The 144,179-nt window shown below is 41.7% G+C and overlaps 4 protein-coding genes across 4 annotated transcripts; 1 reads left to right on the top strand and 3 right to left on the bottom strand.

The window, feature by feature from the left end:
* The first annotated feature begins 15,314 nt into the window (after positions 1–15,314).
* Positions 15,315–28,534, top strand: LOC121191516 (protein NLRC3-like). The gene is made up of 10 exons (XM_041052681.1): positions 15,315–15,382; positions 15,493–15,609; positions 16,133–16,211; positions 16,345–16,573; positions 16,739–18,536; positions 21,773–21,946; positions 22,707–22,880; positions 24,107–24,153; positions 24,282–24,771; positions 28,282–28,534. The coding sequence occupies exons 1-10, from the start codon at positions 15,315–15,317 to the stop codon at positions 28,532–28,534; spliced, it is 3,429 nt and encodes a 1,142-aa protein (XP_040908615.1).
* Positions 28,535–54,523: 25,989 nt separating this feature from the next.
* LOC121191858 (ribonuclease inhibitor-like) lies at positions 54,524–61,400 on the bottom strand (the record flags this gene model as incomplete). Its single annotated transcript, XM_041053312.1, has 4 exons — positions 54,524–54,695; positions 57,072–57,245; positions 58,677–58,850; positions 61,249–61,400. Coding segments are annotated over 4 exons (672 nt in total), but the record flags the coding sequence as incomplete, so codon positions are not given.
* A 19,894-nt stretch (positions 61,401–81,294) lies between these two features.
* On the bottom strand, positions 81,295–100,627 carry LOC121191515 (NACHT, LRR and PYD domains-containing protein 14-like; the record flags this gene model as incomplete). The annotated part of the gene is made up of 6 exons (XM_041052680.1): positions 81,295–81,471; positions 81,729–81,869; positions 96,009–96,177; positions 97,627–97,800; positions 99,247–99,420; positions 100,473–100,627. Coding segments are annotated over 6 exons (990 nt in total), but the record flags the coding sequence as incomplete, so codon positions are not given.
* Positions 100,628–105,456: 4,829 nt separating this feature from the next.
* On the bottom strand, positions 105,457–107,232 carry LOC121191852 (protein NLRC3-like; the record flags this gene model as incomplete). The annotated part of the gene is made up of 1 exon (XM_041053305.1): positions 105,457–107,232. A coding segment is annotated over one exon (1,776 nt), but the record flags the coding sequence as incomplete, so codon positions are not given.
* Positions 107,233–144,179: the final 36,947 nt, after the last annotated feature.

The raw sequence follows: 144,179 nt of genomic DNA, 5'->3' as shown, positions 1-144,179 counted from the left end.
CACAGAGTCCTGCTGTATGTTGGTCTCTTCTCTGCATCACACTGAGATAACAGTTACACCTGTCACCTGAATCAAGTAGGAAGCTGATGGTGAAAGTTAAAGCTGACACTATATCATCATGTTCTGGGAGTAGAAGCTGTAAAATAACCAGGCTGGATGGAAGGAGGAAGCATTTTTTTCCCTCCAACATTATTTCATCATTATTTTCAGTTACTGGTATTTTCTCAGTCTGGGTCCAGAAACAAAACTTTGTTTACTACAATGACTTTAAGGTGATTCTTCATCTGTTTGTAAGTTTGTGTTTTAATTTCTTTTATTTGTCTCTCTTCTGTTGTGGGGCTCCTGTCTCCTGATCTCCTTCATCCTGAATCTTCTTCTTCAGATCCTAAAACAATGACTTATTTTTATGCTGGTGTGAGAGTTTACATGCAAGTGTGTTTGTTAACTGTGAGTCACATTGTGGTTAAGTTTGTGTTTGGGAGATTTCCTCCATGTGTTTATGGAAACAGATGAAGGTATCAGGTCATTCCATTATCTGATGATCTCTACCTGTTAAACCATCCAAAGCAGCTCTGCTGTGTTTCCATCTGTGTTCATGTTGCTGTTTGAGGGTTAAGACTTGGTTTCAGGGTTAGAATTAGGTTTTGGTTAGAGTTAGGGTAAGGACTAGGGAATGCATTATGTCAGCAAGTGTCCTCACAAAGACATAAGTACCAGTGTGTGTGTGTGTTTGTCCTTTGATGCCTTTGATGTATCAACATTCTACAGCCTGATGTCAGAGGCTGCAGTAAGTGGACACACAGCCAGAGACAAGTTCAGAAGTCAAACAGGAGCAGAAACAGTTGGACTGGACAGGACTTGCTCATGATTTAGGAAGAAAGAACCACTCACATATTTCTGCACAATTATTGACAAGGAAGGGAGGAGCTACTGCTGTTACAAGGACAAGAGGAAACTACAGGAAAGTCCAGATCAGCTCCAAGGTTTTCAGTAAGTCAGTACATGTTAGTAGTTCATGTCAGTGTTTAGAAGTTAATGTTTTGAAATGTTTTGTCCGAATGATGTGTTTGTTAAATTGGGACGACAAGTAATCATACCCATAAGCCCAGTGGTTTGATTGTGTGCTTATCATTCATGGACAATATCGGGGTTTTTTTAATGCTGATCATGATTGTGAGATATTCTCATGGTTGCTCAACTTCACTTTTTTTGCTGTGATGCACTGTAGTTTGTGTAAAAGGAAAGGATTTCAAGGAAGTCTGTACTGTCTGCAACAAGATCCTTTCTAAAGAAATTCTAATGTAAATGATGGAGCATAAAATCCACAGTCCCTGTCCTGTGGAAAAGTTGACTTCCAGAGTTGAAAAGAAGCAAACATGAGGCTTCAACAGTCTGAGTAGATCAAGTTTCTATCTTCCAGGTATTTTTAGTCCAAAATTCCCCTCTTTGTGTTTCTACACCTAATGTTTCCTTGCAAAGCTGTGGTGGAGAGATGGAAACACAGAGAGGAAATTCTGCACTAAAAGACAAACATTTGAAGATACCCACTTGATTTTGTTTAACAATGCTGATGACTGATGGAATGACTATTTGCACAGACATAGGACTGTGGATTTTGTGGCCTATCATTTCCACAGAAATTGTTTAAAGAAGGGATCTCCTGGCAGCCAGTATGGACAGCAGGAAGAATTAGATCAAACACCAGTGCTTTGAATGTGGAAATGGGAATGTGAGTATATCTTTAAGTGATTTGGATTTTTTTATGCCTTTATTATGGACAGTAGAGAGATGACAGGAAATCAGGTGGAGGCAGAGGCATCAATGTTTCCAGTGGAAACTGAATTAGGGATGTTGTGGTAGATGTTCAGAAGCTTAAGGTTGTTACAGAGGTGCCCTGAAAAGTAGCATATTATGGGCTTTTTCCATTAGCACATAAGCTGTGATGACATTTCCATTACAGCCTCACAGGAGTTAGCAAGGTAGCTGTGCCAAATTGCACTGTGTTGGTCCTGCTTGGTAGCAGAGCTGACCATTGCCAACCTATGACATTCTCATCCCTTTAGCTGTGTCTGCAGTCGCTACACTCCTGTGTGTCTATGCTGTAGACTAGAGAGAAAGTTCTATTCTTAATTCTCTCTGTTTTCAGCTCTCAAGACTTTTGCAGCTTCTACCTGAACCTCTGTGATCTGGGGTTTACTTTCACTCCTCTGTTCCAGTTTGGACTTTGAGATATCAACCTTATTTCACTGTTTACTGATCATTTTCATTTAATGTGAGTACACCTCCACAATGGAAAACGCTGTTTGGTAGAACGAGGAGTATATTGATTTTAGATGTCACATTTCCAGGACACTCACCTTCCCAGTTTAGTATCAGGAAGCTGGTATATTTGTTTGGAAAGCTTGCACTGTGGTTTTGGAAGCCACGCCTCCTTGTCTTTTGTGGCCCCAGTCAAGTTCACTACATCCTAAACAATATGTTCCCTTTTGAAAGCAAAAGGGAGCTTTTGCGTTCATGGTGATATATACATTGACAGTTGGAAGTTATTACCAATCATCTTAACTTATTTGGAAACTTTTCTGTACATACATAGGGTCATTGGTAAATCTTTGGTCTAAGGTAGAAGGAGTCAGTTTTAGAAAACCTAGGACATTTTTTATGAGCCTTGAATTTAGAAACATGAATGTGAACAGTTCTAACTCTGTCTTTAGCTGTTTACTCTGCTCTTTTTCTGCTGCACATTCATGAACCAAAATATCAGCTGTGTTTGGCGATACAACCACTTTGTTCTTGTGGTTTCACTCGTGTGATTAAAACAGTGTCTTTAGTGAAACCATCAGAGTCAAACCATGTCTACCTGACAGGTTGACCACAGTTTGTGAGGCTGCAGAGCTGTGTGTCTGACCTCCTGACGAGCAACACGGGGGCTCCTCAAGAAACTGTGCTGTCTCCCTTTCTATTCACCACCTACACGGCTGACTTCCAGTACTCTTCTGAGTTATGTCACCTCCAGAAGTACTCGGATGACACAGCCATAGTCGGGTGTGTGGAGAGAGGACGGGAGGATGAGTACAGGGGCCTTGTGGAGAGTTTTGTCAGGTGGTGTGGGGAGAATCACCTGCAGCTAAATGTGGCCAAGACAAAGGTGATGGTGGTGGACTTTAGTAGGAGTCAGTCCCCGCCCTCTCCTGTCTGTATTAGTGGGAAAGAGGTAGGAATAGTGACTTCTTATAAGTTCCTTGGTGTTCACCTGGACAACAAACTGGAGTGGTCCACAAACACTGATGCTGTCTACAGGAAGGCCATGAGTAGACTTTACTTCCTGAGGAGACTCAGGTCCTTCAGTGTTTGCAGCAGGATGCTCCACATGTTCTACCAGTCTGTAATGGCGAGCACCATCTTCTTTGCTGTGGTGTGCTGGGGTGCTGGCATTAAAGCAAAGGATGCCAACAGACTGGAAAAACTCATTAAAAAAGCAGGGTCTGTTGTTGGCTTTAAACTTGCCAACCTGGAGGAGGTGGCGAGGGACAGAATGCTGTCAAAGCTGAGGACAATCCACATCTGTGTCTGTGCTCACAAACCTGGACTAATGCATCATCTAGGGTGCGCTATAAATATCAGTTACGTTAACTGTATATATATGTTATATATATATTGCATATGTATATATATATGTATGTGTATATATATATATATATATGTGCAATTGTCTGCTGCTATGTGTGAGTGTGTCTGTGTGTCTGTACGTGTATATAAGACCCCCCTCCTGTATATATTGTATTTCTTTTACAAATTTATTTTTCATTTATAGAGTGTATTTATTGTCTCCTTGTGACTGCTGCTACAAACGAATTTCCCCACGGGGATTAATAAAGTATCTCTATCTATCTATGTCTGTGCTCTGGTGCTGCACTGTCTCTGTCCATGGTGCTGATCCAGATCCAAAAGACGCCTGTTTACTGTCCACTGACCGATGTAAAGCTAAAGGACAAGTATGGCTCCATCTATCTGCAGCTCACATCTAATGTGTGTATGAACAGTGGTTACATACATAACCTTTGAAACTGTGTGTGTGAACATGAGCATGTGTCATTGTTGTACTCTAGTTCATAAACAGAAGGCACCACACATCTGCTGTTCACTGGATGTTGAGCTGAGGAGATTGAAAATATGTGACTGATTAATGTGAAGGAACATTTAGAATTCATGAGCCATTTATTCTGTTTTTCTTACTTTATCCTTATGTGTTGATTTGAGTAACTGAACCAATCCACATACAGCTCAAGTGTTAAAGTGGCTCCAGGATCTTCTGGGCTTCTGTTATCATTTCCATTCACCTTGTAATGTAGTCAGACAGCTGCTGTGTCTGAAGTCCCTGTGAACTCTTTCTGTATTAAACCAGACTACGATCTTTGCTAGACCTCAACCAAGCTCTGTGAGAGCCTGAACATGACCATAAAAAGTGGAGTAATGCTGTGGTCACCACAAACAGATGTTATTCTGCAAGATACGATATTTTTTGTGGAAAATAAATTGTCTATAAACACTTTATGGTCAGTATCAACAAAACATGCATATTTATGGAAAACTGAACCTGCTGCATTTAGGTTATTTAACATATTTGCTGTTGCAGTTCAGTTGTATAGAAATATAATTTTTCGGAGACAGGGTTGATTTTTTTCTCACCTTCTCTCAGGGAAAACTCTGGAACACTAAATCATTTACAACAAGAAGGACTGATCAGATAAACATGTTCATGAAGAAAACAGTGAAATCCTCTTCTTAACGCCTCTGTTTAGCTGCAGAGCTGCATCTTATTTCCACTTTTCTAAAACACCTTCAATTCTACTGAGCTAACGAGCAGACTTTACAGATTAAGATGGAAATTCCAGGTTTGGTCGATGTTGTTTATCAAAGAACCAATCATTTATATTTAAATCTTTATATATTTAAATAAGTCTGCAGTGTTGTGGTTGGTAACTTTCCATGTCAGTGTAAAAGCTGGAGGAGTTTTCCGGGTCACTGCAGCAAACACTGAGGATTACGTTTACATAGTATTATTTCCATATCATCATATGCTAATCCACATTCTTCACACACACACACACACACAGTTCAGTGATGCCAAACTCCTCTCTCTCTCTCTCTCTCTCTCTCTCCCCCTCTCTCCCCCTCTCTCCCTCTCTGGGGCCTTGCAGCTGCTCTCAGCTGTCCTGTGGTAATGATGTCAACAAGCAGCTGCAGCCCAGTGATGACACTGACAACCCACCCATCCCTCCCTACACGACAGCAACACACACACAATATGCACACACACTTACATGCCCTCGTGTTTACCCGTTCTGTCGCTCAGATTTTAGTTATGACGATTATATCGTAATAATGTGAAGTTCCCAGTGATGATATCTGAGAGATTTTAGCTACATATTCTGGTTTCTGAGAGCAAAGATAATGAGTCAACAAATCACAAATTAGAAGTCACATGAAAATTTATTTTAAATGTGTCTTTTTGGCTTTTTTGGGGGGGGCTGTGACTACTGTGGGAGAAACCGGAGCACCCAGAGAAAACCCACATGTGGCTTTATTTTGGGGCTGTGACTACTGTGGGAGAAACCGGAGCACCCAGAGAAAACCCACGCTACTGTGAAGGGAATATTTGAAGTTCATGCAGAAATTATTTGAGGTGACTGAGAAAGGGTTGGTGATTGTCAGTTTCTGCTGGAGAAGGAAGTGGTGTGGTGAACAGGATTAGGGTAGGGGTTAGGGGTTAGGGGTTAGAGTTGGGGTTAGGGGTTAGGGTTAGGGTTAGGGGAGGTTTGATTATAGTTGCTGTCATTGTTTTATGGCTGCACCATATTGATGGTGTGATGCACCCAGGAGATGTATAGATGGATCAGGGTAATGTTGACAGCATGAGTTTTTTTCATGAGTCATTAATTATCACTGGAATCACTTTCTATTTCTATGACACTTTCCACGTCACTCTCTATTAAGTCAATGCAGTCCCATTTGAATCTTTTGCTCTCTCGCTCATCTTCGTCGTCTTTACGTGCCCTCCTCCTGGATCCTCCAGGCAGAGGGTCGTCCTCGACATCAGGTTGAGACTGGTTGACCTCCATGTCCATCTCAGCAGAACCTTCAGGTTGGTTCTGTGTGGTGCTGTTGTTACTGTCAGTTGCACAGATGAAATCTGGTCTAAAGCGCCTGGTGCTTCTTTCCTCCTCTGTCCCATCATCCTCTCTGGCCCTTTTCTTGGATCCTCCAGGGAGTGGCTCTTCCTCCTGATCTCGTTCTTCTGCTCTTGGGCAGCAACAACAAGAAATTAAGCCAGTCCTCATGTTCCAATCCTCTTCATCTTCATTCTCACATACATCCTCATCTTCAGATTGATCACTGTCTTCATATTCATCATCAGATTAATTCTCATTATCATATTCATCATCATCTTCAGATACATCATGATATTCAAATTCATCATGATCTTCAGACTGATCCTCAACCCCATGTTCACTTTCATCTTCTGTGTTATCATCATTGCCATCAGCATCCTCTTGTTGATTTTCATTTGCCTGCACATTCTCCAGATACTGAACTAATCTTTGAAGCTCAGGCAGATTACGTATCGGTATAACAATGCTAAAGTGGATCATCTGTTGACGTTGTTGTGGATTCTCATCTTCCTCATCCCAGTGGTCGCCTCGTTCATTAACAATGTGAACCATTGTGCTTGGTTGTTCTTCGTTCGTACTATGCCAGCTGTCCTGTGTATTCAATCCTCTCGTACTTGAGTGAATTCTGAGGCTGATAACAAATCCTACATATTTACCTGTTCTGATGATGACATCATCCCAGATGACATCTTATGACATCATCATCACAGATCAAAGACAATGACATCACATGGTTGTGGAATAACTGTGTAAGGCCCAGTGAGATCAAAATAATGAATGAATGAGTATGAAATTCATTCAAGCTTGAATCTAAAACGACTTAAGGTTGTACTCTTACTCTAAAATAAATGAGCAGAAACAAAGCCTGTTGTGCCTGATGGTAGGATGGTTTTTGGAGAGAGACGCATGTTCTGTAACCCTTAGGCTGACCTGCAGTGAGGATATCTGTATGTTTAGATTGTAAGGATTTCTCTGAATTTAGTGAGTGAGGATTCAGCCTTACCACCAGGCTGATTGGAAACGCACCCTCCTACCATCTGCCTGTCTGACACCACAGCCTGTTTCTTCCCTTCCCTGTTCTTTTTTATAAACATCATGCCTCTCCTGTGAGAGAATATGAGAATGTTGTGTAATTTTTATTCCATCTCATATGAACTTATGCTTGATTTCCCATTATGCTTGATTTAACTCAAAACACATAACACATTTTTGATCATTACCGAGGCAATGGAACATGAAAGCGGTCCTGAACCCCAGTGTATATTCCATTGTGTGAAATGGTTCAGTAGACAATCTCCACCTATGCTAATCTCCATCTAAGTTTGTGCTGCTCTAACGTGGACAGTTGCATCTTTTTAGACTCAGTTCAGACCTTTTCTCAAACAACTGAATCCAACCACTGACATTCCAAGTAGCGTGTATCTCTATTAAATCTCTGGATCTGTTACATTACATAGCATAAATAAGTTATGTCATTTTTCTACATTAATGCTGGCTACAAGTTTCACCTGTGCAATTTCTGCCTTTAATGTAAAGAAAAGAAGAATCACATTCACATACCAGGAGAGGGCGAAACAAAGTAAAGCTGTTTGGTGGATTGGATTTTTATGCCAACTCTGCCAGTGAATAACAGCAATTCAGAAGTGCTTTCTTCAGTCTCCATAGTATACATACATATTCCAATAAACAAAGAAATATAGTCAGATGTTTTACTTAATTGTAATCTTCACTCACAAATGACTGATGCCCTATGTAGCACTCCCAAGTAACTTGATAGTGGCATTAGTCCAGTATCATCCCTTTAAATCCTCATGTTTCTTTATGATTCATCGTGACTCTTATCAAGTTCCTAGTGTAGCGGTTTGCTTCCAAGAAAATTGAAAGATACAGAATATCACAGATATGCAGCCTTAAGCTCTCAAGGCTTGGGTCCTGCTGTAATGTTTCTTCATGTGTGCATCAGTAAGTCTGCTGTGTCTGCTCTGTATAAAAGAGCACAATCTGTATTTGACCAGGAATCATCCACTGCCCTGACAGTTGCTCTCACGACTGATAGTTGGACCTCCAGGGGGACATAGAGGTACTGTTAACGGTGTAAATTGTTTGTCAATTAACTTAATACAAACTGCGACAGACAGAAAATAAAACTAAATCAAATCAAGCAGGGATATGACAGCTGTTTGCCTTTAAAACAGCCCCATTTCTCCTCACTACATTTTAGGCTCTCAGTGTCATCTGTCTCTTCATGTAATCCCAGTCTGACTCTGTGGAGGCCAAACCGTCTGTTGTAGGACTCGTTCTTCTTCTTGCCGCTTAAGATGGTCCTTTGTGACTCTAGCTGTGTGTTCGGGCTTGTTTCCATGCTGCAGAATGAAATTGGGACCGATCAGATGGTGATGATAAGAATCTGGCCTGATACATCTGTCCTATTTGCCTCCCTGTCTTTCTATCTATTTTCAATGTCTCCCTCTCTGTCTCTCTCTCTCTCTCTCTCTTCTCCCAGTAAGTGACTTTCCTCCATCCTTCATCTGGCCCACTTCCCAATCATGATCCCCTACAGCGCATTAGTGTGTTGGTGTGTTTGTGCGAGTGTGTATTTGACTAAGATGTTTGCCAAAATAAATGTTTAATCTCTTTTAAAAAGAATTTTGCGTGCACACACACACACAGAAATACCCACATTTGAGTAACAGAACAAATCTCATTTCCATTCTATTGAATCCTAAGTATGTGTGATGTGTTTCTTTGGTGAATTACCATAGAAATAACTGCCACTGCTTATCAAGCTTTATTTAAGAGGCCAGAACAGAGAGAGGGGTGTGTGAGAGAGAACAGGTTGCTTACTTTGGTGTCACTAAAATGTATAATTTCCTATCTAAAGATTTAAAGTGCAGGTGTTTCACATTAAATTCCCTTTGATTCAATGTTGTACAACAACGTAACATTGAATCAAAGGCAATTTCATTTCATTCCACTCGCAAACAGAAAAAGTCCCTTTAATGACAAAGTTAAACAGATCTCAATAATGTGATCTGAATTCATTATTAATGTAAAACACAAAACACTCAGGACACATCTAAATTATCAGTGGTGAATCCAGTTGGTTTGAAAAGTCACATAATTAGATAAATGGAGATCACCTGTGTGCAGCCAAGGGCTTTCAGCTAATTGTAGTATAAATACACCTGCATCTGGAGGATGATTTAGTGTTTCAGAGAGTTGTTCCTTTGGGAAACATGAAGTCAAGAAAATCAGTTCTGAATCTGACCCTCTGAAGTACAGAAATAAATCTTTGTCAAGTGATTTATCGGTAGTCCTGTGTTTGTTTCTCTCTGGTCTCTCTGTCTCTGTACCTTTCTGCAGGTGTCTCTGGCTCCGGAGCTGCATGTTCTGTGGTCCTGGCTCCACCCACCTGCTGCTGTTTATTGTTCACAATGATCCATTTCTAACATATTTAATGTTCCATTCTGCTACAGATAAATATTGGATTAATATTCTTTGCAAACTGTAATGTAAATAATTACCAGTCATGACAGCTTTTTGACTCTGTGCTCTGTTTCCTATCATAACTGTAATCTGCTGAGCATACATTATCCAATAACTGTTCACTAACTGTAATGTAAATGCTGGCCCTCTAACATTGTCCATTGTTTGGACTGCTTTGAGACAATTTTGATTGTGGAAGGCGCTATATAAATAAAATTGAATTGAATTTAACCAAGCCTTCAAGCCGTTGTCCTCAGGATGCTGACCACTGTCATTATCTCTTTTCTGTTCTAACTTTCTTACTTTTTTCTTTCTTAAAATAAAATCCTGAGCATCCAAAAATATGATAGGAAAAAAATCTATATAGATCTGCCACATATACATTTAGCATAAGTAAAGCTGATTCTAACAAAGCTCTTCAGATTCAAAAGGATCATCATTCCTGATACAGACATAAACATCCAACATGGAGAATGAAAACATTTACAATATACACACAATCAGTTCACACAACTATAAATGTTTGAACCATAAATTATCAGTTTCTTGTGAGATTTATTTTGTCAATAAATTTTAAAAGACTTGTACTAAATATGAGATTTAAAAACTATTATGAAAATTAAAATAAATAAATAAATAGACACATGATTCAAACTAAAATTCACTGAGATACTTTAGCATTTGGTCAGATTATTAGAAGGTGGTGATGCCTGGAGGAGGGGCTTCTTCTAATCTCTCTGCCACACTTCATTTGCCCTCTAATGAACATTAATCCTTAAGCTTAATTAAGCTTCTACACAATCTCTGCAGACACACTGAGACTCCTCCACCCTCCACCTGGAATTTATTTGGTCTTTTCTTATTCATTCACAGATGCTGAACCCAAAGTGATAAATCAGATTAATCAGCTCCATCATGTGGTGTGATGGAGAATTACAGCTAATTTCCACATTATTTTTTTCTGTCTTGCAGATCTTGGAGGCAGAACATTTAAACTGGAAAAAACAAATATAATAGTTCAATTATATTACAATGTATAATAATACCCAATATATATAATACCCAAATTTCCCCAAGGGACCTCCCAAAGGGATTAATAAAGTATATTCTATTCTATTCTATTCTATGTAATATATTACATTGAATTGAATGGTTTAAAGGCTGTTTCCTAACACTGATAATAAATCCAATAATTATTCTGACAACATGCTGGAAAGTTCTTTAAATTCTAACATAATTCAGCACCACTAACAATGACAGTTAGTTAATGCAGTTCAATCAATACCTGTCTCACTCAATACAAGGAAACAATTATGTGGACATTGTAACCAGGGGAGAGGACACACTGGACCTAATGTCTACAAATAAGGACAAACAAGGACTCTTCCGGAGCTGCTGCCCTCCCCCATGTTGGTAACTCTGACCATCCAGCTGTTATACTCACACCAGCTTACAAACCCAGAGTGAAACAGGTCAAGCCAGAGGTCAGAGGGATTAGAATGAGACCACTGCTTTGAGACCAGTCAGTGGGACATTTTCAAAGAGGCAGCAACATATGACAATGTTTCTGACCTCCAGGAATATACTGTGTCACTGACTACATTAATAAATGTATAGATGATGTGGCAGTGGTCAGAACCATCAACAGGCGAGCCAACCACAAACACAAAAAAGTTTGCTCTCTGCTGAGAGCCTGGAACTCTGCATATAAATCTGGGGATAAACCTGTCACAGGGATCAGAGAGGGGACGAGGCTGTACGCACAAAAACTGAACAGCCACTTCATGTGCGATAAAGATCCACGTCAACTGTGGAAGGGTTTTCAGAACATCACTGACTACAAGGCCCCTCCCTGAACGATATGCCAAAACAACCGCTCTCTACCAGATGAACTGAACACCTCTTATGCACAGTTTGAGATCAAAAGCACCAACCAGGCACAGACGCTCCGTCACTACCATCCAGAGACCAGGCACTCCAGCTGTCGACTGCTGAAGTGACAAAGGCCTTTGCCAGCTTCAATCCACGTAAGGAGGCAGGACCGGACAACACCCCTGGACACTTTTTAAAGGATTATGCAGAGCAAGTGAAAGATGTCTTTGCAGACATCTTCAACACATCACTCAGGCAGGCAGTCATACCCACCTGCCTCAAGCACCACTCTTATTCCAGTCCCAAAGAAGTCAAATCCAGCCTGCCTGAATGACTTTCACCCAGTGGCCCTCACACCAACTGTGACCAAACGTCTTAAGGAGCTGGTTTTGAAACATATTAAGAACAATCTCCCAATAAGCCTGTACCCCCTTCAATTTGCATATAAAGCAAACCAATCCACAGAGAACGCCATCTGCACCATACTCCACCTCACACTGTCACACCTGGAGAGGAAGAACACCTACACCAGAGTCCTTTTCATCCATTTCAGCTTTTAATACAATCACTCCACAGCAGCTGGTGGAAAAGCTGAGGCTGCTAGGTGTGGACACTGCAACCTGCTACTGGGTACTCAGCTTCCTGACAAAGCAGCAGCAGACAGTCAAGGTGGGCAGTCACACATTAACCCTGTTAAACTGACGGGAGCGCCGGCGATCTTTAAGGGGGTTAAACCGACGGGAGCACCGGCGATCTCTTTTGCATATCAATTTTTAAATGCCGGTAAAACTGCAACCACATAAGATAGAGCAATAATTCTTTTTGCATATTAATCCGGAGGAGTAACACTTACATATCAAACTTTAAACATGTCTCAGAGAGCTGTTCTCTTCCACGAGTGGGTGTGCAGAAAACCAGTAAAAAGTCGCAAAAAATCCATAAACAGCGCACACAATAAAACTAGTATAATCCGGATAGCGGGTGTTCGTTTTGTTTTTGTCTTAGTTTATAAATTTGAGTGTATCTCAAAAACTAGCCAATGAATACACTCAAATTTATTGTGGTTTAAAATTATTTTGTGCAACTTTTTTATATTTCTAATTTTAAGGGTTACAGCTAAGACATCTCTGTATTTAGAAAAATATGTGGCACCACAGCAGGTAAAAATGTAAAATATGTTCTGGCGGATTTGGTTCTATGGCAGGTTTAAAAGGGTTAAGGTCCATCTCAGTGAACACAGGCTCAGCCCAGGGGTGTGTCCTGAGCCAGCTGATGTTTAGCCTGCTCACACATGACTGTACAACCAGATCCAGCACCACTACCTTCTCAAAAGTATTGTGGTCAGACGAGTCAAAAATAGAGTTGTTCCGAATTGACAGCCCTTGCTATGTTTGGACACAGCCAGGACAAGCCTTGGATGAAAAGCATTTGGTGCCTACTGGCAAGGCAGCTACTGGGTCGACGTTTCTACTTTCAGCATGACAACAATCTGAAGCACACAGCAAAATCAACAACAGAATTTTGGAAGGAAAAGAAGATTTCTGTTCTACAGTGGCCATCCCAGTGCCCAGATCTCAACCCTATTGAGATGTTATGGGCAGATCTGAAAGCTGCAGTTGCTTCAAGAAAGTCGTCCAGTCTTCCAGTCTGACTGAACTGTCAGACTGCATCTGCCAGCAAGAATGGGCCAAAATACCTGTGCAGAGGTGTCAGCAGTTGGTATCAAGCTACAAGAACAGATTACAAGCAGTTGTAAAGGCCAAAGGCGGACATACAAAGTTCTAACTGCTAAGTGCCAATACTTTTGTCACCAACCAATTACATTTTTGTAAAATTTCTGTCAGACTGCAAAATCATTTCTTATTTGTTGATCAAATCATTGTTTTGAAATGTTCATTTTGTTTGCTTTAATAAAAAATTGCATTAAACCCTTGCTTTATGCAAAACATGTCAAACTGACAGGGGTGCCAATACTTTTGTCTCCAACTGTACATTTTGGATTAATATTCTATGCAGACTGTAATGGAAATAATTACCAATCATGACAGCTTTTTGCTTCTGTGCTCTGTTTCCTATCATAACTGTAATCTGCTGAGCACACAGTATCCACTAACTGTTCTGTAATCTGAATGCTGGCTCCCTAACATTGTTCACTGGCAACCCTGTTGTCATTATCAAGCTTACCTCTGTCTTTTTGTCATGCAGAATCAGAAAATGCAGAAAAGAAAAAGACAGGAGAAGATGGACACCTTTTTCAAAAAAAAAAAAAAAAAAATCCTGTAAGTGAAGTTAAAAGCTTAAAGTTGAAAACATTAAATAACAGTAGCCTATTTCAATTAGATATTGTTTACATTTATTTCAGTCTTACTTTTCAGGGTTCACTGAGATTTGCTAGTGCCGCAGCTGGACACATCCCCCACTCTTTGGAAAAGCTTGCTACGCCCCTGCGGAATTCCCAACACTGTATCCCACTGTTCCTGAAAGTTTACTTTCACTTTGACCGAAGTTTGTGGCGCAGATGATTTTCTCTGTCTGAAGGTAAATGTCCGCACTTTTAATGTTTTACTCGCAAATACGTCCTGTAGTTACCTGAATTATCTGGTGTTCGTTTGGATGTTATGTTTTATTGTGTTTTTTTATACTGCGTTGTGGTGTTTAGTTGTGTAGACACTGAGTTGTCACTGTAAAGTCGGGATGAGGCAGGAAGAGGACCGTTATTATCCGCCATGTTGTGTGGATATTTGCAGTAGAGTGGAGTCAGAGTAGAAGCAGAGTGAGCTGATGGTCAGTAGCTGAACACGGAGCCTTCGTTAGTCTGTGGCTCCACTTACTGCTGACTGAAGGCAGCTTTTCCTGCCTGAATCAGCCTCTGGAGGAGGCGGACCTGAGCCGCTGCTCTCCCGCAGTCTGAGCCGCTAAATGCGGTCTGAGCTCGGCCGGACAGCGGCTGGAGAACAGCTCTGACTTTCTCTGTCATTAGATGAACTCTACGGGACTGAGCTCAGAGGGACTGACAGGGTTTTTCAGACTCTATGTGATTTTCAGAGAGACAGTTAACACTCCATCCACAGAGTCAGAGGACTCCTGGTCCTATCAGGACAAACTCTACCTGATGAATTAGATGATAAAGACCCAAATCCATAAATACTCTCACAATAAAGCATCTCAGTGGCTCTGATAGGTGATTATATCTCTGTGGCTGGTCACAGTACAAACAGAAAAACTGTCTGTCAGGACATATTTGCTGTTTTTATTGATATCTATCTGTGTTTGTGCTGTTTGGTTTGGATTTGGTTTGTTGTTTCTGCTTCATATAGTTCAGACTTTACTTTTAGAAAAGGCAGGAAAGTCCCAGGGGCCCCAACTAAAAGGGTGGAGGAGCAGTTGATATTTCTACAGGACAAATGATGGAGAGGATGATTTCAGTTGATGTGCAGATGAATGATTTGTGTTTTCTCTCCAGATGAAGGTAGAAAGTGTGTGTGAGCTGATGTGGATGTGAATTCAGCATCATGAATCAGTGTGAGGACAGAGAGGAGGGAGCCCCTCCCCCTAAAAAAGTCTGTGTGGGGACCATGAGATCCAGACCAAACGCTCAGAGGTGAGATGAGGATCTCTAACTGTCCATGACTCTTCTCCATGTCAGAGCTCAGCACTCACATCACTGCACCATCATTATTCACACTCAAAGCTCTGTGTGTGTTGTGTTGAAGGCCAGAGCAGCAGCACACACCAGACTGTGCTGGACCTGGACCTGAACATGGACCTGAGCCCAGCTGTGTGTCCATGAAGAGTGACGAGTCAAATGATCGCCTCATTGATTTCAAAGGACAGCCTCCCTCTGCTGCAAAGAAGTGAGCTGCAACTGACTACATGTTTTCTTCTTTACTATGAGAACACTGAACAATAGATATGTTGTCCACGTCCCCATGTCCCTGATGGTCTTATTCTCCGTGTCCACCAGGATCCATCAGAGACCAGACTTTCCTGTACCTGAGCCCAGCTGTGTGTCCATGAAGAGTGACATGTCAAATGATCGCTTTATTAATTTCAAAGAACAGCCTCCCTCTGCTGCAAAGAAGTGAGCTGCAGCTGAGTTTAAAATGTATCAGACAGCTGTCCTGTATAACTGGTCTTCTATGAAAGATGAAGTGATTGTGTTTTGTCTCCAGGCTTCATGAATGACACAGTATATGAACATGATCAGGCTGAAACACAGGCTTTAGTGGCAAAGTTGATGTTTCTCTTTTCAAGAAAAGCACTTCTTATGTTTTTATATGTGTCATTGAGATCAGAACTAAAACTCCCTGTAACTCAGCACCTATCCAGTTCCAGTGTTTGTGTTTGTGACTTCTGTCAAACCCAGTGTGAGTCCTTAAAACTCATCATTTAAAAGGTGGACTTGTTGTGATGACTCTAGGTCATGAGGTACAGAACTGATTGCTTGTTTCCTCTCATTGAGAATGTCACAGCACAGTAGTGTTTGCTTTAATCAGGACAGTCACCACAGAACATAAAAGCAGCTGTTGTTTGTGTACAAAGCATAAAACACTCACAGATGCTGCAAACATAATGTGAGCTAATTCTTCATGATTCCTCCACAGAGTGGACCAGGAGAGCTCAGAGGTTCCCAGTGCTCAGTCTGCCCAGCAGCATCAAACACACCTGGACTCCATATTTATGGTCTGTACATGGACAACAACTACTTTGACATCTGATGTGTTGACAATAATCTCCATGCTGCACTTTTTAGAGCAGTGGATTGTCAGTGTGTCCAACATGGATCTGATGTTTGGCTCCATGGTTTTACTCCCAGCTCCTGGAGGAGAACATTGTGACTTTTGTGAAGAAGGAGCTGAAGAAGATCCAGAAGGTTGTGTGTCCAGATTACCCAGAATGCTCAGAGAGTCAGAGGGAGGATGAGGAGGTGTTGGATGGTGAGGATGAAGAGCAGAGGAGGAGCAGCAGAGAGGCTTTTGGAAAGATCACAGTGAACTTCCTGAGGAGAATGAAGCAGGAGGAGCTGGCTGACTGTCTGCACAGCAGTAAGAGGATTTCTCTAAAGATTCAACATGATGGACAAATGGGACATTTACTAACATCTCAAGACATGGAGGGAAATATGTTCATGTGTGTTCTTTAGGGGGATGAACATGTCATGTTTTCTTTATCAATTAGTCATTGATGTTGTTTCTTGTTTGTTCATTCAGGACTTTTTGCTCCAGTTTGTCAACGTAAACTTAAATCTACTCTGAAGAAGAAGTTCCAGTGTGTGTTTGAGGGGATCTCTAAAGCAGGAAACCCAACCCTTCTGAATCAGATCTACACAGAGCTCTACATCACAGAGGGAGGGACTGGAGAGGTCAATGATGAACATGAGGTCAGACAGATTGAAACAGCATCCAGGAAACCAGCCAGACCAGAAACAAGCATCAGACAAGAAGACATCTTTAAAGCCTCACCTGGAAGAGATGGACCAATCAGAACAGTGATGACAAAGGGAGTGGCTGGCATTGGGAAAACAGTCTTAACACAGAAGTTCACTCTGGACTGGGCTGAAGACGAAGCCAACCAGGACATACACTTCACATTTCCGTTCTTGTTCAGAGAGCTGAATGTGCTGAAAGAGAAAAAGTTCAGCTTGGTGGAACTTGTTCATCACTTCTTTACTGAAACCAAAGGAGCAGGACTCTTCAGGTTTGAAGAGGTCCAGGTTCTGTTCATCTTTGACGGTCTGGATGAGTGTCGACTTCCTCTGGACTTCCACAACACTGAGATCCTGACTGATGTTACAGAGTCCACCTCAGTGGATGTGCTGCTGACAAACCTCATCAGGGGGAAACTGCTTCCCTCTGCTCACCTCTGGATAACCACACGACCTGCAGCAGCCAATCAGATCCCTCCTGAGTGTGTTGACATGGTGACAGAGGTCAGAGGGTTCACTGACCCACAGAAGGAGGAGTACTTCAGGAGGAGGTTCAGAGAGGAGGACCAGGTCAGAAGGATCATCTCCCACATCAAGACTTCGCGAAGCCTCCACATCATGTGCCACATCCCGGTCTTCTGCTGGATTACTGCTACAGTTCTGGAGGATGTGTTGGAAACCAGAGAGGGAGGAGGGCTGCCCAAGACCCTGACTGAGATGTACATCCACTTCCTGGTGGTTCAGTCCAAACTGAAGAACGTTAAGTATGATGGAGGAGCTGAGACAGATCCACACTGGAGTCCAGAGACCAGGAAGATGATTGAGTCTCTGGGAAAACTGGCTTTTGAGCAGCTGCAGAAAGGAAACCTGATCTTCTATGAATCAGACCTGACAGAGTGTGGCATCCATATCAGAGCAGCCTCAGTGTACTCAGGAGTGTTCACGCAAGTCTTTAAAGAGGAGAGAGGACTGTACCAGGACAAGGTGTTCTGCTTCGTCCATCTGAGTCTTCAGGAGTTTCTGGCTGCTCTTCATGTCCATCTGACCTTCATCAACTCTGGAGTCAATCTGCTGTCAGAAGAACAATCAACCTCCAACTGGTCTAAACTGTTTAGAGACAAATCAGAACAATTCTACCATAGGGCTGTGGACAAGGCCTTACAGAGTCCAAATGGACACCTGGACTTGTTCCTCCGCTTCCTCCTGGGTCTTTCACTGCAGACCAATCAGACTCTCCTACGAGGTCTGCTGACACAGACAGGAAGTGGCTCACAGACCAATCAGCAAACAGTCCAGTACATCAAGAAGAAGATTGAAGAGACTCCCTCTGCTGAGCAAAGCATCAACCTGTTGCATTGTCTGAATGAACTGAATGATCGTTCTCTAGTGGAGCAGATCCAACAGTCCCTGAGTTCAGGACGTCTCTCCACAGATGAACTGTCTCCTGCTCAGTGGTCAGCTCTGGTCTTCATCTTACTGTCGTCAGAGAAAGATCTGGACGTGTTTGACCTGAAGAAATACTCTGCTTCAGAGGAGGCTCTTCTGAAGCTGCTGCCAGTTGTCAAAGCCTCTAACAAAGCTCTGTAAGTGTATAGTTGGATTTATTCATCATTATATAAAGACTCTGCTATTTTATTCAGCAAGAGGAAAATTAATTTCCTCTCTTCTTTAATTCCTTATCATCATCTCTGAGCTCTGAGCTTCAGCACATTGAATCTGAATTAAAATAATGGATCCTACATTAAAGAGTCAAGTACCAGCTTTAATTTGAGGAGGTTGGCATCAGTATAGAAAGAACTGTGTGGGAGATTCAGCCCTTTTAGTGGTTCAAAAGTAACTGGAGAAATACACATGAAGTGAAACAAACTCCTCAAATTTAATATTTAGTGTAAAATCCTTTGCAGTCATTGACTGTAGTATCCATTATTATATTTTAAAGTGAATGTGCTGAGAGCCTGAAGAACATAACATGTCTAACTGTCCAAATACTTATGGACTTGACTCTACATATCTGTTTATTACTGATTGTGTCATATTTAACTGCCATGTCTCCAACTTGTTGAGAATAAAACAAAGGATTTGAATCAGAGCCAATGAAAGATGATCATCAATGTAGAAACTCCTCATTGGTTAGCAGGTGGATAAAGAGCTGATATTTCTGCTTCACTGAACAAATCTGTGTTTGATGTTTGGCCCAGTTTTCAAATGCAGGTCTGTTAGTTTGCTGTGAGCTGCAGAGCAAACTGAGAGTTTTGTTCCTTTGATTGTCCTTTCAATGCAAATGTTTTTTGACTTTTTCTTCATTGTTTCCTCTTCAGACTGAGCAGCTGTAACCTCTCAGAGAGAAGCTGTGAAGGTCTGTCCTCAGTTCTCAGCTCCCAGTCCTCTAGTCTGAGACACCTGGACCTGAGTAACAATGACCTGCAGGATTCAGGGGTGAAGCTTCTGTCTGCTGGACTGAAGAGTCCACACTGTACCCTGGAGGCACTCAGGTCAGATCAAGTTCCAGTTTTTTTTTTCAATTCAATCCAATCCAATTCAATTCAATTCAATTCAATTTTATTTATATAGCTCCTTCCTCAATCAAAATTGTCTCAAAGTGCTTTACAGAGACCCAGAGTCTGACCCCAGAGCAAGCACTTAAGGCGACAGTGGCAAGAAAAAACTCCCTTTTAACAGGAAGAAACCTTGAGCACAACCTGGCTCATATAGGGGACCCTCCTGCTGATGGCCGGGCTGGGTGAAAGGAGGAAAAGGAGGAAGATAGGACAGCTGGGAATGGAGGAGAAGGACATGCAGCATATAAAACATGATACAAATAGGGTTGGCAGTGAACAATATTAGAGGGCCAGCATTCAGATTACAGAACAGTCCAATGTCTAAATTCTTATGACCAGGCACGGACAGTTAACTTAGAGACTGGCCCACAATTTAGAGGGGGTGGCCGACATCTTCAATATAGACAGTGGTGTTACGTCCCCTGCGATGGTCTCTAGGGGTTGACTGGGACGTAGCATTTGAACCAAGTAGGCAGGAGTCAACATCAGTGCAAACAAAAGTTTTAATAACAGAATCACAACAAGCTCTCAAGTGTGGAGGAGGAGGTGACCGTGTGGCAGTACCAAATGAAAGAAAAACTTACAAAAAAACCAGCCTTATCTATCTCTTAGTATTACACAAAAGAACAAACAAAAGGGCCTGGCTATTCTAACTAATAAGTGACTTTAAATAAAACAAATACAGGGGTCGGCACTGACCACGCTGACTAGTGTTTTTAGACAGCCCAAAACTACGTGTTGTGAGTGTACAGGGCACCCCAGCTTACCTGATCCACCTCCTCCCTGACCACATGTAGCATACCTACAGCTCAGCATCTCGCAGGCCTCAGGCCTAACAATCAGGAAAAAGAGAGAGAGTGAGCACCAGGCTTCAGTGCTTCTTTTAACCCTGCCCTCTTGGAAGATTGGCCAGGTGAAGTCTTCAGGAGCCAATGAGCTTCCGACTTCAGCTGATTAGCTCAGAGACCAGGAAGCCAGCACCTGGAGAGAGTGAGGGAAAGGAGGAGGGAAAGAAAAGGAGGGAGGAAACCCACAACCCCACTCTACCTCAACAGACACGTAACAGTGGACTAAACCAATCAGGATATAGTAGCTTACAAGAGCGGCCCCACCCCTTTCTTTTCACTGATCCCCGCCAGTTTCATAGTGTTGAGCGTGGAAACATGGAGAAGCGGAAGAATGGAGGTGCGGAGAAGTTGCGGGCTAAAAGATTTAAAAATTCGCTATAGACGCTGCAAAATGTGCTAAAATAACAGACATATTCTCTGGAGGGGCCGCTGTAGCCTCCAGGGAGAGGAGCAGCCAGAGACTGTTGACAGGGAACACGAGGGACAGAGTGACCAGGGAAGTGTAGCACAGGCACAGCAGGTATCAGGTAGTAATGTTAGGATAATACCGGGACTTTTAGGTGATGGACAGGCATAAAAATTGCTCACCTTTCAGCGAAATTTGCCGTTTTGAAACCCAAACAGGTGACCTACGTGAATCGTGTAGAATTACATGAGAATGGCGAGCAATGAATAATGTTCTTATTTCCTGTCGCAGCAGTTGCCTTAAATTGTGTTTTGTTTTTGTTCCGTGCGAGTTTTTTTTCTACAGTATCACTGCAGTTAGTATGAGATTTTTCTGCTTATTATCAAAAAATAAAAATGTAACCTAAATGTTTTGATGGTTTAGATAGTTGCACAGTTGTCCCTCTCTTCCTGTCTAGTCAAGCCAGGCTGTTGAGGTAGCAGTTGAGGAGAGATAAGAGAGAGTGTTATAATATTTCTGATATCTATTTCAAGTATTTGGAATTTGCTGGGGGCTTTCCTCTCTCCACTTCCAGGTGGACTGCCAGACAACGTGCTCCTGACCTTGTGTGCAAGATGCATTTAAAATAAACCATTGAATGTGTAGTTTGCGAGTTTGCTAGTGGTTTTTGGGAGCTGGGATTTTTCCTTTAAATGTTGTGCCATGGTTACCCCTAGGTAACAATAGTAAAATACATTGCTACGGGGAACACATACATAAATTAGTTCGTTGTGCACTGCTAATTATGAGGGGCCGGTCTAAGCCAAAAATGCCAGGGCCGTTTTTTTGTCCCAGTCCAGCCCTGCTTACGACCTTGACTGTACATATCTGTTTATTACTGATTGTGTCATATTTAATTGTCACGTCTCAAAACTTGTCGAGAAATGAGCAAACTGAGAGTTTTGTTCCTTTGATTGTCATTTCAATGCAAATGTTTTTTGACTTTTTCTTCATTGTTTCCTCTTCAGACTGAGCAGCTGTAACCTCTCAGAGAGAAGCTGTGAAGCTCTGTCCTCAGTTCTCAGCTCCCAGTCCTCTAGTCTGAGACACCTGGACCTGAGTAACAGTGATCTGCAGGATTCAGGGGTGAAGCTTCTGTCTGCTGGACTGAAGAGTCCACACTGTACCCTGGAGACTTTCAGGTCAGATCATTTCACAGTTTGTTTGAAATGACTGCAGATATTTCTTGAGTGCAACAATACTGACTTTAGAGAGGCCCATATCTAATGATTTTCAAAGGTTATAAAATTTGACTTTTTCTATTTTGATTTTATTCAGCTTCATATTCTGTAGAACTAACATATATCAACTCTGGCTGAGACACACAAGCTCATTTCTGCTTTGTTATAAAATTGTTTAGGTTGGCATCAGTATAGAAAGAACTGTGTGGGAGATTCAGCCCTTTTAGTGTTTCAAAAGTAACTGGACAAATACACATGAAGTGAAACAAACTCATCAGATTTAATATTTAGTGTAAAGTCCTTTGCAGTCATTGACTGTACTATCCATTATTATATTTTGAAGTGAATGTGCTGAGAGCCCGAATAACATAACATGTCCAATGTCCAAATACTTACGACCTTGACTGTACATATCTGTTTATTACTGATTGTGTCATATTTAACTGTCATGTCTCCAACTTGTTGAGAATAAAACAAAGGATTTGAATCAGAGCCAATGAAAGATGATCATCAATGTAGAAACTCCTCATTGGTTAGCAGGTGGATAAAGAGCTGATATTTCTGCTTCACTGAACAAATCTGTGTTTGATGTTTGGCCCAGTTTTCAAATGCAGGTCTGTTAGTTTGCTGTGAGCTGCAGAGCAAACTGAGAGTTTTGTTCCTTTGATTGTCCTTTCAACACAAATGTCATTTGCCTTTTTCTTCATTGTTTCCTCTTCAGACTGAGCAGGTGTAACCTGTCAGAGAGAAGCTGTGAAGGTCTGTCCTCAGTTCTCAGCTCCCAGTCCTCTAGTCTCAGAGACCTGGACCTGAGTAACAATGACCTGCAGGATTCAGGGGTGAAGCTTCTGTCTGCTGGACTGAAGAGTCCACACTGTACCCTGGAGACTCTCGGGTCAGGATCCATCAACCTGTTTAGCTGATGATTTGCTGATCTGATTTACATCAGTGGATAAACAGCCAACTTGTGTAGGATTGTTCAAAGTACAGTTTACTAAAGTTCTGCAGAACTTTCTAGACTCAGACAATTATTCATCATTTTCTCTTATTTTTGCTTCAGTTCTTGATTTCTTTTGATCATACAGATGATGTTTAAGGAATTTGCCTTAAATACATTGAATGGACCAGAACCAAAAACAACAATATGAACAAAAAAGAACAATAAAACAAAGCAGCAGGTGTTGACAGAGGGTTCCTGTGTGATGTTGTGTGTGTCTGCAGGCTGTCAGGATGTCTGATCACAGAGGAAGGCTGTGCTTCTCTGGCCTCAGCTCTGAGCTCCAACCCCTCCCATCTGAGAGAGCTGGACCTGAGCTACAATCATCCAGGAGACTCAGGAGTGAAGCTGCTATCTGCTGGACTGAAGGATCCACACTGGAGACTGGACACCCTCAGGTATGGAGAGGCCTGCTGCAGCCACAGACAGTGTGTGATAGAGGAGGAAGAGCTGGAAACATTTAGTGTGTCACAGCTGATGACAGATCTCTACAGAAGTGCTTTGAATTCCACAACAACACAAAGAGGGGTTTTCTCTAATTCTGACTTCAGTATCTCATCATGACTCACTGTGTCATATTTAAGAGAAAATATGTGACAATCATTAAATCAGGTGTGGTCAGCAGACTTTCTCAGACTGGATTTCATGCTGCATCAGCACAAAGCCAGCGTGGAAACATTTGAGCTGCAGCTGGTTGAACTGCTCCTGAACCAACAGAGCCACTTTGAGCACTCAGAGTGCTTTCACCACAACAACCCCAAAGACTTTAGATACCTGTTCAGTGCTGACACACTAATAATAACATCCCAACAATAATAAGAGCATCTACACTGCTCAGAGACATTCATCTGCCAGTGTCTCAAACCAAGGAGGAAATGAAATCAGGTCTCTGATCATGTCTCTGTCTTCTAAAATATCCATCATCAATAATTTGTTGTTTGTTGTGATATTAACTGGAGAAGAAAAATGATGAATTTTTTCCTCCTTGTCACCAAGATAAGGACTCCAGGTCCTTTGTCTTATTGCTGAATGAACAGAATAATCAAACCATCTGTGTATGAGAGCCATGTAATGTTTGCATGCTGAAAGAGAACGTGCTGGTCTGACCCCCCTCCTCCTTTCAGGGTGGAGCCTGGTGGAGTCCGATGGTTGAGACCAGGTCTGAGGAAGTGTAAGTGTGGTTTTCATTTGATTCCTGAAAACAAAGCAGCTCACATTCAACCATCTTCAAAGTGTCAATCAATGATCAGGTGATAGATCAATAACTGCAGCTGTGTTGTGTCTTCTTCTCTCCATCAGATTTCTGTGAACTCACCATCGACACAAACACAGTAAACAGAAACCTCAAACTGTCTGACAACAACATGAAGGTGACACATGTGGAGGAGGATCAGTCATATCCTGATCATCCAGACAGATTTGACCAGTGTGCTCAGCTGCTGTGTAGTAATGGTCTAACTGGTCGCTGTTACTGGGAGGTAGAGGGGAGAGAATGGGTTTATGTATCAGTGAGTTACAGAGGAATCAGAAGGAAAGGAGTCAGAGAAAATTGTGTGTTTGGAAGGAACGATCAGTCCTGGAGTCTGATCTGCTCTGATTGTCGTTACTCTGTTCAGCACAATAACAGAAAGACATCTTCATCAGCTTCATTATTTTCCTCTGTCTCTGACAGAGTAGCAGTGTATGTGGACTGTCCTGCTGGCTCTCTGTCCTTCTACAGAGTCTCCTCTGACTCACTGATCCACCTCTACACCTTCAACACCACATTCACTGAACCTCTGTATCCTGGGTTTAGTCTCTGGTTGTCTGGTTCCTCAGTGTCTCTGTGTAGAGTGTAGCAGAGAGAGTCTCCTCCTGTTAGAGAAACTCTCTCACTGTTGAACAGATAGTTCAGTCTGTACATGTCTGTCTCTTTCACTCACACACACCTTTTCAGATTCATGTATTAAAGCAGTTTATTTGTTAAACTCTTCTAAATGAGTCCTTTAAAGATGGAAGCTACGATTATTACAGGAGAAAAATGTTGCTGACTTTTACTTTGTTAGGATTCTAATCATGATCTTGTCCTTTCACATTAAAAGTATCATTGTGAACATCAGTGTTTTGTCTTTCTCTGAATCTTGGGACAACTGAGCTGATTCAGGTCAAACTAAAATGCTGCCACAGTTTATTTGAAAGATCTGAGATAGAAACTTGTCAAACTGTCTTTCAGAGGTTCACAGCGTTAGAAAGCTCCTGACTACTCTGAAGAGTTTCAGCCTCAATTCAACTCAAATTCAACTTTAAAAAAGAAGACTCAGGAAAGATGAGTGATGACCAGCAGCTGAAATTTGACTAAAACAAGAAGCTGTGAAGTTTAGTTAAAATGTTTTTCAAATTAATCTGTCATTTTTACAGTGTATACCTGGTTTTCACAATGTTTTTCATGTTTTACAGTGAATCCTCTGGCTGCTGATAATACTTGTGTACTTTTACTGCTGATGTTGTCACTGGTCATTTTCATTTTCACACTGCATCACATATTTCTGACAGTCCTTTCCCTTGTTTTGTTTTCCACATTGTCACCCTCATCTTCCTGCTGATGTCATCAATACTGATTGGTAAATATTGATCCTAATAATCAGTGTGAGTCCTGTTGGACACTTGTCAGTGTGACCACTGGAGGGCAGTAAACTCTCTGATTATTTGTCCATCAGTCAGACATCAGTATTTATAGCAGTGTAATAATATGTGTGTTCACATACAAAGAGTCTTTATCAGACTAATGAACATTGGAGCTAAAATAAGTCAGTAAATGTGGAATAATGTCAGTGTGAACATCAGTATCATGTAGTTACTGACAGTGATAAATAAATAAATAAACAAATAAACAAATCAGATCAGACGATCAGTCAATAAACATGTACATGTGTTGATGGAAAAATGTGGAGGGTTGAGGAACTGCATGAGGAGAAGGAGCCTCAGGGGAACTGATGTGACTCTGGAGGATTCTCACTCTATTTCATTGTGTGTATTTCATTTGAATATGAATGTTGAATATATGAATATTGAATGTAAAGAGATCAGTGGGGTGTCTTGCATTGTAGACTCTGAGCTGGACCACAGAGGAGCATCTGAATTTCATCTGTGCATCCAAACATTGTGGTTGAAGAGGTTATAAAGTGACTTTGAGAGAGCCTGTCACCAAGTGGGGGCATTGGAGCATTGTGTGCTCCCCATTACACCCCTAAACCTCCCAAAATGACTTTTCAAGTAAAAGAAGAAAATGAGATAATGAGAAAATGAGATACATTAACAGTCTGTGTGTTCACTGCAGAATTTCACTGTTTGTTGATGCAGGTCAGACACAGCTGCTCATCAGCCTGAGCAGAGGCCAAAAGTAGAGGTGGTGAGGCTGCAGCTACCCCCCCTCCAGGTGGCTGAGGTGTATTACTGTCAGGGCTCTCAAGTTTTCAATGCAGGCAAGAATGACATTCCCCACATACATGAATCTGCTTCATCACATCATCCATTACGTTAATACCCAGGGGTGGCAGTAACGAATTACAAATATTCACGTTACTGTAATTAAGTAGTTTTCTTGGGTACTTGTAGTTTCCTGAGTATATTATTAAGCCAGTAATTTAGTACAAATTTAACTAAATAATCTACTTCTCTATTTTTAAAATCACAATTCGTTACAGAGTACACTTTAAATATTGAATAATGACCGGCCTTTCCTTAGCCAATAAATATATCAGTCGCAAATTGACCAATCAAAACCCTGATATTCAGCGCGACAGACGCCCCCGCAGCTGCAGGCAGAGCTGGTAATGAGCGCGGTGTATTTTATGGGCTTAAGTCATGGAGATGTAAGACTGCAACACAGAAGACTCGTAATGATGAAGAAATACCGGAGGACGGGTTCCCGTGGCCGCACTTGGAGGAGTTGTTCATGTACGCAGGGAGGAAAGGAGACAGCGTGCTAATGAAATGCAAACTTTGTTTGCCATCTGCGGTGATATGGGCTTACAAGAATTCAACCTCCAATCTCAAAAACACATTATGGTAAGAAGTCTTAAATCTATATTTGTGTGGTATTATTTTCTAGTATGTTTAACGTAATAGCCTGGGTCTACATCAAGCCAACAAATGTTGTCTGTTAGCCTTGGATTCAAGTAAGACGGAGCTAGCTAACGTGTGCGCTAGCATGCCAGCATGCAGAACTTATTTTAGGAATGAATGCAAAATATGACGTTATGATAAAAGTCAGTAAAAAAAACAAAACATTTAGGCCTCCTAGAGCAGACATTCAGTTGGTGCAACAATCTATGCTTTAAAACGAGCTTGCATCACGTGAAACCACAATAATAAAGTTATAAATTGACATTTGCAATGCAAGTTTGTCAAGGAAAAAATAAAGCTTTCGATTGAGCTATTTCTATTACTCTTGCATCTTCAAACTTTGATTTTTGAACAATCCTGCTCACTGATGCTCATTATGTAGGACAATCTTGCCATATTTTGTTAATTATAAGGCTTACATACAGCGCCTAAGCCAAATTAAATGTATATTCTCCACAGAGGGTGTTAAAACTAAAATTATGTGAATTTACATATTTTATTTTGATTAATTAATTTTTGTATTTATTTTACTGATAGTGGATCCAACCTCTAGCCATGCGACTTAATCTTACACAAACCTAAGGAAAAATAGACAGCACCTAAGCTATCTGAAAATACAGGGAAAACTCTATGTACCAGAATTAAAATATACCACATGCTATTCTAAAGAGTTAAAGACAAGTTTGTGTAATTATTCATATTTTCATTCTTTGTAGAGGAAGCATCCATCAAAGATGGATCAGTTCCATGACATTGTGGCAGCAGCCACACACAAGTTCTCAACCAGTGAGCAAACCAAGTTACCAGATGTGATGTTGGCAACTGCAAGCAAACGCGTACCTCAAGCAACTGTCCACAGGCTTGTTGTCAGTTTCATATGTGAAGGTCTACATCCATTTGCAGTGGTAGAACAGCAAGCGTTCAAAGAATTAATTACCACATTGCAACCTCAAGCCAAAGTCATCTCCAGACAAACCGTCTGTACCAGAATCTGTGAAGCTGCTGATGACATGAAGAGGACCATAACTGCAGAACTGGGTAAAGCCGAATTTGTTGCAACCATCACTGACTGTTGGTCAGCTCATCAAAAAAGTTACCTTGGTGTCACTTGCCATAGGATAGAGGAAGAGTCATTGGGAAGAAGATCTGCAGCTCTATCATGCAAAAGATTGAGAGGGTCTCATACATTTGACAGTGTTGCTGGTGCTCTTGATGATGTCCACTGCCAATACAAGATGAGAGACAAAGTTGTAAGGACCACAACTGATAGTGGATCCAACTTCATCAAAGCGTTCCATGTGTTTGGGGCACAGAAAGATGCAGAGGTAGATGAGGATGAAGGAGATTTGGATGCTCTTGATGTGAGTGACCAAGTTGAATATCATGATGCAAGCACAATCCTGGATGAAGATTCTGGTATGGAATATCAACTACCCCCTCATCAATGATGTGCGTGTCACCTGCTAAGTACAGGAACAAAACTGGACCATCTCATTTGGCCAGTGAAGTGGTAGAGGACAAGTGTGGACTGCAGATCGTTCTCCCCAGTCCAACACAGTGGAATTCAACCTATCTTGCCATTGAAAGGATAATACACGTCATTGATGAGAGGGGGGAAGAAGCCATCAGGAGTGTATGTGACGGATTCAAGGTGAAAATGTGAGTGATATTAGATAACATGTATGTAGTCTTTCCTTATAGTCATGATTTGGCTTTGTCATACACGTTTTATCTTCCAGTTCGAGTCCAGCAGAAGTTGCATTCCTCCGGGAGGATTGTATCACCATGAAGCCACTGGTGAAAGCTTCAAACATCCTGCAGTCAGAGTCCAATACGTATATGGGATGGCTGTTGCCATTCTGCCAGCAGAATGGCCTGCAGAAGCGTTTTGGACAGATGATGGAAGATCCAGAGTTGGCTGCTGCTGCAGTCCTCTTACCTAAATTCAAGACCTCCTGGACAAAGCAGATGTAATAGAGGCTGGTAAGTCCAGATTTATTATATTTTATTACATTTTTAAGTGTGGATGATCTCCAGACCACTCTGCATTGACCGTTACCTTGCATGCGCCTCAGACAGCATGGAGCTTCTTCACTCCCAGCAATCAAGAAGCTGTCTATGCAGTGCTAAACACACCTTTGCCTACCTCAGCTGCATGTGAATGACTCTGAAAATCAGCTTCTGCTGAGAAAAGATTCAGAAAATAATCTTTATGTTGATGTTTACATGTCATGTCCTCATGTGTAGGGCCCTTGCCTAGCTTCTCCTTTGCAGTACACTGGGAAAAGACCATATTGTTTATAAAGGTTGAAAAGCATTGAACAGAAAAAAATTCTTGTTTTGTGTTTAATTGTTTATAAGTCAAGTTGCTTAAGCTTGATCCAGACATATCTAAGATGGAAATGTGCTTTTCTACATGGATCTTTGATTTGATTCAAGGTTATTGATAAATCATTAAATTTCAAAACTCAAAAGTAACTAGTGCTCTGAGAACTTTTTTGGAAGAATATTTTGTACTTTTACTTAAATTCTTTCTTTAATGTCAGTACTTGGATTTCCAATTGCGTATTATTTCAGCAATGTAACTGTACTTGTACAAATTATCAGTACTCTTTCCACCACTGCCTGTATCCATAGGCAGATGTTTTGGTAGAGAACAGTCTGCTGGGTGGGATGGTATTAAAAGCAGAACTGTAATCCACAAACAGCAGTCGTGCGTATGCTCCTCGATATTCCAGGTGGAGCAATATTGTGTGGAGGGCTGTGAAAATGGCTTTGTCTGTTGACCTGTTGGTTTTATATACGAATTGGTGAGAGTCCAAAGTGGGTGGTAGCATGGCCTTTAAATGTTAAACCTCAGGATGAGGCCACTTGAAAGATGATCATTTTAATGTGACTCTTCTGTTTGTTTTATTTACTGCAATGTCAACATGATGTTTAGATGGTTATATAATAAATGTTTAAAGAACAGTAGTCAGTGATGGCTGACCACTGTTTCAGATCCCTGATTTAAGTAAACATTCCAATACAACAATGTAAAAATATCATTGGATATGACACGATCAGATGATTGATACTGAATCAAAGCTGTGGTCATCTTTAATTCACTGTGGTTAAAAAGAAATGGATTCCAACAGTGACAGGTTTTCAAACAGGACAAAACAGGCAAGATTTCAGAATCCAAAGCTGACAGAGAAGATAGAGACATACAGGATCATCTGTAGGTTCACATACAGCAAACATTCAGCCTACAGATGCAATTATTTAGATTCTTGCTGCATTTATTTTAAACTCACAGAATCTTTTTCAGAACCATGTTTAGCTCCTAAAAGTTCAAAATGTCCTCATCCCAGTTCAATCTCATGACTGGATTTAAAATTTCATTTTAAAAATTTACTGTTTTGATGTAAAATAACTTCAGTGTCTCACTATGAGAGACTCCCACTCACTCACTCACTCATTTTCACCACTGAGAAGCAGATAGACTTTGACGGAGTGAAGGTATTTTGAATGTTTTTTCGCTGCTAACGTATATGTGTGTGTGTGTGTGTGTGTTAGCTAGCTAATGTGCTATGTGCTAAATCCTGTTACTGCTCTGACATTTTAAAAGCTCAACAACGGGGTGTAATTCACTGTTAACATGAAGAAAATGAATGTGAACTGTAGCTGTGTTACTTTTTTGTGATTTGTGATTTGGTATTTTAGAGAAGATTGAATATCATTAGTATGGGTTATGTTTTGGTTAGAGTTAGGCTTTCAGTTATGATGGTTAAGGTTAGGTTAGGTTAAGGGGCAAGGGAATGCATTATGTCAGCAAGTGTCCTCACAAAGACATAAGTACCAGTATGTGTGTGTGTGTGTGTGTTTGTCCTTTGATGTATCAACATCCTACAGCCTGATGTCACAGGCTGCAGTAAGTGGACACACAGCCAGAGACAAGTTCAGAAGTCAAACAGGAGCAGAAACAGTTGGACTGGACAGGACTTGCTCATGATTTAGGAAGAAAGAAGCACTCAGATATTTCTGCACAATTATTGACAAGGAAGGGAGGAGCTACTGCTGTTACAAGGACAAGAGGAAACTACAGGAAAGTCCAGATCAGCTCCAAGGTTTTCAGTAAGTCAGTACATGTTAGTAGTTCATGTCAGTGTCTAGTTTAGAAGTTAATGTTTTGAAATGTTTTGTCCAAATGATATGTTTGTGAAACTGTGACGGCAAGTAATCATACCCATAAACTCAGCGGTTTGATTGTGTGCTTATCATTCATGGACAATATTGAGTTTTTTTAATGCTGATCATGACTGTGAGATATTCTCATGGTTGCTCAACTTCTTAACTTTGTTTTGCTGTGATGCACTGTAGTTTGTGTTAAAGGAAAGGATTTCTAGGAAGTCTGTACTGTCTGCAACAAGATCCTTTCTAAAGAAATTCTAATGTAAATGATGGAGCATAAAATCCACAGTCCCTGTCCTGTGGAAAAGTTGACTTCCAGAGTTGAAAAGAAGCAAACATGAGGCTTCAACAGTCTGAGTAGATCAAGTTTCTATCTTCCAGGTATTTTTAGTCCAAAATTCCCCTCTTTGTGTTTCTACACCTAATGTTTCCTTGCAAAGCTGTGGTGGGGAGATGGAAACACAGAGAGGAAATTCTGCACTAAAAGACAAACATTTGAAGATACACACTTGATTTTGTTTAACAATGCTGATGAATTTTGGAATTACTATTTGCACAGAAATAGGACTGTGGATTTTGTGGCCTATCATTTCCACAGAAATTGTTTAAAGAAGATCTCCTGGCAGCCAGTATGGACAGCAGGAAGAACTGGATCAAACATCAGTGCTTTGAATGTGGAAATGGGAATGTGAGTATATCTTTAAGTGATTTGGGTTTTTTATGCCTTTATTATGCTGCTGTCCATAAGAGATGACAGGAAATCAGGTGGAGGCAGAGGCATCAATGTTTCCAGTGGAAACTGAATTAGGGATGTTGTGGTAGATGTTCAGAAGCTTAAGGTTGTTACAGAGGTGCCCTGAAAAGTAGCATATTATGGGCTTTTTCCATTAGCACAAAAGCTGTGATGGCATGTATTTCCATTACAGCCTCACAGGAGTTAGCAGGGTAGCTGTGCCAAATTGCACTGTGTTGGTCCTGCTTGGTAGCAGGGCTGACCATTGCCAACCTATGACATTCTCCTCCCTTTAGCTGTGTCTGCAGTCGCTACACTCCTGTGTGTCTATGCTGTAGACTAGAGAGAAAGCTCTGTTCTTAATTCTCTCTGTTTTCAGCTCTCAAAACTTTTGCAGCTTCTACCTGAACCTCTGTGATCTGGGGTTTACTTTCACTCCTCTGTTCCAGTTTGGACTTTCAGATATCAGCCTTATTTCACTGTTTACTGATCATTTTCAGCCACATCACAGCTGTTATGTTACTACTAATGCAAAGCAAACTTTTTGCTGTTTCTTTTAAACCACGAAAAGGTTGTTAGAAAATGAAATGTGTTTCTCAGTGAGTTAGCATCACTTTATTAGTGGTTCAGATCAGTGGCGGTTTTTGGCATGGACAGACCGGGCAGCCGCGCGGGGCGGCATCACATGGGGGGCGGCACAACCACGTGAAAGGAAAAAAAAATAATCTGCACCGCTAAGCGGTTTTCTATTATCTATCATATTACTCTGTGGGGAATTAGCAAATTGGCGCCCCCTGCAGCTGCAGGCGCCCTTGCTTGCTGAGAAGGTGCCGTGCTCAGAAGCTGTGTGATGAGGGGAACGGGGAGGGGGGCGCGGGGGACAGTTCACCTCTGGGTCTCTCCCAAATGGAATGGACAAGGCGGGAGGGGGGTCTTGCCCAGGGAGTAATTCAATGTACTGGTTCAGATGAACAAATCAGTTTGCTGTGCAGTAAAGTGGAAGAAACACTTGCAGCGTTCCAGCACAGCTTTAGTGATAGTGGCTGTTCACAGCATGGCTTAATGTGAGTACACCTCCACAATGGAAAACACTATTTGTTAGAACGAGGAGTATATTGATTTTAGATGTCACATTTCCAGGCTGCTCACCTTCCCAGTTTAGTATAAGGAAGCTGGTATATTTGTTTGGAAAGCTTTGAAACCAAAATAAAAGTTTTGTGTTCATGGTGATATATACATTGATAATTGGAAACTTAGGGTCATTGGTAAATCTTTGGTCTGGGCCCGCTGCTTTCCATGGGTGTTTTCCGCAGAGCAGCCCGCACCTCCACTGATGTCACAGAGAGCAGTGTGTCCTGTGTCCCTTCTGTGGCCACAGCTCTTCTCTTTGAGCATTGTTGAGCTCATCAGGGAGTGTGGTGTGGGTGGAGATGTTCATCAGGTTTTTCTCTCTGTAGTCTGTGATGCGCTGGAGTCCCTGCCACATGCGCCGTGGGTCTGAGGTGTTGTAGTAATCCTCCAGCTTCAGTCTGTACTGTCTCTTGTCTGATGTCTGATGGATCTACAAAGGTCATATTTCTCCTTTTTGTATTCCTCAGCAGTGCCTGAGACATAAGCAGCAGAGCGAGCACGTAGCATGGACCACACTTCACAGTTTATCCAGGGTTTGTTATTGGGGTAGGTTTTAATCCATTTTGTGGGAATGATATTGTCCGTGCATGTGCTGATGTAACCAGTAACTGCTGCAGCATTCTCCCCTAAGTCCACAGTAGACTCCTCTCTAAAGGCAGCAGTTTTGAACACCTCCCAGTCTGTGTTGTTAAAGCAGTCCTGAAGCATCTGCTCTGTTTCTGCATTCCATACTTTAACAGTTCTGCAGACAGGTAGTGCTTGAGGAGCTTATAAACAAAGAACCAGAGAACAGCATGAAATCAGGCTTCAGGTTTCAATAAAGATATTCAAACTGACTGCAAGTGTCAGTGAAGGAAGTCAGTAGTGACAATATAGGTAAATGAACTAATCCTGTAGAACATAAGCTTGGTTCATGTCTAACCAGAATTTTTAGGCCCTGTTTGAATTTGCTACCATGGATAGATGTCTGTTACCCTCCCTGTCTAATTTAGATGAAGTTTTGGTGTTTGTCACTTTAAACATTAATATTTATTTCATTTCTTTTTTTCTATTTACACAAAATGATCTAATCAACTCAAAGGTTCATAGACTATTCTGCCCTCGCAGTACATTTCCAACTTTGTATAGCTAGGCAGATAGTTAACATTTAAGAAGAAAAAAGGAGCTGAAGAAAGTTGTTTTGAGGATCTCTGTTCTTTTCCTCAGTTTTATTCTTCTGTATTCCTTCCTCAACTTAGTTTTTGTAAGACTGCAAAAATAATAAACACAACAATACACATTACCAACATATTACCTTATGCTGCACATGTTTACAAATGAAATAAACAGATACATATAAAGAAAACCGACTCAACAGCATGAGACATATAATGACGCCCTCTGGCGTACAGTCTAAACATCGTATCCCCTGTACAAACATTAACTACGTCAATGTAACGAACTAACGGGCATAACTCGGCCCAAAAACAAGATATAAAGTGATAAAATATATTAACTAAGTTGCCCTGATGTAGAAGAAGATACGCAATTTCTCATAACTTACAGACAAAGATTTAATCGGGGTCCGTAGTGGAGTCAGTTCGCAGCCGTACCTACGCTACTTCCTGAAACTGGTGTGTCGCCGTTACAGGTCCGACAATAAACAACGACCGAACCCCGCAGGGCGGAACACTCCTCGCCTGGTATATTATTATACCACTAGCATTACGGAACTATTCAAACATTAATTAACCAAAATTATTACAACAAATAACACATCACTTTAAGAGTTCTTTGACAGAAGAAAAACAAGTTCTGAGATGGGTCTTAAGTAGGTCTTTGATGTTCCTTGTCTCACAACTTTTACTTCAACCTTGCGAACTTTGTTATCATTGCTAGGCAAAGTCTTCACCACCAGTCCAATAGGCCACTCATTGCGTTTAGCTTGGCCGTCTTTCATGAGAACTATATCATCCACTTGAATGCTCGGCTTGTCCTCCATCCACTTGTGACGTTTCTGGAGAGTCACTAAATACTCCTGTCTCCATCGTTTCCAGAAGCTCTCTGCCAAACATTGCACTTGTTTCCACTGATTTTTGTGAAGATCCTTATGATCAAAGACACCTGGAGGAGCAGTCACTGTACTTATCTTCTGAGTGAGAATCATGGCAGGTGTCAAAATAGTAGGATTGTCAGGGTCAGTTGACACTGGTATCAAAGGTCTGGCATTCAGAATGGCCATGACTTCTGCCATTAATGTGGTTAACACTTCATGTGTAAGACGGCTTGTGTTATACTGCAACAACATACCGTCCAGAATCCGTCGGGCCACTCCTATCAGCCTCTCCCAACAACCGCCCATATGAGAAGAATGGGGAGCGTTGAAATTCCATGTGCAGCCCTGGTTGTCAAGGTAACTTGTCAGCTCTGGATCATCCGTGTTGAATTTCAACTCTTTGCATGCTCCAACAAAATTTGTGCCCCTGTCAGAACGAAGCTGTTTGGATGGACCACGAACAGCGAAGAATCGTCGTAAGGCGTTTATGAAGCTCGAAGTGGACATGGATTCTAACACTTCAATGTGTGTAGCTCTTGTGCTCATGCACGTGAATAACACTGCCCATCGCTTACTTTCAGCACTACCTCCACGAGTGCGGCGAGTGACAATGCTCCATGGCCCAAAAACATCTAAGCCGACATGGGTAAAAGGAGGTTCTGTGGTAAGTCTGTCAGCCGGTAGTTCTGCCATTTTCTGTTCCATGAACTTCCCTCTTAATTTCTTACAGGTCACACAGTTAAAAAGCACACTCGAAACCAACCGTTTGCCTCCCACTATCCACACTCCTGCTGACCGGATGGCTCCCTCAGTAAAGTGACGGCCCTGATGAACGACTTCTTCGTGATAATGTCTCACTATGAGAGTTGCAATGTGATGTGTTCTTGACAATATCACAGGATGTCTCTCGTCTCTGGGTAAGTCAGTATTGGTAAGGCGACCTCCAACTCTGAGAAGTCCGTCCTCATCGATGAAAGGATTCAGCTTTCTCAGGGGACTCTGTTTTGAGAGTGGCATTCCTCTTTTCAAACAAGCGAACTCTTCACCATAAGATTCTTGCTGGACACAACGAACGACAGCAGTTTTTGCTTGCCATCGAACATTGATGCCATCATTTTTGTGTGTTTTGGAGAATGTTCTTGCAACTTGAATAAGTTTTGCTGTCGCTTGCAATAGTCTCTTCCAGCTAGAAAACCGTTCAAAACGTGTTGAGCTGAACTGACCTTCTTTAATTTTGGTGTAGTTGACAGCAACTTGAGGCCGAACTTCAACATCAAGGTCTGGTTCAATGAGATCGAAGCTGTCGTTTTGAGGAAGCTCAGTGGTGAGTTTCAAAAACCCAGGACCTGAGAACCAGTTAGTGGGCCTAAGGATGCCTACAGGTACGGGTCTTGTGGCATGGTCTGCTGGATTTTGTCCGGTAGTGACATAACGCCATTGTTGCGGATGGCTTGATTTCCTGATGCGATTGACACGGTTGGCAACATACACATGGAATCTTCTGGAAGTGTTGTGGATGTACCCTAGTACAATCTTGCTATCTGTGAAAAAACTTACTTCATGTACGACAATGTCCATCTCATCGAGGATCGTATCTGCCATCTCGACTGCCAAAACCGCAGCACATAATTCCAAACGTGGAACTGTATGGGCAGGGTAAGGTGCCAACTTTGCTTTGCTCATGACAAATCCCACATGGCGCTGGTTGTCATCATCGGTGACACACAGGTAGGCTACTGCAGCAATAGCTTGAGTGGAGGCATCGGAGAAGATGCAGAGTTCTCGTCTATGTGATGAGGTGAGAGAGACAGGCACATACTTTCTTTCGATGTATAGCTTCTCTAATTCCAGGAGGGATTCCTTCCACAATTTCCATGAGGTTTCTTTATCTGATGGGAGAGGATCATCCCAGTCATATTCTTTTGAAGACAGGTCTCTGACCAGAGCTTTTCCTTGAACTGTGATGGGAGCCACGAAGCCAAGTGGATCATAGAGGCTCTGAACTGTCGATAGGATGCCCCTTTTTGTGAAAGGTTTCTCTTTGCGGGATACTTGGAAACTGAAACTATCAGTCTCCAGATTCCATATCAGCCCAAGACTCCTCTGAGGTGGGAGGGGATCTGCCCCAAGGTTGAGATCTTTTAGTTCTTTGGCAAGGTCATCTGAGGAAAACGCTTTCATGACTTCACTGCTATTGGAAACAATCTTGTGGAGTTTTATATTGGATGCTGCCAGCATTTTTTGAGTCCTGTCCAGAAGGTCAATGGCTTCCTTTTCTGTTGGAACTGACATCAGCCCATCATCCACGTAAAAGTTCTGCATGATGAACTCCTTGCTGTCTGTGCCGTACACATCCTGGTGTTCTTGTGCAGCTCTTCTCAAACCATAAATGGCAACCGAGGGTGAGGGGCTGTTGCCAAATATGTGCACCTTCATTCTGAATTCTGTGATCTCATTGTTTAAGTTGTTATCCTTGTACCAAAGGAACCGCAAATAATCACGATGGTCTTCACGGACGACAAATGCATAAAATATATGCTGAATATCTGCGGTGATTGCAATTCTCTCTTTCCTAAAACGCAATAGGACACCCAATAGGGTATTGTTCAAGTCTGGCCCGCTGAGCAGAACGTCATTCAAAGAGACACCGTCGTGTTTGGCGCTTGAGTCAAAAACCACCCTAATCTGGTTTGGTTTTTGGGGATGGTAAACTCCAAATAGAGGTAGGTACCACCTCTCCTCATGTTCTTCCAATTCTGGTGCTAGTTCTGCTTGGTCATTCTCAAATACCTTTTCCATGAACTCCAAGAAATGTTCTTTCATGTCTGGGCGTCTGTCTAGTGTTCGTCGGAGGGATAGGAGTCGTCGCAGGGCTAGCTCTCGGTTATTAGGGAGACAGCGGCGGGGTTTGCGGAACGGTAGTGGCGCTACCCAGCTGTTTTCATCATTCATGAAAACCTCTCGGTCCATAATCTCCAGAAAGGTTCGATCATCGACTGACAGGGCTGCTTTATCATCATCGGGCGTCCTGTCGAATACTGTAGCTCCCAGCCCTTCAGTCTCCTTGTCTGGGAACTTACTCTCCATGATAGTTGGTTGGTGAGTGTTCTTTGTATTAAGTGTCTCTTTCACTTGAATTTTGTTAGGACAGGGACTTAACATGGATGTCCGTCCATTCTGCAGTGTGTGTGTCTTGTACACTCTGACACTGGATGGTTTGTGAGTTCTGTCCAGACAAACGTCACCCACAATGACCCACCCGAGGTCAAGCCGTTGAGCATAGGGATCATCGTGGTCACCGTTATACTGTTGCCTTACTTTGTGTACTCGTAAAATGTCTCTACCCAGCAGAATGAGAATTTGAGCATCTTCATTGAGTGGTGGTATCTTATCTGCTACAGCTTTCAGATGAGGGAAACAGTGAGCTATTTCAGGTGTGGGAATTTCGGTTCTATCGTCCGGAATCATTTCACACTCAATGAGAGTCGGCAGTTTGAGCTTAGTCTTCCCATCGTAGGATTCAACAACAAAGTTTGTTGCTCTCCTTCCTGAAGTTTCCATGACACCAGAACATGTCTTTAATGTATAAGGAGACGCATTCTCATAGATGTTAAACTGGTTGAAGAATTCAGAGCGTGCTAGTGAACGATTGCTCTGGTCATCTAACACTGCATATGTCTGAATTGCCTTTTCTGGCTGATCTACAGGATAAACTTTAACCAAACATATTTTGCAGCAGGATTTGGCCTTGGTGTTTTCCCCACAAACCTCTGTACACTTTGATGTTATTGCAGGAGGAGTTTCAGGACGAGTCTCCTGCAGCTCTTCCTCCTCGCCTTGGTTTGCTGACATTCCTGTGTCCCAAGGTGCTGGACCAGGATGTAGAGCCGATGTGTGAGTTTTGCTGCCACATTCTTGACAAACAATTTCCTTGTCACAGTCTTTAGCTCTATGTTTAGTTGACCCACAACACCTGAAGCAGATGTTCTTTTCTTTAAGATATGTTTTGCGTTCTTCCATAGGCTTACCGCGGAAGGTGCGACATTTTCTCAGTGCATGAGGCTTGTTATGCAGAGGGCACTGTCGGTCTGGATTAATAACCCCTTTTTCGACAGGCCCTGTAGGAGCTATCATCGTTTCAGACACTCCAGTCTTTCTCACAGACACTGGTACTCTGTTGCTGTATTTTGTGGGTCTTCCTGATCTGGCTGGGTCCAAGTAGTTTGCTTGGGATATCATGAAGCTCGGATCATTCCTAGCTTTGGCTTGGCAACGAACAAACTGTGAGAAGAAAGCAAAAGGTGGAAAGGGCACATGGTTTTGTTCTTTGTACTTTGACCCTTGTGTAATCCACTTTTCCTGGAGACTGAATGGGAGTTTTCCTACAATAGGATTCACTCCACGTGATGTATCAAGATATGCTAATCCGGGCAGGTATCGAATAGAATAGAATAGAATATACTTTATTGATCCCTTTGGGAGGTCCCTTGGGGAAATTTGGGTACCAGCAGCAGTACAACACCAAAAAACACAGTAAGCAGCATTACAAAGTAAAAAAGTAAAAAGTAACTAACTAAGTTAAGTTAGTTACTAAAGTAACTAACTAAGGTGCTGGTATAAAAATAGAATGTAAATGAAATAAAATATAAAAGTAGAATAAACTCTTGAATAATTAGTACTAAAATAGAACAAGGGTGGATTCAAGTAAAAAAATTAAAATATAAAGTATATACAAACATTGCAAACAAACATTGCGCTCTAAGAGGTGGAAATAATAATAAATTACTGCACATGAGTTATTGCACATGGATGGTATTGTTATTGCCCATGGGTTATTGCACATGAATAGTAGTGTCCGGCAGGCTGTACTCCTTCCCTCTCCCTCTCCCCCTCCTGCCATATTCGGTGTTATATAGTTTGATGGCTCTGGGGACAAAGGAGTCTCTGAGCCGGTTGGTCCGACTCTTGGGGAGGAGCAGCCTGTTACTGGTCAGGCTTCTCTGTGCACTGATGACAGTGTGCAGAGGGTGACTGGCATCGTCCATAATAGCCAGTAGTTTTTTTAGTGATCTCCTCTCTGCCACTGTCACCAGGGAGTCCAGCTTCATGCCGACCACAGAGCCCGCCCGCCTGATGAGTTTGTCCAGTCTGTTAGCACACCTTTTTGGCATGCTGCCCCCCCAGCAGACAACAGCATAAAAAAGTGTACTAGCCACCACAGACTGGTAAAACATCCACAGGAGTTTTCTACAGATGTTAAAGGACCCCAGTCTCCGCAGGAAGTACAGACGGCTCTGGCCCTTCTTGTACAGGTAATCTGTACAGTATGACCAGTCCAGCTTGTTGTCCAGCCACAGCCCGAGGTACTTGTAGTTGCCTACAATCTCCACCTCGTCGTCCTTGATGGTCACTGGCCGTGGTTGTGGGCTGGACTTCCTGAAGTTGATGACCAGCTCCTTAGTCTTGGAGGTGTTGAGCTGGAGATGGTTCATCTGACTCCAGGCAACAAAGTCACAGACTAGGTTCCTGTACTCCTCCTCTTCATCATCCCTGATACATCCCACGATGGCTGTGTCATCTGCAAACTTCTGGATGTGACACAACTCTGAGTTGTAGCAGAAGTCTGAGGTGTAGAGGGTGAAGAGGAGGGGGGCCAGCACCGTCCCTTGGGGTGCTCCTGTGCTGCTGATGACAGTGTCTGAAGTAGCGTCCTTTAGCCTGACAAACTGCGGTCTCTCTGTGAGGTAGTCAGCAATCCAGGACACCAAGTAGGGCTCTACTTGCATCCCCCTCAGTTTGTCCAGTAGCATCGGGGGCTGGATGGTGTTAAAGGCACTTGAGAAATCCAAAAAGAGGATCCTCACTGTGCTCCTCCCCTTGTCCAGATGTACATGGACACGGTGTAGAAGGTAGAGAATGGCGTCCTCCACACCCACACCTGCCCTATAGGCAAACTGGAGAGGGTCCTGAGCCTGATGCACTTGGGGCTTGAGGAGATTGAGAATGAGCCGCTCCATAGTCTTCATCAGCTGGGATGTGAGTGCCACTGGTCTGTAGTCGTTCAGCTCACCTGGGCGGTTTTTCTTTGGTACCGGAACGATACAGGATGTTTTCCACAGGGTAGGCACTCTCCCCAGCTGTAGACTGTTGTTGAAGACCTGCTGGAGTGGTTCACCCAGTTCAGCAGCGCAGGTCCTAAGCAGACGGGAAGGCACTCTGTCAGGGCCAGCTGCTTTCCTCGGGTGAAGTTTCCTCAGTTCTCCCCTCACCTGGTCTGCTGTTATGCGTGGAGGGTGATGGGGTTGGGGGGGGGGTAAGAGGTGGGGGGAGGGCTGCACAGGGGATGGAGTCAGGGAGGTTGTGTGCTGCAGTGGGGGCAGTGGGGGTAAGAGGTGGGGGGAGGGCTGCACAGGGGATGGAGTCAGGGAGGTTGTGTGCTGCAGTGGGGGCAGTGGGGGTAAGAGGTGGGGGGAGGGCTGCACAGGTGATGGAGTCAGGGGGGTTGTGTGCTGCAGTGGGGGAGGGGGGGGCCGTGGGTTGGTCAAAGCGGTTGAAGAAGCTGTTCAACTTGTTTGCGTCCTCCATTGTCCCCCCTGCTGTTGTGGCCTTTGTCCTAAAGCCTGTGATGGTGTTGACACCATCCCAGACCTCCTTCAGGCGTCTCTCACTCAGCTTCTTCTCCACCTTCCTCCTGTAGGTGTCCTTTGCCTCTTTCAGGCATTGCTTCACCTCCCGCTGTGCTGATTGAATAGCCTCTCTGTCTTTGTTCATGAAGGCCGCCTTCTTCCTGTTGAGAGCAGCTTTAACATCTTGTGTTACCCAAGGTTTGTTATTTGGATAACACCGTACAGACTTGTTGGGGGAGACTGTATCCAAACAGAAGTTTAAGTAGTCGGTCAGACAGTGAGCCTGCTGCTCAATGTCCTCTCCATGATGGTTCAGCAGTACATCCCAGTCAGTGGTGTCAAAGCAGTCTCTCAGAGCATCCTCTGCCTCAGGTGACCACTTCCTGATTGAGCGTGTGTTTCTAGACACCCTCTTGACCAGGGGGGTGTACTGTGGCTGTAGGTGAACCAGATTGTGGTCAGACTTTCCGAGTGGGGGGAGGGGGGAGGCTCTGTAAGCGTCCTTCACGTTGGCATACAGCAGGTCTATTGTTCTGTTATGCCTTGTGGGACAGTCTACAGCCTGGTAGAAGGAGGCCAAGGTAGAGTCCAGGGTAGCGTGGTTAAAGTCCCCAGATATGACCATAAACGCATCAGGGTGCCTAGTCTGTAGTCTCGCAGTCACTGTGTGTATCTTCTCACAGGCAGCTGATGCATCTGCGCTCGGCGGAATGTAAACACCGAGTACGATCACGTGACTAAGCTCCCTTGGCAAGTAGTATGGCCGCAGGCTAACGGCTAGCAGCTCCAAGTCCTTACAACACAGTACCTTTTTCACTGAGACATGTCCCGGGCAACACCAACGTTTGTTCACATAGATGATAACCCCTCCACCTCTGCTCTTCCCGCAAGCGTTCGTGTCTCTGTCGGCTCTCACAGTAGTAAAACCCGGTAGATCCACGTTAGCGTCCGGTGTCACATCGGTGAGCCACGTCTCTGTGAAGATGTATAAGCTGCACTCACGGCAACTCCGTTGGTTGCTCAGTGCAAGCAGCTCATCCATCTTGTTCGGTAATGAGTTGACGTTCCCCATTAAAATAGAGGGGATCGCTGGCTTGAAGCGTCTTCGTGTAGCCTTTAGCTTCGCTCCTGCCTTGCAGCCTCTGAACTTCCTCCTCAACTCTGCCGGCACGTTGTGCTGCATTCCGACGTTGGTCTTTAGTGCAAAAAGTTCCTCTCTTGAATAGACGAGACGGCTGTTGCATGGCAGTGCCATGTTAGAATGCAAAATATCCATAGGATACGTAAGAAAAGGTAACATAAAAATAACGATAAAACAGTTAAATAGAAGAAAAAAACGCTCGGGTGTGTAGGAGACGCTGGTAAGGCAGCCGTCTCCTACAGCGCCGGAAGTATCTGTGTAGTATCCTCCTGATTTTGCATATTCTAGTTCAAGTAAGAGGTCGCCCAGCTCTCTTAATTTCACATTGTCTCTATTTGAGATTTTGGGGAATTCTTCAATCTTCTTCAGAAGTGAATGTTCAACCGCCTCTGAGGATCCATAAGTCTCTTCTAGCCTTTGCCAGACCATGTTTAGTCCTACATGTGAGTTGTGGCTGTGTATGGCTCTGATTCTTTTGGCCTGTTCTCTTGACTCTGGTCCGAGCCATTTAATCAGGAGGTCTAACTCCTCTCTTGGAGCTAAAGCGAGTTCATCTGTGACGCCTCGAAAGGAAGATTTCCATGCCCAGTAATTCTCTGGATGATCATCAAACTCCATCAAACCAGATGTGACCACCTCTCGCCGCATCAAGTATTTTGCAACATCAGGCATGGTTGCTGTCTGTTTTGGAGAGTTGTCTGGTTCCCACCTTTGGAACTGTGTAGGTTTACTCAGATAACTTGACTTTACATGTGAATCTAAATGTCCTTTTTTTTGTGTTTCTCCGGGAGTGTATTCCAGAGTATGTTGCATAGTACTCACTGCTGGTCGGATGTTCACATCCTTGGGAGCTGTTTGCAGGTAAGTATCCTCGTTATCAACTCTGAGATTACCTACTTCTTGTTTGCATTTCTCTGCTGCAGGCTGTGTACATGTGTACACAGACATCTGCTCTGATACATCATGACTGTGTTGCAACACATACTCATTTGTTCGCTGTGCAGCGTCGTGTGGCGTGAGTGGTAGATCGATGTCATGACGAGAGTCCATTTCTAGATTTTCCACAGCAGACACAAACACAGCTTCTTCTGCTGCGGCTGTAGCAGCATCTTTTTCCTTCTTTAGAATGTGCATTTTTGCTTTCAGCGTTGCTTCTTCAACCATCATTTCAGCTTCTTTCTTAGCAAATGAAGCCTGTGTACGAGCAGCTTCAGCCCTTGCTCGAGCTTTGAGCGCAGCAGAGCTTGCTGATGATTTATTACTTGTGTGCCCTGATGTTTTAGAAGTTAAAACCTTAGATCTAGTCTCCAGAGACTGATGTGTTTCTTCTGTGTTATGATGTTCGTCCATCGTGGCTGCTCCGTATTGAACTTGATATATTACTGTCTTCTTACTATTCTGCCCTCGCAGTACGTTTCCAACTTTGTATAGCTAGGCAGATAGTTAACATTTAAGAAGAAAAAAGGAGCTGAAGAAAGTTGTTTTGAGGATCTCTGTTCTTTTCCTCAGTTTTATTCTTCTGTATTCCTTCCTCAACTTAGTTTTTGTAAGACTGCAAAAATAATAAACACAACAATACACATTACCAACATATTACCTTATGCTGCACATGTTTACAAATGAAATAAACAGATACATATAAAGAAAACCGACTCAACAGCATGAGACATATAATGATGCCCTCTGGCGTACAGTCTAAACATCGTATCCCCTGTACAAACATTAACTACGTCAATGTAACGAACTAACGGGCATAACTCGGCCCAAAAACAAGATATAAAGTGATAAAATATATTAACTAAGTTGCCCCGATGTAGAAGAAGATATGCAATTTCTCATAACTTACAGACAAAGATTTAATCGGGGTCCGTAGTGGAGTCAGTTCGCAGCCGTACCTACGCTACTTCCTGAAACTGGTGTGTCGCCGTTACAGGTCCGACAATAAACAACGACCGAACCCCGCAGGGCGGAACATAGACTGAAAAGGTTCTGGAAAGTTCTCTTGAAAAATGGATCCTAAATTTAACTCTAACAAATTGCACAGTTCTGAAGCACTAATGAAGTATTTGATTGGTGTTTGGAGTAAAGTGGGACACACACACATCGTGTTTAGATGTAACAGAGCCCACAGCCATTCTGAAGAATGACACAATCAGAAAATCCATTTGGCCTTTGAGGAATTTAATTGTGTGCCTGCTCCAAATGCTATGCTAGGTCTATGTGGAGCAGCTTGTGTGATACATTATGTTTCTGTTTGTTTTCTATGAAGGTGTGAATATTATTAGCTGACTGGATGAATAGAACACAAGAGAGATTTGTTTGTGCAGATAGATGAGACCTTAATGTGTCTACTAACCCTTATTTTAAGATGCACACACACACTTTGTTCTGCAAGTGGTTATAGTTTGTTATGTCAGAGCAGCATCAGGTAAAACAATGAAGAATGATCAATACAGATCCTGATTTGCTGTAAGTCCTACATTCTCCATGATGGTGTGTGTGTGTGTGTGTGTGTGTGTGTGTGAGGTGTTTAGGGAACTGACAAAATCATCTTGATGGAAAAGAAGGATGAAGGAAAAGTTCTCACTGCAGCAGCTGTAGAATTTTATTATTATGAGCACAATTACAGCACAAGAGCCAGTTTGACTCTGTCATTTACAGGCTCTGTGTTTCCAGTTCACCATTCACCACACAATGATGTACTTTATGTCTTCATGATGACTCTTGAAAGTTTTTGAAGAGAGGAGAAAATTTCTTCTGTCATTTTTGCCTTTTTTTTTTCAAATCTCAAATCGAAGAAAAACACATTGTTTTTCTCTTGTTTGTCAAAGAAAATGAGGAACTGTTCCATCATTTATCCAGAAGTTTCTATAGTAATGTGATCATTATTCTGTGACTGTGACAGGAGGAGTTCAGTGAATTGATGTGACTCGTCTGTGCTCTTTCACTGCTCATTTTAATGAAGTATATATTCCCTCTCTGTATTATGATATTGGATTGTAACTCAGCTTTACCACAACACTGTCATTGTACACCTGTATGTTTTGTTCACCGTGTTGATCCATCTGTCTTCCTGTATTCATTCTCTCACTCCCTCGCTCACTACAACCACATACACTAAATACACTAAACTGTAGTAAACTGTGGAAAAGCAAATCCATTATGTGTGAAACATAATGTGGCTGGATGATGTTCAGAGGAAACAGATTTTCTGAATGAATGAGGTAATGAAGTTTATTAACAGCAGTGGAGGTGGGAGACTGGGGTTTGTATCCAGAGTCCACTCTGTGGTTAGGTTTGGTATTTACAGCTATTTAACAATACACACAAGCTAACTTGCATACGGCCTAATACAAATGTCCCACACACACATTTCATCAGAGAGACCAGCTCTCAGAAATAAGTCCAGCAGTGAAGACAGTCCAACAGGCTCCACATGTTTCTGCACTACTCTACTACTGTGCTGAGAGGAGACTGTACTGAAGCTGTCAGCTGTACCATCAGCCTCTGAGGCTGCTCTGCTCTCTGTGTCACACACTGCTACTGTACATGAAGACTGCTGTCAGCTCGGCTCAGCTCCACTCATCACTAACTTCATTTAGAGCAAACAGAGCTCTGCTGTAACAGGAAGCAGCAGAAAGTCAGAGGCTTCGCCGGGGATCCACACGGTGTGTATCCAGAAGTAAAGCATGGTGTCCTTTAATCAGGTGCAAAAGCTCCGCGCTCTTCCCGACGAAGCTCCGTGTCCAGCGGTTCATTTCCAGAAGAGAAAGCGCTGCAGATGAAGCCGAGCGGAGGAAGAAATCCCAGTGTGAACGCTGCTGATGAACAGAAGAGCTGGAGACTCTGTCGCTGCTTCTTCTGCTGCTTTCACACGGACATTAGCGACCCCTACCGGAACTTTTATCCAGAGAGGAAGAGACTGTGTCTGTGTGTGAGTCCTCTGTCTCTGTGTGTGTGTTCAGTATGCTGCTACTAAAGCAGCGTTTCATGGTTCAGGACTGACAGCGGGACTAATGTGGACAAGTCCAACTCATTTCATTCAGCTCCACAACCATGATTTGTCACATGGAGTGAAGTGAAGCCAGTGAAGAGGAGGGGAATGGGAGGAGGAAGCAACACAGTGTTTGCTGGTCAGAGTCAGAGAAGTGAGATGGCTGATTCTCAGAGACAAGTCAGGTCTGTTTCATGTTGGTTAAACTGGTCAGGTGGAGGAAATGGAAATGATTTCTGCACTCACACTGAAAGCTTTCATACATTATTACTGTCCACATGATACATGATGTGTTTCAGTGCCAGAGTGGAGCTTCAGTGTGATGGTGTAATGCATTCACACATGGTTCACACTGTAAATGTGTGAACCCTGGTCCATTAGTGAATTTGCTGTTGGGATGATCAGAGGGTTTGTAGAGTTATTATGCTTCTTCCTCTTTGCATCATGATTTTCCACAGACTCTTGTCAGTTACAAAACAAGTAGAAAGTGCAAATGTGACTTTCCATCCATCCAGTATCAGGATGGAATCTGACAGCACATTACACAGCTCTCTCTCCACTCTGAGCTGTGACCTCCAGCAGTGGATGTTGTGATGTCACAGTAAAGTTGCAGACACTCTGTGATACATGTTCTCTGATGCTAGTGACTCTTGGAGCTCTACTTTCCTCTGCTGTTGGTCTCTGTCCTGAATAAAGAGCTCCTCCATCTATTTCTGGTGACTCCATCCCAGTGGTTTCCATCACAGCAGACCACGAGCTGATTACCTGTGACTCTGCTGAGAGCGTTTCTGACTGTTTTGCTGTTGTTGTTCTTCAGCTCTGTGTTGCAGCACTGCAGCTCTCAGTTGGCATGTAAAACCTGTGAAAACTTCCCTAAAGACAGGACATGACACAAACCTAACATTTCCTTTAGCATATGAAATGTATTCATTTTTTTCTGGATCTTATGTTTTAGACTGTGTGATCAGTGCCTTCATTTCTATAAGTATAGTTGTTTTGAACACACTGCAGTGACTCAGTAACTCAAAGAACTTACTGCTTTTCTCAGATGAATAATCAAGTGATCCAAAAAAAAGTCCCTTAGTCATTCATGATAAATGTAAAATGAAGAATCAGCTTTGTTTTCATGGTTTCTTTCACTGACTGAACACTCAGGACAAGTATCAGGTAGTTTTCACAAACTATGATGAATCACTGTTGGACTTTAAAGTTTCTCTCCTCCATTGCTCTTTCAGCTCCTTCTTTTCTCTTTGTCCAGCCACTTTCTCTTCCTCTCGTTCCTCTTTGTTATTCAGAGACACTTGTATTTTCTGTGTGAAGTTTTCAGCTCCTGACTGTTAGAAGTGTCAGGTAATTTTCTACATTTTTTCACCTTGGAGTAGAACTGCAGTGGAAACAGTTTTCAGCAGCTGGACTGAAGTAGAACCATCATCTCTGTCTCTTCCTCCACATTCAATCGTGCTCTCACGTTTGACTTTCTGTCTTTTTGTAATCGTTGCTGCTTTGCTCTGATTTTAACATGATGCAGTTCATGTCTGGTGTCTGATTGTTTGTTGTCTCGTGTTTTGCACCATCCTGAACCAACTCGTTGATCTTGAATTGCAGGTAGAACGTGATGCTAATGAGCTGTGACAGTGTTTAACAGTGTGTGCAGCTCGGCAGTGTGTGAGCACATATCTGTCCATGTCCATTAATGCTGTCAGGTGGTCCTCTGTCTCTTATTGCTGTTATATTATTTAATCCACTTTCACCATCAGAACAACTTGTTATCACATTAAACAGCAACAACTTGACATTATGTCCAGTTCTCACTGAGGCTCATGGTGTCACACAGGCTGTTTTTACAGTGAAAGCACTGAGGGACAATTATTTATGATGGTTGGATTATTGACAAGCAGAAAGTCTTACAGGATGTGGATGAGACAGACAGAATGGATCAGGGAAGATGATTCCACTGTCCTCTGCTGCTGAGTGTGTCTGAATCCGTCCTGTTACACGACTGAATAATGAGACTCTATACTGATGGAGTAAGTTAGTCTCTGAGAGTCAGTCACATTAATTACAAGGAAAAAAAAGTAATTAGTAATACTAATGTGAGAACAATTAGTCTGTACGGGCATTATGTATTTAAAACCTTTAAAAATATTCTTATTTATAATCCTATAGAAAGATTAAAATGACCCTTTAAAAAGAAAAGTTGTTAGAAGTTGTTTAAACCCATCTTTTCCAAAAAAAGATGGGTTTAAAAGGGGACCACAGACACAATCGAAGGTGCACTTACTGCAGACGATGGCAGTCGTAGACTTTGCAGCTCTCCTTCGCCCACTAGGGCGCTGTCTGCAGTAGTGCGGCACAGGGGAGCTTCAAAGTCTTTTCTAGACCTTGTAAAGTCTGCTGCCGTCAGCAGTGCAGGGTAGTGGGCTCCCCAGCAGTAGGACAGAACATGTCATCAAAAATGCCCTGATAGTTGGAAAAATTTAATTCTTAGCATTTTTTTTTCACCATGAGCATCACAAGGCTTCAGTAAAGACACAGATGGATTTTGTATGTCCCTGTTGTTTATGGTGTATGAGCTGTCACAGTTTAAATACTCCTGTTGTCTCTGTTCATGATGAGAAGTTAAGAGCTCAGTTTAACGTGGCAGTCTGTGGAAGGTTTGGTCAGTGTGGAGGGGATTTACTTAAAAACTGTGGGTCATGTCACAATGAGAGTAACACTATGTGAGAGAGGACAACTTTCTATACATTGCTGGTAATTGTGAGAATTAAGGAGCTGAAAGAAGCTTTTAGGGAAAATTTTAATAGATATCAGACAGAGTGTGGGTGATGTCAGTCACTCCAGCTCTGAACATTTCATACAATACACACCCATTATAAAATCTGAGACAGTGAAAAAAGTAAAAAAAAAAAAAAAAAAAAAATATATATATATATATATATATAAAATATAAATAAAAAAATATGTATAAAACTTAAACTGTGATTTTACAAAAACCATAAAAGGTATAAAAATACTGATATATTGATATACTGATTTAACTCAATATAATCTGAAGTCATGTGACTTATTTCAGGTTTCAACCATGTTTTTATGTGAAATGTATATATAACGTTTAGAAACATGTATGCATGTATGGCTGTCAAACTGTACTTTTGATGTAGTTTGCCTGTTTTTTCTCAAAGCTGCAGGAAGCTGGAATCTGTACAGAAGAAGTGGAATAAGCAGAATAAGACGTATGGTGAATAATAACATATGTCATGTCAGGCTCTGCACTAAGAAAGAAAAAATAATGTGGAAATTAGCTGCAATTCTCCATCACACCACATGATGGAGCTGATTAATCTGATCTATCACTTTGGGTTCAGCATCTGGACAAAGTCCAGGTGGTGGGTGGAGGAGTCTCAGTTTGTCTGCAGAGACTGTGTAGAAGGACAGAGCAGCAGCAGAGCAGTCCAGATACACTGATGATTCTCTTTCAGATCCAGAGGAACACACAGGGATGATGGTGGACTTGACAGTGGAGCTGTTCTCAGAGCAGTTCAGACTGCAGCACTGAGAGTCTTCTCCACTTCTTCTGGTTCCTCTGTCAGTCACTGCTGGATGAAGCTCTCCTCTCCACTCTACCTCCCAGTAACATGGACCAATCAGAGCCTCTGTACACACAAGCTGCTGCTGCTTCAACCTCTCTGGATCATCAGGACACAGCTCGTCCTCTGTCCTCTTCACTCTCTCCTTTAGAAAGATCCCAGCCTCCATCTGTTGAGAGAAGAAGACAGACAACAGAGGTGATAAATCAATGTTTACAGAGACTCACTTCATCAGCTGTCAGTCACTGATGCAGCACATCCAGTATAAAGAGCAGCAGGGACTTCAGTCCTGTTCAGAGCAGAAGTGGAGCAGCTGTGTAGTGTAGCAGCTTCCTCTCAGCTCTCATGTTAACGTATTGGAGTGAAGACACTGAGCTGGAAGCTCACACACCTGCAGAGACTTTTAGCATCAAGTCTGTTTCCTCTGAACATTTCACTCAAGTCCACAGTGGAAATAAACTGCTGAGTCATGAAGCTTCATTACTGCACAAACAGTTTAGTGATGGATTCACTGCTGTTACATGTCAACTCATGTTCCATTTAAAGAAAGAGTCTCTGTGTGTTGATGAACATCTGATCTGCTTCTGAAATATCAGCTGACAAATAAACATGGAGGCTGTCACTGAAAGTATCTGACAGATGGACAGATATACAGATGTGATCACTGGACTTCAGCAGAGGTTCTGCTCTGTATCAGACCACATGCTGACAAAATGTCATGATGCTTCTCTGAAATCAGAGCCAGTGATTTGCAGGCTGCAGTCAGACTGATCTCAGAGCTGTGACAAAGATCAAACTCATCAGTTCTTTAGTGTTGAAATGAGACAACAAACAGTCTCAGATTAGATGTGATGGTAGGACAGTTGGACCAATGAGGACAACTGTCTCTACACATCCTGTGAGGCTGTCAGCTGTGATCCAGCTTTATTTCCTGTTGACATGAACACAACAACAGATCACAATTAGCTTGTGGCTGCTGTGATTGGCTGACTGTCCTCTGTGTCTCTGTCTTTCTGTCCCATCTTGAGGCCTGTCCCCGTTCTCCTCTCACAGCTTCAATGAGGAAAGCAGCCACTGAGAAGGTTGGAGGTTTACAGGAGACACTGGATCTTTGCTTTGATACGAACTGTGTTTAGTACAATACTGATGAAAGCAGCATGGACTGACTCCAACCCTCTACTGACCTCAGAGTCTGCAGTCCACAGTCTGGACTCTGCACAAGATCAGACAGATCCTTCACTCCTGAATCCTGCAGGTTGTTCATCCACAGGTCCAGGTGTCTCAGATGGGAGGGGTTGGACTTCAGAGCTGAGGCCAGAGAAGCACAGCTGATCTCTGACAACCTGCAGCAACTCAAACTGAATAAAGAATAAAAGATGTGAGTTTAGGAGACAAAGTTCCTGCTTGGAAGCGTTGAGTGTTTCATCATCTGTTCAGAGCTGAAGAAGGTTGAGAATGTACAAGTTTGGAAAATGGAAACTCCAAACACCTGAACCAACAGGATGCAGCTTAAAAACAGTCAGATACTAAAAGTCAAACACAGCTCTCATTAATATTAATGACAACATGCTGCTGCTTCAATAAAGACATAGTGACTTCAGCTCGGTAGCTTTGTTGTCCCCAGTGTCTGCTGCTTGACCTTGTCCTTATGAACAGTCAACTTAGAAATTTAAAGGATGGAAGCAACCTGACGCTCACTGTATCCCTCTGCCAGTAAAGCCAGAATTTTCCTCTTTTTTTCTCTCTTTTCCTCAAACAAAACTTTTCAACTGTTTTGCCATGGTCAATAGTTATTTTATTGATTGTTATTACTTTTGAGGTACTACCAGCACTGTTTGTGCCATCCATCCAGTCCTATTGCAAGAGCATAGTGATGACCACAGCAGTGGTTTTTATACTTTTCCTCATTAAATAGGATTTGGTTCAGGTGATCACCTAATCAGTACCTCATTAAGTAGACTGAGGTGTGCTTGTGTTAGAATTCAACATACACAGGAATGGAATGGCTGTCATACCTGTAGAGATATTGATTTCAGAAGAATTTGCAGTGGTCTCTCAATTTTTTCCAGAGCTGTATCTGAGTCACTTTGACTTTAGTCTCATCACTTTCTAGTCGTGTTGGAAGAAGAAAATACTGAATATATATTTGTTGATGTGAGTGTGGAAAAAACTTGGATGTGATTTAAAGAGTGAAGCTTTTTTCTTGTTAAATGAAGCTTTGAAATCTGTAGCTCAACATTGCTCTGCCACAGTCAGTGGACTAAACCACAGAAGAAGAAAACAGACTTTACCATGAAGATCCTCAGTGTGGATCAGTATAATATCAGTGTGATGTCTGCACTTTACTGTCAGCACAACTTTCACATCATATTCATCTCAGCACACAAGTAAACAATGGAGTCTGACCTCAGAGTCTCCAGTCCACAGTCTGGACTCTGCAGAAAACCACACAGATCCTTCACTCCTGAATCCTGCAGGTTACTGTAACTCAGGTCCAGGTGTCTCAGATGGGAGGGGTTGGACTTCAGAGCTGAGGCCAGAGAAGCACAGCTGATCTCTGACAAACTGCAGCCCCTCAACCTGAATAAAGAATAAAAGATGTGAGTTTAGGAGACAAAGTTCCTGCTTGAAAGCGTTGAGTGTTTCATCATCTGTTCAGAGCTGAAGAAGGTTGAGAATGTACAAGTTTGGAAAATGGAAACTCCAAACACCTGAACCAACAGGATGCAGCTTAAAAACAGTCAGATACTAAAAGTCAAACACAGCTCTCATTAACTTCAGTCACTATAAACATCACAGATCATAAAGCAAAGAGTGAAGAAACATTTCTTTCTGTCTTAATGTGGAATATTTGCTTTGTATGTGAAGAAATATAAAAGTCAACTGAAGGTGAAGATGAAATTGTTCCAAAGTAAAGAGTCAATTAGCAAGTGTTGGATTTTGAATCTTCATTCAATGAGTTTGAAATATGAAGCTGAACAAGATGCTCAGTGTGGATCAGCATCAAATCTCTGAGCTCAAATCTCCTTCAAAAAGTCCCACATTCACACTCAGGTTTAACAGTTTGGAAGAAAGTTTTCAAAGTGTTCACTAAGGTTTCAAATGAAATCTTTCATATTGTGTGAAATCATAGTTTGAGCCTTTGATGTTTTGAGTGTGACTGAAGTTTGTGTTGAGAGTTTGAGAAGCTGCAGACATTCAGCACATGTGCAGTGTGTTGAATGAGACATTTCATCACATTCCAGTCATGTGTCTTTGGTCCAAAGCAAGTTCAGCTTCATCCAACACTCTCTGCTCACACATTTGAATCTGCTGTTCCAGCATTGCATTCTGGGATTCCTGGTGGGTGTCAGCTTAGGGGGGGTCTGTGTCCCACAGTTTGTGTCCCTGTGACAAAGACACAGTGGGACGTTGACACCCAGTGGGCTCAGTGATTGGTCGGCTGTGTGGAGCTGAGAAAGGAGCCAGGGTTTGAACTTCTCTCTCTGCTCTGTTTTCATTGGTTCCACAAATATTTGTGTCCCTGTTCAGCTCAGCAGCTGAGTGTAGCTCTATGAATGTCTTCAGGAGACACCGTGTGAAAATGTCCTCTCCATATTTAAACCATGGTGACGTGTCCTCTCTGTGACAGCAGGCTTTTCACTGTGCCTGTGAGTGAGGCCATTGGGAGCAGCTATGAACACTTGTGCCTTCAGACCTGCTCACACGTGTTGTACAGATCAGTTCTTGTCAAACATCCTGATCTCAATGAGACTTTGTGAATAACACAAGCTCAACTCAGTCAAACTGCTGACACTGTCAATGTGGACTGTAAGAGTCCGAATCCAAATCATTTTCAAAGCTTTAAAAATCACTTTGAAAATCAGAGTCAGCACTTTCACAACTTTCTTTCAACCATTTCACACTTTGAATGTTAGAAATTCTGAAGGAGATTTGACCTAATAAATACTGAATAAAGCACAACTTTCACATCATATTCATCTCAGCACACAAGTAAACAATGGAGTCTGACCTCAGAGTCTCCAGTCCACAGTCTGGACTCTGCAGAAAACCACACAGATCCTTCACTCCTGAATCCTGCAGGTCCCAGTTTCCACTCAGGTCCAGGTCTCTCAGATGGGAGGGGTTGGACTTCAGAGCTGAGGCCAGAGAAGCACAGCTGATCTCTGACAAACTGCAGCCCCTCAACCTGAATAAAGAATAAAAGATGTGAGTTTAGGAGACAAAGTTCCTGCTTGAAAGCGTTGAGTGTTTCATCATCTGTTCAGAGCTGAAGAAGGTTGAGAATGTACAAGTTTGGAAAATGGAAACTCCAAACACCTGAACCAACAGGATGCAGCTTAAAAACAGTCAGATACTAAAAGTCAAACACAGCTCTCATTAATATTAATGACAACATGCTGCTGCTTCAATAAAGACATAGTGACTTCAGCTCTTAAACTCTTCCAGCTCCACCAGTGGCTCCATCTATACAAACTCATGTTGTTGACATTTGTTTCAGATTCTACTAAAGATCCTAAAGTTTTGACAGAGAACAAACATGTCAGGCTGAAGTTTGGAGGAAAGTCAACAAATGATTGAGACAAAATGGAAAAGATTTTCACTTCATGTAACGGTGACGACATTTAACAAACATGCTGAGTCAGCTCTGGAAAAAATGAAGAGACCACTGCAAAATGATCAGTTTCTCCGTTGTTACTATTTATAGGTATGTGTTTGAGTAAAAAGCACATTTTTGTTTTATTCTATAAACTACTGACAACATTTCTCCCAAATTCCAAATAAAAATATGATCATTTAGAGCATTTCTTTGCAGAAAATGACAAATGGTCAAAATAACAAAAAAGATGCAGTGTTCTCAAACCTCACATAATGCAAAGAAAACAAGTTCATATTCATTTTTAAACAACACAATACTAATGTTTTAAATTAGGAAGAGTTCAGAAATCAATATTTGGTGGAATAATCCCGATTTTCAATCACATCTTTCAAGCATCTTGCCATGCTCTCCACCAGTCTTTCACGTTGCTGTTGTGTGACTTTATGCCACTCCTGATGCAAACATTCAAGCAGCTCAGGTATATTTGATGGCTTGTGACCATCCATCCTCCTCTTGATCACATTCCAGAGGTTTTCAGTTGGGTTCAGGTCTGGAGATTGGGCTGGTCCTTCATCCACACCTTGATTGACCAAGCTGTGTGGCATGGAGCATTGTCCAGCTGGAAAATACAATCCTCAGAGTTGGGGAACATTGTCAGAGCAGAAGGAAGCCAGTTTTCTTCCAAGATAACCTTGTACGTAGCTTGATTCATGCGTCCTTTGCAAAGACAAATCTGCCCGATTACAGCCTTGCTGAAGCACATCACCCATCCTCCACCAAATTTCACAGTGGGTGTGAGACACTGTGGCTTGTAGGCCTCTCCAGGTCTCCGTCTAACCATTAGATGACCAGGTATTGGGCAAAGCTGAAAATTGGACTCATCAGCGAGGGTGACCTTACTCCAGTCCTCTATGGTCAAATCCTTATGGTCTTTTGCAAACCTCAGCCTGGCTCTTCTTTGCTTCTCATTGATGAAGGGCTTATTTCTAGCTTTACACGACTTGAGCTCTGCCCCTAGAAGCTTGTTTCGAGCCGTTCTCACCGTGCACTTCACCCCAGCTGCCATTTGCCATTCTTTTTGTAGGTTACTTGATGTCATCCTACGATTGCTGAGTGACATTGGAATGAGTTGACGGTCATCCTGGTCAGTGGAGAGTCGTTTCGCCCTCTGCCAGCCTGTAGCTTTGTTGTCCCCAGTGTCTGCTGCTTGACCTTGTCCTTATGAACAGTCAACTTAGAAATTTAAAGGATGGAAGCAACCTGACGCTCACTGTATCCCTCTGCCAGTAAAGCCAGAATTTTCCTCTTTTTTCTCTCTTTTCCTCAAACAAAACTTTTCTTTTCAACTGTTTTGCCATGGTCAATAGTTATTTTATTGATTGCTATTACTTTTGAGGTACTACCAGCACTGTTTGTGCCATCCATCCAGTCCTATTGCAAGAGCATAGTGATGACCACAGCAGTGGTTTTTATACTTTTCCTCATTAAATAGGATTTGGTTCAGGTGATCACCTAATCAGTACCTCATTAAGTAGACTGAGGTGTGCTTGTGTTGGAATTCAACATACACAGGAATGGAATGGCTGTCATACCTGTAGAGATATTGATTTCAGAAGAATTTGCAGTGGTCTCTCAATTTTTTCCAGAGCTGTTTCTGAGTCACTTTGACTTTAGTCTCATCACTTTCTAGTCGTGTTGGAAGAAGAAAATACTGAATATATATTTGTTGATGTGCGTGTGGAAAAAACTTGGATGTGATTTAAAGAGTGAAGCTTTTTTCTTGTTAAATGAAGCTTTGAAATCTGTAGCTCAACATTGCTCTGCCACAGTCAGTGGACTAAACCACAGAAGAAGAAAACAGACTTTACCATGAAGTATAATATGAGTGTGATGTCTGCACTTTACTGTCAGCACAACTTTCACATCATATTCATCTCAGCACACAAGTAAACAATGGAGTCTGACCTCAGAGTCTCCAGTCCACAGTCTGGACTCTGCAGAAAACCACACAGATCCTTCACTCCTGAATCCTGCAGCTTGTTGTTACTCAGGTCCAGGTATCTCAGATGGGAGGGGTTGGACTTCACAGCTGAGGCCAGAGAAGCACAGCTGATCTCTGACAACCTGCAGCCCCTCAACCTGAATAAAGAATAAAAGATGTGAGTTTAGGAGACAAAGTTCCTGCTTGAAAGCGTTGAGTGTTTCATCATCTGTTCAGAGCTGAAGAAGGTTGAGAATGTACAAGTTTGGAAAATGGAAACTCCAAACACCTGAACCAACAGGATGCAGCTTAAAAACAGTCAGATACTAAAAGTCAAACACAGCTCTCATTAACTTCAGTCACTATAAACATCACAGATCATAAAGCAAAGAGTGAAGAAACATTTCTTTCTGTCTTAATGTGGAATATTTGCTTTGTATGTGAAGAAATATAAAAGTCAACTGAAGGTGAAGATGAAATTGTTCCAAAGTAAAGAGTCAATTAGCAAGTGTTGGATTTGGAATCTTCATTCAATGAGTTTGAAATATGAAGCTGAACAAGATGCTCAGTGTGGATCAGCATCAAATCTCTGAGCTCAAATCTCCTTCAAAAAGTCCCACATTCACACTCAGGTTTAACAGTTTGGAAGAAAGTTTTCAAAGTGTTCACTAAGGTTTCAAATGAAATCTTTCATATTGTGTGAAATAATAGTTTGAGCCTTTGATGTTTTGAGTGTGACTGAAGTTTGTGTTGAGAGTTTGAGAAGCTGCAGACATTCAGCACATGTGCAGTGTGTTGAATGAGACATTTCATCACATTCCAGTCATGTGTCTTTGGTCCAAAGCAAGTTCAGCTTCATCCAACACTCTCTGCTCACACATTTGAATCTGCTGTTCCAGCATTGCATTCTGGGATTCCTGGCCCCACCTTCCTGGTGGGTGTCAGCATCCCACAGTTTGTGTCCCTGTGACAAAGACACAGTGGGACGTTGACACCCAGTGGGCTCAGTGATTGGTCGGCTGTGTGGAGCTGAGAAAGGAGCCAGGGTTTGAACTTCTCTCTCTGCTCTGTTTTCATTGCTTCCACAAATATTTGTGTCCCTGTTCAGCTCAGCAGCTGAGTGTAGCTCTATGAATGTCTTCAGGAGACACTGTGTGAAAATGTCCTCTCCGTATTTAAACCATGGTCACGTGTCCTCTCTGTGACAGCAGGCTTTTCACTGTGCCTGTGAGTGAGGCCATTGGGAGCAGCTATGAACACTTGTGCCTTCAGACCTGCTCACACGTGTTGTACAGATCAGTTCTTGTCAAACATCCTGATCTCAATGAGACTTTGTGAATAACACAAGCTCAACTCAGTCAAACTGCTGACACTGTCAATGTGGACTGTAAGAGTCAGAATCCAAATCATTTTCAAAGCTTTAAAAATCACTTTGAAAATCAGAGTCAGCACTTTCACAACTTCCTTTCAACCATTTCACACTTTGAATGTTAGAAATTCTGAAGGAGATTTGACCTAATAAATACTGAATAAAGCACAACTTTCACATCATATTCATCTCAGCACACAAGTAAACAATGGAGTCTGACCTCAGAGTCTCCAGTCCACAGTCTGGACTCTGCAGAAAACCACACAGATGCTTCACTCCTGAATCCTGCAGGTTGTTTTCACTCAGGTCCAGGTGTCTCAGATGGGAGGGGTTGGACTTCAGAGCTGAGGCCAGAGAAGCACAGCTGATCTCTGACAAACTGCAGCCCCTCAACCTGAATAAAGAATAAAAGATGTGAGTTTAGGAGACAAAGTTCCTGCTTGAAAGCGTTGAGTGTTTCATCATCTGTTCAGAGCTGAAGAAGGTTGAGAATGTACAAGTTTGGAAAATGGAAACTCCAAACACCTGAACCAACAGGATGCAGCTTAAAAACAGTCAGATACTAAAAGTCAAACACAGCTCTCATTAATATGAATGACAACATGCTGCTGCTTCAATAAAGACATAGTGACTTCAGCTCTTAAACTCTTCCAGCTCCACCAGTGGCTCCATCTATACAAACTCATGTTGTTGACATTTGTTTCAGATTCTACTAAAGATCCGAAAGTTTTGACAGAGAACAAACATGTCAGGCTGAAGTTTGGAGGAAAGGCAACAAATGATTGAGACAAAATGGAAAAGATTTTCACTTCATGTAACGGTGACGACATTTAACAAACATGCTGAGTCAGCTCTGGAAAAAATGAAGAAACCACTGCAAAATGATCAGTTTCTCCGTTGTTACTATTTATAGGTATGTGTTTGAGTAAAAAGAACATTTTTGTTTTATTCTATAAACTACTGACAACATTTCTCCCAAATTCCAAATAAAAATATGATCATTTAGAGCATTTATTTGCAGAAAATGACAAATGGTCAAAATAACAAAAAAGATGCAGTGTTCTCAAACCTCACATAATGCAAAGAAAACAAGTTCATATTCATTTTTAAACAACACAATACTAATGTTTTAAGTTAGGAAGAGTTCAGAAATGAATCAATATTTGGTGGAATAATCCTGATTTTCCATCACATCTTTCAAGCATCTTGCCATGCTCTCCACCAGTCTTTCACGTTGCTGTTGTGTGACTTTATGCCGCTCCTGATGCAAACATCCAAGCAGCTCAGGTATATTTGATGGCTTGTGACCATCCATCCTCCTCTTGATCACATTCCAGAGGTTTTCAATTGGGTTCAGGTCTGGAGATTGGGCTGGTCCTTCATCCACACCTTGATTGACCAAGCTGTGTGGCATGGAGCATTGTCCAGCTGGAAAATACAATCCTCAGAGTTGGGGAACATTGTCAGAGCAGAAGGAAGCAAGTTTTCTTCCAAGATAACCTTGTACGTAGCTTGATTCATGCGTCCTTCGCAAAGACGAATCTGCCCGATTACAGCCTTGCTGAAGCACATCACCCATCCTCCACCAAATTTCACAGTGGGTGTGAGACACTGTGGCTTGTAGGCCTCTCCAGGTCTCCGTCTAACTATTAGATGACCAGGTGTTGGGCAAAGCTGAAAATTGGACTCATCAGCGAGGGTGACCTTACTCCAGTCCTCTATGGTCCAATCCTTATGGTCTTTTGCAAACCTCAGCCTGGCTCTTCTTTGCTTCTCATTGATGAAGGGCTTATTTCTAGCTTTACACGACTTGAGCTCTGCCCCTAGAAGCTTGTTTCGAGCCGTTCTCACCGTGCACTTCACCCCAGCTGCCATTTGCCATTCTTTTTGTAGGTTACTTGATGTCATCCTACGGTTGCTGAGTGACATTGGAATGAGTTGACGGTCATCCTGGTCAGTGGAGAGTCGTTTCACCCTCTGCCAGCCTGTAGCTCTGTTGTCCCCAGTGTCTGCTGCTTGACCTTGTCCTTATGAACAGTCAACTTAGAAATTTAAAGGATGGAAGCAACCTGACGCTCACTGTATCCCTCTGCCAGTAAAGCCAGAATTTTCCTCTTTTTTCTCTCTTTTCCTCAAACAAAACTTTTCTTTTCAACTGTTTTGCCATGGTCAATAGTTATTTTATTGATTGCTATTACTTTTGAGGTACTACCAGCACTGTTTGTGCCATCCATCCAGTCCTATTGCAAGAGCATAGTGATGACCACAGCAGTGGTTTTTATACTTTTCCTCATTAAATAGGATTTGGTTCAGGTGATCACCTAATCAGTACCTCATTAAGTAGACTGAGGTGTGCTTGTGTTGGAATTCAACATACACAGGAATGGAATGGCTGTCATACCTGTAGAGATATTGATTTCAGAAGAATTTGCAGTGGTCTCTCAATTTTTTCCAGAGCTGTTTCTGAGTCACTTTGACTTTAGTCTCATCACTTTCTAGTCGTGTTGGAAGAAGAAAATACTGAATATATATTTGTTGATGTGAGTGTGGAAAAAACTTGGATGTGATTTAAAGAGTGAAGCTTTTTTCTTGTTAAATGAAGCTTTGAAATCTGTAGCTCAACATTGCTCTGCCACAGTCAGTGGACTAAACCACAGAAGAAGAAAACAGACTTTACCATGAAGATCCTCAGTGTGGATCAGTATAATATCAGTGTGATGTCTGCACTTTACTGTCAGCACAACTTTCACATCATATTCATCTCAGCACACAAGTAAACAATGGAGTCTGACCTCAGAGTCTCCAGTCCACAGTCTGGACTCTGCAGAAAACCACACAGATCCTTCACTCCTGAATCCTGCAGGTTGTTTCCTCTCAGGTCCAGGTGTCTCAGATGGGAGGGGTTGGACTTCAGAGCTGAGGCCAGAGAAGCACAGCTGATCTCTGACAAACTGCAGCGACTCAACCTGAATAAAGAATAAAAGATGTGAGTTTAGGAGACAAAGTTCCTGCTTGGAAGCGTTGAGTGTTTCATCATCTGTTCAGAGCTGAAGAAGGTTGAGAATGTACAAGTTTGGAAAATGGAAACTCCAAACACCTGAACCAACAGGATGCAGCTTAAAAACAGTCAGATACTAAAAGTCAAACACAGCTCTCATTAATATTAATGACAACATGCTGCTGCTTCAATAAAGACATAGTGACTTCAGCTCTTAAACTCTTCCAGCTCCACCAGTGGCTCCATCTATACAAACTCATGTTGTTGACATTTGTTTCAGATTCTACTAAAGATCCGAAAGTTTTGACAGAGAACAAACATGTCAGGCTGAAGTTTGGAGGAAAGTCAACAAATGATTGAGACAAAATGGAAAAGATTTTCACTTCATGTAACGGTGACGACATTTAACAAACATGCTGAGTCAGCTCTGGAAAAAATGAAGAGACCACTGCAAAATGATCAGTTTCTCCGTTGTTACTATTTATAGGTATGTGTTTGAGTAAAAAGAACATTTTTGTTTTATTCTATAAACTACTGACAACATTTCTCCCAAATTCCAAATAAAAATATGATCATTTAGAGCATTTATTTGCAGAAAATGACAAATGGTCAAAATAACAAAAAAGATGCAGTGTTCTCAAACCTCACATAATGCAAAGAAAACAAGTTCATATTCATTTTTAAACAACACAATACTAATGTTTTAAGTTAGGAAGAGTTCAGAAATCAATATTTGGTGGAATAATCCCGATTTTCAATCACATCTTTCAAGCATCTTGCCATGCTCTCCACCAGTCTTTCACGTTGCTGTTGTGTGACTTTATGCCACTCCTGATGCAAACATTCAAGCAGCTCAGGTATGTTTGATGGCTTGTGACCATCCATCCTCCTCTTGATCACATTCCAGAGGTTTTCAATTGGGTTCAGGTCTGGAGATTGGGCTGGTCCTTCATCCACACCTTGATTGACCAAGCTGTGTGGCATGGAGCATTGTCCAGCTGGAAAATACAATCCTCAGAGTTGGGGAACATTGTCAGAGCAGAAGGAAGCCAGTTTTCTTCCAAGATAACCTTGTATGTAGCTTGATTCATGCGTCCTTTGCAAAGACAAATCTGCCTGATTACAGCCTTGCTGAAGCACATCACCCATCCTCCACCAAATTTCACAGTGGGTGTGAGACACTGTGGCTTGTAGGCCTCTCCAGGTCTCCGTCTAACCATTAGATGACCAGGTATTGGGCAAAGCTGAAAATTGGACTCATCAGCGAGGGTGACCTTACTCCAGTCCTCTATGGTCCAATCCTTATGGTCTTTTGCAAACTTCAGCCTGGCTCTTCTTTGCTTCTCATTGATGAAGGGTTTATTTCTAGCTTTACACGACTTGAGCCCTGCCCCTAGAAGCTTGTTTCGAGCCGTGCACTTCACCCCAGCTGCCATTTGCCATTCTTTTTGTAGGTTACTTGATGTCATCCTACGGTTGCTGAGTGACATTGGAATGAGTTGACGGTCATCCTGGTCAGTGGAGAGTCGTTTCGCCCTCTGCCAGCCTGTAGCTTTGTTGTCCCCAGTGTCTGCTGCTTGACCTTGTCCTTATGAACAGTCAACTTAGAAAATTAAAGGATGGAAGCAACCTGACGCTCACTGTATCCCTCTGCCAGTAAAGCCAGAATTTTCCTCTTTTTTTCTCTCTTTTCCTCAAACAAAACTTTTCTTTTCAACTGTTTTGCCATGGTCAATAGTTCTTTTTTTGATTGCTATTACTTTTGAGGTACTACCAGCACTGTTTGTGCCATCCATCCAGTCCTATTGCAAGAGCATAGTGATGACCACAGCAGTGGTTTTTATACTTTTCCTCATTAAATAGGATTTGGTTCAGGTGATCACCTAATCAGTACCTCATTAAGTAGACTGAGGTGTGCTTGTGTTGGAATTCAACATACACAGGAATGGAATGGCTGTCATACCTGTAGAGATATTGATTTCAGAAGAATTTGCAGTGGTCTCTCAATTTTTTCCAGAGCTGTTTCTGAGTCACTTTGACTTTAGTCTCATCACTTTCTAGTCGTGTTGGAAGAAGAAAATACTGAATATATATTTGTTGATGTGAGTGTGGAAAAAACTTGGATGTGATTTAAAGAGTGAAGCTTTTTTCTTGTTAAATGAAGCTTTGAAATCTGTAGCTCAACATTGCTCTGCCACAGTCAGTGGACTAAACCACAGAAGAAGAAAACAGACTTTACCATGAAGATCCTCAGTGTGGATCAGTATAATATCAGTGTGATGTCTGCACTTTACTGTCAGCACAACTTTCACATCATATTCATCTCAGCACACAAGTAAACAATGGAGTCTGACCTCAGAGTCTCCAGTCCACAGTCTGGACTCTGCAGAAAACCACACAGATGCTTCACTCCTGAATCCTGCAGGTTGTTTCCACTCAGGTCCAGGTGTCTCAGATGGGAGGGGTTGGACTTCAGAGCTGAGGCCAGAGAAGCACAGCTGATCTCTGACAAACTGCAGGAACTCAAACTGAATAAAGAATAAAAGATGTGAGTTTAGGAGACAAAGTTCCTGCTTGAAAGCGTTGAGTGTTTCATCATCTGTTCAGAGCTGAAGAAGGTTGAGAATGTACAAGTTTGGAAAATGGAAACTCCAAACACCTGAACCAACAGGATGCAGCTTAAAAACAGTCAGATACTAAAAGTCAAACACAGCTCTCATTAACTTCAGTTAGGGGTGGGTGATATGGCAAAAATATCACATCACGATTTTTTAATGGTAAAATCACAATCACGATTTTATCACAGTTCATTTTTACAGTGAAGTTAATTTAGAACCAAACTATTTTCTTTGTAAAAACTTAAAGGCAAAAAAGTCACCTCTTTCCACCGTTTGCTACTTCTCTCACACAGCGTGCTTTTATCAAAGGCTTGTGTTATAGTTGGTTGTTTCTGTGTAATGTCTTTAGCCGTTACCACTGGCTGATGTGTGGTTGGCCTCGCTGCTTGGCTCTCAGCTAATTGTTCCGGATGCTGCCTCTTCAGGTGGTTAAAGAGGTTCGTTGTGTTTGCGCTTTGTCGTTTGGAGAAAACCCAAACCAGTTCCATACGCAGTGTTGGGGAGTAACGGAATACATGTAACGACGTTACGTATTCAGAATACAAATTATGAGTAACTGTATTCCATTACAGTTACAGTTTAAATAGATAGTATTCAGAATACAGTTACATTGTTGAAATCAATGGCTTACGTGACGATACTTCTCTGTTTCACGAGTTTATATTTTTTCTCTAAAATGAACAAAGGCAACCCGATGCGTTTCCCAGAAGCCCCAGCTCCACGAAAACAAACGGAAATAAACGAGCTATTCGCCTGATCAGTCGGTCAGAATGGAGTCGGACGAGGAGCAGCAGGAGCGAGAGCTTGAGCCGCAGCCGGCAAAACAGAGCCGGGACAGGAATGCGCTGGCCAAGACAGAAACACCGTTACATATTCTGAATACGTAACGGCGTTACATGTAATCCGTTACTCCCCAACACTGTCCATACAACTGGAGTTCTTTTTGGGGACCAACTCCAAGCGTTCACTTTCGTTGTCGGCCATGGCTACCCGCTACACCTTGACTAAAACAGCGAGGCTAGTAAAAAAAAAAAAAAATCAGCACTGCTCATACTTCACCATGATTGGTTGGTCATGTTCACGTGAAGCGGGCTGTTAGTTGCCCAAGGAAAAAAAACCTTCTCGTGCGTCTGTGCGCACACATAGAGCTGCAATTAATAGAATGTGCCCTATAAACGATAATACGATCTCTGTCCTCTGGCAGATCGTCAACACTTTCTAATCCTTCACGATCTAATATCGTCATATCGCACACCCCTAGTAGTAATAATATTATATTGTATATTGTATAATATTGTATATATTATTGTACATTTTATTTTTTTAATCTTATTATTAATATTATTGTTATTTTTCTTGTCATATATATATATAAGTATATATATAAGTGCTGCCAGTTAGCTGTCAACTTGTCCTTTCCTTTCTTTTTGTGACTGTTTTACTTGCTGCTGTAACATAATTTCCATCTGAGGGATGAATAAAGTATATCTATATCTAAGGCTCAGCAGCGTCTCCACTTTCTGAGGATTCTCAGGAGGACCAATCTGAAGAGGGAGCTGCTGACCGTCTTCTACCGCTGCTCCATTGAAAGTGTGCTGACATATTGCATCTCTGTGTGGTTCTCAAGCTGCACCACGGCACACAAGAAGGCACTACAAAGGGTCATTAACACCGCCCAGAAAATCATTTGCCATCCCCTTCCCTCCCTTAAGGACCTCTACAACACCCGCTGTCTCAAGAGGGCACGCAGCATCTTGAGGGACTGCACACACCCACACCGGGTGTTTAAACTGCTGCCCTCTGGCAAGAGATTCAGGGCACTGAGAGCACGAACAAACAGACTCAGGGACAGCTTTTACAACAGGGCAATAGCCCTAATCAATGCCAACAAATAGCCTCATTTAATCTGGTTAGCCACCTTTCCGACAACAGGTCGTGCAATAAACAATGTCTTTTTCTTTGTATATATTTTACATACTGTATATTTCTATCCTGAATATATTTATTTTATTTTATTTTATTTTATTTTATTATTTTATTCTACTTTTCCTATTTTTACTTTTTTTTTTTTTTTTTATTCTGCACTGTGATTGTCTTCTTTTGCACTGATGTGGGACAGTACCTCAATTTCGTTGTACTTTTGTACAAAGTATGATTGTGCAATGACAATAAAGATTTATCTTATCTATCTATAAACCAACAGTGTGGTCCTTTAAGTCTTTGCTCCTTAACAATTTAACAAGTCAATTCAACTCAATGAGAAAAGACCACAATTTACACACTTGTGTTAAATATCAAAACGCACACACACACACACACACACACAAACTGACATTAGTCCTGACACTTCATTGAAATTAACTTCAAGTGTTTTTCAATTGATGCATGCAATTGGCACAAATATTAGTTCTGAGGATCTTCTGTATATTGTTGTGATAAAAATGGACTTTGAACAACTCACACTGGACATTTTCTACACTTCATTTAGAAAACATTAGTCTGCTGACTGTGACAAATACAAGTGTGTGAGTTCTGAAGGTTTCATTGAAGTCAACAGACATTATTCATGACAACTGACTGAAATGAAGTGAAACTGAAGGAATAATTCTTAGTCTGAGATAAGAAAAAGTCACAATATGGAACAACAACTATTTACAATCTCATTCATTCAAGATGAATGGATTCAAATTCTGGATGAAGATAAACCAGGTTCAGTTGTGGATTAAAGATATAAGATCTACAACAGTAACAGACAGTGAACTGACCTCAGAGTCTCCAGTCTACAGTGTGGACTCTTCAATCCAGCAGACAGAAGCTTTACCCCTGAATCCTGCAGCTTGTTGTTACTCAGGTCCAGGTGTCTCAGACTAGAGGACTGGGAGCTGAGAACTGAGGACAGAGCTTCACAGCTTCTCTCTGAGAGGTTACAGCTGCTCAGTCTGAAGAGGAAACAATGAAGAAAAAGTCAAATAACATTTGTGTTGAAAGGACAATCAAAGGAACAAAACTCTCAGTTTGCTCTGCAGCTCACAGCAAACTAACAGACCTGCATTTGAAAACTGGGACAAACATCAAACAGAGATTTGTTGAGTGAAGCAGAAATATCAGCTCTTTATCCACCTGCTAGCCAATGAGGAGTTTCTACATTGATGATCATCTTTCATAGTCTCTGATTCAAAACCTTTCTGTTTTATTCTAAACAAGTTGGAGACATGACAGTTAAATATGACACAATCAGTAATAGACATGTACAGTCAAGGCCGTAAGTATTTGGACAGTTAGACATGATATGTTATTTGGGATCTCAGCACATTCACTTTAAAATATAATAATGGATACTACAGTCAATGACTGCAAAGGATTTTACTCTAAATATTAAATCTGATGAGTTTGTTTCACTTCATGTGTATTTGTCCAGTTACTTTTCAACCACTAAAAGGGCTGAATCTCCCACACAGTTCTTTCTATACTGATGTCAACCTGCTCAAATTAAAGCTGAGACTTGGCTCTTTAATGTAGGATCCATTATTTTAATTCAGATTCAATGTGATGAAGCTCAGAGCTCAGAGATGATGATAAGGAATTAAAGAAGAGAGGAATTTATTTTCCCTCCTGCTGAATAAAATAGCAGAGTCTTTATATAATGATGAATAAATTCAACTATCTATACACTTACAGAGCTTTGTTAGAGGCTTTGACAACTGGCAGCAGCTTCAGAAGAGCCTCCTCTGAAGCAGAGTATTTCTTCAGGTCAAACACGTCCAGATCTTTTTCTGATGACAGTAAGATGAAGACCAGAGCTGACCATTGAGCAGGAGACAGTTTATCTGTGGAGAGACGTCCTGAACTCAGGGACTGTTGGATCTGCTCCACTAGAGAACGATCATTCAGTTCATTCAGACAGTGGAACAGGTTGATGCTTTGCTCTGCAGAGGGAGTCTCTTCAATCTTCTTCTTGATGTACTGGACTGTTTGCTGATTGGTCTGTGAGCCACTTCCTGTCTGTGTCAGCAGACCTCGTAGGAGAGTCTGATTGGTCTGCAGTGAAAGACCCAGGAGGAAGCGGAGGAACAAGTCCAGGTGTCCATTTGGACTCTGTATGGCCTTGTCCACAGCCCTCTGGTAGAGCTGAGTTGGATCAGGTTGGTATCTGAACAGTTTAGACCAGTTGGAGGTTGATTGTCCTTCTGACAGCAGATTGACTCCAGAGTTCATGAAGGTCAGATGGACATGAAGAGCAGCCAGAAACTCCTGAAGACTCAGATGGACGAAGCAGAACACCTTGTCCTGGTACAGTCCTCTCTCCTCTTTAAAGACCTGTGTGAACACTCCTGAGTACACTGAGGCTGCTCTGATATCGATGCCACACTCTGTCAGGTCTGATTCATAGAAGATCAGGTTTCCTTTCTGCAGCTGCTCAAAAGCCAGTTTTCCCAGAGACTCAATCATCTTCCTGGTCTCTGGACTCCAGTGTGGATCTGTCTCAGCTCCTCCATCATACTTAACATTCTTCAGTTTGGACTGAACCACCAGGAAGTGGATGTACATCTCAGTCAGGGTCTTGGGCAGCCCTCCTCCCTCTCTGGTTTTCAACACATCCTCCAGAACTGTAGCAGTGATCCAGCAGAAGACCGGGATGTGGCACATGATGTGGAGGCTTCGTGAAGTCTTGATGTGAGAGATGATCCTTCTGACCTGCTCCTCCTCTCTGAACCTCTTCCTGAAGTACTCCTCCTTCTGTGGGTCAGTGAACCCTCTGACCTCTGTCACCATGTCAACACACTCAGGAGGGATCTGATTGGCTGCTGCAGGTCGTGTGGTTATCCAGAGGCGAGCAGAGGGAAGCAGTTTCCCCCTGATGAGGTTTGTCAGCAGCACATCCACTGAGGTGGACTCTGTAACATCAGTCAGGATCTCAGTGTTGTGGAAGTCCAGAGGAAGTCGACACTCATCCAGACCGTCAAAGATGAACAGAACCTGGACCTCTTCAAACCTGCAGAGTCCTGCTTCTTTGGTTTCAGTAAAGAACTGATGAACAAGTTCCACCAAGCTGAACTTTTTCTCTTTCAGCACATTCAGCTCTCTGAACGTGAATGGAAATGTGAAGTGTATGTCCTGGTTGGCTTTGTCTTCAGCCCAGTCCAGAGTCAACTTCTGTGTTAAGACTGTTTTCCCAATGCCAGCCACTCCCTTTGTCATCACTGTTCTGATTGGTCCGTCTCTTCCAGGTGAGACTTTAAAGATGTCTTCTTGTCTGATGCTTGTTTCTGGTCTGGCTGGTTTCCTGGATGCTGTTTCAATCTGTCTGACCTCATGTTCATCATTGACCTCTCCAGTCCCTCCCTCTGTGATGTAGAGCTCTGTGTAGATCTGATTCAGAAGGGTTGGGTTTCCTGCTTTAGAGATCCCCTCAAACACACACTGGAACTTCTTCTTCAGAGCAGATTTAAGTTTACGTTGACAAACTGCAGCAACATGTCCTGAATGAACAAACAAGAAACAACATCAATGACTGATTCATAAAGAAAACATGACATGTTCATCCCCCTAAAGAACACACATGAACATATTTCATGTCCTGAGACGTTAGTAAATGTCCCATTTGTCCATCATGTAGAATCTTTAGAGAAATCCTCTTACTGCTGTGCAGACAGTCAGCCAGCTCCTCCTGCTTCATTCTCCTCAGGAAGTTCACTGTGATCTTCACAAAAGCCTCTCTGCTGCTCCTCCTCTGCTCTTCATCCTCACCGTCCAACACCTCCTCATCCTCCCTCTGACTCTCTGAGCATTCTGGGTAATCTGGACTCACAACCTTCTGGATCTTCTTCAGCTCCTTCTTCACAAAAGTCACAATGTTCTCCTCCAGCAGCTGGAACAGAAAACTATATGAATGACGCAATCAAAGTAAAACCATGGAGCCAAACATCAGATCCATGTTGGACACACTGACAATCCACTGCTCTAAAAAGTGCAGCATGGAGATTATTGTCAACACAACAGATGTCAAAGTAGTTGTTGTCCATGTACAGACCATAAATATGGAGTCCAGGTGTGTTTGATGCTGCTGGGCAGACTGAGCACTGGGAACCTCTGAGCTCTCCTGGTCCACTCTGTGGAGGAATCATGAAGAATTAGCTCACATTATGTTTGCAGCATCTGTGAGTGTTTTATGCTTTGTACACAAACAACAGCTGCTTTTATGTTCTGTGGTGACTGTCCTGATTAAAGCAAACACTACTGTGCTGTGACATTCTCAATGAGAGGAAACAAGCAATCAATTCTGTACCTCATGACCTGGAGTCATCACAACAAGTCCACCTTTTAAATGATGAGTTTTAAGGACTCACACTGGGTTTGACAGAAGTCTCACCTCTGCTACAGGACACTAACACAAACACTGGAACTGGATAGGTGCTGAGTTACAGGGAGTTTTAGTTCTGATCTGAATGACACATATAAGAACATAAGAAGTACTTTTCTTGAAAAGAGAAACATCAACTTTGCCACTAAAGCCTGTGTTTCAGCCTGATCATGTTCATATACTGTGTCATTCATGAAGCCTGGAGACAAAACACAATCACTTCATCTTTCATAGAAGACCAGTTATACAGGACAGCTGTCTGATACATTTTAAACTCAGCTGCAGCTCACTTCTTTGCAGCAGAGGGAGGCTGTCCTTTGAAATTAATGGGGATATCCTTTGACCTGTCACTCTTCATGGACACACAGCTGGGCTCAGGTCCATGTTCAGGTCCAGGTCCAGCAGAGTCTGGTGTGTGCTGCTGCTCTGGCCTTCAACACAACACACACAGAGCTTTGAGTGTGAATAATGATGGTTCAGTGATGTGAGTGCTGAGCTCTGACATGGAGAAGAGTCATGGACAGTTAGAGATCCTCATCTCACCTCTGAGCTTTGGTCTGGATCTCATGGTCCCCACACAGACTGCTTTTAGGGGGAGGGGCTCCCTCCTCTCTGTCCTCACACTGATTCATGATGCTGAATTCACATCCACATCAGCTCACACACACTTTCTACCTTCATCTGGAGAGAAAACACAAATCATTCATCTGCACATCAACTGAAATCATCCTCAGGTTCATGTTACTTTATTTGTATCTGTAGGTAGATTTGTTCCTCTGTTTTAAAGTTGTCTGACTGAACCATGACACTAAAGAAAATAATAAAATGGATTCTATAAAAGAGAGAGAACATGCTCATTATGGTTCAGTCAATGTGAAAATCTGCAAGTTTCCTTAAACAGTGTAAACGTTTCTGAGCCTTTTTACAAACCACTTCACAATTTTTTTCAAAAAGTCAATTTGCTGTCAATGATAGTCCCAAGATATTTGTAAGACTGCACATACTCAATGGTCTGACCTTTAATTAAAGTGACTTGGTGCCTGTGGGGTTTCCTCCTAAAATCAATGAGCATATCTTTGGTTGTTGTAGCATTTAGCTGCAGGTAGGATTCCTCACACCACTGAACTAAATCATCAATGACTGGTCCATGGCTGCTCTCACCGTCCAATAACTGAATCATCAGCACTTTATGATGCTTCTGCTGTCATGTCTGCTCTGACACATGTTTGTGTATAAAATGAACAATAGTGGTGACAACACACACCCTTGAGGAGAAACAGTGGAAGAACACCTTTGGTCAGACAATGTACTGTTGACCCTCACTCTCTGTGTCCTGTTGGTTAAAACATCCAGAATCCAACCCACCAGATTATTATTTAAATCAAACTGTTGTAGGAGCCTTTCAATTCAAATGTGAGGTTGGATTGTATTAAAAGCAGAAGAGAAGTCCTCAAATAAAAGCCTGGTGTGTGTCCCATTAAAATCCAGATGTTTAAAAAGCATGTTGAGCAGAGTCACTGTAGCATCCTCCACTCCTCTGTGAGGCCTGTATGCAAACTGCAGAGGATCCAGTGCATGTTCAGTTTGCTTCAGGACCTCAGATCTGACCAGTTTCTCAAAAGTTTTCATTCAGATTGAAGTCAGGGCGACTGCTTTAAAATCATTCAGTGTTTTGGGACAGCAACCACCATATTATCGGGGCCGTGACCTTTGTTCACTTTTACTGCACAGAATCACACAGCTCAATGTTAAAATGCACAGTGTCTTTAAGTTTATGTTTCAGTTCCTGAGTTTCTGTGCTAAAACCAAAGGAATCAAAACGATTAATAAAAACAATTCAGAGCATTATCCAGCTCTGTGTCTAAATTCCAACCATCTAAAAAGACACGAGTACTGAGCTCTGTGCTCTGAAGGCCTGCAGTAGTTTTCATGCTTGACCAGGCTGAACCAAGTTTGTTTGCTGCCATCTTGTTTTCCAGTTTTGATTTGTAATCCTGCTTTGACTGATTTGGTAAATCATGGTTTGTTGTATCCACCAATGAGTCCAAATCATCCCCACAGGACTGTGTGAAAACATCCCAGTCTGTGCAGTTAAAACATTCCTGGAGACAGAGCACTGACTCATCTGTCCAGACCTTTATGTCCCTGCTCTTTTCTCCATCATTTGTCCTGTAGAAATATCAGCTGCTCCTCCACTGATTGGCTCTTCTTTCCTCTTTCATATCTTTCACACACGATTCAGAGAGGACCATTTCCATTCACTGACACACAGATGGACTGAGATCCACTGATTTTATCTGACAATCTGTTTGTCTGCAGTGTTTCTGTAGAAAATGACTTGATGAAACAAGCTGCAGGTGATTATTCCACACAAAACAACTGAGACTCAGTTCATTTCTCCTCAATATTATTCCAGGGGCCTGTTTAGTTGGGGCCCCTGGCACTTTCCTGCCTTTTCTAATAGTAAAGTCTGAACTATATGAAGCAGCAACAACAAACCAAAACCAAACCAAACAGCAGAGACACAGATAGACATCAATAAAAACAGCAAATATGTCCTGACAGACAGTTTTTCTGTTTGTACTGTGACCAGCCACAGAGATATAATCACCTATCAGAGCCGCTGAGATGCTTTATTGTGAGAGTATTTATGGATTTGGGTCTTTATCATCTAATTAATCAGGTAGAGTTTGTCCTGATAGGACCAGGAGGCCTCTGACTCTGTGGATGGAGTGTTAACTGTCTCTCTGAAAAACCCTGTCAGTCCCTCTGAGCTCAGTCCCGTAGAGTTCATCTAATGACAGAGAAAGTCAGAGCTGTTCTCCAGCTGCCGAGCTCAGACCGCATTTAGCGGCTCAGACTGCGGGAGAGCAGCGGCTCAGGTCCGCCTCCTCCACAGGCTGATTCAGGCAGGAAAAGCTGCCTTCAGTCAGCAGTAAGTGGAGCCACAGACTAACAAAGGCTCCGTGTTCAGCTACTGACCATCAGCTCACTCTGCTTCTACTCTGACTCCACCGCTTCTACTGCAGATATCCACACAACATGGCGCATAATGACAGACCTCTTCCTGCCTCATCCCGACTTTACAGTGACAACTCAGAGTCTATACAACTAAACACCACAACGCAGTATAAAAAAACACTACAACATCCAAATCCGTACATTAGATAATCCAGGTAACTACAGGAAGTGTTGACGAGAAAAACATTAGAAGTGCTGACATTTACCTTCAGACAGAGAAAATCATCTGCACCACAAACTTCGGTGAAAGTAAAAGTGAAAGTAAACTGTCAGCAACCGTCGTGTCATGACGCGCTCCTGTCTATGCGTCATTGGAGCAACTCAATGATGTGTCGACGTCCACTGACCAGGAGCGACTCCAAACCACCCACTCCCTCTTGTGGTGAAACATTACAATTACAACATTACAATGCCTGTACTATTTATATTGGGCCACACTACTTAGTTATAAATAAATGAACAGCTGAGCAAACTAAACAATTAATAAGCAATAAATATGAAGACAAGGGTTCCTCTCTGCTACAGATACATTTTGGATTCATATTCTATACAGACTGTAATGTAAATAATTACCAATCATGACAGCTTTTTGCTTCTGTGCTCTGTTTCCTATCATAACTGTAATCTGCTGAGCACACAGTATCCACTAACTGTTCTGTAATCTGAATGCTGGTCCTCTAACATTGTTCACTGCCAACCCTGTTTGTATCATGTTTTATATGCTGCATGTCCTTCTCCTCCTCTCCTCCATTCCCAGCTGTCCTATCTTCCTCCTTTTCCTCCTTTCACCCAGCCCAGCCATCAGCAGGAGGGTCCCTCATCTGAGCCAGGTTCTGCTCAAGGTTTCTTCCTGTTAAAAGGGAGTTTTTTCTTGCCACTGTCTCCTTAAGTGCTTGCTCTGGGGTCAGACTCTGGGTCTCTGTAAAGCGCTTTGAGATAATTTTGATTGTGGAAGGAGCTATTAGAATAAAATTGAATTGAATTGATGTAAAATTTTACAGTTCATCCCCTGGTTGTAAGTTAGTCCAGAGCTCATCTATGACCATCATTTTTTATTGGATATATCCTGTGTCACCTTTGTTGCCATTTTACACAGTGCACAGTTTCCATTAAATTCTTTTACAGCGTATTTCCTGATAATCAATGTTAGAATTTTTTACAGTTCATCTCCTATTTATCATTTTACAGTGATCATTTTAGTTGTCACATTTTTTACAGTGTATCTGCTGGTACTGAAAACATGGATGGAATAATACATGGAACATTATTCAAACTATGACCAGTCCTCATCTTCCTGCTGATGTCATCAATACTGATTGGTACATATTGATCCTAATAATGAGTGTGAGTCCTGTTGGACACTTGTCAGTGTGACCACTGGAGGGCAGTAACCTCTCTGATTATTTGTCCTTCAGTCAGACATCAGTATTTATATCAGTGTAATAATATGTGTGTTCACATACAGAGAGTCATTATCAGACTGATGAACATTAGAGCTAAAATAAGTCAGTAAATGTGGAATAATGTCAGTGTGAACATCAGTATCAGTCAGTGCTGTGTGCAGAGTTGTAGTTACTGACAGTGACCACTGGAGGGCAGAAGACTCCTGTTCAGTGAAGAGGTTATAAAGTCACTTTTTCTTCCCGTCTCTGTTTTTTTATTTTTATTATTATTATTTTTATTATTTAAGCGTAACTCTAATGCTGTAATTTTATTGGCTAAATTACAAATACACTGTATGAAGGGATCTAAGGTTGGTGGTAAAGTAATGTAGTGTTTGGATCCTCTAGTGGAACACACACTGCTGTGATCCTCACCATGTTTTGGAGTAACAAAGATGTGAGCATTGTGGAGCAGAGAGAGGTGGTTTTCCATGGAGGACTGGATGTAGGACCAGTCTGATTTCTGCAGCTAAGAGGAGACAGTGCTATGAATCAGCCCCTGCTCATATACAGTGAATACATGTGGCAGCCACTTCCCTTTGGTCCTCACTGTGGCTCATTGTTCCTCAGGTGTGTGTGGGTGCAGCTGTGCTCATAGTGGATTAACTATATCCACTGACCCTGACATGTACGTTGTGGGTCAGAGGGTGGTTGTGTAACTATTGCTAACTGGTAAAATGATGTTGTATCATCTCGTGCTCATTGCCCCGTCTGTCCAGTGGAGAGGACAGATCAAGGAGTTCTGTCCCAATGTGTCCCAAAATGCTGCTGGTGGCTGCAAGTCAGACCTCTGAACAGGAATCTTCAGCAGGTCCCAGCACAGACACACTCCAGTATCATATGATCAGATGGGTGAATACCTCTCATACTCCTGATGGGACAGAGTCATCTGTAGGTTCATGAAGTGTTTGGATAATATCAGTCCAGTTTTTGAACCCGATTCTACCTAATGGAACAAGCTTCATAACAAACTGTAGTGCTGAATATTGTTTCTGAGAAATAAACTATTCATCAGGGTCATCACTGTACATGTGTGAGGAAGCTGGAACATTTTCTATGGTTTGTGTTGTTATGAATGGTTGTTTTTGGATTTAGTTGGTTGTTGATGATTTTGTCATGGAAACAAAGATTAAGGTGTAGCACACTAACATGTCTTCACAGAAATGTGTTTCACTTGTCTGTGGAGACTCAAAAAACTCCTTCAAACACATCAGACACATGTCTGACGCAGGTCTACTCAGCACGTTTGACCTACGTTGGACCTGTTCATACTAAACAGCTGCCAGCTGCTGCTCACTGCTGGAACAGTGGATTTCATACACTTCACTGCACATTCATGAGAACTACACTCAGTGCTCACTTTATTAGGTACACCTGGACAATCCAACGCAGTTCATGTCAAGTTGAAAGCAGCAAATGTTTTTGTATTTTGTGAAAACATGTTCTCTTGAGAAATAACCTGTAAATTGAAATAACTGATTAATTGTGTCCAACTATGAGCCAGCAGTGTGCAGTCTGACGAGCTCTCCTGAGATCTTTCCCTGTGCCTGAGTTCAGCTAGAACCAATCCTCTGTTGGCTCTCCCCTGGACTAATCCATGGACGGATTAATTGTGTCAGCTCTAATTATCAGTGTAAACACTTTACTAATGAGATACTTTAGAATTTGGTCAGATTATTAGGAGGTGGTGATGCCTGGAGGAGGGGCTTCTTCTAATCTCCCTGCCACACTTCATTTGCCCTCTAATGAACATTAATCCAAAAGAGTAAAAGCAGCTCAGAACCAAATGAAGCATTTAGTTTGTCTCATTAAAATTTTTCTGTGAGACAAGAAAGTTCATGACATTAAAGTCTTTACATGTGGAATAATAATCTCAGCTCATCGTTCTCAAATATGGTTTGTTCACATACAGTGACTTCAGAAAGTAGACCGTTTTTTTTTAAACACATTTTCAAATGAGCTGCCTGGTTAGCTCAGTTGGTAGAGCATGAGATTCAACCTCTCAGGGTCGTGGGTTTGAATCCCAATCCGGGTGGCACCACCTCCCATGGGCTCACCACCTGTGGAGGTGCCATAGGTCTTCGGTGCATTGTGAATTGGGCGGGCTGCCCCCGTGACCTGGGCCTGGACCCAGATAAGCGGCAGATGATGACATGACATTTCCAAATAAACCTTTTGTAATTTCTCATTATGTCTCACCCTCCACCTCTGCCTCACCTGCAGTCTCTCTCTCTCTTTCACAGTCATGTGTTAGATACAAATACTTTAACAGACACACACTGACTGCTGAAAATATTTCTTACCAATGTGTGTCATATATTTCCTCAGTTATCAGTCGAACATTTCATTAAAACAACAAGTGACCATGGCAAATTCATTTAGCAGCCATAGTAGATTCCTGTTAAATCAGAGCATCAGCCTCATATTCTGGACTCCATTTTCCATGTAACTGAAACCCAGAGTAGTAAAAGTAGAGAGGAGAGATGTGTGTGTGTGTGTGTCTGAACATCTTGATCTTGTGTGCTTAAATATCACATCAAGTTACCAAACATATCATCTGAACAAAACATCCCACAAAATGAACTAAACTACACACTGACATGAACTACTAACATGTACTGACTCACTGAAAACCTTGGAGCTGATCTGGACTTTCCTGTAGTTTCCTCTTGTCCTTGTAACAGCAGTAGCTCCTCCCTTCCTTGTCAATAATTGTGCAGAAATATCTGAGTGCTTCTTTCTTCCTAAATCATGAGCAAGTCCTGTCCAGTCCAACTGTTTCTGCTCCTGTTTGACTTCTGAACTTGTCTCTGGCTGTGTGTCCACTTACTGCAGCCTGTGACATCAGACTGTAGAATGTTGATACATCAAAGGCATCAAAGGACAAACACACACACACACACACACCTGCAGATAGATAGATAGACATAGATAGATACATAGATATTGCAACACTGCTCACTCTGAGTCTCTCACTCACAGCAAATTAGTTACCTCATATGCTAAAAATGCAGAGTGTTGTTCCACCAGGGCTGAAGTGAAATCAAGTTTCCTCAGAGTCAAACTCATGTATTGTTCATGTATGTTTAGTCAGAAATAAGTCAGAAATAAGCTGTACTCTGACCCATATATCCATATTCATACCAGTCACTTTATATATTGTTGCACTGTTCACCATATTCTTTATCCCTATTTTATTTTATATTTTATTCTATTTTATACTTATTTAGATAGATTTTAAATATGCCTTTTATGTTACTATTTGTGCCAAAGAGCTGCTGTACAAAATTTCATTGTGCCTTGCATAATGACAATAAAGATTCTTGATTCTTGATGTATCAGCTCAGGTTTGACTGACACTTCATCAATGTCATGAACCGGCTCAGAGTTCACAGCAAAAAGAAGAGAGATCACACAAACAGAATGGTGGATAATCAATTGAAAACTTAATATAGGAATATGTATGTCAGTGGTGTAGGGAATGTCTGCATGTGTGAAAATGTTGGATGTAAAAATACACTAACCGAAAATAAAATAACCAAACCTTACCAACCAAAATCTACATGAGAGAGAGAGAGAGAGAGAGAGAGAGAGAGAGAGAGCCAGCCTCTCCCTGGTGGAACAACTTCCTTAAATTCTCTTTAAACAATGGCAGAGGACATGATGGTGGACGATAAACAATCACTAACACTATGTTGTACATAAAGACACACTGTGCACACTAAATTGACCTGTGACCTACAGTGGTTGAAACTGTAACCAGCAATCTGGATCATATCTAGCAAGGATTCCACAGTAAGCCATGTTTCTGTTACAGTAATACAGTTAGGCTGCAAATGCTGTGTACACATCACCACATCTGCAACATGCTGAGTTAAACTTTGCACATTCATACAAAACACTCTAAAAATATGTGGACTTGATGTGCTCCTTGGAACATCCTCTGTAAGAAACTGGCACATGTTATTAATGACAGCCAAAATGCTCTTTACAATAAATCTTCTTCTGTTCAAAGTTCTCAATAATGAACTCTGACAGACTCCTAACATGGCTTAAAGCCACATGTACTTGTCTTGCTGCAAAAATCTTTCCTAAATTAAAAAAAAATAAATTAACATCATCAAACTTCACAAAGTCCTTGTGAGGAAACCTCTTGTTTTCTAAGAAAACAATGTGAGTCACTGTACCACAAACACCATTAACAAGACCGTCTAAAACATCTACATTCTTACACAACATGACACGTGCACCCTTGCCTAAAAATAATTCCTATGACAAATAAGTATTGGAAGCTTTGGCATGATGCCCTTCTAATAGCTTCAGTTTGTCATTAACATAGTCTCTCGCCTCTACAACAACATATTCTGGACAGGACTTCAACAACTGTTGATTATTATGCTCATTTACTTCAACTGCACGTCACTGTCCAGCATCACTGTTCCCTTTGAACACGTTCTAACCCGATTTAACAGCTGTGCAAAAACACAATCTTTTTGCTGCATTATTTCCTTTAATTCTACCACCTTAAATACATTTGTCCATAATGTATTTCTAACATCATCTACATACAGTGGCTTCCCTTTAACAGGAGGCAGTTAGAAAAAATCAGCAACCACATTAACATTTCCAAAGGGTGATAAGTCACCACTTTGTTTAATTCGCTGAGAAGAGAATTGAACTTCTCTTCGCCCAAAGGAGCATACGGCAGCTTAACATTCCTCCCTATACTAAAGGTGGTGTGAATGGTTGTTGCTTTCAAATTAAAAGCAGGAATCCCTGTACGAGCAGTCAACACACACATTGACTCATACTGAATCATCCTTATCACATGACTTTTACCAGTACCTGCACCGCCAGTAATAAAAACATGCAGCGGTGCAGGATTTTTACCATTAACCTTCTCTAAACACCACTGTTTAATTTGGTAGAAAACAAACAACTGTGCCTCATTAAGAGACCGAACAAGAGCTAAACACAGACTGTGTTCTTTCCTTTAACTCATCTATGCTCTCTAAATGCTCTAATTCCTGCTGTGGACAGAGCTCACACCACAAATCTTCTACATCATCATCAGAATCTATGCGACTCTGAATGTTTTCTAAATCCTCTGTCTCCCTCTCAAACATGATCCTATTCAGATCAACGACAGACTTAACAGAATGTAGTGATCCATCCCTAAACCTGACCTGGTGTGACTCATAGACCTCCTGAGATTCACAGTTGAAATGGCTTAACCGTATATCAACTGTGTGTGGCAGAAACAACTGCAGAATACTCCGGTAAAACTTTTCAGGAGTCTTTGTGAGTGAAAAGCAAACATAACTATTCATGACACATATTTCTCACTCTTAGACAGGACACAATATTCAGAGGCAAAAGACGCCAGACACATATCATCAAAAGTGCTGTCACTTGGCCTGTTCTTATTTCTATCAACAAAACCTGTCATCCACATCTCATCTGTACTAACAGCACCTTCTGCCTCAACACACTCAAAGGCAAACTCATCTTAACTACTTATTGTCCCCTGTGGGCACAAACACAACCTTCCTAGAGCACTCCTTCAGGTGCATGTTACTCAACCTATAAACGGCCTCCTGAGCACTGACATCCCTGTTGTGTAAATACACACTGCCAAGGCTTTTTAAAGCTTCTTACATTGGCGTCTTTTTGTGCCTCTTTCTGGGCACAACAACTTTCCTAACAACAAACCCATCTCTCTCTGCCTTAGAGATGTAAGAAATGATATAAACAACCCACTCTAAGTCATCCACTGTCCCTGTTCTACCCTCTTGCTTTAAAATACTCGTCAAAAAATTCTGCCAGCCTAACAGAACTATTTCCCTCTCCTGGTGCTACATTCAACACATCATCCAAATAGTGATCTAAAACGTCCTGACCAATGTCCACAGGCATAAGACAAGTATCCTGGAACATACAGTGCTGCTGTCTATCATGGAGAAGCTCATCCTGACCATCCTCAGCAACATTATCACAGTGTGCCACCACTGGAACCTCACTATCTTCCTCCCTACAAAATGCATTAACCCATGCATCATTAAATTCAACATCTTTATAATGAATGTTATTCACCTTCAAATACTGCAACGCTTACCTAACATGCATAGTATCAACAAACTGATACTCATAGTGGCCTTTGTATGTCAGCGCTTTAATTTAACACGCAACAAAGACCCTTCCATGTTAGAACGAGGCAGCAGATTGGTCACCAGGTCACTGGTCCATGTACTCCATTTTGCCCCCCTTTGGGCAATGCTAATGGCCTTACTAACAGCCCTGAAAAAAACAGTTCCCATCACCCACAATCTTCTCTGTCTTACAAGGAGTCCCTAAAGGACCAACAGCAGAAGATGCAGCATCATTGCACAACTGTCCATTCAGGAGGGGGTGGTGGTGGAGCAGGAACCTTTCCCTTCACAATCAACAATCCTTGGCTTAGGAGACACTGGATGCTGCATCTGTGCTGCAGGTGGTGGTGTCTCTAGTTGAAGGTTGGCTGCAGTCCACATCAACTGCACAAGAATTGGCATCCCCACATTGTCACTGAGGTGAACCTGCAAAAACAATGAGACCACAAATCAACCACAAATACCTGCAGAAAACAATCGGCCATCATTACAAAAGTATATTGCACCTACAGATGTTGCTTATATTGAAATAAATAAATAAATGAATAGCTACCTTTGGCCATTTACTTCAAACAGTTATCAGGTACTGTGCAAAAGCTGCTCCTGCCTCATCAACTGTCCTACTGGCTGTCAGGTTGTTCCCAGGAGCTTTGACAGACAGCATCAGGAATCAGAAGACTCACAGAAAGCACAACTTCAGTCCTGAGCACATCAGCACATGCTCCTGGTGTGGACATGACGCCAAAGGACAGGAAACCCCCTGGCATGTTCACAATACCATCTGCAATGGATCGCAAATGGGAGTCCCCTACAAGAAGAACAATCTGCAACAAAGGGAGAAACAACATTTCTGTTAGCCTGAGAACAAAAAACCCTAACCCAAATGCCCAAAAGCCATTGCTCCGGTTTGTGGTGCCAGCCACTGCCACGACCTGTTTTTTGTTTCACAAAATTCTCAGTACAGTCATCCTGACTGTACTGAGGTGTAACAACAACAAGTCTGTTGTTGCTCCATCCTCCTCTTCCCTGCCTGGGAGCGACGGTAACCCTTACCACGTGGCATCTATATGTGTGTAAACACAAACATTAGCTTGTTAACTCTCATAATACATAAAAGCTACGGGCTAACTCAACTAGCAAGACAAAGCCAAACAACAACGGAGGTAAAATACACTCAGTGTGACATCACACAATAAACAAATGCTACATGGAAAACTCCTAAAAGCACAGCCGTGTATATTTATTACATTAGTATATTATATTATATTATAGTATAATATAATTATTATAGTATATTAATTTTGTTTTTATTCCAGTTTAATGGGCGGTACATACATTACTCTACACATTCAGTTGCCTTCCAAAATAAATAATATACCACTTTTTTTTTTTTATATACTGCTAAACGACTTTGTGTGTGTTCCACCCACCCACTAGTGCTGTCACTTTAAAAAGAAATTATGTTCGAACGAATCTAAAAAAATCCGTCATTGTTCGAACATAATCGAATCCCCCCCCCCCCCCCCCCCAACACCCCGCCACATACACACTCAAACCTCACCTCAATACACTACAACACAGTAATTGCTTTTGTTCATGTGTTTTATTCCTTGCAAAGCCTGTAAAACATTCACACGGCAACTAAATGCATATAATCAGTATTTTTTAAAAACATTTTTATGAACTTATTCCTTGCCTGTCACCGTGAGTCTCAAAGTGTCACAGTATAACCAGTGCCTACATCTCAGATAATGGGAGACACTTCGACAGCTTTGTAGCAAGGTTAAACAGAGCAATAGTCAAACTTTACTAACCAAATCCCTTTCTCATATTATTTGCAAGAAATGGAGCTATGGATGGTGAGCTAGCAGGTGAGCCCGTAAATTTGTTGTTGCTGAATGGTACGATAGCTTCTTTTTGCACAGCCGACAAACAGCCGTATTTTTGTCCGTGACTTTACCATCCATTGTGTAAAAACCAAAATACCTCCACACGCCGCTTCTCTCATGTGTGTTGGCGTCGTGATTGTCCGCCCAGGGCGGCTTTCCTCGTTACAATCCATTTAGCAAATATCAAGTTAGCTTAATGTTAGCTTAATGTTCCTAACCTTTACTGCTGAGAGGCTGCAGGTCAAGAGGGGCCCAATGATAGGTCAATAATATAATAGCGCCCTCTGCTGGAATACAATGAAAACTACTTCAAATGGTCTGACGGGTTGAGGGAGATGACAGCCTACAGCCGAATGGGAAATTACAGTTCGAATACGAACTTTTCACCCCTCGTTCGAACCTATGTTCGAATATCAAATAAAAACTGACAGCCTTACTCTGTTAGACATTGTTCCATTTAAATCCTTTTTTTGCTGTAGTGCACAAATCACTGACTTCAGAAGCTGTGAAAAGTATTGTCTAAACATGCAGGCTCATAATGTTAGTAAGTAATATCAGATGGATTTGGTTCTGTTTAAATAACTTTTAAGTTTAAGTCATACTTTATTGATCCCTCTCAGGGAAATGACTCTCTGCATTTTACCCACACAAAGTGAACGAAACACACACACAAGAGCATGCATTAGAAACGCTGTGGCAGGGGGCTTCCCTAGGAGGAGCCCGGGGAGCTGGGGTAGATCGGTGCCTTGCTCGGGGGCACCACAGCCATATCCATTGTGCTTATCCCTTGTGCTTGTGCTTGCGAGGAGTTGAACCCACTGCTGGTAGGAAAGCGTCAAGATGGAAGGGCAGAGAGACGACATGTTAGAACATGGGATAGCTGAACCAGTGCTCTGCTGCGTCTGTCCATATGTGATGGTAGATAAGGCTGATGTGTCACATAGATTTATAGATTTATAGATAGATAGATAGACGCCAGCTGGCTGCAGTCTCATGTACTAATAACCTCTTCATTTGTTTTTGTTCTATTCTATGAACCTGTACCATCACTGTAAAATAGCTTATATTCAATTATTTGAACCTAATTACATGATTTTTCGATGCTAAAACTTCAGTCAAAAACACTTTCACTGAATGTAAAGATGATTTTTTACAGAATATTAAGGTTTTTCCAATATCAAAAGACTTTTTACATCACAAAAGATTTACAACTGCCAGTTCAGTGAAATGTCTGCATGCAATTCCTGGGTTTTATACTTCTGCTAATAGAGTCTCATCACTGTAGGAAAAAACAAGTCCTCCTCATTACGTTCCCTCATTAGTGAGAAAGTTCTCATTCATTTCACACAGTGCATCCACTCATGTCTCATACTGAACACTAAGTTGAAAGCTCCTGACCTCTCAGTGTCTTGATTTCTAATGAATATCCAGATCAACTCTGCCTCTGGGGTTTGTTGTTTGTTGTTTCTTTTTCTGTTTTTTCCATTTGTCTGGCAGAGTGTATGTTGGTGCAGGCGTGGGTTGGCGGTTTCCTGGCCAGCTCCTCCCTGCTCCCTCCTCCTCATCAGGATGATTCCAACCACCTGTGCTCAATCTGGTGGCTATCTATCTCCCCCATGGAGTATAAGAGGCCCGACTTTCCAGTCAACCCTCGCCAGATGGCACCGTCATCTACCTGGTAACTGGATCTCTGTGCCCTGTAATTTTTGCCCTTACCTTTGTCTCCCTCCTAACTGCTCTCCTCTCGCTCCCTGCAGACTCCACCGGATTACCCCTCACCGTGCTTCCTCCACACTGCCTCAGCCGACACCTCCAAGTTCCCCCGGGAAATCCCGCCGCCTTTAGTTCCCTTTGTTATTTATTGTTTGAACTCTGTGAATAAACTGTTTATCACGTTCGAAGTTTGCCTTCGCTCTGCTTTTGGGTCCAGTCCCTGACTAACAGACTCTGATCATGACATTTAATGACAGAAAATCTACTAATTGTTGGTGTAAAACTGGTTTGGAACAATGTGAACAGTCAGGCAGGGATGGATTTCACTGTTGTTGCTGACAAAGAAAAAAGAATTCTTTCAGTCCAACAGAACACTTGTCTGTAGCACCTGATCCTCACACATTCACACCTCATTTGTGTGGGTATGACAAAAAAAAACACACTAACTTTTTCACAGCTAATGCAGCATCTGATTTTCCAGTGGAAAACTTTTAACCTGAACAAGCAATAGCAGAAAGTGTTTGGTTTGCAGTTTGCAGTCTGGCAGTAGACAATAGAGCAACCATAAGAAGTAATGTGGACTTTCCTGTAGTTTCCTCTTGTCCTTGTAACAGCAGTAGCTCCTCCCTTCCTTGTCAATAATTGTGCAGAAATATCTGAGTGCTTCTTTCTTCCTAAATCATGAGCAAGTCCTGTCCAGTCCAACTGTTTCTGCTCCTGTTTGACTTCTGAACTTGTCTCTGGCTGTGTGTCCACTTACTGCAGCCTGTGACATCAGACTGTAGAATGTTGATACATCAAAGACATCAAAGGACAAACACTCTCTCTCTCTCTCTCTCTCTCTCTCTCTCTCTCTCACACACACACACACACACACACACACATACATACTGGTACTTATTTCTTTGTGAGGACACTTGCTGACATAATGCATTCCCTAGTCCTTACCCTAACCCTAACCAAAACCCAATTCTAACCCTGAAACCAAGTCTTTACCCTCAAACAGCAACATGAACACAGATGGAAACACTGCAGAGCTGCTTTGGATGGTTTAACAGGTAGAGATCATCAAATAATGGAATGACCTGATACCTTCATCTGTATCTGTATCTGTAACACAAACTTAACCACAAACAAATGCACTTGCATGTCAACTCACACACCAGCTGAAAAAACAAGTCATGTTTTACCTGCATTTTTAGGATCCAAAGAAGAAAATTCAGGACAAAGGAGATCAGGAGACAGGAGCCCCAAAAAGTAGGAGAAAGAAAAATACAGTTACAATACAACACAAACTTATAAACAGATATAGAATCAAACAAAGTATTGTGTCCCAGAATATGATGATATAGTTTCATATTTAACTTTCTACTCTATCTTTTCAGATTACAGGTGTAACTGTTATCTCAAGGTGTGTTTTGGTATTTTAACTGTCAAAGGTGCAACAGTATTAAAAAGTTCTCTGAGCTTATATTAAAATGAGGTGAAAACTTCATGTACTGTATAAAAGATGGGAAGTAATACTCCTCATCAGGGCTGATTATTTTAGTGCTGATGGTACAAGAATGAGCACAGATCCAGAAGTGATCAGAGATAAAAGCCTAGAAAGCAGATGAACTTTCTGCATGGATTCCTCTCCCAACAGAGTTACTGTAAAAAAAAAAAGACCAGTGTTTCTGCTTCAGTCCAGCCAATCCTGCTGCTGACAACTCATCTGCCTAAGTGTCCTTTATTATGGACTGCTGAGCCGATGTCTCCTGTAGAAACAGAGGCTGACAGGATCTGATCCATGCCAGGCTGAGGAAGTGTGTGTGTGCAGCATGAGAGAGGCTGGTCTGAGGTCAGGCCTGAGATGAGGTGAAGAGAGCTTGGTCATATTAGCAGATGGAGTCTGAGCAGCTTCATGCTTCATGCTCAGTGGGATGCAGAGAAGAGACCAACATCCAGCAGAGAGAACACTTCAGAGGAAAGAGCACATTATTCACCAAAACCCAGAGAAACTTACAACTGATGAACAAAAACTCCTCTGAAACCTGGAACGTGTGAAGCACAGAAAGAGCAGAGAGAGGAAGAACCCACTGAAACCACTCTCTGATTTCTTTTCATATTCCTCCTCACACATGATACATCTACCTGCATGGTGAAGGTGTGTAAGTGTGAGGCTGTTTGAGGATGCAGGGGGTCTGTCTCTATCTGATTTGCACGAAAAAGCAAAAACTTATTTGAATTTTAAATTCTGTAATGGAAGGAAGCAGGAACATGTGCAAAAGGAAGTGATGTAAGTGACATGTTTTAACTGAGAAGGACAAAAAAGTCAATGACGGAGAAAAGGTGAAGCTTAAAGGCTTCAATCTAATGTGTAAACTGTGCAACAGACTGAACAGCCAGTGCAGGCTTTCATTTAGGTTCATTCAGAGATTCTGTGAAGGTGAGAGGACATGTTGTGGACTGACAGGAGACAGAAAGACACTTTCCAGTCATTTCTACCAGCAGTCAGCAGACAAACACTCATGAGAGCACCTTTACACCTCACTCTGACTAAAGAGACACAGCCCAGTTCTGCTGTGACTTTAAGAGGAAACATAAATGATTCATATTAACAGCTGACAATCATATCAGATGAATTCAGTCCATAAACACTGAGATCTTTCTACTCCACTTATCTTTTTTCCATGACAGTAACATATCATAGAGCTCAACAGACGTCCTTCAGCACAGCTCACATCAGTGTTTACCAGACTTACAGATCGTTAGAACTCGACTTCAAAACAACCTGCTTCATACAAAAATATCCAATCAGCTCATATTATGAGGCGCTGTGTTTTTAGTTCAGCTTGGCTTTGATCCTCTCAGTACTTAAAGGCAGTGAAACACAGTGAATTTAACAATGTTATCATGTTTTATGTCACAGCAGATAAAAAGCTCATTCCCTCTGAACAGATGATACAATAATTCACCAGGAGCTCAGCAGCAGCAAGTGTACAGCACCTTCCTCATCATGGTAATAATAATCAACACATGGTTAATGTTGAACAGACATGGTTTGGTTTAGTTTAGACACAAAAACTACTTGGTTAGGTTTAGAGAAACAATATATATATACACACACAGGTGTTGTTTAGCAGTGTGGAGCTGACTCTGCAGTATGTTATCTACCAGAGTTTAGTCTGTTCTGACTGTAAAGAGCCAAGGCAGAGGACAGAGGACATGAGCACCCTGTGAAAGTCCAGTCAGGACTGACACAGTCCACTGACAGAGCGTCTCTGGTCTCATTCAGAATTCAGACTGGAAGAATGAACGGACACAAAGCTGAGAAGCTGAGGTCAATGTTGTGATGTTAAACACAGATTCAGACTGTACAACATGACTACACAGGTAAGGTCAGAGCTACAGAACAATGACTGAGTCACATAGTCAGCAAACCTACAGCAAAGTGAACTGAGGAGAGGACTAGCACCTCCAGCACTGGGCATTAACTCTAGTACTGGAGTCGGCTCACCTTTCTTGAAATCCTTCATTTTGCTGAGAATTTATAGGGTGGTCTGTGGTTGAGCCCTAAAGCAAGGCAGTCAACCAACTAGCTTTGGTAAATATCAAGCTGAGTCAATACAATTTACACACCTGCCTCAGGTAAGAGAATCTGTGAGGGGAATACATGAGTCATTAGAGAGAAGTTGGAAAAAACTGTCAGCAGCTAAATGACAAAATAAAACATACAATAACATCTTGTATTTTACACTATGCTATGTGTTTCTCCATTTATAGTTTTACAGTTAGAATCATTTGTTTTCCCTGAGGTCATTTTAAATGGCAATAAAGGGAGTATCTGCTGACTGATGCAGTTATCACAGCTTTGTGTGGCTGTGATCCAACCAGTGATACTGAGAGCCTGAGAGCCACCAACACTGACAAGAAATAAAGAAATCAAATATTCTGGAACAAAAGTATAAAACTGAGACAACATGGTTTCTTCCTAAATGCATCTCACATAAAGAGGCTGATGAGTTGATTTATTATTTATTGATGTATTTGAGACACCACTGAATTGTGTTTGTTTGTGTGACAGCTAATCTGGCCGCTTTAAAAGTGCAACTATGAGAATATCATAATCATCAGTATCAGCATTAAAAAAAAACTCCATATTGTCCATGAATAATAAGCACACAAACCGCTGGGCTTATGGGTATGATTACTTGTCATACCAATTTCACAAACGTATCATTTGGACAAAACATTTCAAAACATTAACTTCTAAACTAGACACTGACATGAACTACTAACATGTACTGACTTACTGAAAACCTTGGAGGTGATGTGGACTTTCCTGTAGTTTCCTCTTGTCCTTGTAACAGCAGTAGCTCCTCCCTTCCTTGTCAATAATTGTGCAGAAATATCTGAGTGCTTCTTTCTTCCTAAATCATGAGCAAGTCCTGTCCAGTCCAACTGTTTCTGCTCCTGTTTGACTTCTGAACTTGTCTAGAATTCTAGAATGATGATACATCAAAGGCATCAAAGGACACACACACACACACACACACACATACACACTCACACACACACATACTGGTACTTATGTATTTTTGAGGCCACTGACATAATGCATTCCCTAACCCTTACCCTAACTCTAACCAAAAGCCAATTCTAACCCTGAAACCAAGTCTTAACCCTCAAACAGCAACATGAACACAGATGGAAACACAGCAGAGCTGCTTTGGATGGTTTAACAGGTAGAGATCATCAAATAATGGAATGACCTGATACCTTCATCTGTTTCCATAAACACATGGAGGAAATCTCCCAAACACAAACTTAACCACAATGTGATTCACAGGTAACAAACACACTTGCATGTAAACTCTCACACCAGCATAAAAATAAGTCATTGTTTTAGGATCTGAAGAAGAAGATCCAGGATGAAGGAGATCAGGAGACAGGAGCCCCACAACAGAAGAGAGAGAAATAAAAAAAATACAAATAAAACATAAACTTACAAACAGATAAGGAATCACCTTAAAGTCATTGTAGTAAACAAAGTTTTGTTTCTGGACCCAGACTGAGAAAATACCAGTAACTGAAAATAATGATGAAATAATGTTGGAGGAAAAAAATGCTTCCTCCTTCCATCCAGCCTGGTTATTTTACAGCTTCTACTCCCAGAACATGATGATATGGTGTCAGCTTTAACTTTCACCATCAGCTTCCTACTTGATTCAGGTGACAGGTGTAACTGTTATCTCAGTGTGATGCAGAGAAGAGACCAACATACAGCAGGACTCTGTGGATTTAAGGTCTAACAGCACAAGAGAAGTTGAACGAGATCTAAAAGAAACATGAGTCAAAATGATTCTCTGTGCAGCAGCTGATCTGTTGCAGAAACAACAACTAAAACTGTCTGTGGCAACGGAGAGATAGTGAATATCACTCCTCACTTTCAATAAAGAGGTGAACACAGAAAATAATGTTTACTGCAAAGTCACAGGAAAACCAGAGTGTGAGGAAAGAGCACATTACTGTATTGATGAAGATCTGATGGACAAAAACTCTTCTCAAAGTTGGAATGTAGGTGGTGCAAAGCACAGAGAGCAGAGAAAGATGAAGAAGGTTTTGAAGATAAGTTAAGGCAGCAGACTCTCCCGAAATTGTAATAAACGTCCCAGTTCTCTATAAGTCACAACTACTAGTAACGTTACTGTGAGACCAATAACGTTATATAAACAGAGCAGCAGCTCTGCTCGCTCGCAGTCCCTCCAGACGTGTCTGTTAATCACTGGAAACAAGGTTGCTGATAATATCGATATGGAAACAGTCCGTGATAGTAGTGTAGTGTGAAGTATGTGTGTGCATGTGTGTGTGTGTGAGTGAGAGAGTAAAATTCAGTTTGTTTTATTGCACGGAAGCACGTTGAGGGCATGGCTAGATAAGTCTATGTGTGTGTGTGTGTGTGTGTGTGTGCGTTGGTATATATAGTATAGACAGACAAGTCACCTGTATACCCACCGGCACTACGCAGACATTAGAGAAGCAGCAGAAAATGACATATTGTTAGATGAAGTGTGTCCTGAATCTGTCTGTGATAGTGTCTGTGATAGTTTCTTTGATAGTTTCTGTGAGAGTTTCTGTGATAGTTTCTGTGAGAGTTTCTTGTAGAGAGGAGCAGGATGTTGCTGTTCAAGACTTAAGACATAATGTAACTGCATCATAAAGCCTACATGAACTGCATGGTGTTCAGGGATCAATAGTCTCTTCTATTGCTATTGTACTATGTTTTCAGCTATAGTAACATTAATCATTAGTAATGTAGCAGCCTAGTTTTGAATGACAGGGTCCCTGCTATCACATGTTGTTAAAATATAACATTTACATAATAAAATCTCCTACAGGCTTCACACATGCTGTAATAAATTAAGCATGATGAGTTGAGCATACATCAGCATGTGGCCCCACTTTTAACTCTCTTTTTTCAAACCCTTATTGCAGACGGACAGAAGACTTAAGTCTTCAGTGAAGTCTCTGCAATTTATGAGAGCAAGAGAAGCCGTCTGACTGGAGAGCATGCTGAACAACTCTGCTTTTAACACCACAGTCTGGTGCTGCTCAGTTGGGACTACTAATTGATCTGAGAGGAACATTTCTGTGCAAACTTTATTTAACTTTGTTTTATTTACTTTATAAAACTTCAGAAAGCTATTTATTTATTAATTTATTTAAATTTTCAGTTAACTTTATAAGAGATGCCGCTGACCCTGGGAACTCCCTGCACTTTAATAAGTTGCAAATCTGAAAAGCTGTTTAATAAACATATGCTTAAAGGCATTTAAACAAAGTTAAGTGTTGGAGTTTGTATCATTCAAAATTTTGACCCCAATATTTTCACTTTTACTGAACATGAATATCGACTCCAAATATCGTTATCTGCCTCCTTGACCACTAATAATCGGTATCGGTATTGGCCCTGAAGAAAACATATTGGTCTATCTCTAATGTCCTGCCAGTCTCTGCACTAAGACAGAAAAAAATAATGTGGAAATTAGCTGCAATTCTCCATCACACCACATGATGGAGCTGATTAATCTGATTTATCACTTTGGGTTCAGCATCTGTGAATGAATAAATAAAGACAAATTCCAGGTGGAGGGTGGAGGAGGCGGAGGAGTCTCAGTGTGTCTGCAGAGACTGTGTAGAAGGACAGAGCAGCAGCAGAGCAGTCCAGATACACTGATGATTCTCTTTCAGATCCAGAGGAACACACAGGGATGATGGTGGACTTGACAGTGGAGCTGTTCTCAGAGCAGTTCAGACTGCAGCACTGAGAGTCTTCTCCACTTCTTCTGGTTCCTCTGTCAGTCACTGCTGGATGAAGCTCTCCTCTCCACTCTACCTCCCAGTAACATGGACCAATCAGAGCTGCTGCTGCTTCAACCTCTCTGGATCATCAGGACACAGCTCGTCCTCTCTCAACACACACACCGTCCTCTTCACTCTCTCCTTTAGAAAGATCACTACCTCCAGCTGTTGAGAGAAGAAGACAGACAACAGAGGTGATAAATCAGTGTTTACAGAGACTCACTTCATCAGCTGTCAGTCACTGATGCAGCACATCCAGTATAAAGAGCAGCAGGGACTTCAGTCCTGTTCAGAGCAGAAGTGGAGCAGCTGTGTAGTGTAGCAGCTTCCTCTCAGCTCTCATGTTAACGTATTGGAGTGAAGACACTGAGCTGGAAGCTCACACACCTGCAGAGACTTTTAGCATCAAGTCTGTTTACTCTGAACATTTCACTCAAGTCCACAGTGGAAATAAACTGCTGAGTCATGAAGCTTCATTACTGCACAAACAGTTTAGTGATGGATTCACTGCTGTTACATGTCAACTCATGTTCCATTTAAAGAAAGAGTCTCTGTGTGTTGATGAACATCTGATCTGCTTCTGAAATATCAGCTGACAAATAAACATGGAGGCTGTCACTGAAAGTATCTGACAGATGGACAGATATACAGATGTGATCACTGGACTTCAGCAGAGGTTCTGCTCTGTATCAGACCACATGCTGACAAAATGTCATGATGCTTCTCTGAAATCAGAGCCAGTGATTTGCAGGCTGCAGTCAGACTGATCTCAGAGCTGTGACAAAGATCAAACTCATCAATTCTTTACTGTTGAAATGAGACAACAAACAGTCTCAGATTAGATGTGATGGTAGGACAGTTGGACCAATGAGGACAACTGTCTCTACACATCCTGTGAGGCTGTCAGCTGTGATCCAGCTTTATTTCCTGTTGACATGAACACAACAACAGATCACAATTAGCTTGTGGCTGCTGTGATTGGCTGACTGTCCTCTGTGTCTCTGTCTTTCTGTCCCATCTTGAGGCCTGTCCCCGTTCTCCTCTCACAGCTTCAACGAGGAAAGCAGCCACTGAGAAGGTTGGAGGTTTACAGGAGACACTGGATCTTTGCTTTGATACGAACTGTGTTTAGTACAATACTGATGAAAGCAGCATGGACTGACTCCAACCCTCTACTGACCTCAGAGTCTCCAGTCTACAGTCTGGACTCTCCACAAGATCAGACAGATCCTTCACTCCTGAATCCTGCAGGTTGTTTCCCCACAGTTCCAGGTGTCTCAGATGCGAGGGGTTGGACTTCAGAGCTGAGGCCAGAGAAGCACAGCTGATCTCTGACAAACTGCACCAACTCAACCTGAATAAAGAATAAAAGATGTGAGTTTAGGAGACAAAGTTCCTGCTTGAAAGCGTTGAGTGTTTCATCATCTGTTCAGAGCTGAAGAAGGTTGAGAATGTACAAGTTTGGAAAATGGAAACTCCAAACACCTGAACCAACAGGATGCAGCTTAAAAACAGTCAGATACTAAAAGTCAAACACAGCTCTCATTAACTTCAGTCACTATAAACATCACAGATCATAAAGCAAAGAGTGAAGAAACATTTCTTTCTGTCTTAATGTGGAATATTTGCTTTGTATGTGAAGAAATATAAAAGTCAACTGAAGCTGAAGATGAAATTGTTCCAAAGTAAAGAGTCAATTAGCAAGTGTTGGATTTTCAATCTTCATTCAATGAGTTTGAAATATGAAGCTGAACAAGATGCTCAGTGTGGATCAGCATCAAATCTCTGAGCTCAAATCTCCTTCAAAAAGTCCCACATTCACACTCAGGTTTAACAGTTTGGAAGAAAGTTTTCAAAGTGTTCACTAAGGTTTCAAATGAAATCTTTCATATTGTGTGAAATCATAGTTTGAGCCTTTGATGTTTTGAGTGTGACTGAAGTTTGTGTTGAGAGTTTGAGAAGCTGCAGACATTCAGCACATGTGCAGTGTGTTGAATGAGACATTTCATCACATTCCAGTCATGTGTCTTTGGTCCAAAGCAAGTTCAGCTTCATCCAACACTCTCTGCTCACACATTTGAAACTGCTGTTCCAGCATTGCATTCTGGGATTCCTGGTGGGTGTCAGCTTAGGGGGGGTCTGTGTCCCACAGTTTGTGTCCCTGTGACAAAGACACAGTGGGACGTTGACACCCAGTGGGCTCAGTGATTGGTCGGCTGTGTGGAGCTGAGAAAGGAGCCAGGGTTTGAACTTCTCTCTCTGCTCTGTTTTCATTGCTTCCACAAATATTTGTGTCCCTGTTCAGCTCAGCAGCTGAGTGTAGCTCTATGAATGTCTTCAGGAGACACTGTGTGAAAATGTCCTCTCCATATTTAAACCATGGTGACGTGTCCTCTCTGTGACAGCAGGCTTTTCACTGTGCCTGTGAGTGAGGCCATTGGGAGCAGCTATGAACACTTGTGCCTTCAGACCTGCTCACACGTGTTGTACAGATCAGTTCTTGTCAAACATCCTGATCTCAATGAGACTTTGTGAATAACACAAGCTCAACTCAGTCAAACTGCTGACACTGTCAATGTGGACTGTAAGAGTCAGAATCCAAATCATTTTCAAAGCTTTAAAAATCACTTTGAAAATCAGAGTCAGCACTTTCACAACTTCCTTTCAACCATTTCACACTTTGAATGTTAGAAATTCTGAAGGAGATTTGACCTAATAAATACTGAATAAAGCACAACTTTCACATCATATTCATCTCAGCACACAAGTAAACAATGGAGTCTGACCTCAGAGTCTCCAGTCCACAGTCTGGACTCTGCAGAAAACCACACAGATCCTTCACTCCTGAATCCTGCAGGTCGTTTCCCCACAGGTCCAGGTCTCTCAGATGGGAGGGGTTGGACTTCAGAGCTGAGGCCAGAGAAGCACAGCTGATCTCTGACAACCTGCAGTGACTCAAACTGAATAAAGAATAAAAGATGTGAGTTTAGGAGACAAAGTTCCTGCTTGAAAGCGTTGAGTGTTTCATCATCTGTTCAGAGCTGAAGAAGGTTGAGAATGTACAAGTTTGGAAAATGGAAACTCCAAACACCTGAACCAACAGGATGCAGCTTAAAAACAGTCAGATACTAAAAGTCAAACACAGCTCTCATTAATATTAATGACAACATGCTGCTGCTTCAATAAAGACATAGTGACTTCAGCTCGGTAGCTTTGTTGTCCCCAGTGTCTGCTGCTTGACCTTGTCCTTATGAACAGTCAACTTAGAAATTTAAAGGATGGAAGCAACCTGACGCTCACTGTATCCCTCTGCCAGTAAAGCCAGAATTTTCCTCTTTTTTCTCTCTTTTCCTCAAACAAAACTTTTCTTTTCAACTGTTTTGCCATGGTCAATAGTTATTTTATTGATTGCTATTACTTTTGAGGTACTACCAGCACTGTTTGTGCCATCCATCCAGTCCTATTGCAAGAGCATAGTGATGACCACAGCAGTGGTTTTTATACTTTTCCTCATTAAATAGGATTTGGTTCAGGTGATCACCTAATCAGTACCTCATTAAGTAGACTGAGGTGTGCTTGTGTTGGAATTCAACATACACAGGAATGGAATGGCTGTCATACCTGTAGAGATATTGATTTCAGAAGAATTTGCAGTGGTCTCTCAGTTTTTTCCAGAGCTGTATCTGAGTCACTTTGACTTTAGTCTCATCACTTTCTCGTCGTGTTGGAAGAAGGAAATACTGAATATATATTTGTTGATGTGAGTGTGGAAAAAACTTGGATGTGATTTAAAGAGTGAAGCTTTTTTCTTGTTAAATGAAGCTTTGAAATCTGTAGCTCAACATTGCTCTGCCACAGTCAGTGGACTAAACCACAGAAGAAGAAAACAGACTTTACCATGAAGATCCTCAGTGTGGATCAGTATAATATCAGTGTGATGTCTGCACTTTACTGTCAGCACAACTTTCACATCATATTCATCTCAGCACACAAGTAAACAATGGAGTCTGACCTCAGAGTCTCCAGTCCACAGTCTGGACTCTGCAGAAAACCACACAGATGCTTCACTCCTGAATCCTGCAGGTTGTTGTCACTCAGGTCCAGGTCTCTCAGATGGGAGGGGTTGGACTTCAGAGCTGAGGCCAGAGAAGCACAGCTGATCTCTGACAAACTGCAGCCCCTCAACCTGAATAAAGAATAAAAGATGTGAGTTTAGGAGACAAAGTTCCTGCTTGAAAGCGTTGAGTGTTTCATCATCTGTTCAGAGCTGAAGAAGGTTGAGAATGTACAAGTTTGGAAAATGGAAACTCCAAACACCTGAACCAACAGGATGCAGCTTAAAAACAGTCAGATACTAAAAGTCAAACACAGCTCTCATTAACTTCAGTCACTATAAACATCACAGATCATAAAGCAAAGAGTGAAGAAACATTTCTTTCTGTCTTAATGTGGAATATTTGCTTTGTATGTGAAGAAATATAAAAGTCAACTGAAGGTGAAGATGAAATTGTTCCAAAGTAAAGAGTCAATTAGCAAGTGTTGGATTTTCAATCTTCATTCAATGAGTTTGAAATATGAAGCTGAACAAGATGCTCAGTGTGGATCAGCATCAAATCTCTGAGCTCAAATCTCCTTCAAAAAGTCCCACATTCACACTCAGGTTTAACAGTTTGGAAGAAAGTTTTCAAAGTGTTCACTAAGGTTTCAAATCAAATCTTTCATATTGTGTGAAATCATAGTTTGAGCCTTTGATGTTTTGAGTGTGACTGAAGTTTGTGTTGAGAGTTTGAGAAGCTGCAGACATTCAGCACATGTGCAGTGTGTTGAATGAGACATTTCATCACATTCCAGTCATGTGTCTTTGGTCCAAAGCAAGTTCAGCTTCATCCAACACTCTCTGCTCACACATTTGAATCTGCTGTTCCAGCATTGCATTCTGGGATTCCTGGCCCCACCTTCCTGGTGGCTGTCAGCTTAGGGGGGGGGGTCTGTGTCCCACAGTTTGTGTCCCTGTGACAAAGACACAGTGGGACGTTGACACCCAGTGGGCTCAGTGATTGGTCGGCTGTGTGGAGCTGAGAAAGGAGCCAGGGTTTGAACTTCTCTCTCTGCTCTGTTTTCATTGTTTCCACAAATATTTGTGTCCCTGTTCAGCTCAGCAGCTGAGTGTAGCTCTATGAATGTCTTCAGGAGACACTATGTGAAAATGTCCTCTCCGTATTTAAACCATGCTCACGTGTCTTCTCTGTGACAGCAGGCTTTTCACTGTGCCTGTGAGTGAGGCCATTGGGAGCAGCTATGAACACTTGTGTCTTCAGACCTGCTCACACGTGTTGTACAGATCAGTTCTTGTCAAACATCCTGATCTCAATGAGACTTTGTGAATAACACAAGCTCAACTCAGTCAAACTGCTGACACTGTCAATGTGGACTGTAAGAGTCAGAATCCAAATCATTTTCAAAGCTTTAAAAATCACTTTGAAAATCAGAGTCAGCACTTTCACAACTTCCTTTCAACCATTTCACACTTTGAATGTTAGAAATTCTGAAGGAGATTTGACCTAATAAATACTGAATAAAGCACAACTTTCACATCATATTCATCTCAGCACACAAGTAAACAATGGAGTCTGACCTCAGAGTCTCCAGTCCACAGTCTGGACTCTGCAGAAAACCACACAGATGCTTCACTCCTGAATCCTGCAGGTCGTTTCCACTCAGGTCCAGGTGTCTCAGATGGGAGGGGTTGGACTTCAGAGCTGAGACCAGAGAAGCACAGCTGATCTCTGACAAACTGCAGCGACTCAAACTGAATAAAGAATAAAAGATGTGAGTTTAGGAGACAAAGTTCCTGCTTGGAAGCATTGAGTGTTTCATCATCTGTTCAGAGCTGAAGAAGGTTGAGAATGTACAAGTTTGGAAAATGGAAACTCCAAACACCTGAACCAACAGGATGCAGCTTAAAAACAGTCAGATACTAAAAGTCAAACACAGCTCTCATTAACTTCAGTCACTATAAACATCACAGATCATAAAGCAAAGAGTGAAGAAACATTTCTTTCTGTCTTAATGTGGAATATTTGCTTTGTATGTGAAGAAATATAAAAGTCAACTGAAGGTGAAGATGAAATTGTTCCAAAGTAAAGAGTCAATTAGCAAGTGTTGGATTTTGAATCTTCATTCAATGAGTTTGAAATATGAAGCTGAACAAGATGCTCAGTGTGGATCAGCATCAAATCTCTGAGCTCAAATCTCCTTCAAAAAGTCCCACATTCACACTCAGGTTTAACAGTTTGGAAGAAAGTTTTCAAAGTGTTCACTAAGGTTTCAAATCAAATCTTTCATATTGTGTGAAATAATAGTTTGAGCCTTTGATGTTTTGAGTGTGACTGAAGTTTGTGTTGAGAGTTTGAGAAGCTGCAGACATTCAGCACATGTGCAGTGTGTTGAATGAGACATTTCATCACATTCCAGTCATGTGTCTTTGGTCCAAAGCAAGTTCAGCTTCATCCAACACTCTCTGCTCACACATTTGAATCTGCTGTTCCAGCATTGCATTCTGGGATTCCTGGCCCCACCTTCCTGGTGGGTGTCAGCTTAGGGGGGGTCTGTGTCCCACAGTTTGTGTCCCTGTGACAAAGACACAGTGGGACGTTGACACCCAGTGGGCTCAGTGATTGGTCGGCTGTGTGGAGCTGAGAAAGGAGCCAGGGTTTGAACTTCTCTCTCTGCTCTGTTTTCATTGCTTCCACAAATATTTGTGTCCCTGTTCAGCTCAGCAGCTGAGTGTAGCTCTATGAATGTCTTCAGGAGACACTGTGTGAAAATGTCCTCTCCATATTTAAACCATGGTGACGTGTCCTCTCTGTGACAGCAGGCTTTTCACTGTGCCTGTGAGTGAGGCCATTGGGAGCAGCTATGAACACTTGTGCCTTCAGACCTGCTCACACATGTTGTACAGATCAGTTCTTGTCAAACATCCTGATCTCAATGAGACTTTGTGAATAACACAAGCTCAACTCAGTCAAACTGCTGACACTGTCAATGTGGACTGTAAGAGTCAGAATCCAAATCATTTTCAAAGCTTTAAAAATCACTTTGAAAATCAGAGTCAGCACTTTCACAACTTCCTTTCAACCATTTCACACTTTGAATGTTAGAAATTCTGAAGGAGATTTGACCTAATAAATACTGAATAAAGCACAACTTTCACATCATATTCATCTCAGCACACAAGGAAACAATGGAGTCTGACCTCAGAGTCTCCAGTCCACAGTCTGGACTCTGCAGAAAACCACACAGATGCTTCACTCCTGAATCCTGCAGGTCGTTTCCACTCAGGTCCAGGTGTCTCAGATGGGAGGGGTTGGACTTCAGAGCTGAGGCCAGAGAAGCACAGCTGATCTCTGACAACCTGCAGTAACTCAACCTGAATAAAGAATAAAAGATGTGAGTTTAGGAGACAAAGTTCCTGCTTGGAAGCGTTGAGTGTTTCATCATCTGTTCAGAGCTGAAGAAGGTTGAGAATGTACAAGTTTGGAAAATGGAAACTCCAAACACCTGAACCAACAGGATGCAGCTTAAAAACAGTCAGATACTAAAAGTCAAACACAGCTCTCATTAATATTAATGACAACATGCTGCTGCTTCAATAAAGACATAGTGACTTCAGCTCGGTAGCTTTGTTGTCCCCAGTGTCTGCTGCTTGACCTTGTCCTTATGAACAGCCATCTTAGAAATTTAAAGGATGGAAGCAACCTGACGCTCACTGTATCCCTCTGCCAGTAAAGCCAGAATTTTCCTCTTTTTTCTCTCTTTTCCTCAAACAAAACTTTTCTTTTCAACTGTTTTGCCATGGTCAATAGTTATTTTTTTGATTGTTATTACTTTTGAGGTACTACCAGCACTGTTTGTGCCATCCATCCAGTCCTATTGCAAGAGCATAGTGATGACCACAGCAGTGGTTTTTATACTTTTCCTCATTAAATAGGATTTGGTTCAGGTGATCACCTAATCAGTACCTCATTAAGTAGACTGAGGTGTGCTTGTGTTGGAATTCAACATACACAGGAATGGAATGGCTGTCATACCTGTAGAGATATTGATTTCAGAAGAATTTGCAGTGGTCTCTCAGTTTTTTCCAGAGCTGTTTCTGAGTCACTTTGACTTTAGTCTCATCACTTTCTCGTCGTGTTGGAAGAAGGAAATACTGAATATATATTTGTTGATGTGAGTGTGGAAAAAACTTGGATGTGATTTAAAGAGTGAAGCTTTTTTCTTGTTAAATGAAGCTTTGAAATCTGTAGCTCAACATTGCTCTGCCACAGTCAGTGGACTAAACCACAGAAGAAGAAAACAGACTTTACCATGAAGATCCTCAGTGTGGATCAGTATAATATCAGTGTGATGTCTGCACTTTACTGTCAGCACAACTTTCACATCATATTCATCTCAGCACACAAGTAAACAATGGAGTCTGACCTCAGAGTCTCCAGTCCACAGTCTGGACTCTGCAGAAAACCACACAGATGCTTCACTCCTGAATCCTGCAGGTCCCTGTTTATACTCAGGTCCAGGTGTCTCAGATGGGAGGGGTTGGACTTCAGAGCTGAGGCCAGAGAAGCACAGCTGATCTCTGACAAACTGCAGGAACTCAACCTGAATAAAGAATAAAAGATGTGAGTTTAGGAGACAAAGTTCCTGCTTGAAAGCGTTGAGTGTTTCATCATCTGTTCAGAGCTGAAGAAGGTTGAGAATGTACAAGTTTGGAAAATGGAAACTCCAAACACCTGAACCAACAGGATGCAGCTTAAAAACAGTCAGATACTAAAAGTCAAACACAGCTCTCATTAACTTCAGTCACTATAAACATCACAAATCATAAAGCAAAGAGTGAAGAAACATTTCTTTCTGTCTTAATGTGGAATATTTGCTTTGTATGTGAAGAAATATAAAAGTCAACTGAAGGTGAAGATGAAATTGTTCCAAAGTAAAGAGTCAATTAGCAAGTGTTGGATTTTCAATCTTCATTCAATGAGTTTGAAATATGAAGCTGAACAAGATGCTCAGTGTGGATCAGCATCAAATCTCTGAGCTCAAATCTCCTTCAAAAAGTCCCACATTCACACTCAGGTTTAACAGTTTGGAAGAAAGTTTTCAAAGTGTTCACTAAGGTTTCAAATGAAATCTTTCATATTGTGTGAAATCATAGTTTGAGCCTTTGATGTTTTGAGTGTGACTGAAGTTTGTGTTGAGAGTTTGAGAAGCTGCAGACATTCAGCACATGTGCAGTGTGTTGAATGAGACATTTCATCACATTCCAGTCATGTGTCTTTGGTCCAAAGCAAGTTCAGCTTCCTCCAACACTCTCTGCTCACACATTTGAATCTGCTGTTCCAGCATTGCATTCTGGGATTCCTGGCCCCACCTTCCTGGTGGGTGTCAGCTTAGGGGGGGGGGGGTCTGTGTCCCACAGTTTGTGTCCCTGTGACAAAGACACAGTGGGACGTTGACACCCAGTGGGCTCAGTGATTGGTCGGCTGTGTGGAGCTGAGAAAGGAGCCAGGGTTTGAACTTCTCTCTCTGCTCTGTTTTCATTGCTTCCACAAATATTTGTGTCCCTGTTCAGCTCAGCAGCTGAGTGTAGCTCTATGAATGTCTTCAGGAGACACTGTGTGAAAATGTCCTCTCCATATTTAAACCATGGTGACGTGTCCTCTCTGTGACAGCAGGCTTTTCACTGTGCCTGTGAGTGAGGCCATTGGGAGCAGCTATGAACACTTGTGCCTTCAGACCTGCTCACACGTGTTGTACAGATCAGTTCTTGTCAAACATCCTGATCTCAATGAGACTTTGTGAATAACACAAGCTCAACTCAGTCAAACTGCTGACACTGTCAATGTGGACTGTAAGAGTCAGAATCCAAATCATTTTCAAAGCTTTAAAAATCACTTTGAAAATCAGAGTCAGCACTTTCACAACTTCCTTTCAACCATTTCACACTTTGAATGTTAGAAATTCTGAAGGAGATTTGACCTAATAAATACTGAATAAAGCACAACTTTCACATCATATTCATCTCAGCACACAAGTAAACAATGGAGTCTGACCTCAGAGTCTCCAGTCCACAGTCTGGACTCTGCAGAAAACCACACAGATGCTTCAGTCCTGAATCCTGCAGGTTGTTTCCACTCAGGTCCAGGTGTCTCAGATGGGAGGGGTTGGACTTCAGAGCTGAGGCCAGAGAAGCACAGCTGATCTCTGACAAACTGCAGCGACTCAACCTGAATAAAGAATAAAAGATGTGAGTTTAGGAGACAAAGTTCCTGCTTGAAAGCGTTGAGTGTTTCATCATCTGTTCAGAGCTGAAGAAGGTTGAGAATGTACAAGTTTGGAAAATGGAAACTCCAAACACCTGAACCAACAGGATGCAGCTTAAAAACAGTCAGATACTAAAAGTCAAACACAGCTCTCATTAACTTCAGTTAGGGGTGGGTGATATGGCAAAAATATCACATCACGATTTTTTAATGGTAAAATCACAATCACGATTTTATCACAGTTCATTTTTACAGTGAAGTTAATTTAGAACCAAACTATTTTCTTTGTAAAAACTTAAAGAAAAACTTAAAAAAAAAAAAAGTTACGTCTTTCCACCGTTTGCTACTTCTCTCACACAGCGTGCTTTTATCAAAGGCTTGTGTTATAGTTGGTTGTTTCTGTGTAATGTCTTTAGCCGTTACCACTGGCTGATGTGTGGTTGGCCTCGCTGCTTGGCTCTCAGCTAATAGTTCCGGATGCTGCCTCTTCAGGTGGTTAAAGAGGTTCGTTGTGTTTGCGCTTTGTCGTTTGGAGAAAACCCAAACCAGTTCCATACGCAGTGTTGGGGAGTAACGGAATACATGTAACGGCGTTACGTATTCAGAATACAAATTCTGAGTAACTGTATTCCATTACAGTTACAGTTTAAATAGATAGTATTCAGAATACAGTTACATTGTTGAAATCAATGGATTACGTGACGATACTTCTCTGTTTCACGAGTTTATATTTATTCTCTAAAATGAACAAAGGCAACCCGATGCGTTTCCCAGAAGCCCCAGCTCCACGAAAACAAACGGAAATAAACGAGCTATTCGCCTGATCAGTCGGTCAGAATGGAGTCGGACGAGGAGCAGCAGGAGCGAGAGCTTGAGCCGCAGCCGGCAAAACAGAGCCGGGACAGGAATGTGTTGGCCAAAACAGAAACGGCGTTACATATTCTGAATACGTAACGCCGTTACATGAACTCCGTTACTCCCCAACACTGTCCATACGACTGGAGTTCTTTTTGGGGACCAACTCCAAGCGTTCACTTTCGTTGTCGGCCATGGCTACCCGCTACAGCTTGACTAAAACAGCGAGGCTAGTAAAAAAAAAAAAAAACAGCACTGCTCATACTTCACCATGATTGGTTGGTCATGTTCACGTGAAGCGGGCTGTTAGTTGCCCAAGGAAAAAAAAAAACTCGTGCGTCTGTGTGCAAGCATAGAGCTGCAATTAATAGAATGTGCCCTATAGACGATAATACGATCTCTCTCCTCTGGCAGATCGTCAACATTTTCTAATCCTTCACGATCTAATATCGTCATATCACACACCCCTAGTATATGTATATTATGTGTACATAACTATACACTGCTGCACAACTGTACATACCACCATTAGAGAACCATGGCTCTATTTTTCTATTATAAATGTACACACTTATTATTAATATTATTGTTATTTTTCTTGTCACATATATATATATATATAAAATATATGTAGAGTGAATATATATATTCACTCTTTATGCCTTTATACCTTGTTACACTGTATTTTGTAGAGTTGCTAAGTGCTGCCAGTTGGCTGTCAACTTGTCCTTTCCTTTCTTTGTGTGACTGTTTTACTTGCTGCTGTAACATAACAATTTCCCCCTGAGGGATGAATAAAGTATATCTATCTATCTATCTATCTATAAACCAACAGTGTGGTCCTTTAAGTCTTTGCTCCTTAACAATTTAACAAGTCAATTCAACTCAATGAGAAAAGACCACAATTTACACACTTGTGTTAAATATCAAAACGCACACACACACACACACACACACACACGCACACACACACACTGAATGAACTTAAAGTGTTTTTCAATTGATTGGCACAAATATTAGTTCTGAGGATCTTCTGTATATTGTTGTGATAAAAATGGACTTTGAACAACTCACACTGGACATTTTCTACACTTCATTAAGAAAACATTAGTCTGCTGACTGTGACAAATACCAGTGTGTGAGTTCTGAAGGTTTCATTGAAGTCAACAGACATTATTCATGACAACTGACTGAAATGAAGTGAAACTGAAGGAATAATTCTTAGTCTGAGAGAAGAAAAAGTCACAATATGGAACAACAACTACTTCAGATCTCATTCATTCATTCATTCAAGATGAATGGATTCAAATTCTGGATGAAGATAAACCAGGTTCAGTTGTGGATTAAAGATATAAGATCTACAACAGTAACAGACAGTGAACTGACCTCAGAGTCTCCAGTCTACAGTGTGGACTCTTCAATCCAGCAGACAGAAGCTTTACCCCTGAATCCTGCAGCTTGTTGTTACTCAGGTCCAGGTGTCTCAGACTAGAGGACTGGGAGCTGAGAACTGAGGACAGAGCTTCACAGCTTCTCTCTGAGAGGTTACAGCTGCTCAGTCTGAAGAGGAAACAATGAAGAAAAAGTCAAATAACATTTGTGTTGAAAGGACAATCAAAGGAACAAAACTCTCAGTTTGTTCTGCAGCTCACAGCAAACTAACAGACCTGCATTTGAAAACTGGGCCAAACATCAAACAGATTTGTTGAGTGAAGCAGAAATATCAGCTCTTTATCCACCTGCTAACCAATGAGGAGTTTCTACATTGATGATCATCTTTCATTGACTCTGATTCAAATCCTTTCTGTTTTATACTCAACAAGTTAGAGACATGACAGTTAAATATGACACAATCAGTAATAGACATGTACAGACAAGGCCGTAAGTATTTGGACAGTTAGACATGATATGTTATTTGGGATCTCAGCACATTCACTTTAAAATATAATAATGAATACTACAGTCAATGACTGCAAAGGATTTTACACTAAATATTAAATCTGATGAGTTTGTTTCACTTCATGTGTATTTGTCCAGTTACTGTTCAACCACTAAAAGGGCTGAATCTCCCTCACAGTTCTTTCTATACTGATGTCAACCTGCTCAAATTAAAGCTGAGACTTGGCTCTTTAATGTAGGATCCATTATTTTAATTCAGATTCAATGTGATGAAGCTCAGAGCTCAGAGCTGATGATAAGGAATTAAAGCAGAGAGGAATTTATTTTCCCTCCTGCTGAATAAAATAGCAGAGTCTTTATATAATGATGAATAAATCCAACTATCTATACACTTACAGAGCTTTGTTAGAGGCTTTGACAACTGGCAGCAGCTTCAGAAGAGCCTCCTCTGAAGCAGAGTATTTCTTCAGGTCAAACACGTCCAGATCTTTTTCTGATGACAGTAAGATGAAGACCAGAGCTGACCATTGAGCAGGAGACAGTTCATCTGTGGAGAGACGTCCTGAACTCAGGGACTGTTGGATCTGCTCCACTAGAGAACGATCATTCAGTTCATTCAGACAGTGGAACAGGTTGATGCTTTGCTCTGCAGAGGGAGTCTCTTCAATCTTCTTCTTGATGTACTGGACTGTTTGCTGATTGGTCTGTGAGCCACTTCCTGTCTGTGTCAGCAGACCTCGTAGGAGAGTCTGATTGGTCTGCAGTGAAAGACCCAGGAGGAAGCGGAGGAACAAGTCCAGGTGTCCATTTGGACTCTGTAAGGCCTTGTCCACAGCCCTCTGGTAGAGCTGTGTTGGATCAGGTTTATCTCTGAACAGTTTAGACCACAGGGAGGCTGATTGTTCTTCTGACAGCAGATTGACTCCAGAGTTGATGAAGGTCAGATGGACATGAAGAGCAGCCAGAAACTCCTGAAGACTCAGATGGACGAAGCAGAACACCTTGTCCTGGTACAGTCCTCTCTCCTCTTTAAAGACCTGTGTGAACACTCCTGAGTACACTGAGGCTGCTCTGATATTGATGCCACACTCTGTCAGGTCTGATTCATAGAAGATCAGGTTTCCTTTCTGCAGCTGCTCAAAAGCCAGTTTTCCCAGAGACTCAATCATCTCCCTGGTCTCTGGACTCCAGTGTGGATCTGTCTCAGCTCCTCCATCATACTTAACGTTCTTCAGTTTGGACTGAACCACCAGGAAGTGGATGTACATCTCAGTCAGGGTCTTGGGCAGCCCTCCTCCCTCTCTGGTTTTCAACACATCCTCCAGAACTGTAGCAGTGATCCAGCAGAAGACCGGGATGTGGCACATGATGTGGAGGCTTCGTGAAGTCTTGATGTGGGAGATGATCCTTCTGGCCTGCTCCTCCTCTCTGAACCTCTTCCTGAAGTACTCCTCCTTCTGTGGGTCAGTGAACCCTCTGACCTCTGTCACCATGTCAACACACTCAGGAGGGATCTGATTGGCTGCTGCAGGTCGTGTGGTTATCCAGAGGCGAGCAGAGGGAAGCAGTTTCCCCCTGATGAGGTTTGTCAGCAGCACATCCACTGAGGTGGACTCTGTAACATCAGTCAGGATCTCAGTGTTGTGGAAGTCCAGAGGAAGTCGACACTCATCCAGACCATCAAAGATGAACAGAACCTGGAGCTCTTCAAACCTGCAGAGTCCTGCTTCTTTGGTTTCAGTAAAGAAGTGATGAACAAGTTCCACCAAGCTGAACTTTTTCTCTTTCAGCACATTCAGCTCTCTGAACGTGAATGGAAATGTGAAGTGTATGTCCTGGTTGGCTTTGTCTTCAGCCCAGTCCAGAGTCAACTTCTGTGTTAAGACTGTTTTCCCAATACCAGCCACTCCCTTTGTCATCACTGTTCTGATTGGTCCATCTCTTCCAGGTGAGGCTCTAAAGATGTCTTCTTGTCTGATGCTTGTTTCTGGTCTGGCTGGTTTCCTGGATGCTGTTTCAATCTGTCTGACCTCATGTTCATCATTGACCTCTCCAGTCCCTCCCTCTGTGATGTAGAGCTCTGTGTAGATCTGATTCAGAAGGGTTGGGTTTCCTGCTTTAGAGATCCCCTCAAACACACACTGGAACTTCTTCTTCAGAGTAGATTTAAGTTTACGTTGACAAACTGCAGCATCATGTCCTGAATGAACAAACAAGAGAAATCAATGACTGATTCATAAAGAAAATATGACATGTTCATCCCCCTAAAGAACACACATGAACAGATTTCCCTCCATGTCTTGAGACATTAGTAAATGTCCCATTTGTCCATCATGTTGAATCTTTAGAGAAATCCTCTTACTGCTGTGCAGACAGTCAGCCAGCTCCTCCTGCTTCATTCTCCTCAGGACGTTCACTGTGATCTTCACAAAAGCCTCTCTGCTGCTCCTCCTCTGCTCTTCATCCTCACTGTCCAACACCTCCTCATCCTCCCTCTGACTCTCTGAGCATTCTGGGTAATCTGGACTCACAACCTTCTGGATCTTCTTCAGCTCCCTCTTCACAAAAGTGACAATGTTCTCCTCCAGTAGCTGGAACAGAAAACTATATGAATGACACAATCAAAGTAAAACCATGGAGCCAAACATCAGATCCATGTTGGACACACTGACAATCCACTGCTCTAAAAAGTGCAGCATGGAGATTATTGTCAACACAACAGATGTCAAAGTAGTTGTTGTCCATGTACAGACCATAAATATGGAGTCCAGGTGTGTTTGATGCTGCTGGGCAGACTGAGCACTGGGAACCTCTGAGCTCTCCTGGTCCACTCTGTGGAGGAATCATGAAGAATTAGCTCACATTATGTTTGCAGCATCTGTGAGTGTTTTATGCTTTGTACACAAACAACAGCTGCTTTTATGTTCTGTGCTGACTGTCCTGATTAAAGCAAACACTACTGTGCTGTGACATTCTCAATGAGAGGAAACAAGCAATCAGTTCTGTACCTCATGACCTAGAGTCATCACAACAAGTCCACCTTTTAAATGATGAGTTATAAGGACTCACACTGGGTTTGACAGAAGTCTCACCTCTGCTACAGGACACTAACACAAACACTGGAACTGGATAGGTGCTGAGTTACAGGGAGTTTTAGTTCTGATCTGAATGACACATATAAGAACACAAGAAGTGCTTTTCTTGAAAAGGGAAACATCAACTTTGCCACTAAAGCCTGTGTTTCAGCCTGATCATGTTCAAATACTGTGTCATTCATGAAGCCTGGAGACAAAACACAATCACTTCATCTTTCATAGAAGACCAGTTATACAGGACAGCTGTCTGATACATTTTAAACTCAGCTGCAGCTCACTTCTTTGCAGCAGAGGGAGGCTGTCCTTTGAAATTCATGGGGTGACCCTTTGACCTGTCACTCTTCATGGACACACAGCTGGGCTCAGGTACAGGGAAGTCTGGTCTCTGATGGATCCTGGTGGACACAGAAATTAAGACCATCACTGACATGGGGACAGGGACAACATATCTATTATTCATACAGTGTTCTCATAGTAAAGAAGAAAACATGTTTTCAGCTGCAGCTCACTTCTTTGCAGCAGAGGGAGGCTGTCCTTTGAAATCAATGAGATGATCATTTGACCTGTCACTCTTCATGGACACACAGCTGGGCTCAGGTCCATGTTCAGGTCCAGGTCCAGCAGAGTCTGGTGTGTGCTGCTGCTCTGGCCTTCAACACAACACACACAGAGCTTTGAGTGTGAATAATGATGGTGCAGTGATGTGAGTGCTGAGCTCTGACATGGAGAAGAGTCATGGACAGTTAGAGATCCTCATCTCACCTCTGAGCTTTGGTCTGGATCTCATGGTCCCCACACAGACTGCTTTTAGGGGGAGGGGCTCCCTCCTCTCTGTCCTCACACTGATTCATGATGCTGAATTCACATCCACATCAGCTCACACACACTTTCTACCTTCATCTGGAGAGAAAACACAAATCATTCATCTGCACATCAGCTGAAATCATCCTCAGATTCAGGTTCAGGTTCATGTTACTTTATTTGTATCTGTAGGTAGATTTGTTCCTCTGTTTTAAAGTTGTCTGAATGAACCATGACACTAAAGAAAATGATCAAACGGATTCTATAAAAGAGATAAACATGCTCATTATGGTTCAGTCAATGTGAAAATGTGCAAGTTTCCTTAAACAGTGTAAACGTTTCTGAGCCTTTTTACAAACCACTTCACAATTTTCTTCAAAAGTCAATTTGCTGTCAATGATAGTCCCAAGATATTTGTAAGACTGCACATACTCAATGGTCTGACCTTTAATTACAGTGACTTGGTGCCTGTGGGGTTTCCTCCTAAAATCAATGAGCATATCTTTGGTTGTTGTAGCATTTAGCTGCAGGTAGGATTCCTCACACCACTGAACTAAATCATCAATGACTGGTCCATGGCTGCTCTCACCATCCAATAACTGAGTCATCAGCACTTTATGATGCTTCTGCTGTCATGTCTGCTCTGACACATGTTTGTGTATAAAATGAACAATAGTGGTGACAACACACACCCTTGAGGAGAAACAGTGGAAGAACACCTTTGGTCAGACAATGTACTGTTGACCCTCACTCTCTGTGTCCTGTTGGTTAAAACATCCAGAATCCAACCCACCAGATTATTATTTAAATCAAACTGTTGTAGGAGCCTTTCAATTCAAATGTGAGGTTGGATTGTATTAAAAGCAGAAGACAAGTCCACAAATAAAGGCCTGGCGTGTGTCCCATTAAAATCCAGATGTTTAAAAAGCATGTTGAGCAGAGTCACTGTAGCATCCTCCACTCCTCTGTGAGGCCTGTATGCAAACTGCAGAGGATCCAGTGCATGTTCACTTTGCTTCAGGACCTCAGATCTGACCAGTTTATCAAAAGTTTTCATTCAAATTGAAGTCAGAGCGACTGCTCTAACATCATTCAGTGTTTTGGGACAGCAACCACAGCATCTTTCCAGAGCTTAGGGACATGTTGTGTCTGTAAGGGCTTATTAAAAATATACTGAAACACAGGACTCAGCTCATGTGCACAGGACTTCACTAAACATCCACAAATATTATCGGGGCCGTGACCTTTGTTCACTTTTACCACACAGAACGTCTTTTTGACATCACACAGCTCAATGTTAAAATCAAAGGAATCAAAACAACAATAAAAACAAAAAACAGCTCTATGTCCGAGTTCCAACCATCTAAAAAGACACCAGTACTGAGCTCTGTGCTCTGAAGGCCTGCTGTAGTTTCCATGCTTGGCCAGGCTGAACCAAGTTTGTTTGCTGCCATCTTGTTTTCCAGTTATGACTTGTAATCCTGCTTTGACTGATTTGGTAAATCACACTTACAGGTAATCACTGCAAAAGATCATGTATGAGCATGTTATGTCAACCAATGAGTCCAAATCATCCCCACAGGACTGTGTGAAAACATCACAGTCTGTGCAGTTAAAACATCCCTGGAGGGAGAGCACAGACTCATCTGTCCAGACCTTTATGTCCCTGATCTTTTCTCTAGAAAGAAATAGATAGAAATATCAGCTGCTCCTCCACTGATTGGATCTTCTTTCCTTTTTCATATCTTTCACACACGATTCAGAGACGACCATTTCCATTCACTGACACACAGATGGACTGAGATCCACTGGTTTTATCTGACAATCTGTTTGTCTGCAGTGTTTCTGTAGAAAATGACTTGATGAAACAAGCTGCAGGTGATTATTCCACACAAAACAACTGAGACTCACTTCATTTCTCCTCAGTATTATTCCAGGGGCACTTTTAGTTGGGGCCCCTGGCACTTTCCTGCCTTTTCTAATAGTAAAGTCTGAACTATATGAAGCAGCAACAACAAACCAAAACCAAACCAAACAGCAGAGACACAGATAGACATCAATAAAAACAGCAAATATGTCCTGACAGACAGTTTTTCTGTTTGTACTGTGACCAGCCACAGAGATATAATCACCTATCAGAGCCACTGAGATGCTTTATTGTGAGAGTATTTATGGATTTGGGTCTTTATCATCTAATTCATCAGGTAGAGTTTGTCCTGATAGGACCAGGAGGCCTCTGACTCTGTGGATGGAGTGTTAACTGTCTCTCTGAAAATCACATAGAGTCTGAAAAACCCTGTCAGTCCCTCTGAGCTCAGTCCCGTAGAGTTCATCTAATGACAGAGAAAGTCAGAGCTGTTCTCCAGCCGCTGTCCGGCCGAGCTCAGACCGCATTTAGCGGCTCAGACTGCGGGAGAGCAGCGGCTCAGGTCCGCCTCCTCCACAGGCTGATTCAGGCAGGAAAAGCTGCCTTCAGTCAGCAGTAAGTGGAGCCACAGACTAACAAAGGCTCCGTGTTCAGCTACTGACCATCAGCTCACTCTGCTTCTACTCTGACTCCACCGCTTCTACTGCAAATATCCACACAACATGGCGGATAATGACGGACCTCTTCCTGCCTCACCTCGACTTTAGATTGACAACTCAGAGTATATACAACTAAACACCACAACGCAGTATAAAAAAACACTACAACATCCAAATCCGTACATCAGATAATCCAGGTAACTACAGGAAGTGTTGACGAGAAAAACATTAGAAGTGCTGACATTTACCTTCAGACAGAGAAAATCATCTGCACCACAAACTTCGGTCAAAGTAAAAGTGAAAGTAAACTTTCAGCAACCGTCGTGTCATGACGCGCTCCTGTCTATGCGTCATTGGAGCAACTCATTGATGTGTCGACGTCCACTGACCAGGAGCGACTCCAAACCACCCACTCCCTCTTGTGGTGAAACTACAACATTACAATGCCTGTACTATTTATATTGGGCCACACTACTTAGTTATAAATAAATGAACAGCTGAGCAAACTAAACAATTAATAAGCAGTAAATATGAAGATAAGGGTTCCACTCTGCTACAGATACATTTTGGATTAATATTCTATACAGACTGTAATGTAAATAATTACCAATCATGACAGCTTTTTGCTTCTGTGCTCTGTTTCCTATCATAACTGTAATCTGCTGAGTACACAGTATCCACTAACTGTTCTGTAATCTGAATGCTGGCCCTCTAACATTGCTCACTGCCAACCCTGTTTGTATCATGTTTTATATGCTGCATGTCCTTCTCCTCCTCTCCTCCATTCCCAGCTGTCCTATCTTCCTCCTTTTCCTCCTTTCACCCAGCCCAGCCATCAGCAGGAGGGTCCCTCATCTGATCCAGGTTCTGCTCAAGGTTTCTTCCTGTTAAAAGGGAATTTTTTCTTGCCACTGTCGCCTTAAGTGCTTGCTCTGGGGTCAGACTCTGGGTCTCTGTAAAGCGCTTTGAGATAATTTTGATTGTGGAAGGAGCTATTAGAATAAAATTGAATTGAATTGATGTAATATTTTACAGTGCATCCTCTGGTTGTAAGTTAGTCCAGAGCTCATCTATGACCATCATTTTTTATTGGATATATCCTGTGTCACCTTTGTTGCCATTTTACACAGTGCACAGTCTCCATTAAATTCTTTTACAGTGTATTTCCTGATAATCAATGCTAGAATTTTTTACAGTTCATCTCCTATTTATCATTTTACAGTGATCCTTTTAGTTGTCACATTTTTTTACAGTGTATCTGCATGTACTGAAAACATGGATGGAATAATACATGGAACATTATTCAAACTATGACCAGTCCTCATCTTCCTGCTGATGTCATCAATACTGATTGGTACATATTGATCCTAATAATCAGTGTGAGTCCTGTTGGACACTTGTCAGTGTGACCACTGGAGGGCAGTAACCTCTCTGATTATTTGTCCATCAGTCAGACATCAGTATTTATAGCAGTCACCATCAATATGTGTGTTCACATACAGAGAGTCATTATCAGACTGATGAACATTAGAGCTAAAATAAGTCAGTAAATGTGGAATAATGTCAGTGTAAACATCAGTATCATTGTCAGTGCTGTGTGCAGAGTTGTAGTTACTGACAGTGACCACTGGAGGGAAGAAGACTTCTGTTCAGTGAAGAGGTTATAAAGTCACTTTTTCTTCCTGTCTCTGTTTTTTTTTTATTTTTATTATTATTATTTTTATTATTTAAGCGTAACTCTAATGCTGTAATTTTATTGGCTAAATTACAAATACACTGTATGAAAAAATAATGAAAAAAGATTGGTGGTAAGGTAATGTAATGTTTGGATCCTCTAGTGGAACACACACTGCTGTAATCCTAGCCATGTTTTGGAGTAACAAAGATGTTGTGAGCATTGTGGAGCAGAGAGAGGTGGTTTTCCATGGAGGACTGGATGGAGGACCAGTCTGATTTCTGCAGCTAAGAGGAGACAGTGCTATGAATCAGCCCCTGCTCATATACAGTGAATACATGTGGCAGCCACTTCCCTTTGGTCCTCACTGTGGCTCATTGTTTCTCAGGTGTGTGTGGGTGCAGCTGTGCTCATAGTGGATTAACTATATCCACTGACCCTGACATGTACGTTGTGGGTCAGAGGGTGGTTGTGTAACTATTGCTAAATGGTAAAATGATGTTGTATCATCTCGTGCTCATTGCCCCGTCTGTCCAGTGGAGAGGACAGATCAAGGAGTTCTGTCCCAATGTGTCCCAAAATGCTGCTGGTGGCTGCAAGTCAGACCTCTGAACAGAAATCTTCAGCAGGTCCCAGCACAGACACACTCCAGTATCATATGATCAGATGGGTGAATACCTCTCATACTCCTGATGGGACAGAGTCATCTGTAGGTTCATGAAGTGTTTGGATAATATCAGTCCAGTTTTTGAACCCGATTCTACCTAATGGAACAAGCTTCATAACAAACTGTAGTGCTGAATATTGTTTCTGAGAAATAAACTATTCATCAAGGTCATCATTGTACATGTGTGAGGAAGCTGGAACATTTTCTATGGTTTGTGTTGTTATGAATGGTTGTTTTTGGATTTAGTTGGTTGTTGATGATTTTGTCATGGAAACAAAGATTAAGGTGTAGCACACTAACACGTCTTCACAGAAATGTGTTTCACTTGTCTGTGGAGACTCAAAAAAAACTCCTTCAAACACATCAGACACATGTCTGACGCAGGTCTACTCAGCACGTTTGACCTACGTTGGACCTGTTCATACTAAACAGCTGCCAGCTGCTGCTCACTGCTGGAACAGTGGATTTCATACACTTCACTGCACATTCATGAGAACTACACTCAGTGCTCACTTTATTAGGTACACCTGGACAATCCAACGCAGTTCATGTCAAGTTGGAAGCAGCAAATGTTTTTGTATTTTGTGAAAACATGTTCTCTTGAGAAATAACCTGTAAATTGAAATAACTGATTAATTGTGTCCAACTATGAGCCAGCAGTGTGCAGTCTGACGAGCTCTCCTGAGATCTTTCCCTGTGCCTGAGTTTAGCTAGAACCAAAACCTCTGTTGGCTCTCCCCTGGACTAATCCATGGACGGATTAATTGTGTCAGCTCTAATTATCAGTGTAAACACTTTACTAATGAGATACTTTAGCATTTGGTCAGATTATTAGGAGGTGGTGATGCCTGGAGGAGGGGCTTCTTCTAATCTCCCTGCCACACTTCATTTGCCTTCTAATGAACATTAATCCAAAAGAGTAAAAGCAGCTCAGAACCAAATGAAGCATTTAGTTTGTCTCATTAAAATTTTTCTGTGAGACAAGAAAGTTCATGACATTAAAGTCTTTACACGTGGAATAATAATCTCAGCTCATCGTTCTCAAATATGGTTTGTTCACATACAGTGACTTCAGAAAGTAGACCGTTTTTTTTAACACATTTTCAAATGAGCTTCCTGGTTAGCTCAGTTGGTAGAGCATGAGATTCAACCTCTCAGGGTCGTGGGTTTGAATCCCACTCCGGGTGGCACCACCTCCCATGGGCTCACCACCGGTGGAGGTGCCATAGGTCTTTGGTGCATTGTGAATTGGGCGGGCTGCCCCCGTGACCTGGGCCTGGACCCAGATAAGCAGCACATGATGACATGACATTTTCAAATGAACCTTTGTAATTTCTCATTATGTCTCACCCTCCACCTCTGCCTCACCTGCAGTCTCTCTCTCTCTCTCTCTCTCTCTCACAGTCATGTGTTAGATACAAATACTTTAACAGACACACACTGACTGCTGAAAATATTTCTTACCAATGTGTGTCATATATTTCCTCAGTTATCAGTCGAACATTTCATTAAAACAAGTGACCATGGCAAATTCATTTAGCAGCCATAGTAGATTCCTGTTAAATCAGAGCAGCATCCTCATATTCTGGACTCCACTTTCCATGTAACTGAAACCCAGAGTAGTAAAAGTAGAGAGGAGAGATGTGTGTGTCTGAACATCTTGATCTTGTGTGCTTAAATATCACATCAAGTTAACAAACATATCATCTGAACAAAACATTCCACAATATGAACTAAACTACACACTGACATGAACTACTAACATGTACTGACTTACTGAAAACCTTGGAGCTGATCTGGACTTTCCTGTAGTTTCCTCTTGTCCTTGTAACAGCAGTAGCTCCTCCCTTCCTTGTCAATAATTGTGCAGAAATATCTGAGTGCTTCTTTCTTCCTAAATCATGAGCAAGTCCTGTCCAGTCCAACTGTTTCTGCTCCTGTTTGACTTCTGAACTTGTCTCTGGCTGTGTGTCCACTTACTGCAGCCTGTGACATCAGACTGTAGAATGTTGATACATCAAAGGCATCAAAGGACAAACACACACACACACACACACCTGCAGATAGATAGATAGATAGACATAGATAGATACATAGATATTGCAACACTGCTCACTCTGAGTCTCTCACTCACAGCCAATTAGTTACCTCATATGCTAAAAATGCAGAGTGTTGTTCCACCAGGGCTGAAGTGAAATCAAGTTTCCTCAGAGTCAAACTCATGTATCAGCTCAGGTTTGACTGACACTTCATCAATGTCATGAACCGGCTCAGAGTTCACAGCAAAAAGAAGAGAGATCACACAAACAGAATGGTGGATAATCAATTGAAAACTTAATATAGGAACATGAGAGAGAGAGAGAGAGAGAGAGAGAGAGAGAGCGCCAGCCTCTCCCTGGTGGAACAACTTCCTTAAATTCTCTTTAAACAATGGCAGAAGACATGATGGTGGACGATAAACAATCACTAACACTATGTTGTACATAAAGATTCTACACACTGTGCACACTAAATTGACCTGTGACCTACAGTGGTTGAAACTGTAACCAGCAATCTGGATCATATCTAGCAAGGATTCTGCAGTAAGCCATGTTTCTGTTACAGTAATACAGTTAGGCTGCAAATGCTGTGTACACATCACCACATCTGCAACATGCTGAGTTAAACTTTGCACATTCATACAAAACACTCTAAAAATATGTGGACTTGATGTGCTCCTTGGAACATCCTCTGTAAGAAACTGGCACATGTTATTAATGACAGCCAAAATGCTCTTTACAATAAATCTTCTTCTGTTCCAAGTTCTCAATAATTAACTCTGACAGACTCCTAACATGGCTTAAAGCCACATGTACTTGTCTTGCTGCAAAAATCTTTCCTAAATTAAAAAAAAAATAAATTAACATCATCAAACTTCACAAAGTCCTTGTGAGGAAACCTCTTGTTTTCTAAGAAAACAATGTGAGTCACTGTACCGCAAACCCCATTAACAAGACCATTTAAAACATCTACATTCTTACACAACATGACACGTGCACCCTTGCCTAAAAATAATTCCTATGACAAATAAGTATTGGAAGCTTTGGCATGATGCCCTTCTAATAGCTTCAGTTTGTCATTAACATAGTCTCTCGCCTCTACAACAACATATTCTGGACAGGACTTCAACAACTGTTGATTATTATGCTCATTTACTTTAACTGCACATCACTGTCCAGCATCACTGTTCCCTTTGAACATGTTCTAACCCGATTTAACAGCTGTGCAAAAACACTATCTTTTTGCTGCATTATTTCCTTTAATTCTACCACCTTAAATACATTTGTCCATAATGTATTTCTAAAATCATCTACATACAGTGGCTTCCCTTTAACAGGAGGCAGTTAGAAAAAATCAGCAACCACACTAACATTTCCAAAGGGTGATAAGTCACCACTTTGTTTAATTCGCTGAGAAGAGAATTGAACTTCTCTTCGCCCAAAGGAGCATACGGCAGCTTAACATTCCTCCCTATACTAAAGGTGGTGTGAATGGTTGTTGCTTTCAAATTAAAAGCAGGAATCCCTGTACGAGCAGTCAACACACACATTGACTCATACTGAATCATCCTTATCACATGACTTTTACCAGTACCTGCACCGCCAGTAATAAAAACATGCAGCGGTGCAGGATTTTTACCATTAACCTTCTCTAAACACCACTGTTTAATTTGGTAGAAAACAAACAACTGTGCCTCATTAAGAGACCGAACAAGAGCTAAACACAGACTGTGTTCTTTCCTTTAACTCATCTATGCTCTCTAAATGCTCTAATTCCTGCTGTGGACAGAGCTCACACCACAAATCTTCTACATCATCATCAGAATCTATGCGACTCTGAATGTTTTCTAAATCCTCTGTCTCCCTCTCAAACATGATCCTATTCAGATCAACTACAGACTAAACAGAATGTAGTGATCCATCCCTAAACCTGACCTGGTGTGACTCATAGACCTCCTGAGATTCACAGTTGAAATGGCTTAACCGTATATCAACTGTGTGTGGCAGAAACAACTGCAGAATACTCCGGTAAAACTTTTCAGGAGTCTTTGTGAGTGAAAAGCAAACATAACTATTCATGACACATATTTCTCACTCTTAGACAGGACACAATATTCAGAGGCAAAAGACGCCAGACACATATCATCAAAAGTGCTGTCACTTGGCCTGTTCTTATTTCTATCAACAAAACCTGTCATCCACATCTCATCTGTACTAACAGCACCTTCTGCCTCAACACACTCAAAGGCAAACTCATCTTAACTACTTATTGTCCCCTGTGGGCACAAACACAACCTTCCTAGAGCACTCCTTCAGGTGCATGTTACTCAACCTATAAACGGCCTCCTGAGCACTGACATCCCTGTTGTGTAAATACACACTGCCAAGGCTTTTTAAAGCTTCTTACATTGGCGTCTTTTTGTGCCTCTTTCTGGGCACAACAACAACTTTCCTAACAACAAACCCATCTCTCTCTGCCTTAGAGATGTAAGAAATGATATAAACAACCCACTCTAAGTCATCCACTGTCCCTGTTCTACCCTCTTGCTTTAAAATACTCGTCAAAAAATTCTGCCAGCCTAACAGAACTATTTCCCTCTCCTGGTGCTACATTCAACACATCATCCAAATAGTGATCTAAAACGTCCTGACCAATGTCCACAGGCATAAGACAAGTATCCTGGAACATACAGTGCTGCTGTCTATCATGGAGAAGCTCATCCTGACCATCCTCAGCAACATTATCACAGTGTGCCACCACTGGAACCTCACTATCTTCCTCCCTACAAAATGCATTAACCCATGCATCATTAAATTCAACATCTTTATAATGAATGTTATTCACCTTCAAATACTGCAGCGCTTACCTAACATGCATAGTATCAACAAACTGATACTCATAGTGGCCTTTGTATGTCAGCGCTTTAATTTAACACGCAACAAAGACCCTTCCATGTTAGAACGAGGCAGCAGATTGGTCACCAGGTCACTGGTCCATGTACTCCATTTTGCCCCCCTTTGGGCAATGCTAATGGCCTTACTAACAGCCCTGAAAAAAACAGTTCCCATCACCCACAATCTTCTCTGTCTTACAAGGAGTCCCTAAAGGACCAACAGCAGAAGATGCAGCATCATTGCACAACTGTCCATTCAGGAGGGGGTGGTGGTGGAGCAGGAACCTTTCCCTTCACAATCAACAATCCTTGGCTTAGGAGACACTGGATGCTGCATCTGTGGTGCAGGTGGTGGTGTCTCTAGTTGAAGGTTGGCTGCAGTCCACATCAACTGCACAGGAATTGGCATCCCCACATTGTCACTGAGGTGAACCTGCAAAAACAATGAGACCACAAATCAACCACAAATACCTGCAGAAAACAATCGGCCATCATTACAAAAGTATATTGCACCTACAGATGTTGCTTATATTGAAATAAATAAATAAATGAATAGCTACCTTTGGCCATTTACTTCAAACAGTTATCAGGTACTGTGCAAAAGCTGCTCCTGCCTCATCAACTGTCCTACTGGCTGTCAGGTTGTTCCCAGGAGCTTTGACAGACAGCATCAGGAATCAGAAGACTCACAGAAAGCACAACTTAAGTCCTGAGCACATCAGCACATGCTCCTGGTGTGGACATGACGCCAAAGGACAGGAAACCCCCTGGCATGTTCACAATACCATCTGCAATGGATCGCAAATGGGAGTCCCCTACAAGAAGAACAATCTGCAACAAAGGGAGAAACAACATTTCTGTTAGACTGAGAACAAAAAACCCTAACCCAAATGCCCAAAAGCCATTGCTCCGGTTTGTGGTGCCAGCCACTGCCACGACCTGTTTTTTGTTTCACAAAATTCTAGCTTAAAAAAAAACCACATCCTGACTGTACTGAGGTGTAACAACAACAAGTCTGTTGTTGCTCCATCCTCCTCTTCCCTGCCTGGGAGCGACGGTAACCCTTACCATCTATATGTGTGTAAACACAAACATTAGCTTGTTAACTCTCATAATACATAAAAGCTACGGGCTAACCCAACTAGCAAGACAAAGCCAAACAACAACGGAGGTAAAATACACTCAGTGTGACATCACACAATAAACAAATGCTACATGGAAAACTCCTAAAAGCACAACCGTGTATATTTATTATATTAGTATATTATATTATAGTATAATATAATTATTATAGTATATTAATTTTGTTTTTATTCCAGTTTAATGGGCGGTACATACATTACTCTACACATTCAGTTGCCTTCCAAAATAAATAATATACCACTTTTTTTTTTTATATACTGCTAAACGACTTTGTGTGTGTTCCACCCACCCACTAGTGCTGTCACTTTAAAAAGAAATTATGTTCGAACGAATCTAAAAAAATCCGTCATTGTTCGAACATAATCGAATCCCCCCCCCCCCCCCCCCCCCCCAACACCCCGCCACATACACACTCAAACCTCACCTCAATACACTACAACACAGTAATTGCTTTTGTTCATGTGTTTTATTCCTTGCAAAGCCTGTAAAACATTCACACGGCAACTAAATGCATATAATCAGTATTTTTTAAAAACATTTTTATGAACTTATTCCTTGCCTGTCACCGTGAGTCTCAAAGTGTCACAGTATAACCAGTGCCTATATCTCAGATAATGGGAGGCACTTCGACAGCTTTGTAGCAAGGCTAAACAGAGCAATAGTCAAACTTTACTAACCAAATCCCTTTCTCATATTATTTGCAAGAAATGGAGCTATGGATGGTGAGCTAGCAGGTGAGCCCGTAAATTTGTTGTTGCTGAATGGTACGATAGCTTCTTTTTGCACAGCCGACAAACAGCCGTATTTTTGTCCGTGACTTTACCATCCATTGTGTAAAAACCAAAATACCTCCACACGCCGCTTCTCTCATGTGTGTTGGCGTCGTGATTGTCCGCCCAGGGCGGCTTTCCTCGTTACAATCCATTTAGCAAATATCAAGTTAGCTTAATGTTAGCTTAATGTTCCTAACCTTTACTGCTGAGAGGCTGCAGGTCAAGAGGGGCCCAATGATAGGTCAATAATATAATAGCGCCCTCTGCTGGAATACAATGAAAACTACTTCAAATGGTCTGACGGGTTGAGGGAGATGACAGCCTACAGCCGAATGGGAAATTACAGTTCGAATACGAACTTTTCACCCCTCGTTCGAACCTATGTTCGAATATCAAATAAAAACTGACAGCCTTACTCTGTAGACATTGTTCCATTTAAATCCTTTTTTTGCTGTAGTGCACAAATCACTGACTTCAGAAGCTGTGAAAAGTATTGTCTAAACATGCAGTCTCATAATGTTAGTAAGTAATATCAGATGGATTTGGTTCTGTTTAAATAACTTTTAAGTTTAAGTCATACTTTATTGATCCCTCTCAGGGAAATGACTCTCTGCATTTTACCCACACAAAGTGAACGAAACACACACACACACACAAGAGCATCAAATAATGGAATGACCTGATACCTTCATCTGTATCTGTATCTGTAACACAAACTTAACCACAAACAAATGCACTTGCATGTCAACTCACACACCAGCTGAAAAAACAAGTCATGTTTTACCTGCATTTTTAGGATCCAAAGAAGAAAATTCAGGACAAAGGAGATCAGGAGACAGGAGCCCCAAAAAGTAGGAGAAAGAAAAATACAGTTACAATACAACACAAACTCATAAACAGATGTAGAATCAAACAAAGTATTGTGTCCCAGAATATGATGATATAGTTTCATATTTAACTTTCTACTCTATCTTTTCAGATTACAGGTAGAACTGTTATCTCAAGGTGTGTTTTGGTATTTTAACTGTCAAAGGTGCAACAGCATTAAAAAGTTCTCTGAGCTTATATTAAAATGAGGTGAAAACTTCATGTACTGTATAAAAGATGGGAAGTAATACTCCTCATCAGGGCTGATTATTTTAGTGATGATGGTACAAGAATGAGCACAGATCCAGAAGTGATCAGAGATAAAAGCCTAGAAAGCAGATGAACTTTCTGCATGGATTCCTCTCCCAACAGAGAGTTACTGTAAAAAAAAAAAGACCAGTGTTTCTGCTTCAGTCCAGCCAATCCTGCTGCTGACAACTCATCTGCCTAAGTGTCCTTTATTATGGACTGCTGAGCCGATGTCTCCTGTAGAAACAGAGGCTGACAGGATCTGATCCATGCCAGGCTGAGGAAGTGTTTGTGTGTGCAGCATGAGGGAGGCTGGTCTGAGGTCAGGCCTGAGATGAGGAGAAGAGAGCTTGGTCATATTAGCAGATGGAGTCTGAGCAGCTTCATGCTTCATGCTCAGTGGGATGCAGAGAAGAGACCAACATCCAGCAGAGAGAACACTTCAGAGGAAAGATCACATTATTCACCAAAACCCAGAGAAACTTACAACTGATGAACAAAAACTCCTCTGAAACCTGGAATGTGTGAAGCACAGAAAGAGCAGAGAGAGGAAGAACCCACTGAAACCACTCTCTGATTTCTTTTCATATTCCTCCTCACACATGATACATCTACCTGCATGGTGAAGGTGTGTAAGTGTGAGGCTGTTTGGGGATGCAGGGGGTCTGTCTCTATCTGATTTGCATGGAAAAGCAAAAACTTATTTGAATTTTAAATTCTGAAATGGAAGGAAGCAGGAAAATGTGCAAAAGGAAGTGATGTAAGTGACATGTTTTAACTGAGAAGGACAAAAAAGTCAATGACGGAGAAAAGGTGAAGCTTAAAGGCTTCAATCTAATGTGTAAACTGTACAACAAACTGAACAGCCAGTGCAGACTTTCATTTAGGTTCATTCAGAGATTCTGTGAAGGTGAGAGGACATGTTGTGGACTGACAGGAGACAGAAAGACACTTTCCAGTCATTTCTACCAGCAGTCAGCAGACAAACACTGATGAGAGCACCTTTACACCTCACTCTGACAAAAGAGACACAGCCCAGTTCTGCTGTGACTTTAAGAGGAAACATAAATGATTCATATTAACAGCTGACAATCATATCAGATGAATTCAGTCCATAAACACTGAGATCTTTCTACTCCACTTATCTTTTTTCCATGACAGTAACATATGATAGAGCTCAACAGACGTCCTTCAGCACAGCTCACATCAGTGTTTACCAGACTTACAGATCGTTAGAACTCGACTTCAAAACAACCTGCTTCATACAAAAATATCCAATCAGCTCATATTATGAGGCGCCGTGTTTTTAGTTCAGCTTGGCTTTGATCCTCTCAGTACTTAGAGGCAGTGAAACACAGTGAATTTAACAATGTTATCATGTTTTATGTCACAGCTGATAAAAAGCTCATTCCCTCTGAACAGATGATACAATAATTCACCAGGAGCTCAGCAGCAGCAAGTGTACAGCACCTTCCTCATTATGGTAATAATAATGAACACATGGTTAATGTTGAACAGACATGGTTTGGTTTGGTTTAGACACAAAAACTACTTGGTTAGGTTTAGAGAAAGAATATATATATACACACACAGGTGTTGTTTAGCAGTGTGGAGCTGACTCTGCAGTGTGTTATCTACTAGAGTTTAGTCTGTTCTGACTGTAAAGAGCCAAGGCAGAGGACAGAGGACATGAGCACCCTGTGAAAGTCCAGTCAGGACTGACACAGTCCACTGACAGAGCGTCTCTGGTCTCATCTGAATTCAGACTGGAAGAATGAACAGACACAAAGCTGAGAAGCTGAGGTCAATGTTGTGATGTTAAACACAGATTCAGACTGTACAACATGACTACACAGATAAGGTCAGAGCTACAGAACAATGACTGAGTCACATAGTCAGTCAGAGGACTAGCACCTCCAGCACTGGGCATTAACTCTAGTACTGGAGTTGGCTCACCTTTCTTGAAATCCTTCATTTTGCTGAGAATTTATAGAGTGGTCTGTGGTTGAGCCCTAAAGCAAGGCAGTCAACCAACTAGCTTTGGTAAATATCAAGCTGAGTCAATACAATTTAGACACCTGCCTCAGGTAAGAGAATCTGTGAGGGGAATACATGAGTCATTAGAGAGAAGTTGGAAAAAACTGTCAGCAGCTAAATGACAAAATAAAACATACAATAACATCTTGTATTTTACACTGTGCCATGTGTTTCTCCATTTATAGTTTTACAGTTAGAATCATTTGTTTTCCCTGAGGTCATTTTAAATGGCAATAAAGGGAGTATCTGCTGACTGATGCAGTTATCACAGCTTTGTGTGGCTGTGATCCAACCAGTGATACTGAGAGCCTGAGAGCCACCAACACTGACAAGAAATAAAGAAATCAAATATTCTGGAACAAAAGTATAAAACTGAGACAACATGGTTTCTTCCTAAATGCATCTCACATAAAGAGGCTGATGAGTTGATTTATTATTTATTGATGTATTTGAGACACCACTGAATTGTGTTACTGTTTGTGTGACAGCTAATCTGTGTTTTTCTCTACTTTTATCCTTTACCTGGTAAAGCCAAGCTGAAGGCCGCTTTAAAAGTGCAACTATGAGAATATCATAATCATCAGCATCAGCATTAAAAAAAACTCCATATTGTCCATGAATGATAAGCACACAATCAAACCGCTGGGCTTATGGGTATGATTACTTGTCATACCAATTTCACAAACGTATCATTTGGACAAAACATTTCAAAACATTAACTTCTAAACTAAACACTGACATGAACTACTAACATGTACTGACTTACTGAAAACCTTGGAGGTGATGTGGACTTTCCTGTAGTTTCCTCTTGTCCTTGTAACAGCAGTAGCTCCTCCCTTCCTTGTCAATAATTGTGCAGAAATATCTGAGTGCTTCTTTCTTCCTAAATCATGAGCAAGTCCTGTCCAGTCCAACTGTTTCTGCTCCTGTTTGACTTCTGAACTTGTCTCTGGCTGTGTGTCCACTTACTGCAGCCTGTGACATCAGACTGTAGAATGTTGATACATCAAAGACATCAAAGGACAAATACTCTCTCTCTCTCTCTCTCACACACACACACACTCACACACACCCACACACATTCTTCTTAATATAATTGTGAGGACACACGTTGCCATAAGTCATTCCCTTGCCCCTTAACCTGACCTTAACCATCATAAGTGAAAGCCTAACATTAACCAAAACATAACCCATACTAATGATATTCAATCTTCTCCAAAATACCAAATGAATTACAACAATAAGCACTCAGGACCATTCAGCTGGGTTGGTGAATTCAGCACCAAGGACAGCAGCAGCTGAACTGTACACAACTACATGTACTAACACACAGCAAATTCACAAAGTACTAAAATCTGGAGTCAGGCAAAAAAGTGTGAAAGAGTTACATTTCTGGAGTTTATTTTATAACTCTGACTACAGTTTGTGTTAAGGTGTACACCCAGGCCGAGTTGAATTTTGGAGTTTATTCCCTGGTGTTCAGGATCTGGTTTTAACTCTGTCCCTGGAGTTCACGACGCATTTTATCGCGGCATGAGCAGCACAAGGAACGTCGTCACAAGGCTGGTAAGAGCATGATTTTTATCAGAAAGTACTTTAAATGTGTGATATTTTGTCATTGTTCTCACTTTATCTACTTACATAGTACCGCTAATGACTGCGAACTTGATGTTGAACGTAACCCCATTGCTTTTACTCCATTATTTAGAGCAAGTAGCTCCCGCAGCATTAGTTAGCTAACTGTCCTTAGCTGCCATTGTGGAGCTGTTAGCTTTCACTCAAACGTTAATGTCGGCCATACTGTCTGTGGCGTGTGATGTGTCTGTATGACGGTAATGACAAACTGTTTGAAAAGCTTCACAAATTAATGACGACGCGCATCTTGAAGGTAATTAATACTGTTTTGGAAATAACCATCCAACAATGCAACCGCATGTCGGTGTTTTAAGAGAATAATTTCCTGCTCAACGGCGCAGACGCAGCTGAAAAGTCAGTTTTGGCTAGCATGCTAACAGTTGAGCTTATAAACTGTAGCCTTGCTGTTTTGAACAGCGGTGAGAAACGTGTATTTTAACAGTGTGTAGTTGGGATACACTTTAACTTGAACATGTTATTCTCAGACATATGACATTTTCTTCCTTTATGTCAAACCAACATGTTGATCAAAGTACAACATGGAGGGAAGAAGGACATTAAACTCAGAGAGGCTTGCTTCTCAGATTTTCTCAGTGCAGGTAAATCAGATGTTTAGTATTAAATTAATAAAGATGTAAACATGTTGTAACGTGGAGTTGTTATGGTATAGTCCAGCAGAAGTTTCTTATCCCAGAGACTACAACACTGAAAGTCACAGATCAACAGGGAGCAGAGGTGGATGAGGATGTTTCAAAGATCTGTGTTTTTCATCTACAGTGATGATGGTAGGACATTTAAACATTCATATTTTGCTGCACTTATATTTTGAGAGATTTGTATCCTGACACAGACAAAAATATGTGATTGTGAGAAGTGGATGATAAGAATTCCAAAGTACAGTATTTAATCAGTTCATATTAAGCTGTATGTGTTGTCTGCATTTCAGACCTCCCATCTACTGAAGCATCTATGAACCTGGCTGATCGTTCAGACCTGACAGAATATGTGACCCTCACTACTTGTGGTAAGCAGAGTTATAGGTAATGGTAATGTTTTGTCTTGAGACAGGTAATATCCAGCCAGGTCTGTGATATAGTTTTAATGTGCTGGACTTCAGATTTTATTTGCCTTATACTTGTGTGTGTGTGATCTTCAGATCTAAGTGTCCTGCAGCAGTTTTCTTTTTGAGAATGTGGAGCAAATTCTTACTTCAAGACCAGCAGAGATGACTGTGATTAAAGAGTATGAAGAGACTGGAAGTTGAAAAGATTCCACCACACAGTTACTGGTTAATATTATTGACACTCACATGCATAAAGTCACAGATACTATTACACTCTGATCTTAATGACTCCTGGAGATCCAGGTTCTCCTGTTGTTGGTCTGTGTCTGTGACTCCACCAACAGTGGACTGACACTGGACCTCTAGCTGATTGTGTGAAACCCTGTGGGAGAAAACCCACAAAAAAAAGAAAAAGGAGAAAAAGAAAAGTCCACAAAGCAAGGACCAAATCTCAATCCTCTAACCTTACTCCTGTGAGAAATAATGCTCCATCTTTAAGGAATTGGAGCCCTGCCTCAATGCCAAAGTTGCCACACGCAACTGGCCTAAGTGTAAGGCCCTTTGAGTGATTAGATCATTTCGCGTAAATAGACTGAAAAAGAAATGACTCCTGTATTTGATTGACTTTGTGAATTTTTTCTCAGCAGAAGACTTGAATACTTAGAAGTTTTTGGAAGAAAACGATTTAGAGAATGAAGAGTAAAAGAGTAAGGTGTGGGGACTCGGCCAGACTTGGACTCAGCTTCAACTGGCCCTTGGCGGGGTCCACAGCCTGGCCAGAAAAATCCACATCAATCCCCCTCTTCAGGTCAGCTCTAGTGGCGCTGTACCATGCCCTATCACCTGACCTGAAGGTGGAGTCAGGGACTCTGAGGAATGACCAGATGTGGGTGTTCATCCAGGCTTTCTGATTGGAGAAGTCCTGGATGAGTCTTTTTGTTGTCACATGTTCCACAGAGAACCTGATGTAGTTCAGTACAGCTTCTGTGTGTTCAGCCAGGTCCTCGTGTTTGAAGAGCTCCCACTCTGTCTGTGAGAAGCAGTGTTGGAGCTGAGTGAGTGCTTCCTCAGGCCAGCTCCAACACTGCTTCTCACAGACAGAGTGGGAGCTGCATGAACTCATCTTCAGGGGATTCCTCACCTGTTCAAGATACAGAAGAAGAGAATGGGACCTTTCTGTACCTGGAAACAAAAACGAATGAAGAGGTTATTAGTACATGACACTGCAGCCAGCTGATGTCTATCTATCTATCTATCTTATCTGTCTATCTATCTATCTATCTACCTATCTGACACATCAGCCTTATCTACCATCAGATATGGACAGACGCAGCAGAGCACTGGTTCAGCTATCCCATGTTCTAACATGTCGTCTCTCTGCTCTTCCATCTTGACTCTTTCCTACCAGCAGCCAGTAGGAACGTGGTTAATATACTGAGCATCCCCCACATCCATGTGATGCTGAATCAGGCTGGTGTGTGATGGTGTATCTGAGAAGAGAGACAGGAGAGAATTAAACAGCTTCACTGGATCTTTCCTCTGAGTGTGTGATAGATAATCTGACCGACCGTCTACGAGGTTCAGATGCTCAGAATAGTTGAGTCTCCCTGTTTAGGTGAAGATAAGATTCCAACGAGCTGAACAAGTTCAACTGTCTGTGGAAACTTCAGAGAAAAAGTGAGCACAGTGATGGATGAAAAAACAGAACTGCTGCTAAAGCTGCTGAAATACTGAAATATCACTACAGTCTTTAGACCAACTGTTACCACTTACAGTTACCACTTGCATTGTTTATTCATCTGACAGCTAAATGAATGTGTGTTCCACTGGTTTCAGGCTCCAGAGCTCAGGAGATGTGAAGGTTTGGGTTGTAAATCACTCACATTAATTCAGACTGTGAGACTCAGAAACTGACATAATCAGAGCACTTTAAAACTGTGCACTCCTGACCTCTAGTGGCTGGAGTCAGTGTGACATGCTCTCACATAACACACCTAATGCACGTTTGAATTTATTCATCACTTAATAAATGTACATTAGAATTTTAAACATTAATTTAAAGGAAAATGAAGAAAAAGAAAAATTCTTTAGATAAAGTAAAAATTAGGTCAGAAAAGAATAAAAAATCATCCCAAAAAAAAGCATTGTACTTTTGATTAGTATTTTCTGTTGTGTATGTTCTGTCATTATACTGACATATGAACTGCCTTTTACCTCTGTCATGGAAGTCAATTTGGTCTCAATCGACAGAATTATTACATTTAGAAATGTTTTCAATGGTTGAAATACTTTTCTAAATACTTTGGGACTTATACAGGTTTTGTGCATCTTAGTACATAAGTCCCAAAGTATTTAGCAAAGTATTTCAACCAGCTAAATGCTAATTCATTTTGCCTTTTTTTTTGACTTTAGAAGAAAATCAAAGTTTGAAGGAAGGACTTGGAAAAAGAGTCAGGGTAAATACTTACCATGACTTTTTTTATTAAACGTTATTAAATACAATTAAGAGTTAAAATGTATCTTACACACTAAACAGACTAGAAACTTATCTAAACAGTAAAAAGAGTAAAAAGTCATAACTTACTACTACATCTATGTACTAACATGCAATAAACATATACACTTTTTTTTTTTAGGAAAGTGTAGAAGAAAATGAAAGTTTGAAAGAAGGAGTTGGAAAAAAAAACATTACTTTTAAATACTAAAAGAGAGAAACTCCAGTGCATCAAAAGCAGAGGGACGGTGAGCACCAGGCTGGGGGACGGGCCAGAGGGACAAGTGCATGACGTCATCCTGCTGAACGTGGACCACAGGCTGTGGGAGGACTCTGGGCTGGATCATTTTACTGAGACAGTGGAGGAGAAGGAAGGTCAGACTGGATCAGCTACACCCTTTAGACTGCTGCAGCAAAGTGGGACAAATGAGTGTGGTGACCACTGAGCCAGGATAAAATGCTTCTGACCAACACAAAGACAGGAGGCAGGTGAAAACCAACACTTGTCTATACATTTAGAGCACTGACGTCCTGCGGGACACTGTCTGGTATGGTCTGTGGAGCAGAGGTGGAGGGCTGGGTGCTGGGGCTCTGGTCCAACAGGACAGCAGGAGTCTCATGGCGTCTTCTTGCTGAGGGCTCTGGAGCTGGTCTCCTGCTCCCTTGGTCTGCCCCTGCATACAGCAGCCTGTTACAGAGATGGACACAGCGAGAAAGTCAAGGTCCAGGTCAAACTAGGTGACTTAAAGTCCTCTCAGACTGCTGCTGTAACATCAGTGGATTCAACACGAAGCTCTGAGGAAACAGAGCAGAGGTGCTGTTACACACAGCAAACGCCACAAAGCCACAGCAACAGCCAAGGAAATTACACACGTAACACTCCAGCACACACCTCCACTCCACACTTCCACCATCCACAGCTCTCATCAACATACAATCAGCACAAGCTCATAACAAATCTAACAGGATCCACATTTTTGCCCAGACAGTAAAAGAAAGGAGTCTCACCCTGTTGGTGCCGGTGCTCATCTGGCTCCTGGTGGACTCTCTCATCCAGCAGCTGTGGTCACGGAGGTGAGAAGGCAGATCACACATCTGGAAGCATTAACACATTAACATTAGGATGGGGCTCTGCTTAACTCATATTTTAGACTCAACACTCAATAAATGTATTTCTCCCTTCAACCTGCTGAGCTCACTGATGTTTCCCTTCATTAGAAAAACATTTTTCTACTCTGTGTGGAAATGTCCCTTTTTTTTCTCTTTCCTTTCCTAATTTATCTGCTTATTTCTTTATTCATTGCTGTAATGTCACATTAAAACTTGACAGTACAGAAACAACAACAACATAAAAAGTCATCACTTATACACTGGCCAATAAAATAATGAATGTGGGTTCATCTACAGAAAAATGTCCGGCTCAAAGTGGAAACTACTGTATCTTTAAAAGCAGCAATTTACTGAAGGTGGAGGATGAATGCAAACCTGTGCAATATGCAAGATCTGATTTTTCCCTAAGAAGCTTAAACAAGCTAACACTGAATGTGTTTGCTTTAAAAGCAGGTTGACAGCTGGGCAGGGTTACTTCTGTCTGAAGGTTACATTTAATTCAATAAAAGAAATGAATATTATGCTTTGATTGGGGTTGAATGATTTTTTTGCTTTGCATCTAACGCTATTGATTTGCACTAAAACATGAAGGAAAGAAAAAAGTGGTGTGGAACTTTGTGTAAAGAAAACAATGGATTTGACTTTGTTCAATAAAATGATGCTGAGCTTCTGTAACACAACAGATTGTGGAGGATACTTTTGTTCCATTACTCTGTGTGAATTTACAGCAACCATAGCAGCTCATGCAGAGGCACATTAAAGGCTTTACCATGCACAGTGACTGTAACCCTGACTAAAAAACTAAATACCTGAGGCTGTGATGTTCCTGTTAAGTTTATCCTGCAAAGAAGATCAAGGGAGATCATGGCTGGATAAAGTCACTCTGGGCAGTGGGGGCAAAAATGATGTGTGGCCCCACCTGAGTCCTCTTTACCTCACTCTATATGTCCTACACCAACTAGTGATCTTATGATGGAAAACTACAAAGCCCCAGGTTTGATGTGTGTTAGTTTAAGATCATTACAAAAAAGAGAGAGATGATAGAGAGGCTCTCTCTCATCATTTCATTTGATATTTATAAAACTGAGACACACATTTCAAAACAAGGGGGTTTCAGGGTCTGAGGACCTATAGGACAGCCTGCTTGGCCTGGTTGGCAGTTCAGCCTTGAAAGTTTCCAGCTTGTCTCTTTTTCTTGTACTATATGGACACAAGGCTCATTTTTTAACACAGCATAGTCCAAATTTTTTATTTGTCACCTTTCTGTTCAGGGCTAGTTCAGGTTTCCCTCCTCCTTCCTTTTGTATCCTGTATGTCCCCTGCCTTGTGTGTATTGTTTGTCCTCGTTTGTCTGTTTGGTCGGTGGTGGTGTGTGTGTGTGTGTGTGTGTGTGGCTCTCTTGCCAGGATTGAGCGTGGGGACGTCACGTTCTCAACCAGTAATTGACACAGCTGTTCTGATTCTTGTACTCATCTTGTCTTCCCTCTGTTCCTGTAGGATCACCTGTCCATTCTCCACTGCCAGGATAATCATTCCCGGACACCTGCTCCCCCCGCTCCATCAACCATTCCACCCATTACCTTCTACCTGCAACCGACTTTGCCTTGCCTCAGCCGAGAGCAGCCTCACTTCCCCACCACGCCATTTTCTCAATAAAAGTGAACTCTGCACTTCATTGTCTCAGAGTCCTGCATTTGGGTCCTTCGTGGTTAACACGGTTGCTTCCCACTTCGCCACAACACTTTCATCCCATTACATGTGAATGAGTACCATCATTTTTGAAGCTGTTGCACAGGTGTCTACCTGTATGTGTATTTTTCCTGTTGTTGCTGTCTCTCATTTGACTTGTTTACTAATAGTTTATACAATAGTTTGATCAAGTGTAGTCAACATTTCACTTTTTTATTTTTTTACACAAGCTGATAAACAACCAGTCCATCTGTAACTTCCTGTATTGTTCACTTTATTGCTCTGCTTGCTAAAAAAAAAAAAAAAAAAGAAGGGATTTTAAATCTCAGTGGGTTTAAATGATTGAAAATAGTTCTATTAGTTTCAGAGACTTGCAGTTAATACCCACTCTGTTTTCCTGTTTCAGTCGTTCTCTCTCATCTTTTCTTGGAAACCTTCATTTTTGCATCCTCAGAGTTAAAAGCCAATCATCAAAGCTAAAATCATTAGCATGGTCATCATTTTTTTCCCTCATTAATGTACACACAGGCCCCCATATTGACAGAGAAACACAACATTGTGGAAATTTTTGCAGATTTATTAAAAAAGAAAAACTGAAATATCACACGGCCATAAGTATTCAGACCCTTTGCTCAGTATTTAGCAGAAGCACGCTTTGGAGCTAATGGCAACAAAGAGTGAAAAATCTAAGGGGGTCTGAATACTTTCCATACCCACTGTAAGCTCATTATTTCAGATTTATTCATACAAAAGTCAGTTATCACCATGGGTCTAAAAAAGCTACAGTGACAGATGCAAATAATGACTGGACCATACAGAAAAACATGTGTTTCTATCACATTAACCTGTAGCTCTTTCTTTCCAACACTGATGCATATCATATCATATCATATCATATCATATCAGTACAGGTGAGTGATGTCTGTCACATTCAACAACATGATACCAGGAAGTCAAAGTGGAAGCACTGGGATCTAAAATCATTCTGGGACAGATGTGACTTCTCTCTGTTAGTTTCAACAACATAGTGTCTCAGTGTTCAGAATAAAATCTATAAATAAATGAAGATATTTTCAACAGCTAACTGTTGTTGTGAAGACATTTGAGTCACAAGGACTTTTGATATGTATTTTACAAGTAAATTAAGATATATACAAACGAAGTATTAACATTTATACAAAACACCTTGCAGTTTATAAAATGAGTAAAAATAGTTCTATGCAGCTGAATAAAATATTTAAATGCTGCCTTCACATTACCTACTTTTACTTTGATAATTAAAGAACATTTTGCTGACAATGCTACAGACTTTCACTGAAGTAACATCAGCTGCTAACAGTAATGTAAAAGACATTTGTTCATCACACAGGTCCAACATAATGCCTGTCAGTCAGAGCAAGGTAAAGAGACTGAAACATAATTAATTAGAACGTTCATCAGGACTAAAGAAGAAGAAGTATGGTGAATAATAATATATGTCTTGTGTACTTTGTACAGCAGACACATAATGATGCCTCAACTTACTGCATAACTATGAACCTCCAAGATCTGCAAGACAGAAAAAATAATGTGGAAATTAGCTGCAATTCTCCATCACACCACATGATGGAGCTGATTAATTAAGAAGAGTCCAGATGGAGGGTGGAGGAGGTGGAGGAGTCTCCGTGTGTCTGCAGAGACTGTGTAGAAGGACAGAGCAGCAGCAGAGCAGTCCAGATACACTGATGATTCTCTTTCAGATCCAGAGGAACACACAGGGATGATGGTGGACTTGACAGTGGAGCTGTTCTCAGAGCAGTTCAGACTGCAGCACTGAGAGTCTTCTCCACTTCTTCTGGTTCCTCTGTCAGTCACTGCTGGATGAAGCTCTCCTCTCCACTCTACCTCCCAGTAACATGGACCAATCAGAGCTGCTGCTGCTTCAACCTCTCTGCATCATCAGGACACAGCTCGTCCTCTGTCAACACACACACCGTCCTCTTCACTCTCACCTTTAGAAAGATCACTACCACCAGCTGTTGAGAGAAGAAGACAGACAACAGAGGTGATAAATCAGTGTTTACAGAGACTCACTTCATCAGCTGTCAGTCACTGATGCAGCACATCCAGTATAAAGAGCAGCAGGGACTTCAGTCCTGTTCAGAGCAGAAGTGGAGCAGCTGTGTAGTGTAGCAGCTTCCTCTCAGCTCTCATGTTAACGTATTGGAGTGAAGACACTGAGCTGGAAGCTCACACACCTGCAGAGACTTTTAGCATCAAGTCTGTTTACTCTGAACATTTCACTCAAGTCCACAGTGGAAATAAACTGCTGAGTCATGAAGCTTCATTACTGCACAAACAGTTTAGTGATGGATTCACTGCTGTTACATGTCAACTCATGTTCCATTTAAAGAAAGAGTCTCTGTGTGTTGATGAACATCTGATCTGCTTCTGAAATATCAGCTGACAAATAAACATGGAGGCTGTCACTGAAAGTATCTGACAGATGGACAGATATACAGATGTGATCACTGGACTTCAGCAGAGGTTCTGCTCTGTATCAGACCACATGCTGACAAAATGTCATGATGCTTCTCTGAAATCAGAGCCAGTGATTTGCAGGCTGCAGTCAGACTGATCTCAGAGCTGTGACAAAGATCAAACTCATCAATTCTTTAGTGTTGAAATGAGACAACAAACAGTCTCAGATTAGATGTGATGGAAGGACAGTTGGACCAATGAGGACAACTGTCTCTACACATCCTGTGAGGCTGTCAGCTGTGATCCAGCTTTATTTCCTGTTGACATGAACACAACAACAACAACAACAGATCACAATTAGCTTGTGGCTGCTTTGATTGGCTGACTGTCCTCTGTGTCTCTGTCTTTCTGTCCCATCCTGAGGCCTGTCCCCATTCTCCTCTCACAACTTCAATGAGGAAAGCAGCCACTGAGAATGTTGGAGGTTTACAGGAGACACTGGATCTTTGCTTTGATACGAACTGTGTTTAGTACAATACTGATGAAAGCAGCATGGACTGACTCCAACCCTCTACTGACCTCAGAGTCTCCAGTCCACAGTCTGGACTCTTCACAAGATCAGACAGATCCTTCACTCCTGAATCCTGCAGGTTCCAGTTTTCACTCAGGTCCAGGTCTCTCAGATGGGAGGGGTTGGACTTCAGAGCTGAGGCCAGAGAAGCACAGCTGATCTCTGACAAACTGCAGCCCCTCAACCTGAATAAAGAATAAAAGATGTGAGTTTAGGAGACAAAGTTCCTGCTTGGAAGCGTTGAGTGTTTCATCATCTGTTCAGAGCTGAAGAAGGTTGAGAATGTACAAGTTTGGAAAATGGAAACTCCAAACACCTGAACCAACAGGATGCAGCTTAAAAACAGTCAGATACTAAAAGTCAAACACAGCTCTCATTAATATTAATGACAACATGCTGCTGCTTCAATAAAGACATAGTGACTTCAGCTCTTAAACTCTTCCAGCTCCACCAGTGGCTCCATCTATACAAACTCATGTTGTTGACATTTGTTTCAGATTCTACTAAAGATCCTAAAGTTTTGACAGAGAACAAACATGTCAGGCTGAAGTTTGGAGGAAAGTCAACAAATGATTGAGACAAAATGGAAAAGATTTTCACTTCATGTAACGGTGACGACATTTAACAAACATGCTGAGTCAGCTCTGGAAAAAATTAAGAGACCACTGCAAAATGATCAGTTTCTCCGTTGTTACTATTTATAGGTATGTGTTTGAGTAAAAAGCACATTTTTGTTTTATTCTATAAACTACTGACAACATTTCTCCCAAATTCCAAATAAAAATATGATCATTTAGAGCATTTCTTTGCAGAAAATGACAAATGGTCAAAATAACAAAAAAGATGCAGTGTTCTCAAACCTCACATAATGAAAAGAAAACAAGTTCATATTCATTTTTAAACAACACAATACTAATGTTTTAAGTTAGGAAGAGTTCAAAAATCAATATTTGGTGGAATAATCCCGATTTTCAATCCCATCTTTCAAGCATCTTGCCATGCTCTCCACCAGTCTTTCACGTTGCTGTTGTGTGACTTTATGCCACTCCTGATGCAAACATTCAAGCAGCTCAGGTATATTTGATGGCTTGTGACCATCCATCCTCCTCTTGATCACATTCCAGAGGTTTTCAATTGGGTTCAGGTCTGGAGATTGGGCTGGTCCTTCATCCACACCTTGATTGACCAAGCTGTGTGGCATGGAGCATTGTCCAGCTGGAAAATACAATCCTCAGAGTTGGGGAACATTGTCAGAGCAGAAGGAAGCCAGTTTTCTTCCAAGATAACCTTGTACGTAGCTTGATTCATGCGTCCTTCGCAAAGACGAATCTGCCCGATTACAGCCTTGCTGAAGCACATCACCCATCCTCCACCAAATTTCACAGTGGGTGTGAAACACTGTGGCTTGTAGGCCTCTCCAGGTCTCCGTCTAACCATTAGATGACCAGGTATTGGGCAAAGCTGAAAATTGGACTCATCAGCGAGGGTGACCTTACTCCAGTCCTCTATGGTCCAATCCTTATGGTCTTTTGCAAACTTCAGCCTGGCTCTTCTTTGCTTCTCATTGATGAAGAGCTTATTTCTAGCTTTACACGACTTGAGCTCTGCCCCTAGAAGCTCGTTTCGAGCCGTTCTCACCGTGCACTTCACCCCAGCTGCCATTTGCCATTCTTTTTGTAGGTTACTTGATGTCATCCTACGGTTGCTGAGTGACATTGGAATGAGTTGACGGTCATCCTGGTCAGTGGAGAGTCGTTTCGCCCTCTGCCAGCCTGTAGCTTTGTTGTCCCCAGTGTCTGCTGCTTGACCTTGTCCTTATGAACAGCCATCTTTGAAATTTAAAGGATGGAAGCAACCTGACGCTCACTGTATCCCTCTGCCAGTAAAGCCAGAATTTTCCTCTTTTTTCCCTCTTTTCCTCAAACAAAACTTTTCTTTTCAACTGTTTTGCCATGGTCAATAGTTCTTTTTTTGATTGCTATTACTTTTGAGGTACTACCAGCACTGTTTGTGCCATCCATCCAGTCCTATTGCAAGAGCATAGTGATGACCACAGCAGTGGTTTTTATACTTTTCCTCATTAAATAGGATTTGGTTCAGGTGATCACCTAATCAGTACCTCATTAAGTAGACTGAGGTGTGCTTGTGTTGGAATTCAACATACACAGGAATGGAATGGCTGTCATACCTGTAGAGATATTGATTTCAGAAGAATTTGCAGTGGTCTCTCAATTTTTTCCAGAGCTGTATCTGAGTCACTTTGACTTTAGTCTCATCACTTTCTAGTCGTGTTGGAAGAAGAAAATACTGAATATATATTTGTTGATGTGAGTGTGGAAAAAACTTGGATGTGATTTAAAGAGTGAAGCTTTTTTCTTGTTAAATGAAGCTTTGAAATCTGTAGCTCAACATTGCTCTGCCACAGTCAGTGGACTAAACCACAGAAGAAGAAAACAGACTTTACCATGAAGATCCTCAGTGTGGATCAGTATAATATCAGTGTGATGTCTGCACTTTACTGTCAGCACAACTTTCACATCATATTCATCTCAGCACACAAGTAAACAATGGAGTCTGACCTCAGAGTCTCCAGTCCACAGTCTGGACTCTGCAGAAAACCACACAGATGCTTCACTCCTGAATCCTGCAGGTCCCTGTTTGCACTCAGGTCCAGGTGTCTCAGATGGGAGGGGTTGGACTTCAGAGCTGAGGCCAGAGAAGCACAGCTGATCTCTGACAACCTGCAGTAACTCAACCTGAATAAAGAATAAAAGATGTGAGTTTAGGAGACAAAGTTCCTGCTTGAAAGCGTTGAGTGTTTCATCATCTGTTCAGAGCTGAAGAAGGTTGAGAATGTACAAGTTTGGAAAATGGAAACTCCAAACACCTGAACCAACAGGATGCAGCTTAAAAACAGTCAGATACTAAAAGTCAAACACAGCTCTCATTAACTTCAGTCACTATAAACATCACAGATCATAAAGCAAAGAGTGAAGAAACATTTCTTTCTGTCTTAATGTGGAATATTTGCTTTGTATGTGAAGAAATATAAAAGTCAACTGAAGGTGAAGATGAAATTGTTCCAAAGTAAAGAGTCAATTAGCAAGTGTTGGATTTTCAATCTTCATTCAATGAGTTTGAAATATGAAGCTGAACAAGATGCTCAGTGTGGATCAGCATCAAATCTCTGAGCTCAAATCTCCTTCAAAAAGTCCCACATTCACACTCAGGTTTAACAGTTTGGAAGAAAGTTTTCAAAGTGTTCACTAAGGTTTCAAATGAAATCTTTCATATTGTGTGAAATCATAGTTTGAGCCTTTGATGTTTTGAGTGTGACTGAAGTTTGTGTTGAGAGTTTGAGAAGCTGCAGACATTCAGCACATGTGCAGTGTGTTGAATGAGACATTTCATCACATTCCAGTCATGTGTCTTTGGTCCAAAGCAAGTTCAGCTTCATCCAACACTCTCTGCTCACACATTTGAATCTGCTGTTCCAGCATTGCATTCTGGGATTCCTGGCCCCACCTTCCTGGTGGTTGTCAGCTTAGGGGGGGTCTGTGTCCCACAGTTTGTGTCGGTGAGACAAAGACACAGTGGGACGTTGACACCCAGTGGGCTCAGTGATTGGTCGGCTGTGTGGAGCTGAGAAAGGAGCCAGGGTTTGAACTTCTCTCTCTGCTCTGTTTTCATTGGTTCCACAAATATTTGTGTCCCTGTTCAGCTCAGCAGCTGAGTGTAGCTCTATGAATGTCTTCAGGAGACACTGTGTGAAAATGTCCTCTCCGTATTTAAACCATGGCCACGTGTCCTCTCTGTGACAGCAGGCTTTTCACTGTGCCTGTGAGTGAGGCCACTGGGAGCAGCTATGAACACTTGTGCCTTCAGACCTGCTCACACGTGTTGTACAGATCAGTTCTTGTCAAACATCCTGATCTCAATGAGACTTTGTGAATAACACAAGCTCAACTCAGTCAAACTGCTGACACTGTCAATGTGGACTGTAAGAGTCAGAATCCAAATCATTTTCAAAGCTTTAAAAATCACTTTGAAAATCAGAGTCAGCACTTTCACAACTTCCTTTCAACCATTTCACACTTTGAATGTTAGAAATTCTGAAGGAGATTTGACCTAATAAATACTGAATAAAGTACAACTTCCACATCATATTCATCTCAGCACACAAGTAAACAATGGAGTCTGACCTCAGAGTCTCCAGTCCACAGTCTGGACTCTGCAGAAAACCACACAGATCCTTCACTCCTGAATCCTGCAGCTTGTTGTAACTCAGGTCCAGGTGTCTCAGATGGGAGGGGTTGGACTTCAGAGCTGAGGCCAGAGAAGCACAGCTGATCTCTGACAAACTGCAGGAACTCAAACTGAATAAAGAATAAAAGATGTGAGTTTAGGAGACAAAGTTCCTGCTTGAAAGCGTTGAGTGTTTCATCATCTGTTCAGAGCTGAAGAAGGTTGAGAATGTACAAGTTTGGAAAATGGAAACTCCAAACACCTGAACCAACAGGATGCAGCTTAAAAACAGTCAGATACTAAAAGTCAAACACAGCTCTCATTAATATTAATGACAACATGCTGCTGCTTCAATAAAGACATAGTGACTTCAGCTCAGTAGCTTTGTTGTCCCCAGTGTCTGCTGCTTGACCTTGTCCTTATGAACAGTCAACTTAGAAATTTAAAGGATGGAAGCAACCTGACACTCTCTGTATCCCTCTGCCAGTAAAGCCAGAATTTTCCTCTTTTTTCTCTCTTTTCCTCAAACAAAACTTTTCTTTTCAACTGTTTTGCCATGGTCAATAGTTATTTTATTGATTGCTATTACTTTTGAGGTACTACCAGCACTGTTTGTGCCATCCATCCAGTCCTATTGCAAGAGCATAGTGATGACCACAGCAGTGGTTTTTATACTTTTCCTCATTAAATAGGATTTGGTTCAGGTGATCACCTAATCAGTACCTCATTAAGTAGACTGAGGTGTGCTTGTGTTGGAATTCAACATACACAGGAATGGAATGGCTGTCATACCTGTAGAGATATTGATTTCAGAAGAATTTGCAGTGGTCTCTCAGTTTTTTCCAGAGCTGTATCTGAGTCACTTTGACTTTAGTCTCATCACTTTCTAGTCGTGTTGGAAGAAGAAAATACTGAATATATATTTGTTGATGTGAGTGTGGAAAAAACTTGGATGTGATTTAAAGAGTGAAGCTTTTTTCTTGTTAAATGAAGCTTTGAAATCTGTAGCTCAACATTGCTCTGCCACAGTCAGTGGACTAAACCACAGAAGAAGAAAACAGACTTTACCATGAAGATCCTCAGTGTGGATCAGTATAATATCAGTGTGATGTCTGCACTTTACTGTCAGCACAACTTTCACATCATATTCATTTCAGCACACAAGTAAACAATGGAGTCTGACCTCAGAGTCTCCAGTCCACAGTCTGGACTCTGCAGAAAACCACACAGATGCTTCACTCCTGAATCCTGCAGGTTGTTGTAACTCAGGTCCAGGTGTCTCAGATGGGAGGGGTTGGACTTCAGAGCTGAGGCCAGAGAAGCACAGCTGATCTCTGACAACCTGCAGTAACTCAACCTGAATAAAGAATAAAAGATGTGAGTTTAGGAGACAAAGTTCCTGCTTGAAAGCATTGAGTGTTTCATCATCTGTTCAGAGCTGAAGAAGGTTGAGAATGTACAAGTTTGGAAAATGGAAACTCCAAACACCTGAACCAACAGGATGCAGCTTAAAAACAGTCAGATACTAAAAGTCAAACACAGCTCTCATTAACTTCAGTCACTATAAACATCACAGATCATAAAGCAAAGAGTGAAGAAACATTTCTTTCTGTCTTAATGTGGAATATTTGCTTTGTATGTGAAGAAATATAAAAGTCAACTGAAGGTGAAGATGAAATTGTTCCAAAGTAAAGAGTCAATTAGCAAGTGTTGGATTTTGAATCTTCATTCAATGAGTTTGAAATATGAAGCTGAACAAGATGCTCAGTGTGGATCAGCATCAAATCTCTGAGCTCAAATCTCCTTCAAAAAGTCCCACATTCACACTCAGGTTTAACAGTTTGGAAGAAAGTTTTCAAAGTGTTCACTAAGGTTTCAAATGAAATCTTTCATATTGTGTGAAATAATAGTTTGAGCCTTTGATGTTTTGAGTGTGACTGAAGTTTGTGTTGAGAGTTTGAGAAGCTGCAGACATTCAGCACATGTGCAGTGTGTTGAATGAGACATTTCATCACATTCCAGTCATGTGTCTTTGGTCCAAAGCAAGTTCAGCTTCATCCAACACTGTCTGCTCACACATTTGAATCTGCTGTTCCAGCATTGCATTCTGGGATTCCTGGCCCCACCTTCCTGGTGGCTGTCAGCTTAGGGGGGGTCTGTGTCCCACAGTTTGTGTCCCTGTGACAAAGACACAGTGGGACGTTGACACCCAGTGGGCTCAGTGATTGGTCGGCTGTGTGGAGCTGAGAAAGGAGCCAGGGTTTGAACTTCTCTCTCTGCTCTGTTTTCATTGGTTCCACAAATATTTGTGTCCCTGTTCAGCTCAGCAGCTGAGTGTAGCTCTATGAATGTCTTCAGGAGACACTGTGTGAAAATGTCCTCTCCGTATTTAAACCATGGTGACGTGTCCTCTCTGTGACAGCAGGCTTTTCACTGTGCCTGTGAGTGAGGCCATTGGGAGCAGCTATGAACACTTGTGCCTTCAGACCTGCTCACACGTGTTGTACAGATCAGTTCTTGTCAAACATCCTGATCTCAATGAGACTTTGTGAATAACACAAGCTCAACTCAGTCAAACTGCTGACACTGTCAATGTGGACTGTAAGAGTCAGAATCCAAATCATTTTCAAAGCTTTAAAAATCACTTTGAAAATCAGAGTCAGCACTTTCACAACTTCCTTTCAACCATTTCACACTTTGAATGTTAGAAATTCTGAAGGAGATTTGACCTAATAAATACTGAATAAAGCACAACTTTCACATCATATTCATCTCAGCACACAAGTAAACAATGGAGTCTGACCTCAGAGTCTCCAGTCCACAGTCTGGACTCTGCAGAAAACCACACAGATGCTTCACTCCTGAATCCTGCAGGTTGTTTTTACTCAGGTCCAGGTGTCTCAGATGGGAGGGGTTGGACTTCAGAGCTGAGGCCAGAGAAGCACAGCTGATCTCTGACAACCTGCAGTAACTCAAACTGAATAAAGAATAAAAGATGTGAGTTTAGGAGACAAAGTTCCTGCTTGAAAGCGTTGAGTGTTTCATCATCTGTTCAGAGCTGAAGAAGGTTGAGAATGTACAAGTTTGGAAAATGGAAACTCCAAACACCTGAACCAACAGGATGCAGCTTAAAAACAGTCAGATACTAAAAGTCAAACACAGCTCTCATTAACTTCAGTCACTATAAACATCACAGATCATAAAGCAAAGAGTGAAGAAACATTTTTTTCTGTCTCTCAGTCTGACCTCAGAGTCTCCAGTCCACAGTTTGGACTCTGCAGAAAACCACACAGATGATTCACTCCTGAATCCTGCAGGTCGTTTCCACTCAGGTCCAGGTGTCTCAGATGGGAGGGGTTGGACTTCAGAGCTGAGGCCAGAGAAGCACAGCTGATCTCTGACAACCTGCAGCCCCTCAACCTGAATAAAGGTTAACAGATGAAGATGAAAATCATTGATAATCCAATCAGATATGTCCTAATCAATGAGCTTCTCTCTAACATTAGCAGAGTGACTGTGTCCTTCTTTTTCTGTGGATCATCATCATGTCAGCCTTCTACACACATCATCCACATGTCACCACAACATTCACACACCTGTTCATGTCAACACAGATTCATATCAGTCAGGTCTGTCATTAGAGGATCAATATATTTAGTAGCTAAGTAGGTTTGTGCAGTTAAAATGAGAAGTCCACATGTTCACAGCTGGATCTGAAAGCAACAGTCAGATGTCAGATGCAGATTAAAGCAGTTGTTGGTGTCGTCCTTCAACTCTCAGCTTCACAGCTCTGTTTGGAAACAGCTTCCAGCCTTTTTACAAACATCAGATTTGATGGTGTGGTTCATCATCATCACCTCTATGACTTAAACCAGGTGTAAAACCTGTTTGTTGAAGAGCTCTGCACCTGTTGACAGGTAGAAATGAGCAGCTGTAGCAGAAGATCTGAGCTTTTGCTGCACTTTGATCTTCATGGAGTGTGGTAAACATTTACTGACATGTATCTGTACACTGATGAATCACTGTTGCACTGTCTTCTGTAATAAGTCCTGAGGGTGGTTCTGACCTTTGACCCCAGACGCTCCAGTCATGGAGACTGTAGTTTGTCAGTGTGTGAGATCTGCTCATTGGAAACTGCTCTTACTGGAATTAGTTGCTCAGAGAACAGACTCCCGCTGAGCTTGTCCTCACTGCAGTTTGGTATCATAGGCTGGTGGAGGAAGGAGCAGTTCAACACATTCTATCATGTCTCTCGTGTGTAGAGTCTATTTCCTGGATCCACAACGAAAACATTCATTCAACTCAACAGAGACTGAGCACAAAGTGGTTTTCATTCATAACAGAGCTTTGAAAACTTTCCTAAACTCTGTCATCCAAAGATCTCTTCGTTCACTCCATGTTTCATTTCTCAGCGATTCACTGACTCCAGAAGAATTCATGTCCCTCACACACTCTACAGCCTCACCTTCACTTACTGATGGACCACAACATCAACCTCTGGAAGCTGAAAAACTGTCCTGTCCAACATGTCCCCATCATGACTCTGCTCCTGTCGCCCTTTAAATAAACACTAAGTTATCATGAGGCCGTCTCCATTAGAAAAACATTTTTACTGTCCAGGATTTTTCTCTGACTCCAGGATATTTTTCTCCAGTTGAGCTCAGTGAACAGTGACAGCTGCTAAAGATGATCTCTCTCTGTGAGCTACCTGCTGCTGTTAGCTTCATGTTCATTAGCTGCAACATGGGCTGACTTTTACCAAAAGGTACAAATGAAACTAATGGACTGACAATATCAGAGCTGCACATATTTAAATATGAAAGGATGAAATATTTAGACGAGCGTGGCAGACGACTGAATAATGATTTGTCGTCAACACAAAACTGATCGAGCACAAACACAATTAACAAACCAATAAGGTTGAATTCTTTTCAACATGATGTGATCAGAGAGATGTGATCTGTCTTTAGGAGAAATTAGGGGTGGGTGATATGGCAAAAATATCACATCATGATTTTTTAATGGTAAAATCACAATCACGATTTTATCAGTTCATTTTTACAGTGAAGTTAATTTAGAACC

The sequence above is a fragment of the Toxotes jaculatrix genome, chromosome 13 (assembly GCF_017976425.1).
Source record: "Toxotes jaculatrix isolate fToxJac2 chromosome 13, fToxJac2.pri, whole genome shotgun sequence".
In the NCBI taxonomy this organism is placed as follows: Eukaryota; Metazoa; Chordata; class Actinopteri; family Toxotidae; genus Toxotes; species Toxotes jaculatrix.
This window is presented reverse-complemented; position numbering and strand designations above follow the sequence as displayed.

Bases quoted from the DNA above. Each gene is read 5' to 3' on its own strand.
- LOC121191516 (XM_041052681.1), top strand. From the start codon at position 15,315: ATGAAGAGTGACGAGTCAAATGATCGCCTCATTGATTTCAAAGGACAG. The intron at 16,574-16,738 runs GTAAGAGGATTT...TTGTTCATTCAG, and splicing joins GGCTGACTGTCTGCACAGCA to GACTTTTTGCTCCAGTTTGT. The intron at 21,947-22,706 runs GTCAGATCATTT...TTTCCTCTTCAG, and splicing joins TGTACCCTGGAGACTTTCAG to ACTGAGCAGGTGTAACCTGT.